At 41.2% G+C, this 144,179-nt stretch overlaps 2 protein-coding genes across 3 annotated transcripts in view; both read right to left on the minus strand.

The window, feature by feature from the left end:
* Positions 1–36,625: 36,625 nt before the first annotated feature.
* Positions 36,626–97,678, minus strand: bcl11aa (BCL11 transcription factor A a). 2 transcript variants are annotated; one of them, XM_050070948.1, is made up of 3 exons: positions 97,416–97,678; positions 92,854–93,303; positions 36,626–42,507 (listed from the first exon to the last, which is right to left on the minus strand). In XM_050070948.1, exons 1-3 carry the CDS (start codon positions 97,468–97,470, stop codon positions 40,259–40,261), a joined length of 2,754 nt encoding a protein of 917 aa, XP_049926905.1. In that variant the 5' UTR covers positions 97,471–97,678; the 3' UTR covers positions 36,626–40,258. The 2 variants fall into 2 exon arrangements, with proteins under 2 accessions (XP_049926905.1, XP_049926904.1); XM_050070947.1 differs by having other exon boundaries at positions 92,854–93,306.
* A 15,915-nt stretch (positions 97,679–113,593) lies between these two features.
* LOC126406584 (regulating synaptic membrane exocytosis protein 1-like) overlaps positions 113,594–144,179 on the minus strand; it is a 131,064-nt gene continuing 100,478 nt past the window's right edge. The window contains exons 18-35 of the mRNA XM_050070944.1: positions 143,497–143,595; positions 142,902–142,961; positions 140,386–140,463; positions 138,479–138,595; positions 138,022–138,111; positions 136,589–136,672; positions 133,446–133,502; positions 133,082–133,147; positions 130,166–130,275; positions 128,066–128,184; positions 125,480–125,640; positions 125,135–125,349; positions 121,241–121,273; positions 119,828–119,993; positions 117,032–117,144; positions 116,658–116,759; positions 116,319–116,458; positions 113,594–116,062 (exon numbers count right to left, since the gene is read on the minus strand). Coding sequence (XP_049926901.1) covers positions 115,844–116,062; positions 116,319–116,458; positions 116,658–116,759; positions 117,032–117,144; positions 119,828–119,993; positions 121,241–121,273; positions 125,135–125,349; positions 125,480–125,640; positions 128,066–128,184; positions 130,166–130,275; positions 133,082–133,147; positions 133,446–133,502; positions 136,589–136,672; positions 138,022–138,111; positions 138,479–138,595; positions 140,386–140,463; positions 142,902–142,961; positions 143,497–143,595 — 2,029 coding nt within the window. The 3' untranslated portion in view covers positions 113,594–115,843. The remainder of the gene's footprint in view (positions 116,063–116,318; positions 116,459–116,657; positions 116,760–117,031; positions 117,145–119,827; positions 119,994–121,240; positions 121,274–125,134; positions 125,350–125,479; positions 125,641–128,065; positions 128,185–130,165; positions 130,276–133,081; positions 133,148–133,445; positions 133,503–136,588; positions 136,673–138,021; positions 138,112–138,478; positions 138,596–140,385; positions 140,464–142,901; positions 142,962–143,496; positions 143,596–144,179) is intronic.

The raw sequence follows: 144,179 nt of genomic DNA on the forward strand, positions 1-144,179 counted from the left end.
GGTTTCCAGGGGTCTTTAAGGGGCTTCCAGACAGACCCTGTTAAACAAGATGTCACAATGTATTAAGTCATTAGCGATGATTGCAACTAGAAATTTGTTGTAATCACAGATGCCCTTCTCATCCCTTTCATCTCCCTTTGTAAACAGTCAACACTAATATAACAAAATCGAATGTGGGTGTGGTTGTTGTGATCATACTTGTGTGCACAACTCAAGGAGGTTGACATTGTAAACTTTCACGATTCTCTATGCTGCATTCCAATTGTTTGTTATTCTGGCCAGCTGTGGATGTTGTAAGGGCTGTATTTAGGCACAGCAGTGCTTTGAGATAAATGCATCATAATGTTTACCGTATTCATCATTTTAAGTTAGCATGTATGCATGCTAATATTTGATAGCTAGCACTAAATGCAAAGTACGAGTGAGGCTGATGGAAATGTCATTAGTTTTGCAATCAAGGTACTGGACATATTACAATTTTGACCTGAGGATGGTGGAAAAGTTAAGAGATCAGCAAGTTATAACTCATCCTGAGGGGAACATGAAAATCTGTACTGAATTTAATGGCAATCCATCCAATAACTGAGAAATTTCACCCCAAATCACAAATGTCAACCCTTATGTTGGCACTGAAAGTTGGAGAAATCATGAAAATTCATCCTCTGGGGAGCAAGAACATCCATACAAAACCAATGGTCCAGATACTTTGGGCCAGAGTGTTCGCCAGCATCACCATTCATTGACATAGTCACTAGTGGGCTTCATGTCAGAACCATAGAGTGTATACAAGAAGTGGACGTTGCTACCGTGACTTCATTCACTGGTTTGTGGACTACCATTCTGAAGCATTTTGGCCGTGGCCATCTTGTCCTGAAGTGACGGTATTTGGAGGAGAAGGTGGAGCTGTGGAGGAGTGAGGGGTGGAACTAACTGAGAACCCGAGGACACCATGGTCATGGCAACTTGTCAACCACAAGGTAGCCACGCTAAAGTATACCTTGCATCATTATCTATTTTACTCTAAATGGTACTATAATTTACAAAATAAAGCATCTTTGAGTGCCTTGAAAAGCGCTATATAAGTATAATGTATTATTATTATTAAAGTGAACATCATGCTGCATTGAAGAAGACTTAAAAGTAGTGACTGAGACCATAAAGGCATCAGGAAAAATGTTTGCTGATGTAAGAAATTATAAGAGAAGTAGGGTCATTTTCTCATAGACTTCAGTACAATCTGACTTCTTTTTGCAATCAGTGGAGTCACCCCCTGCTGGCCATTAGTGGAAAAATGCAGGTTTATGGCACTTCAGCATTAGGTTCACTTTTCAGACCCACAGATAACCCCTTGGGAAGAACATGACTTCATATATGACATATACTACAATAACAGCACACTGCAGTTGTCTGGTGGGTTTAAGTGCTTTCCACCTTTTCTGACCATGCACACACACGCACACACACTCACACAGAGACAGAGACAGAGAGAGAGAGAGAGAGAGAGAGAGAGAGAGAGAGAGAGAGAGAGTCTTTAAAGGTTCTGGTGGTCCCTCCTTTTGTTTGCAGAACCAGCAGGGTCTGGTCATTGTGTTTGGAGAAGGTGGGGGTGCGGCGGGAGTGGGTGGTGGTGTTGGCGGGGTCTGTCTGATTAGGAATTGATTCAGTCTGGGACTGAGACAGGGGTGGAAGGTCGCAGCCTTGACGGTGACCCCCCTGCCAAGACAGTGAATGTGTTTGTGAATGTGTGTGTGTACAGCTTCTATATAATCATTTATAAGAATCTGAAAATAGATTATTTATATTTGAGCATTCAAGCATAAATGCTGCTTGTAATGTTTGCATTCATTCTTTTTTGTGTACATAGTTTTTATTTGAGTAAGTGTGTATGGATGTATGATGGTCCCAGGATGAGGAGTGTCTCATTAGGACCAAGAGGAGGCGCAGGAGGAGATGCAGGGTCACTCCAAAGGGAGAGAGGAGATCGATTGAGGAAGGTTACCCCCCACCACCACCGCCACCATACCCATCACCTGCTACACACACATTCAGATAACACACACATGAACACATACACACTTCGGCATATTCTCCATCTCTCCGAAAATGTCATATACACACTTTTAAGGTAGTTCACACACAACACATTTCACTCCTAATATATGAAAAAATCCCATAAACACTCACAGATACACACACAGACAGTTGGTGTCCACTCTGTTTACTGCACTATTTCTGGCAATACCTCAGGTTCCTCTGCATTGACACGTGATAGACAGGCACATTAACAAGTAAATGAATACAAAAGAGATGTAGGCACACAGTGAAGGACAAACACTGTGCAAAATGACCTCAGCGTACACACATATGCAACGCACACCCAAACACAAACACACTCCAATCTAAATTACGGGTGCAAATTGGGTGAAGGGGGAGACGCAGGAGGGGGTTGGAGGCGACTGAAATGGAAGAGCCGGACTGATCAATACTGCTGGAGATTTTCCTCCCTCTACTCTCCTCTCAATTGTCATGCTCCCTCCAAGCAATTAAAGGCTCTCTGTCTCTCCTGCTCACTCTACCCCCATTCTCCTCTTCTTCCTCCTTTCTTTCACCTCATCCCCCTTTTTCTGGAGCTCTGTTTCTCTCCCTGTCACTTCTCTTCAGTTTCTGTCTCTGTGTCTTTCAGTATCACTCTTCTTCATCCTTTCGGCAGTACACAGACACATCTCTAACATGCATTTTATTGCACTGAAAATAGTGCAAAATAAGGGAGTTTACTACAGTTTTTAACACTTTCTTTACTTAAATGATATTCATTGAAGTGTATATTTTACTGGTCAAAATGTTGCATGTTATCCTGTGCTGTAAAACCACAAGCCTTAAAAAAAGAGTTTGCAAATACTGACCCAGCCTGGTGTGCTACAGTGTTTACCCAACACCTGCACCTAACAGTACCTATAAATTAGAAATAAAACAGTGATCAGACCATGTGACCAACTCATGAAAAATGATTTCTTGAAGGAGCAGTCTGTAGGACACTCGAGACAAATATGGCTTTTAAATTATTTTGGTTGGAATCCAGATAGATTTAAAGGGTTAGTAAGAATCAGTCTAGTTCATAAGACACACCATCTGACTCTGAAAGTGTTTCAAACTTTTTCCACTTGTAACAGTGAAAGTGGAGTGAAAAGCCTTAGCCTCCTTCCCATCTGCACCACACCGCATCCCTTGGATGTGTTTGTAGTCTTGACCCAACATTCAAAAAGTCTCTACTTAAATGCATTGTTGGTGATGGACCGTGTTGCACACTTGAAAAGTGACAGCAGTAGATGTGGGAGTAGAATGAAAAAAGAGAGAGACAGAGACCTCCATACATCTGGCCAGTTTCTGCATAATGTGGGTGTGATTGTCGGATTCTCTTCATTGTAAAGTTACAAAAATTGGCAGCCACCCCTGCACATCAGAAAGATCCGGGGTAAGTCTGACAAGCACTTTGTTTGAAGTATTCTGAGGCCCTTAGTTCTTTACTGAAATGATTACTTTGGAGAAGAGAATGAAGAAATGATTCTTATTTTCATGCTTTATTGAGAGCCAGAGACATATGAGAGAGGGGAGGACCTGCAGCAAAGCGTCCTGGGCCAGACTGGATCCCTGGTCACTACAGTAAGGACACAGCCTTTATGATTTTGAGTGTACACAGTGAGCCGCCAGAGAACTCTAATAATAAAGAAATTAGGCAGAAAATGCAAATTACATGTCTCATTTCTGGTTTTTGCATTGTTCTGGAATATGTACATTAATGCGTAATGGCAAACTGAACTTTTAAAAATGTAAGGGTTTTATTTTATAGCCTGCAAGTTTGCAAATGACAGTTTTAAAGTTTGCTAACTTAAATTTAATAGGAGCAAATGAATACCAGATATACAACAAAAACGGATTTAGAAATGTGGTTTATGTACATCACAGGCAGAATTAAGAGGGGAGGGACAAGCAGCACTAAAAAATGAGGGAACTAGAATCATTGTCCCGCAGTTGTGTGCATCCGTGCACCAGTCAAGTTCCTCTTGCAGTTTACATCCATCTGTGAAAACATGGATGCTTCACACACATCTTCCCCCCCAGCAGCACAGAAGATCTATACAATCAGCACAATTTCAAGGTGGACACCAGAGACTAGAGTCACCAATTCAGTATCTGACCAAATGTCTCCCCTTCTGTTCCTGAGTTACGGAATTAAATAATGGCCAGAAAAATGTTTTTTGCAGAAACTAAGTTTAATAAAGTATTCTGAATCTGAATCTGAATCTGAATCTGAATCTGAATTATGATGTCACAGTGAAGCTGTCATTTGACCTTTTGGATATAAAATGTCATCACTTTATCATTTTATCCTTTAGACATCTGTGTGAAGTTTTGTCATGAGAAATCTTCAGTTATGGCCAAAAACATGTTTGTGAGGTTACATTGACCTTGAGTTTTGACCCTAGACCACCAAATTCCAGTAAGTTTATTCTTCCATCCAAGTGGAGGTTTCTGCCAAATTTCAAGAAATTCCCTCAAGGTGTTCTTGAGATATCGCGTTCACAAGAAGAGACAGACAAGGTCACGGTGACCTTGACCTTTGACCTACAACCACCAAAGTCTACTCAGTTCATAGCTGAGTCATCATTTAGTCCAAGGGGATGTTTGTGCCAAAACTGAAGAAATTCCCCCAAGGTGTTCTTGAGATATTGCGCTCACCAGAATGGGGCGGGTGGACTGACAACCTGAAAACATAATGCTTTCAGGTAGGGCTATTGCCAGTGTGGGGAAATATTTTTTGCATATTTTCAAGAGGGAACTGTAACATTAACCATCACTATTACAAAAGGACTCGTGTGACCTGTAGATTTGCTCCATGTCCACCAGCTGCAGATCTTCCACACTCAGTGTGACGATCCCTATTTTTCCATGAGCTTCACACACCAAGCTGTGGTTGGGCTTTGATCAGCTGCTCCGCGAGTTACCCACGTATCCATTTGAGCCTAAACTGCTCAGTGAAAGTGAGAAATGTGTGAACCGCTTTGTGTGTGTGTGTGTGTGTGTGTGTGTGTATTAGTGTGAGTGTGTGTGTGTCAAAGAAAGAGACAATTTCACTGTATTTTTGTTCTGACTTGCACTGCCTGAAGACTTAGTTTTATTTTACATTTTTTTACGTAAATATGTGTGTGTATGCGTGCCTCTTCCATCTGTTTGTGACCTTGCTGTGAAACAAGAGATACTCCCCATCAGGTGTGTGCTTGAGACATACACACACATTTCCACACAAACACCCACTCACACTCTCCCACACACACACATACACAGACACACACGCAAACACAGCGGGTAGCCACAAACAGAAGCATACAGATGCTAGGTCAGGCTGTACACAGCAGGTCAGTGTTGGCTTTGTGTTACTCAGCATGGTACCAACATAGATTAGCACCAGTGTGTAGAGGTAACACTTTGTTAAAGAGCTGCTACAGCAGCATTGTAATTACTCATTGACCCTAACACCCACAGACACACGTACCAAAGCCAAAGGACATATTAGTTTAACATGGAAATAAATGTGTTTAGCTTAAATAAGTCTTTTTATTTTTATGACCTCCACCTTTCACAAAGCTTTTTTACATGTTATTTTAATCCCCATTTTATATCTGAATAAAGTGTTTTCTGCATGAATTGTTGATCTATCTCTTGGTCTTTCTCTTCCTGGAATATTTTCACGGTTGTTAACTATCACTGCTCCAAAGTTGGCAGACCTCTGTATTTAAGCTAGTTTGGCTTAGCCTGGTCTGTCTGGTAATAACCTTTTTCCTGTCTGAAACCTTGCAATTGGCCTACCATATTAGCTTGAGCAGTCTCTATTCACACTGTTCTTATGCACTGTTCGTATGTTTTTCTTCGAAAAGTAGGCTAATGCACTAAAATTCATGCACACCACACATAAAGATAAGCCAGTATTTTGTGCATAACCCATGTATATTTAAAGGCTGTGATAATGTGACTAAGCAGCAACGTCAAAAGCTGTCCCAAGCGGTCCAGTTAGGAGGGAAGTTGAGGTGATGGATGGGTCACAAAACACAGGACTTTCCCCAGGAGAGGGTGTTGAGAAACATGTCACCTTTGAGTGAACTTTGAGTCATTTTAGGGTACATCCTCACTATGTTTTTTCCTAAATCTAACCATAATAACTTTGCTTTCCTAAACCTTAGCTCTGTAACTTTACGTTACTTACTTAACTTTATGTTAAGGATGTAACGTCATTTGTGGGGCAACAATTCATGGGATATCATACGAACACACTCCCCATTTTCTTTTTCATCCGCACACATCTTGCAGAACTCAATCCCAAATGAGATGCCTAGTCCTGCAATTGGCAGTATGTCCCATTTAATTGGATAAATATATTGGCTTAAGCATAGCAAACTGATATCCTGTAAAGCCAGAAGTTGCTGTGGTTTACTACAAAAACCTTAAAGGGGCTCTATCCCAGGTAGCCAAAATGACCTGGCCCAGCATTGGCCCAATCTTTGCAAGCCTGAGGAAGTAAGTCAGACTGCATCCTGTTGCCCAATGTACCTGAGACTCAGGATAAATGACATCCCAGAATCAGGCCAAATATATTGACCCTATTCCGGCTGCTGACACTGCCATCACTGGGATGCTAAATTCAGAGAGTATGACCTGTCTGGACATGGTTCTCAACATGGCAGTGGCTGAGTCAGCAGCTAGCAGCTAACAGTGTGAACCTCATAAATACCACTTAACAACAGCAACAGTGAGCCATATGAGCACAGTGCAAAGCAGTGGCATTGAGCTAGCCAGTATGTACTATGTGCGGCTGGACCGACTCATCACAAGAAACCACAGAGAAGCTTAGATAACAACAAACACAGAGGTAGCGTGACTTCATTCTCTGCTAAGGATGCCATAACTCTATACCTTTACATAGCAAATAATGATTTGCTGCTATTTTAATGCTTTGAATGTCACATAGACAACCTTTAAAGTCCATTTTCAGAGATCAATGAAATTGCTGTATGATCTAATTAAATCCCACTCAAATGTATACCCCACACACATAATTACTAAAGATACTCGGACAGCAATTTCACTGTATCTTTAAAATAGAAATGGTCATACTGAGACTATAAGTAGCAACAGTGTTGCAGTAATAGTGATGGTAGTAACAATCGTGAAACAGCACTATCTGTGGTATTTGTAATAGTACTAGTACGAGTAATAGTGTTACATCATTGTTGTTGGTTGTGGTGGATTGAGGTGTCTCTCCATTCTTTATCCCAGCACAGGAGTCTCTCAGCTCACTCAGGCTCCCTTAGGTGTTTGGGGTGGGGGCGCAATGTCACTAAGAGAGAGAGAATTGCATTGTGGTACTCTGAGTGTGACGCTTCGCCTTCACAGACAAATCGATTAGAGACAGTTCAGCACCGTGGATGCTCGAGGCGTTTCACATAGAGAAAGAAAAAGAGGGGGAGAGACGGAGGGAGGGACAGAGGGTGCGGAAGCTGGCCCTCCCCCAGCTCATTTTAAGGGAAGAGAGCCCTGCCAAAAGCATGCAGACTTGCAGACTGAATACATAGACACTTGGATGGTGATGCATTGTCTATTGTTTTGGCTCCAAATGAATACTACTTTTGATGCTATGTGACATGGTGACATCAGTGTTACGTTCAAAAAGTGATGCATTGCTCACTTGTGAGTAACAGTACTCAGTGTTGCTGAGATTTCCTGTAGTGAAGACATTTGGGGATGTTTCAGTCCCATCAAATATTTAAAGGCATTGCACTAAGTATAAGTTATGTTTGGTTTTGTCATTATGCTAAATTAGTATTAGGTTAAAATACAGACCCAGATTGGTGCTCATATTATTTCACATTGTCATGACATTTAATGCATCCTAGAAGTTGACAGTTTAAGTTAATTCTTCACCTCCGGTTTAGTTGAAACAACAGTCTTGTCACTGGGTCCATTTAGTAGCTGTTGTGGGGCTTTCGATCATATCACACGTCATGACATTGCTTTCTCAGCCACTGCTTAACTTTCAGTCTCAACTTTTAAACATGGACAACAATCCCCTAAAGTGCTCCAAAAGAATTGCATTTTGAACATCTAGCATTGCATGATACCCAGGCAAACTCCACATGAGATTGTTTTCTCAACTACTGTTGGGAGAAGTCCTTGATTAGATGGAAATTTTTAACACTGGGAAAGTATGACTGTAATATGGTCAAAAGCTCCAGAATCTTGGAGTTGTTTTGGAGTGTTATAGGGTTATAATTAACTTTTTGGTATGCCTATTTGGCACCACCCTATCATCTCGGCTTCTACTTAGTTGCTTGAGCAAATGTAAGGTAACTCCCTCAAGGACTCTTAAGATATTGAGGTGGATACCAGGTCACAGTGACCTTGACTTTTGACCAACAAATTCTAATCAGTTCATTGTTGAGTCCAGTGTTTTTGCCAACTTTGAAGAAATTCTCCCAAGGCGTTCTTGAGATGTCACGTTCAAAAGAATAGAGCGTACGGACATATGGATGTAGGGACGTACGTACCTATGGACGTATGGATGGATGGACATACAGATGAGACTGACAGACAACCTGAAAGCATAATGCCTCAGACCACGGCTATCACCGGCACAGAGGCATAAAAAGTGAGCAGTTTCGCAGTAAATTGAAGGGAGACCTGCTTTGCATTTTGGTTTATTGAGGTGACTGCTGTCAGGTGTTGCCACAATTATTTGTCACTACATGAGCATAGGGTTGTAGAAATTCTACATTTATCATTATATTTAGTTTGACATTTGAAAATGTTGCAAGACAAAAAACAATTTGTTGATGAATTTTGTCAATTCTCTGCTCTCCTGTTTTAACTTAGTGCATTTTGATGAGCCACTTCTAAGATCTGTTGCCTGAAGAGTTTCTCCAGGTTGTGACTGCTTGGCAGTACCTTAATTACATTGGATTGACCAAAACAATATCCAGAGGCGATAACTCACAAGATAAACACAAAGAAGCAAAAAGCTGCTAGGAGTTAGGGTCATTTAAGATGACCATTAGATTGAGAGACAAACGGAGGATTTGGTCAGTACACTGTAGCCATAAGTCTTCAGATAACCTGCACAAATATGGATGAAATAAACACAGACAAAACGGAGCCGTACCACCAGAGATCATGGAGGCAGCGTAGCATAGTTCAAGCGAGACACTGTAGGAGACGACGAAGAAATTTAAATAATGGCGGAACTGGATGAATTGGTAATATAAAATAATATATTGTGAAAAAAATCCATCCACATGTCGGCATGTCTATAATGACAACGAAGACAACCGCAGTCTACAACGTTGCCTCTGTTTAAACGTACAATATAACGACCTCCTTTATCATTGTCTTGTTTGTTGTTGTGTGAAACTTTTGACTCTAGTGCCATCTATCAGCTGTATCTATGCTATTGTACACATGGAAGTATGACGGCAGTGACGTTTGCGTGTGAAATAGACTGATTTATTTTTGTACATATTAATTAGCCTGAAGTGAGAGTTTCAGATGAGCTGACCCTTTGATATAACTTTTTTTTTTTTTAAGGTACTGCATTTGTTTTGTTTTTTATTATTAGTATTATTAATATTCTGAAATTTTATTAATTAATCAATTGAAATCACATTCAGACACATTACCAATCTCTGTCTTGCTCACACACACACGCACACTTCCTCTTTGCCCCGTCTGGGCTGAAAGGTCAGTGTGTGTCTGGGAAAGCCGTAGTGGGATCCCCTTAACTCATCAAAGGTCACTTGTATTAAGACCAGACACACACAGACACATGTAGACACTACCTACACCTCCATACACACATCCAAACACCGACACTCAGCAGATTCAGGGCCTGCTTGTGAAGTGAAAAATGGCCTTGCAGTCCCAAGTGTAAATTAAAGGACGACACACTTTTAAACGAACCTGTCAACATGCTCTATAATAAGCCTGAATTCAGACAATCATGGTGAAGGATATTAGTACATGATGTTGGTACTGTTGACATACACTGTGAGGTTCCAGGGCTGATGAATGGTGACATGTTTGGTGAGAAAGGTTAGCTTGTCCTTAAACGAAGTCAACTCATTTTAAATCAGCGTTATTGACAAGACAGGTGAGAAACTTCTGTTGCCAAGGTGATATACAGTACATACAGTATCAACTTAGATACAACAGTAGTGACAGTGGCAGATGGCTTAGTAATTAAGCGGAAAGATCACTTTTAGCAGTGGTGATATGATAAACACTTCCTCCTAATCAATTCTAATTTCTTTCCTTTTTATATAAATGTAATGAGCTGGAGGAAGCAAGATTGTGGCGGCATATACCGTGCTGTGTTACCATTCAATATGCCAACATGTAATACATCTAACAATGTAAAATGGTCACAAAACTATAAACATAAAGGCATAGAAGCCATATGCAGTCCTGTGTTGTAATGCCCCAGTCTCTCTCCCATAAAGAGTCCTTGATTTAGCTGATTGCAGACCAGAGGCCAGAGCAGTGCTAGTTGATTATGATAATGACAGACTGTGTTAACAAGGGGCCAGATCTCAGATCAGAGAAGGAGCTGTGGTTATCCAAAAACTGACCCCAGTTTAGCATAACAATGAAAAGGAAGTCTGGTCTTGCTTGACTTTCTTTCTTTCTGTCTATTCATCTTCTGCTCTTCATTTGTCTGCAGCAGGAAGTGAAACAAAAACAAATAACATTATTTGATATATGTATATTTCAAGACTGGCATATTGGTCAAGAACTGATTATAAGAACACTGACTCCATATCATCTGTGACCCTTAAGAGGGTAAGTGGTTACAGAACATGTATGGATGGATGGATGATTCCAAATTATCCATTATGACCCCAGCAGATTGCTGGAATTTCAGTTGTCTATGCTAAAGCATTAGCATAAATAGTGTGGGATATGGTCATTTGAACAACCAGCCCAGTCTTACAGAAACACATGAAATGGACACAAAGCATTACGTGGTGGCGAACATTTAAAATCACATGCTGGCAACATGACAACAATGGCAACACAAAGTCAGTAAGGATCTGTTGTTGTGGCAGACACACAAATTAAGTTTAAAGAGCGAGAAGTCTGCATGGAGCGGGCTAGAGAGGTGGTGGGTTGGTCAAACTAACATGGACTTTCAACCAGGAGACTGCTATTTATATCCTGTGTGAAACCAAAAGTCAACACTTTATGGACTTTATATAACTACGCAAAGTGCTTTACATAGGTACTTTAAGAAACTATGCACATAAGTATGTAAGTTTACATCAATTATGTCCTGTACTTAGGTATTTCAGTTTTTCCTGGATTTTGCAGCCTGAAATGCCTGACAAGTGTTTTTCTTTCCCTAAACCTAGCCAAAGTGCAAGTGTTTCACAATGAAACTGTGACTGTTCAAAGTAGACTTTGCATTGGCATTGTTTTCATCTTGTCAGCTAGTAATCAGTTATTTACTCTCTACTGACGTTTATATAAGCAACATGTATCAGTAACTTCTTTTTTTAATTACAAATAATAATAATGACAATCATTATTATTATTTGGTGAAATGACACATAATAGCTGAGACAGGAAAGAATGTTATAGATAAAAATACCTCAACGGAGGGATGATGTACACAATCTTGATCCCACCTACAAAGCTCTGATTGGCCAGCTGTTTGACCAACCAGCTGCTGGAAAAAACATTGCCAGCAATGGACACCAGAAACTTTCTGAATAGCTGAACAATTAGAGGTCTGGAATCAGGCTAATATCAGTTTTCTTCTACACTTAAAAAAAAACACATCATAAAAGTTCTGTGATCTGTTGGATTTGAACTTCCACATTCAGTGAACATAAAAGGTTGAACAAACTCTTACTAGTTTTTCTCTGAAAAATTTCTCCACCATAGTCATATACAAAAAAAGACAGAAAAAATGAACAGTCAAACTTCTTCAAGTGTTTCAGTCAAAAGGTCAGGGGGTTAGGAACTTCCATCTTTAGAAGTTGGCTACAAAAAGCCTTAAAATCACCAGACCAGGTTTCGAAACCCAAACAGCACAGTACAGAGACAGTGCCGTGCTCCTCTAAGGATAATAATAAGCTTAATACTGTGATACAATATGCAGATACATATTGTGGCTGTATCTGCTCTATAAACACATATAATTCCAGGTTGTTCTGACAGCTAACATCCCAAAACACAGAGACAGTGGCCCAACTGATAATCCATCTTTTTTTTTTTTTCACCTTAAATCACTGTCACACACATACATGAGTACTCACACAGACCATCACACTCCACTGTCTGGGGATTATTCGAATAATTATGAATAATACATGAGTGTCTCCCCTCCCCCTGGCTCCCACCGCTGCCTCTTATTGGCTTTGGCACACCGCCACTCATTCACCACTGTCGGCCAGTCGGTCTGTCTGTCTATCTTGCTGTGGGACCTTGACACAAGACGCGCCTCCAACAATCAGCCCTCATTTTCCCTTGTAAAAAGAAGATCAGTGCAGGCCCATGACCACAGCAATCACATTAGCAAAGCCCTTTCTTATGGAAACAGGCCAAGTTTAGGGAGAAGGGTGAAATTTGGGGGGAGCGTTCAATCAGCGAAACAGAAATATATTGTTCCTACACTTTGGGTTGAGTCAGTATGGTTTTTCTAAGGCTGATAACCATAGAAGTGTTTTTAGTTTGTAGCCACTGGTAGACAACACTTTGTGCCAAGATATATTTTTATTTAAACTTATAGGCTTTAAGTTGGTACATAATGTCAGTGATTTTTTAATGTAAATTAAGTTGCTTAAACAGTTCTAGGAACTCTTTTTGCTTACCTGTTGTACACATCAGTAATCTTTACCAACATTTTTAATATATGATTTAGCCTCTAGATCATATAGAAACAATGCAATGCAATCCACATCCAAAGGTCCTTGATGATTCTGCACTGACCTGCCTGATATTAAAATTGCTTGAAGAGGCAAATTAAAAGGGAACCTCTTGACAAAAGGCCAACAACACCTTGACCCCCTTCAGTAGCACAAATTGAAGAGCATAGGATTCCTCTGCCACTCCATCCTCTATAGAGATATCTGGAGGCCGGCAAGAACCATTCAAAGCTCTTTGCTGTTGATTTTGTTTGACTTTCAACTTCATATGTTGTCATCTGTCGGTGCTAAAACACTCCAGTAGGTTTGGTGGTGACTTCAGCCCAGTGAGCTTGATCCCAGGCTTTATAACAAGCAGGACTCATGGTATGATTAAGATTAGTGAATGATAATGGTTATGGCAAATCATTAAGATAGGGTCAAGATAAGGGAACTAAAACAACTGGTTAAAGTTACGAAAAAAAATCACTAAAACGTCAATTGCATGCCTTGTCTAATGGAACACAAGCACTGGCCTGCAGGTCTGACGCTCTACACATGTCCTCCAACCCATACTACCATATACTGTAGGTTGTATGCTCCTTTCTCTGAGTTCATGCCCATACACCCCAAAAATATTAAAATGGAAAGTAAGCTGTAGTTCAGTAATTAGGTACTTTTAACTTTTACTTGAGTAGGCTGCTCCAATGGTAAATTTCACTTATACTTGAGTCACTCTTTCTGGGAGTAATTGTACTTTCTATAGATATTTAGTACTCTATGCATCACTGCCAAGTTAGAGCAACTACCGGTGGCTGATAGAATAACTATATGACTTTTGAGAGTTGCAGTCTTCAAACACGTGGGTAACATTGTGCAATGGTCGCAGTTGCATCAAAACTACATGGTTAGTATTAGGCAATAAAATGCCTTGGTTAGGTTTAGAATACAGGTTGTGGTTTGGCTAAAATTAGTATGTTTGTTTGCCATGTTAACATAACCTGACATATCTCAGGTGACATATATCACATACATCATGTGACATACTATGACATACTGTGTTAGATTGTTAAAATAACTCAGTGTAAACGCTTAGTTTTACGTGGTACACGAACACCAGGCTTCTGGGTGATAGTCCTGTGTTTGTTTGACTGATCTGCCTCCCCTAAGCACACTTTGTCGCTCATTGTACTACGTCACCTGACTTCCTCTTTGCTCCCATCTTAATTACTACAGCCACTAGTGGCCGCTATCCAACAAAAAATGTAAATATGGGGTGTAATTTCTGCTTGTAGAAATGACCTATTTGGTCCTATTTCGGAGGACAGCCTTGCACCACATGCCATCCACCACCCAAATCTGCACACCCTTAGTTTTCATTTCTTTACATAAAAGGCATACTGCTTTGTGTATTGGCACCAGATGTAAATCATGACCTAAATTCTTAGGATACTGTCCTGGGACCCATTGGAGTTACACTTGATTTACAGTTCGGTAGTATAAACAGAGCCCTGAATCTACAAGGCTTGTCCACCAATGTCCACTAAGGGCCGCATGGTCCATCAGTGTGCAGCCCAAAATGTGTTGCTGCAAAGACTGCACATGCTAATAAGCATGTGTCAGCACTTCCATACATGCAGACACCTATGTAGTATTAACTGAACAGTCATTTACCGGTTCTGGATTGCTTCTTTAACTAGCTCTAGAGGACATTAAAATATTTCTTTTTTTGATTTTATTTTTATTTCATCATTTCAAATCTGAATGTAAAGTCAGAGACATATATTGTGTAATGCAGTAATCAACAGTCAAACAGATAACCAGACAACCTCTCAGGGGCGTCGGTGGCTTAGTGGTAGAGCAGGCGCCCCATGTATAAGGCTGTTGCCGCAGCGGCCCGGGTTCGACTCCAGCCTGTAGCCCTTTGCTGCATGTCACTCCCCCTCTCTCTCCCCCTTTCACACTCATCTGTCCTGTCGATTAAAGGCTTAAAAAATGCCCGAAAAAATATCTTAAAAAAAAAAAACAGACAACCTCTCAGGACTTCTCTACACACATAAATTGCTTAGAAAAAATGCCATTCATCAAGCTACTGTCATTATTTTTAACTTTACTGTTGACAGCATTTTCCACTTTTAAGTAATTTCTTCACATTTAGAGAATTAAAAAAAGATAGTTTAATGGAGAGTGAAGTTGTTTTGTTTTCTGTTGATTGGCATACATGACGCTGCCCCAAGACAAAATCCGAAAAGCAGATTTTAAATTGATATTTACACTCAAAAACAAAAGTCACAATTTGATGAAGTTGTAGTAAACAGATACTTACCAAACAAATGTCACTACAAACTAAGTAACAAATGGGTTTCCATCATGATTTATAGCACAGTTTCTTCATTCAACTGCCATTTTATTACCCCAGGCTGGTGTTGAATTTTTACATTTTTTTAATAATGGGGGGAAAAGTGTCAGACTTTGCCATTTCTATTCATATTTTATCTTAAATGAAGTATAAACCCAACTAAAGGCTATGACATTCCGATAGAGTACTACTTTTTCATAAGTGCTCAATTTTTTTCCAATAGAAAAAGACTTTGTGATTGTGTGTCTGCCCATGTTTCAAACAAGCAGGAAGGAGGAGGGGTTGGAGGGGAAATCAATAACTCCTCTGAGCATGTTGCCTGACATAACCTTGTCAGACCTGGGCAAGGGTACATGAGGATGCTAAGGGAAGGAGGGAAGGGAGTTCACTATAAAATGTAAATAAAAATACAATACACTGTATGCTTTTGAAGTAGAGAACAGGTCATCTTTCACAACTACTGACGAGGAAAAGACTTCCCTGTAAAGATGATATTACCCATGGCATTTATCAACTTGCATTTATAAAGTGATTTTCTAGTCTTAGCGACCACTCAAAGAGCTTTACAACACAAGCACCATTCACACACATGTTCGTACACTGGTGGTCAAGGCTACCATACAAGGTGCCACACCAGTCAAGTCCATCTTGGTGATACAAAATGTGATCAAGGTACATGTGTGTGTGTGTGTTTGTGTGTGTGTGTTGACTTGGTCTGTATCCGAAATGCGGTCAGCATTGAACCCTGAGACCTATTAACTGATTATCGCTTGGACGTCACTGTACCTCCCCTGTCCTCGTCACGCAGACACATTGCGGTCAGCTGACACAGTATACAGTTATATTGTCCAACGATGCGATGCCACACACATCACTGGCTCAGACTGTGCCACATGGGGGATTTGGGCCAAAATGTCCACCGAGGTAAAAGGTGAGTTAGGGTCACCACACTGTGTTTGTGTGTTTGTCATGTAGTGTGTATGTAGGTGTGTCGGGGATATTATGGACCAGCTTGGAAACAAGCATGTGCACCTTCAGACGGGTAACTGGAGGCTTTAGAAGCCAAATCAGGTCAGTCGTGTGACCGGGGGACAGGCAACAGTCTGGTGTCTGAAACACACACACCATCTTCTCCCTTTCTTTCTTTCTTTCTTTCTTTCTTTCTTTCTTTATCAAATTTTACTCTATTTGACCGGGACAATATAATTTAAAGGGATAGTTTGGATTTTTTGAAATAGTTTTGTATGAGGTATTTATCCATAGTCAGTGTATTACCTTCAGTACATGGCGGTCAGCATGCCCCCTGTTTGGAGAAGCAGGCAGGAGTGCAGACACACAGAAGCTTAAACATTTACTGCTGTGGAGGGGGGTTAGCAGACAATTTATTTAAGCCACCTAAAAAAATCAGTATCGGTTTAAGTGGGCTATACTGAGAATATTTTCACCACTTTACCTTGCCATCAGATAGCCCTTTCCTTTGGCACTGCATTTTCTTAACTGAAGAACCTGTGTATTCTTTATGCATAAGCTGTGAGGGTCCAAAGGACAGAGGGATGTCGTATGCTGTAAAGCCCTCTGAGGCAAATTGTGATTTGTGATATTGGGCTTTATAAATAAAATTAATTGATTGATTGATTGATTGATTAATTGATTGCTTGAAGTGAACTGTGCCAGGCCCAATATTACGCCACAGATCAGCTGTTTGGGTCAGACTTTAGGCAGTGTATAGAAGAGACAACAAATACAAAAAAATAAAAAAAAATAGTGATAATGAAATGTCTTTCACAGCAGAGACAAGAGGATACCTTTATGAACCAGAATTTACAGAAGAACTTTGCAGAGGGAGACTGGGCAGGGATACATAAGTTCTACGGTTGAGAAAATGCAGTGCCAAAGAAAAGGGGCTGTCGAATGGCAAGGTAAAGTAGTGATAATATTCTTAATATAGCGTTGACTTAAACAGTTTTTTTAGGAAGGTCTTTTTAAGTGGCTAAAACATGTTCTGCTGCTAACCCCCGTCCACAGTAGTACATTGCTGAACTCCTGTGGTGGTACTCCTATCTGTTTCTTCAAACTGGGAGCATACTAACTGACATCTACTGTAGGTAACACACTGACTAAAGACAAGTAACAACACTTCAACCACCTTATACCTTTAACACATTTCTAACACAGAGCATGAAACTAATGTGATACACATATGGATGGATGACTAAACGGGCGGAATGGGGACCAAAGTGTCAGGGGTGCCGTGGCCTTCACCTGCAAAACGTCACTCAGGAGACTTACTGTGACCACAAAAAGATGCAAAAGAACTACAAAAAGACATAAAATGACTAAAAAGAAACATAAAACGACCAAAAAAGTCACAGATATACCTCAAAGAGACACAAAATGACTTCAAAGAGATACAAAACAACTACAAAGACATGCAAAAGATCAACAAATTGACGCAAAAGAACAACGAAGAGACAAATGACCACAAATAGATGCAAAAGAACTACAAAGAGACAAAGAACAGCCACAAAGAGATAGAAAACAATCAAAAAAGAAACAAAGCTACCTCAAAGAGACACAAATTGACTTTGATGAGTAACAAAATGACAACAAAGAGATGCAACAGAACTACAAAGAGGCACAGAACAACCAAAAAACACAAATATACCTCAAAGAGACACAAAATTACTTCAGAGAGGAACAAAACGACTAGAAAGACATGCAAAAGATCTACAGATAGACACTAAACAACTACAAAGAGACAAATGACTACAAACAGATGCAAAGGAACTACAATAAAACACAAATACACCCCTAAGAGATAAAACATGACCTGAAAGGGATACAAAATGATTACCACAAAAAAACCACAAGGACATAAAACACTATGAGACATAAAAGCAAAAACAAAAAAAAAGATGCTGATGACTACAAAGACACGCAAAATAACAACTGAGGCAAAACCAGCCTAAAGTCTGTGCATCTTGCTCCTATGTTGGAAAGGTGGTGGGGCCTTTTGCAGGTCTGTGCCAAGGGGCCCCTTGTCTCATAGTCTGCCCACAGCTGCATAGAGAGTGTATAGCTATTACTAATTTTCAACTCTTGTCCCTAGTTTTTCTGTCTTTCTTCCTTTATACCTACAGTATCTTATAAGAGGACATCATTATGCCGCAGGATCCATCTTCTGCGTTGACAGGACCATGTAAAATACATGGCGCTTGTCTTGGCTTAATGTATTGCTATGGAAGCAGAGCAGACCAGCCTAATGACCACACGGCTTCATTATCTCAAATATTAATGCAATTTCCCTCCTTTGTGCCTCCTGCACATTATAGAGCCGACCACCGTCATAGCTGCCCTGCTGTAGGAAGCATAAGAATCAGGCCAGTTAGGCTGCTGTATGTAAACCAAGCTGATTTTGCAAGTTTTATGTTGGTCAAAAGAGTCATGTAGCTTGATAAAAAAAAGAAAATCGGTAAACTTTAGCCATCAGTTGGTGATTATCATAATCAAAGAACTATCAAGTTAAAAAATACATTCAGAAAAGTGTTAGTTGTCTCATAAAAACAACCAAAGGTGATACTGTGGTTACTGAAATGTTTGCTTTAAGATGCGTTTATGTCATCTGTCACTGCTCAGACATGTATTCCTGCAATTCTGCCAGAAATCAAACTGAAATAAATGTCTTACAATCTGGTCTCTAGATTAAATAGTTCATTCCAGGGAACCACCAAGGAAATTATTGGGAAACGATGAACGTGCAAAATAAAGCAGAACCATTTTATTTCCTAACATGATGGTCTAAATTATGTTTCAAATCTTTCTCCAAGCTGCTTGGGTCAAAGTTTATTTTTCTTCTGTTACTCCCTATTTTTGCTCTTCATCCTCCCTCAGCCTTTTCCTTCCTCATTTCTTCAACTTCCTGCTCTTGTAACTCTTCCACCTCCTGCGTCATCTTTATTGCACCTCAACCTTTGCTGCTTTTTCTGCTCCCTTGCTCCATCTGTTTCTCCTCCCTCACATTGTCTCTCAATTCTCTCTTGTACTCCTATTTCTTCTCTGCCTCTGTCACTCCTCTTCTTTCCCCTCTGTCCTTCTGCTTGGCTCTTCTTCCTCCTCCTTGATACTTCCTCTTCTTTTTAACACTCTTCCTCCCCAATCTTCTCCTCATTCTTCTTTCTTACTCATATACCTCTTTGTCTTGTCCTCTTTCACAAAGATCTCCTCCTTCTTCTCACTCTACTTTTCCTCCTCCTTCCACTCCCTTTCTTTCTTCCCACTCTTCTCACACCTCTCGCTCTCGACCTTCTGCCATATTTTTTTTTTCCTCCTCATTTCCTCTCCTTCGCCAGAGAATCAATTTCTACCCCAGGCCTGCCTGACGCCCTCTTCGCCGCCACACACATACATGCGCACCTTTTCACACTCGGACGCAAATAAGAATATGAAACACACAAACACACATTGTCATATGCACTCAAACACACACATGCTCTTGCAAACACAAGCACACACACACGCCCACCATCCCTTCGGTGTGGTCAGGCGACTGGGGCTGACCTTTTCACCGATTCCCGTTATTAGAGAAACTGACATTCAAACCTCCCCAGCCCCCAGGACACTGAGACCACTTCTGAACCACACACACACACACACACACAAACACACACACACAGGTCTCTGCACTTTTTTTGGGGTCTCTGCATCTCACCCCTCTATTCCTCAAAATTCATCCAGAAGACTTTCAATCTGCAGCTGCTGGTTTGATGTGACTTTATTTAAACTAACAGAAGTGAAAAAGTGTATGCGAGTCCAGGAAAAAATTCAGCATAAGTCTTTGACAATTGATACAGCTTGCAAAGACAGCAAAACATATTCCTTTATGAAATCAAATCAACTGATGACAATTTGGTTTGAAAAGAAAAAAGTGTTTTTCCTTTTCCCACTTCTACATTCCATTTTCATTCTTGCTGAGAACCATCAATATGAAAACAAACACTGTACAAGATTTATCAATTTATCAACATTTTCAGCTCTAATCACTGTTACTGAAAATCAACAGTGGAAAATGTTTTGTGTGCTGGAGTTGGAGGCTGTTTACAGCTATGTTTGGGTTTTAGATGAAACACTCACCACACTGTATATTACCCAGTATTGATGTGTTTTTACAGCAGCATTGTGTTGATTTTTACACTCTGGCTTGGCAACAAAAAGAATGCAAAAACAGTACTTTGAGTCGAAATGCATTGTTATATTGAAATAACACATGGTATATTTGTGTAGAGTTGTGTTCTGAAGGGGTATCTTACTGGTTTTATATATGAAGGTCAGTTTAATCATCATGGGGAGTTCAACTCAGCCTATGAAAACAGTTATATGATGTGTTCTGTGGCTCTGGCGGAGCTTTGTCAAGTCTGAGAAAAAAACCCTGATGATGTCATCGGGGTTATCCCATTCGCCAGAAGAAAACATTGGCATTGTATGTTTCTGTAAACAACGAATAGGTTATAGTTGCACCTTTTATACATATCATATCAAAGTTTCTATAGTGTCACTTGGAGGTGGAGGGGTGGTGGATGGTGTGACACCTAGGAAAGATGCCTGACAACAAAACCTGTGACCCGTAGCTGTTTCTACAGTGGCTTTTTAAGCACCAAACATGGGTGTTTTGAAGCAAACTGTCGCTGTTTCTACAGTGGCTTTTTAAGCAACAAAAATGGGTGTTTTGTAGCAACCTGTCACTGTTCCTACAGTGGCTTTTTAAGCACCAAACATGCGTTTTGTAGCAAACTGTCGCTGTTTCTGCTGTGGCTTTTTAAGCACCAAACGGGTGTTTTGTAGCAACCTGCCACTGTTTCTACTATGGCTTTTTAAATACCAAACATGGGTGTTTTGTAACAACCTGTCGCTGTTTCTACAGTGGATTTTTTTACGCACCACTCATGGGTGTTTTGTAGCAACCTGTCGCTGTTTCTACAGTGGCTTTTTAAGCACCAAACATGGGTGTTTTGTAGCAACCTGTTGCTGTTTCTACAGTGGCTTTGCTCTGTTTCGGCTCTGAGATTTCAAATTTATAATCAAACACCAACAGTAGAAACTGGAGGTGTGGAGTTTGAAAGATGTGGCATTTACTGGGCAGGAAGGAATGCTATTGAGTTGTATTATGTAAAATGTAGGATCCACCACCTTTGTTGCTTTCAATCTTGACCATTCTTTTTCTGTCTCTTGTGAGTTTCCAAACTTTACAGAAGTACAAAATACCTGGTGAACCTCTCTAACTTATTAAACTATTGCAACTCACTATACATGTATTATCAACATTCATACTGACAGTAAATCAAAACAGTGGCAACACATTACCCGTAACAAGTATGAAACTAATGTTACTATTAGGTAGGGATGGGTCACGATTTTCAAATTTCGAATAGTCGTTTTATTTTTGAAAAATCTATTTTTTAAAGCGACTATTACTATTCGCCGTCTTATTTCCCCCCCTTTATTTGACATGCAATTCAGCTCCTAATCGGTAGCAGCCTCCTCAATCGATACGAATCAGCCATGAATCCTTACATGAATCGATTGTAGAGTCATGGATTCGGGTATCGCGAGACTAGCAATTGGTTGACTGACTAACAGTTTGCATCTCGAAAATGACCCGAGAGCCGGCGGCATGCTCCATAGTAGGCATTACTGACAACAATAATGGATGTAAACATCAGCGCCAGCTTGACCGGTGTAGATGAGGAACAGAAGCTAATGCTGGTTGGATAAACCAGGAAGCAGCAGAAACTAAAGGCGAATCCTGCCAGTTGTGGGTTGAACGCGGGGTCACAGACACAGACAGAAATACGTATTCCTGTCAAATACGGCGGCGCATGATAACGGCTTACCGGCAACCGACAAGCCCGGCTCCAGGTCCAAGAAGTCTTCGTCGGTGTCATGACTGCCCAGAAATACCAGGCGAGCCCTGGCAGCACACAGGTATGTAACGTGTCAGAGGAGAAATGAGCAGGTCACATTTCCACAAACCTCACCGCACTTTAGGGACTGTTCTTTACTTGTCAGGGGAGGAGGGTGGCTGGTTGATTTTTATTTTATTTATTTATTTTATTTTGATCCCCCCTATGTTAATCACTTATTGATGCTGTTTTTGAAGTATGAATAAGTCAATAAGTAATTTATTCCATTGAAATATCATTGATGTATTATAGAAAAGTGATTTATCTTTTTATAAATGACAAACACAGAGTGTAGCAAACACAGAGAAATAGTCTGACATGCTGTCAGTGATAAGCTGCTAGTCATCACAGTCCATGATATCAACTAATAACAGGAGATGTCAGATTCTGCCCCTACATTGCATGTTATTATTTTATTCTGCTTTATGTTTATATTGTACAGCGTTATAATAAACTTTATTCCAGACTCAAGTCCATATAAGATACATACAAAAACACAGACAATACCATAAAAACAACACAACAAGTAGGTTTAAAACACTTAAATTTTACTTAAAGTTCACTTCACTTAAAGTTTAAAACTTCTTCTCATTTTTATATTGATCCCATCCAACAAAATGATGTTCATTCAGCAAGACTTTTTTGGTCCATGTCTAAAAATAAATACATTTGACGTGATTTTGTTGTTGTTTGACTTTTTATTTTATTTTTGCCAGTGCCATACAGCAACAATGCTTGGGGATGTGGTCTTTTACAAATTTGAAAATACTGTAGGAATGTCACTTTTGTAGAATTGGCTTCTTTATTTTATAATGTATGATTAATGTCTACATCAACAAATGTTAACCGTAGAATCGCATCGAATTGTATCGAATCGTAAAGTTCCTACACTGTATCGAATCGTATCGAATCGTTCCGTATTAAAAATATATCATTTTTGAATCGTATCCTAACCCCTGTATCTAGATACGTATCGAATCGTCTATCACAGAGAGATTCCCAACCCTAGTTACTATCATAAGGATACAGCTTGTAGTCCTTTTTGGGAAAATAAAATTTTAAGTTTTGTTTCTATTGGTGGTTGTTTTCCCTCTCTTGACTAAACACTGTAGGTCACAGTGTACCCACCAATTTATAATTTCATTGATGGTGTCTCTTTTGTTTTTAGCAAATAAAAACAAGCAGATTACGTCTGCCATAACCCTAAAATTTGTGTATCTAGGCAGTCAAAAAGCATAAATACAGTGATGGAATTAAGCATATACACGTGTATGTATTTATTTGTGCATGGCGTAACCACAAACAGTAATTGAGCATAACAATACACTCACTTTGGTCTTATTTAAAATGGGCCAAACTGATTACTGTTATTACAGTGAAATGGTGCCTGGTTTAGTGGAGCTGGCCTCAACTCATTTGAAGTACACACACACACACACACACACACTCACAGAGAAAAAGAGAGAGAGAGATGAAAATAAACACAATCAGCTCAGGCTGTCATCAGTCTATCATTACTCTGTTACTGTGTTTTAATAGCCTGAATGGGTGGATGAATGGAAAAAGAGATGAAAGCAGGGAAACATGGAGAGACGAAAATGAGGTAAAAAAAATAAAAAAAAATGGTCACATCCCTTCTGTGTGTGTGTGTGTGTGTGTGTGTGTGTGCGCGCATTCATATCTGTCTATAGTTTGATAATCCTAACATAACTAGTTCCGGCATAGGGCCCTTAGCAGCATAATGGACTAAGATTAAAGCCGTCAATCATCTAAAACCTGATGGCAACCACAATAACCTTTACGCACACAATCAAGTCAAGTCAATTGGAATGACAATAATGCGCCAATGCACTTGACTGACCCAGTGTGCATGAGGTGTACTAAAAGACATATTTGAGCGCTTCTTTGTGCTCTAGTTGTGTGTGTGAGTGTTTACTTTACGAAAAGCTTCCCAGCATCGCTGTGATGTCACTTAGCACCTTGGGTGTGGCTGATAGCAGGTGTGTGTGTGTATGCGTGCGTGTGTGTACCCTATGCGTATGATCTTGTGTGTGTACAAAGGTGCAGATGGGCCAGTAGAACAGGTCAATCATATGACCAGTGTTCAGCGGCACAGGTGTGTGTATGTGTGTGCGTCTGTCTTCGTGACAGTTTCTAGGAACACAAAGAGACAAGTGGCGTGCAGCCAAGTGTGTGTGTGTGTGTGTTTTAAGTAAAGCAGCCGGAGGGGATGGGACAGGTATACCTTACATGTTCACTTCTTTTCCTGCTATCTCTCATTATCACCTACTTTTATGCACTGCAAAAAATTCCCATCTTAATCTTATGCATTTAAACATAGTGCTAACAGTGGAGAAAACACGAGAGGAGTAGATTGGGGCTTTAAGACTTTAATCAATGTCTGATTTTTGATAATACAGCCTTTAAAAGTGGAACAGACTGAGGGATAGACTGAGAATTTGGACACTTATGAATCTCTGTCATTTTGTGTCATAGACAGTAATAGTGTTGCATGACTGTTATGACTTTGGGATTGTTAGAAGAAGTGTGAATGTTGTGTTCAGACACTAAAATAAAACAGTGGAGGGTAAATAGTAAATAGTGCAATTTGTGACACTAACCCTAACCCCTTTGTTACAATTGATTCTGGCCTGGGAGCTACAGACACACATTAGTAGCTCATGTTACATAACCTAAGCCCTCCACCTGCCAGACATGAGCTTGGCTTGGCTTCAGTTTGTTTCCAGTTCATGAAAGTAAATTGTAATGTTTTGGTCAAGCGTTGTTTAGCCTTTGGTTGTACTAGAAGATCCTCAGAAAAGTCAGATGTTCAGTTTTTCCAGTAAGTACATTTTGTTTTAGTGGTTTTAAACCTGTTCTTTGCTAGCAAAAATTAGCATTTATTATCACAGTTAACCTTTGCTATAAATGAACCATCCTAACCAAGCCAGCAGCTAATGTTATGGTTACCTTCACCCTCGCATCCATCACCCTCGGCCAAAATGCCAGACTTGAAGCTTCAAAATGGGATTCCACAAACCAGTGGATGACAGGCTAGTTCGTCCACTATCGGAAGATTGGCAGTTTGATCTCCAGCTCCTCCATCCTGCATGTTGATGCAAGATACTGTACCCTAAATGCTCCGATGGTTGCTCCATCGATGTGTGAATGCACGTGAATGGCGGCATCATGTATGGCAGCCTCAGCCACCAGTGTGGCAACGTGTGTGTGTGAATGGGTGAATGTGTAAAAAGTGCTTTGTGTGGTTGTAACACTGGAAAAGCCCAACACAAGTGCAGTCCCTTAACCTTTTACGAACACACAACCAAGCCAGAGGCACAAAAACAAGGAATCAACCAGGAATTAGTTCTTGATGGGACCTTAAAGCAATATGTCACTGTTCAAAAACCATTCAGTCCTGGAACAAAAATGTATTATCTGTCAAGGTGCTTTGTTGAACTGTGCTGGGGCAACACAGCTAACGTGCCTCCATCTAGCTCAGAGGATGAACTTTATGTTACAATTTCCTTTACATTTGTATCCCTTCAAGTCAAAACCACAGTTACTAGAAAAGTGCTTTGATAGTTGTTCTTTCTTCTTTTCATGGTCTCACTGTCTCTCTTTAACCCATGTCTTCCACTGTATAATGCAACTATATGTATAGTGTTGAATTTTAATTGCTTGTGCTGATTGTCTGCTTAACATGATTTTGTTGTGTTCCGCATTGTGCTGTTGTGCGGGTTACTTGCCTTATTCCTATTTATTTTGGTTCTCTGTTCAGCTGCTTCATGTTTTTGCTTGGTTTCTCTTCTTATAATGTTACACCATTGCACAAAAGGTAAAAACAAGCCTTTTAGCTAACTATAGCACCTTTACAGTGATGTTGATCAATGCACATTCTCTGTGCAAATCCTAAATAAAATACATTTACTTTAACTTTTTAATATTGCAAGCACATTTTGGAGAGACTAATCACTAACAGCAGTAGTTGGTCTACAGCTGTATTATCTGCATGGGTGCAAAATGGAGGAAATACAAGACCAGTTGTCCATCAGCAGCTTGGAGGCAGGTTTTGCTCTGAATTGCTTATTTAATAGAAACAGTGCAACCAATTTATCACACCAAATTCAACAGCTTGTTGTGTTTGCAGTCAGCGTCAAAGCTTTGTATGTTAGCACACATGTCCAACTCAGAATGTCTAAAAGAATTAATGAGATTGACCTTTTTTTACAGTGTATCTCTCTCTCTATCTCTTTCTCCCTCCCTCTCACTCTCTTTCTTTTTGTTACTCCTCCATGACCCAGAAAGCAAAAAAGCCACCTCATCAGGTTCACCCTCCACCTGTAAGTCAAAAATAGAGCTTGTTGAAAAGACAAATACTCGCACTGCTTAAGGGAGAAAAAGAAAAGTAAGAATACACTACTTTAACAGCACTCTGGCCAAGACTTACAACTTACTTTTGTCCACTGGCCATCAGAGTCAGTGGTATTTAGAGTTTCAAGAGCCAATTTAACCTAATTTCTTAGCAGCATGAGCAGTTTGAAGAAAATAACAGACTGATGACGAAACCTTGAGTGGTTTACCTACCTGTTCATAGCTGCAGGAGCAAAAATTAAACAGGACCTGCCTGGTTTAAGCTGACGTGAGCCTTGACAAGTGATTTCCAACCTTTATGTCTTGTGATCCATTAAAGTGCATGAATAACATACTGTGGGGGTGTTTAAACTGTAGTGTTCTGCATTGTTTTGACAAATTAAGGAGCTTAACTGTAATTCAAAGAAGCAACAAGCTAGGTTAATTGGAAGGTCAAATGACACTGGGAGTTTTTTTTTTTGTTTGTTTGTTTTTTAATTAACTACATTTAAAGGAAAGTTCATCCAAAAATCGAAAATACATATTTTCTCTCTTGCCTCTAGTGCTATTTATTGATCTAGATTGTTTTGGTGTGAGATAAGTGTTGGAGATATTTGGCTGTTGAGGTGTCTGCCTTCTCTCCAGCACAAAGGCACGACATGGCACTCGGCTTGTGGTGCTCAAAGCTGCAAAAAAAAATACATTTAAAAAACAATGTCTCTTTCCAGAAATCATGACCTGGTTACTCGAGATAATCCACAGACCTTGTTGTGAGCAGTTTCATGTAGGAGCTATTCTCTTTCCACAGAACTACACCCACCAACCATATCCCACACAGAGGGAAGCTTGAATCCACTCATGACAAGAGGTTCATGCTCGTGACAACATAGATTTAAACATTAATGGCATCCTCCTCAGCTGGGCTATCATGTGGCTCAGTGAAGCTAGGTGAGCTAGCAGTAGATACATGCAGGTTATGATTTCTAGAAAGAGGCAGCGCTGTTGAGTTTTTCATGTGTTATTTTTTGTTTTTAGCATTTTGAGCACCACAAGGCAAGTGCCATCTACTGCCGTTATACTGTAGAGAACGCAGACATCTCTACGGCCGATACCTCCAACACTCAGCAACTCATACCAAAACAATCTAGATTGGAAAACAGCACTACAGGTCAGAAGAAAAAATATATAGTTTTGATTTTCCTGTCCTTCAATAGCTTCTTACTTTGTGCCCATTTATTTAACTGTACTAATCTGTACTTGTTTATTGCTCATACAACACTTTCTAACAGCATTTGGACAATTGTGTGACACTCATTAAAGGTATACTATGCAGAATGTTCCTAAAAAACAATGTATAGAGTCATACAGAATTAATCCCTCTGAGTCATGACTTACAACCCACTAGAAGTCTGTAGGGGTGTATTTGCTCTGCAGAGATTCTGCCCTCTGTATTTCCTTATTTTCTTCTTATTTTCTGTGGGATGTAACCCCCGCAGTGCTCAGGTAACACAAGGACTTTTTAAAACGGTATAAATCAGGTGCCAGACCATAAGCAGCAGGCATCCAAGAGACACAGAGAAAAAAATATATATATATAGTGAGGTGAAACGCCAAATGAGAGTGAATCTGAGATTGGCTTTTTACTCCCCCGGCAGCTGTTGTTAAAAAAAGGAAATCTATTGTGTGTGATGCATTGACACATTTCTGCATGATCACAGGGCATTCAGCGGACATTGAAACCTGGATCTTCACGAGGGGGCTTCACTGTTGTCTGGGTCTGCTGTGACTGAACTAGACACAACATACCAAATATGCCCCCACTTCACCATGAACACACACACAAACACACACGTTTAGTCTTCCCCCTGCAGCAAGCAACAAAGGTGTTCAGTCATGTGAAACCCAAGCCTCAAACCCACAGGTTGACCTTTCACCTTTCACACACACATATGAACCCACTGGAGGAAAAGGAGTGGAAGAGATTAAAGGAGAGGGTGGAAGCGTTGAGTGTGAGTGTGTGTGTGTGTGTGTGTGTGTGTGTGTGTGTGTGTGTGTTGTAACAGGCTGTAGATATGCAGTAGGGTCACAGAAACATACACACATTGGTTCCAGACATAACAACCTCACACACAGTGTCCTCTTATCCACGTGTGTGTGTGTGTGTGTGTGTCTCTATCTCTCTTTCCCACACACACATTAATACATCTTGAGTTTATGCAGTGTCCCATCTCTCGCTCTCACACACATACACTTTTCCAGCAAAGGTGACCCAACCCCCTCATCTGTGTAGCTGCAATTAACCTCCATAACCCTGGTGAGTTTGTGTACGTGCATGTGTGTGTGCGTGCGTGCGTGCGTACATGAGTGCATGTGTGTGTCCTGAACTTGGTTACACAAGACAGTCTCCAGGGCATGTCGTCACACACACATACCCTTACACATGCACACTGATAATCCATGTCTTTCCTGGACATCCTTTTATCCAGCTCAGGCCCCAGGGATTTTCCATTGGCCTGGCCAGGCCGAGAGGCCTCTTTCTGGGGTCAGAGATCAGAGAGATGCCCTTTGTGACCCTGGTGGATCCAAGCACAGTATAGCCCTAACAGCTGTCTGCCAGCGCTATGAGGTCAGGGGGTTAGGCTGCAGTTGGGGAGTATGATACAACACAGAACATCATCTTGTGTAGTCAGTGAGTGAGATTTTTATCTTCTTAACCATTCAGCCACAGTGTAAAAAGGCAGGTTATCAGGCTATACTTGGTTTAATGGCCTCTTTGTTTTACCATGTGACAGCAATGCAACCAGACAGAATGACCGATAGATAACACAGTCCTTGAAGTGGCACACATGAGACATTATAAACTGTTTATAAGAACATTGCAGCTGTCTGATAATTGATATAATTTGAGCAGGAAGTCATAAACACAATGTAACAATAATTTAGGCTGTTAGATCATGTCTGGGACAACTGTAAAGTTGAAGATTATATTGCACAATTTTTAATCTTCGCTTCGAATGGGCTTTAAAACCGCATGTAAAACCAGTAACTCACCTTTACAGCGCCTTCACATTTGCTTCCAAATTATACAACTCTATATCATAAAAAGCTTAAAGAATTTCCCATTAATATTACATTTTAAGAGCAAAGATTTAACTTACTCTGTGAAAGATGCACAGAGCATACCCATCTGACACATGTTGCTCTGCTCCCCCCCTGACCCTCCCCCATCCCCCCATCCCCCCATTCATTCATTCTTTCATTCATTCACATTCACTTTGACAATGAATTTGAACTTCAGACTGAGTCCGGGGTGGAGTGAAGGAATGAAGAATGAAAAGAGAAGAAAAGGCAGGGAGGGTGCTTTCTTTTCTTCCTCTAAGCCCACTCCCTGACCTTATGACCCCACACAGGGCCAGACAGCTCTCCCCTCCCCCCCGATTCCTCAACCCTTGACATTCTCAGTTACAAAATGCTCAACATACCCAGTTTTTAACACGTCACAACATCAATAAGGCAAAGTTGGCAGAGGGGATGAGAGAAACGGACATTTGGACACAAGTCACCACACCTGCCATTGCTGTGTTTGATTTACCTTTTCTACACCTTGCATTCCAGCACTGATGGTCTATCAATAGACTTTGACCTCTTCTGCCCCAGCTTAGCAGTGTGTGTGAGAGAGAGCATGTGTGTGTGCTTGTGTGGGGTGGCGGTTGTACTACTCTTAATAATGATTCAAACAGCACTTGTGATTGTAACAATATTATCAGCACGGGGTGGTGATTGAGCAACTGCAGGGTGGATTAGATGTTTTTTCTTTTTAAATCTCAATAAAGTCACAACGTTTAACTTCCCCAAATTATATTCACTTGTAGAGAGATGCTGCAGTCAAAGCACCCACAGTAGGAATATGATTTTAAGGCTCAGCACAAGATTAAGTAACTTTTATCACAGATATGTTTTGTGGAGTGTTCTTTGAATAGACCAAACAGTCTGTGTGGCCACACCATGACATAACATACACAAGGTCAGATAAAGAATGGAGCAATAAACACATGAACTCTGACCTCTTACCTCCTGACATCTCTTTCACAACTTCCGACTGTAGCATCCACCCACTGGAAACACACTAAATGTTTTTAAAAGGGAGAAATTCTGCAGTTTTGAAACAGTTTGGAGGTCCAGTTGATGGTCTCCTTTGAAATCTTGTATGTGGCGTTGAATAACTGCAGTTGATTGTTTTTTGTAGTCTTATTTTCATGTCATTGGTTGTCATTCCTTATAGTAATGAGAACTCTTACACACGAAGACATTTGCGAATTTGATTAAATCACAAAATGAGGTCAGCCCATTCTCATTCCCAGGTCGAAAAATATAGATACTTTGTCACGTCCCTCGGCGTGCAATGTTGACACCAAAGATACCTTTCATACCCATTTTTGTCAGTCATGGGCTGGCTTGGTTTGGTTTGGGCCATCAGCCCAACACATTAGGGATCTACATGTCCATCAAAAAGGGCTACCCACTGAAAGGTGTGTCTTTAACTGATGACGGCTTGTCTTTAGTTATGATATTTAAAAGCAGCGGGCTGATCCACGGCTGTCTCCCATTATTTTTGTTGCATGTGTTTTTCCACAGCAGGGCAGGTAAAAGAAGTTCACCTGTTGGAGGTGAGCTGTTTGCAGAGGTGCAGTCAGAGCCTGTTGTCTGCAGCTCTTCATCAACATCTCAATGTGGCTGTTTCTGATCTTACTCTTCCTCCTTACGGTATAATCAGACTTGCTTTAATTAAAGAAAAGCTGCTAACAAAGTTTCACTAATTCAGTGATAAACGCATTTCATTTTCTGTAGATTCTTAACAGTAAAAGTCCATTTTTTTAAAATTCATCTTTTGCATCCCACGTTTGAGGGGGGTCTGGGGCAAATGTCCACAAGAGGAATTTTTAAAAGCTTAACAGCTACAGTGACCATTTCAGAGCATTTTGAAATAAAAGTCTTCAAAGTTTCAATGACTGAGTGACATTTTAGGGAGCTAGCATATGACTGATGGCTGCACAGGGAAGTGCAAACACTTTGACTCTTTAATGACATTTTTATGACATGCTAACACTTAATGAAAACTAGACCAATCAACAGTAATATAGCCTACATAACACTTATATTCCATTCCAGTTTCTATTACATTCAAAATGAATGTAGTAGAGAGACAGTACAGTGTTTGACATTGATTGTACCTACCTACAGCAGTCAAGGACTGGCTTCTGCTCTGGTATGGCAACACCACTTGCACAAACTACACAGTGAACTGCAGCAAAACGTAATATTAGAACCAGTAGGAATAATAATGGGAATTTGTTAAGTTTATTTATGTTTATGACATTTGCAAAAGGTTATATTGCACAGCTGTGCACGGTTGCCTATAGTAGGTTTTTTTTTTCTTTAAATTTTGTATCAATATATGGAGTGGGTTTGGGAGCATTTTGAGCCTATTCTGATTGAGTTTTAAATCTATAACACAGATCTAAAACAAACAGATCTAAAACAAATTCTCACTTAATAAGACTTAGGCTATTTGTAAGTGAAAACATAGACAAACAGTAATATTGACACTAAAACTGTCTGTTGTTAACACCAAACACAACTTTGACCTACCACATATGCCACAGTTTAGTTTTAGCTGGAAGTAAATAGTTGTTGACTGATGTGTTGGCTTGTTAACAGTTTGTCTGATGCAGATGGCTCATGTGTCTTGTCTCATCAGACTTCATTGTAGTGATGTTGCCATGCTCCTTGATCTCAGCTCTAACTAAGGGGCGTCTTTATCGTCTGCGGGGGTCCCAGGACAGAGGGATGTCGAATGTTGTAAAGCCCTCTGAGGCAAATTGTGATTTGTGATACTGGGCTTTATAAATGAAACCGAAGATTGAGATTGAAACAAAAAAGAAAATACAAAATAGAATAAAATTGAATAAAATAAATAAAACCCACATACACAAGAAGTATCCCTGAAGAAACTTTGCTCAAGTTCTAAGAAGTTTTTGCAAGCTCTGTAGCCCTCCTTAGTATGCTAACATAGAGCATATTCAAGTAAATCAAATGGCCTCGCCGCCGTGAATTGTATGGGGTCAGAGATAAAGTTTATTTTCACCGCCAATGATTGCACAGAGTTTCATTCTGCGGTTCTTAAGTCAGTGTCTTAAACTGTAACTTCTACTCAAGGGCGTTAAGTGTTTTGTGGTCAAAGGCGGTCAATGTCCATGCATTATTCCTTTACTGGCTCTGATTGCAATTTTTACGTGCCGGACTGGCCTTGTGGCCATTATATGTGCTAAGTAATGTTCAATGATTGTCCATTACAGTAAGAGCCATTTACTTTGCAGCCAGTTCCTATAGACCGCGGTGGTCAGCGTGTATTAAACCGCTCAATATGTATAAAAGTAGGTACTCCTCTGTATGGCAGACGGAGGCTCGCTAACATAAAATCCACTTCTGTGGCATAGCACAGTATGTACACAGATACCAAAGTACACTCAGTTGGGTGAAAGACAGACAAAACACATGCACACACTCGCACACACGTACATTCCTTTCCTTTATCTAGATTCCATTGGAACAGTGTTGCGCCAAGGCCATACAGTGACAAAAGCAGTGTGAAAACATGCTTTCTCTTTGGAGAATCTTTTATTGTTAACCCTGCAGGCCAAAGACAAATCCATGGGAGTTTATGGGGGACTGCAGGTCATGGTTGTATAGATTTTATAACGGTGACAAATGCATTATGCTTTTCACATAAACCAGCACAGGAGAGCCTTAGTAAAGCAGAAAAGGCCTGAACGCTTCACGGGTTTATAACACAATGAATTTATCACAGAAAGAGAGAGAGAGAGAGAGTGGGAAGAGGCAGAGAGAGAGAGAGAGAGAGAGAGAGAGAGAGAGAGAGAGGAAGTGAAAAAAAATATGGTGCTGATTTGTTTTATTTGCCCAGGCGGTGCTGCTGGTGGCTAGTCGCATTGTTTAACAGGGAGTAAAAAGGAAACTGCTGCCACTTGTGGGTCCTGAGGAGGGAAATAAAGTCTTACAGTCTCTCCATGTCCAACACACCTGAACCTCTCGCAGCACTGTATCTCCTCAAAGTCAGTAGCTCTAGGGGCATCAAGGTAGCTTGGCAGTAAGTTGCACAAAAAAAGTTATTCCTTTGAATTTGAGTTATACATGTTCTTTGTGACCTTTTGTAGCCTTTATTCTTGCAGGGAAATTTACAGGAGGTTCTGTGCTCTTTTCCAGCAACACTCTTGTTTTACATTCAAACAGTGCAACACATTCACACCTGGGAGCTGCCCAGTACAGCCAAAGTCTTCCACTGCATTCTTCCTGCAGCAGTTGGGGGTCACTGCCTTGGTCAGGGGCACGTCAGCAGTAGCAGAAGAAAGTGTTACTCCACCCTCCAAGTCTAGAAACCTGTTCCACTCCCCATCTCGTCATTCTGTACCATGCCACAAAGTAAAAATGCCGTTTGAGGAGAATACACAACATATAATATACAATATGAGAACAGAAATGTCTCCAAAATTACTCAGCATGAGCATTCTTTGACTGGCATTTGGAAAAATGGCTACAGCAAACATACTGTATGAACAGATAACAGGCCATTTCATGTTTGTGCTGTTGTGTGCATGAAAATGGCCATACTTGACACGTGGTGCCTGTGCTCATTCACACACTTTCTGCTATTTACTTGCCACAAATATTACACAGTAGTTGTATTTTTGCAGGTATTGTTGATGCTAAAATAGTACTAGTAGAACTGCTGAGAAAATATAACATGCAGGTTTCTTTCGACTGTTCCCTATAATATTGTGTATATGTTGTAGTGTTTGGTGTAATATTTGTGAAAAGGAGTACCACTTTGGATCTGCTGTGACTAGATAGGTTCTCTTCCTCTCCATTGTGAACAAAATATAGTAGTTGAGGCATGGGTGAATAATGAGAGATTGCGACCACCGGGAACAGACATGCAAAACACCCCAACATCTCTCCTACATAAAACCAAGACACAGCATTTGGTGATTTTATGTCTCTTTGTAGTCCCTTTGCATCACTTTGTTGTTTTTTTGTGACCCTTTGAAGTGATTTTGTGTCTCTTTGAGGTGTATTTGTGTCCTTGTCTTTGGTCATCTTGTGTCTCTTTATAGTCATTCTGTGTCTCTTTGTAGTTCCTTTGCATTGACCTTGTTTTGCGACTCTTTGAAGTCATTTTATGTTTCTTTCAGGTATTTGTCTTTTTTGGTTGTTTCATGTCTCTTTGTAGTTTCTTTGCATCTCTTTGTTGTCATTTTATGACCCTGAAGTTATTCTGTGTCTCTTTGAGTCATATTTGTGTCTCTTTAAAGGTCAGTCTGTGTCTCTGTGTAGTTCCTTGGCATTGACTTTATTGTTGTGACTCTTTGTAGTCATTTTATGTATATTTGTCTTTTTTAAGTCTCTTTGCAGTTGTTTTATGTGTCTTTGTAGTTCCCTCCCATCTTTTTGTTGTCATTTTGTGACTCTTTGAGTTTATTTTGCCATTTTTTGGTCATTTTGTGTCTCTGAAGTTCCTTTGCTTTGCCTTAATTGTAGTTTTGTATCTCTTTGAAGATTAGTTTGCATCTCTTTGAGTTATACTTGTGTCTTTTTTTTTGGTCATTTTGCCTCTCTTTGTGGTTATTCTGTGTCACTTTGCAGTTCTTGCGCATCTCGAGTCTTTTCCTGGTTGATACTTGTTAATTTGAGTGACATTTTGCAGGTTAAGGCCAGTGGGCTCCTGACACTTAGGGTCCCTGGGCCTGTGTATGGCAGTCCCGTTCAGTAATCCATCCGTGAGTTCAGGTGAAGTTTTCAATGTTAGCATGAAGGTAACCCTGCAAAACACAGCAGCAAAAGATGGAAAACAAATACAGTATTTACATATAACAATCTATGATAAAAACTTTTTTTTTAGATTTCTGTTTTGCTTTTGTTTTTCTTTTATCCAAGTTTAAATTATCATAACTTGTATGCCTTTTTAATGACTGCAATTATTAAATCTTATATTTCCCTTAGCAGGTGCATTGATGCCTTCTGAGGAGACTTGACGTGTGTGAGAAAGCTGAACACAAGGGTGCGGTGGTTGGAGAACATAGTGCTGATTGATCCTGACAGCTTTATGAGGCTTTGCGACTACCGAGCAAACAGAGGGACATAATGATATTTACTCAAGTACATTCTGTGAGAGGAGGAGCATATATATACGTTGGTACACTGTACGTATATGTGTGTGCGCAGGCGTGTGCCTGAGAATGAAAGGCACAGAGGGAGCAGCTATTATCAGTAACAGATACTGTACTGTACTTTTGAGGAGTGACATGCATACACATATGTGTTTTGAGATAGCGTGCAAGCTAAGTGACAATGGTGGGGACACACATACACACAAACACAAAAGACGCACACACTAAAACCCGCTGGACTGTCTTGACCAACAGGTAGGACGACACTGCAGACACACAGGTGTTTAGATGATTTGCATATATACCTGTTAAGCCCGCCCACCCCTCCTGGGCAAGACAGTGACAGCTCGTACAGACACACATGCACAAACACACACACACACACACAGAAAGTCATAAGGTACATATTGTACAGGGCCAAAGGCTAGGGAGAGGTTGGGGGGGTGGAGGACTGAGTTCATTGGGTTCAAGCAACAGCACAAGACACAGGCCTGATTACGGAAAGCATGTAAAGAATCCTGTGCAGGTCACCACTAACACCTAAAACAAACTTGGGAGGTGGAACAATGCCCTCTGCACTACATGCCTGTAAATGCTGACTTGTGAAAACTCTTCCACTTTAAGTAATTTATGAGAAATAAACATTTATATTAGAAATGTGTAAGAAGATACCAATGAGCTCCAGGATAGGGGGGTTATTACACACACAGTCATGCACACGCTTGATTTAACTTGACACACACAGTGGAGATAAGCGACAAGTGCCATTATACTTTCATTTTTTTTATTAATTGTTTTTCGATAAAGGGACAAAATGGGTGTGTGAACAGGATTATGCAGACATCTGCCAGAAAACACAGACAGTGGTTTTCCCAATACAACTGAACAGAGACCCCAAAAGTACAACAGAAATTAAAGAGCTAGGTTTGTCCAATGACCATGGGCCACCATTACAAAAGAAAAACAAAATCAAATTATATTATAACCAAAAATAAAAAATAAAATAAAAAGAAACCAAAAATAAGGATCCATTCCATGTCTCTGTTTTGAACAGAGCATATAAGTAATAATAAATAGTAACTCCCATAGTAAAAGATAAAGTTCAAGTTCAAGTTACAACAAACAGCTCTCAGAATAGGAATAGAAAAGGCTGATAACAAAATATTCCGCATTGCCATTTACAAAAAAGTCTCAACTCAAGCAGGCTTCTCCACATCCCCCGGGTCATTTTTAAATATGCTTTGCATATGAAAGTATACCCAATCTAAATATAAAGCACCATTTAGTATTTGGCAATGAAAAGAAACTGCAAAACATTTAATTTCTTTTTAAATGTATTTATTTTGACGCTTTTTTTTTCGTAATCCATGTACTGCATATGAAGTTTTTTTTTTCTTTTTTTTCCTCTCTTCTTGATGTTGGAATGTAGTCAGGTGGGAGGGGTGAGAGAGACAGAAGCACACAACAGAACAGGCCGACGTCAGCTTGCATTACTGCATACAAGAATGGCAGCAGGGGGAGGGAGGGAAGGAGGTCCGAACCAAAAACCAAAGAAGATATGTACAACCACCTCTGTGGACAGGAAACAGAGCGGCGGCCATCTGATGGCCCGTGACGCCTCCCAATGCCACATACTTTAGCTGCTTTTTTATGGGGTTTTTCCTTTTATTTCTTTAAACATACAAATAATTCGCACTATATTATCCTGCCAAATTAAAAAAATATACCGTGGCAGCTTGGGATTTTTTTTCCACTACCAAAAAAAGGTATGGTAAATACCTTTAGAGAGAACAAGCAACAGTTAAAAATACGAGCCTCAATATAAATACTATAGTGCCTACTCTAAGTGAACATTGAATTCAAATACAATTCTAGAAATACAGAAAAAGTAGACCATAAATGTGTTTAAGCATAGGAATCGACATGAGTGTGCATTTTCCTATATTTTAAGTTCTTTATTATATATTCATATATAATCTTAATCCTTTCCCCAATGCAAATTGTATTTCAACCTGAAGAGCTGTGAAGAGCCAAGGCAAAATAAAATACAAAACCATCACAGAATTTTTTTTTTGTTTGTTTTTTCGTCTTTTTTTGTTTTATCATTTCATATATACTGTGATCGGAGTCTTGAACACCACCAAGACGCTGAGGAAAAAGAGAAACGACAACAAAACTTAAATACAGTTTCCCCTAAAAGATAGTGAAGTGTTATTTGCAAAAACGTTTATTTTCATATCTATAATTAAAGGAAGATTTATACAAAAACAGATTCTCGCAGTGTGAGCAACAAGATTTGAGTGTCTGTTGTCCAGCCAGCAAGGTCTATAAATGATTCAGGTGTAGAGGAAAACAAAGTTACAATGCAGCTCCTTTATAAATGTGATGTTGGGTACTTCTGTGGCCAAATTGAGCTTTATTCTGTGACTATGTAGGAGCGCTTGGTACTTATGTAACTCCCATCAAACCTTTTAATTCACAGACCTTGCCGACAGGGTGAATTTTCAGCCCAGACTAAGCACTGGGGTTTCTAGGGGTAACAAATTGACAAATGGTCAAAGGTGAAACGGCAAGGGTACAAAGGTCAAGGTTCATGAGGGTGGAGTTGCTGGCAACAGATTATGTGTCTCATCTTTTACTGCTTTTAACAATGGGACCCTCGTCATTTGACAGCATTTCAACAGCGTTTTCCCCTTCAGCGTAAACTTGTAAACTGGGAAAATTGCAACAGTGCACTTCATGTCCTATAAATGACAATCTAGCTTTTAGACTCAACCCATGTACCAACATTGCATCAGTGTGGGAAAATGCAAGAGAGATGTCGGTACTTACTCTCAGGCAGAGTGACAAGTGCTATACTATGAACAGCTTGAATGAAACTCAACAAGGAAAAAAGCTCTCCTTTTGGGTTGAAAAGCAACAGCAAACAAAGAAATGTGCCCTGCATTAGCCTATGCATACTGATTAAAATTATCGCATTTTACTCTTTTCAAGAGCCCTGGAGTACAGATATTTCTTCTTTTTTTTGCAATTCTTTCTTTCTTTTTTTATGCAATTCATAGTTAATGACCCTGTTTTGATACCAGAAATGTAAAGTGAAAGAGATTGCCTCTTATCCCCGTAACATGTACGTAGCTTCCAGTTCTGTGTAGCTTTCTGTCTGTCTAGCTTGTAGTTATTTCAATGCTCTCAAATACGGTTAGCCTCACTTGGAGTTCATATATTACTTTATGCATTGTTCCACACACTGACATATCGAAACAGCGTCGTAGGTTTGTGCTAACGCAGATACATGACACTTCTCAGCCATGCGCTGTATCCCTCAAGTTCAGGATTGTACATTACAGATTACCTTTATCTCAAAAGTACCTCCTTACCAGAAACAAAACTACAAATAATTCAGATATACACAATACTGCTTGTACCATGCTTGCCATGAAATCCACATATTAAAGATAGCCTATTGAACATGTAATAGGTAGCTAAATGATGATTAACGAGAACTCTCTGATCTTTCATCATGAGTTGTCACAGTCCATTTGAGCAGTCAGGTGCTTGATGCAAGGACCTTCCCTGGGTGGCTTAAACCTTTTAGCTTTATCTAATGTGACCCCACACTTATACCAGATAAGATTATGGCCAATGCAGTCTTGAGATATCAAAGGCACTCTTTCTTATTCTACCAAATGATAGTACAAATTGAATTCTTAGCACACCCTAGTCTTTTTAAAAGAAATTTGAAGGTTGTCATTACTTTCAGTTTAGTCATTAAGCCAATGTATGATTTTTTTAAACCCTGTGTGAACATGCCGTCTTTTAGAAAGATCAGGATGAGTGCATTTCCAGGGTTGTAAGAAGAGGGTCGAGTCAAAGACTGTTCACTTTCCATGTTACAAAACAAAGCTGTACATGATATGTGTTACAGAATGTATGCAGCATGGATGTATCTTTCTTGTCTTTTCTCTTTTTGAAGAATAAAAAGAAAAAACAGAACAAGAGAAAAACAGCAACACATTTACTCAACAACTAACCAACCAGGGACAAGTTCTTTTCTTTTTTCTTTTTTTTTTTTGATTAGCAAAAACATACTATGCATGCTGACTAATTCTTAAAAATGGAAAAGGAAAACTCAAAAAAGAAAATAGTACACAACATGTAAATTATTGCACAAGAGAAAGGCTCGAAGTTTTGCGTCAATGCAAGAGTATTGCCCCGATACAGATCATGCATTCAATGGGTAATGGAAACGGGGTGTGCTGGTGCAGAGCACATGGTCTTAAGCTTCCACCAGACTGGTGAAAGTGGAGTGTTAGGGTTGGGGCAAATCTACAAGGGGCTGGGAATAAACAGGGGACTAATGGTGGACATAGCTGCGGGGGAAAGGTCCCATAGTTCGGCCTTCTACTCTGACTTTATTTCGGTACTCAAAGGACGGTCACTGTGCCATTTTTTCATGTGTTTCTCCAAGGTGCTGTAGACACTGAAGGGCATCTGACAAATTTCACACTTGTACACGTCTTTGCCCACCTGACCGTGGGTCTTCATGTGGCGAGTAAGTTTGGAGCTCTGGGCACAAGCATAATTGCACAGCTCACACTTGTATGGTCTCTCCCCTGTGTGGCTGCGCCGGTGCACTGTCAGGTTACTGCAGTTCTTGAACACCTTGCCACAATACTCACAAGTATCACTCCTGCGGCCGTCCTTGGAGTTGGGCCGCCCAGGACCCCCGAGGTGTGGTGTGCTGCCCCCACTGCCTGTACCACTGCGGCCCGACATCCCACCGTCCAGTTCCCCCGGAGGGGTCGAGAAACGCAGACTACCATTCTCTGAAGAATGCTCAGATGAGGAGGCGAAGGGCGATTGTCTGGAATCCCCAAAGTTCAGAAAAGGGTCCTTGAGTTGTCGTGAGGCGGCATAGCCAGCCAGCCACTGGGAGTAGACGTTCTCCGTGTTTGGGATTGTGGGAGTGGGTAGGTCAAATTCTTTTTCCAGCTTGATGCGTTTGGAGAAAGGACTGAGTGGACTAGGGCTACCCAGAAGCAGTTTTTTTGAGAGGCCAACAGAGGCAGATTCATTAGGGGATGCTCCCCGCCCGTTGACTGTTGAGACAGAGCCCTCTTCCCCACGATCTGTTTCCAACACTGAGTCCCCATCACACATCTCGCGATTGTGGTGATGGTCTCGGTTGAGGTGGTGATGCAGGTGGTTCTCCTGGGCCATGGCATTTCGTTTGTGCGCGTTGAGGGCTTCGCTGAAGTGATGCATGCTAGCGGCCAGGCCCATTCCTTGCATCACCTCAGGCAGTGAGCGAGGGATGGGCCCCTCATCAGCAACTCCTCCCAGTCGGCTTCCGATACCACCGTTGTTTTCATGCTGACGTCCTGCTTCAAGGTTCAACCCAAAGTGATAGCTATTGTTGTTTCTTCTGGCAGCCCTCTCTCCGTTCTGCTCTTCTTCCTCCTCTACCTCCTCTTCCTCCTCCTCCTCATCTTCTTCCTCCTCCTCTTCCTCTTCCTCTTCCTCCTCTTCCTCCTCCTCCTCTTCCCCATTCTCACGTAGCATGCGGTTATTCTCACTCTTCAACTTGGCCACCACTGACTTAAGGGCATTGCTTGCACTTCCCAAGTGCTCACTGGTACCAGGCTCTGGAGAGGAAGCTGTTGAGAGACCATCTTCTGACTTGCCCGTGTTTGGCGAGGACGATTTGTGCATGTGTGTCTTCATGTGGCGTTTCAGTTTGCTAGCCTGTGTACAAGCATGATCACACAGGTGACATTTGTACGGCTTCTCTCCTGTGTGGCTGCGCCGGTGCACAATTAGATTACTCTGAAACTTGAAGGCCTTGCCACAAAACTCACAACACTTTGATTTCAAGGGGGTGGTAGCGGAAGGGGTTGCTCCTGCTGAGGGGAGAGGGGTGGTAGGAGTGGTCTGAGAACCCACAGGTGACTGCATGGAGCCTGGAAGAGGGGGTGGGGTGGCAAGATATGGAGGTTTGCTGCCCCCTGCACCTCCTGTGCTTCCGCTTCCCCCTCCTGTCTGGAATGGCTGGAGCAGGCGCTGCATGGGGCTGGGCCGGCTGGGGGATAGTGGGGGAGTGGACCCTGAGGTGTTGCCCGCCAGCTCCCGTAGCCGCCGTGAGAAGTCCATTGTCGGAGGCGGGTCCAGGGGCAGAGGGGGATTGAGGCGCAGCACCCTGTCAAAGGCACTCGGGTGGTGGGCTGCCAGCGCCAGCTCCTCTGGGCTCAGGTGTTGGGGGTCCAGGTGGTTCCTTGGAGGGGGGCTGAAGAGGGGTGGCGTGGGTGGGAAACGCTGATGATGGCCCCCACCAGCAGCGCCAACGGCACCAACTCCACCCCCTATTCCGACGCTGTCCCTTCCACCTGAGCCCGAGCCAGGGATGCGGAGGAGGTTGAAGGGGCTTGCGTCAGGAGGCAGATGGAGGCCGTGAAGAGGAGGCTGAGAGGGGCAGTCTGCACCCCCACCCAGGGAAGATGGCCCACCCATGCGTGGGGTGAGAGGGCTGCCGTGTTCACTTTCCAGATAGATACGGAAGCCGTGGGTGTTCTGAGCATGCTGCAGCAAGAACCAGGCACTGCCATAGGACTGCTTACATGTAGTGCAGGTGTAGGTGGTCGGCTCCTCCTTACCTGTTATAACAGAGAAGAAAGAATTGGGTAAGGAGGAATTTAAAACTATTAAAAACATTTAACATGAGGCATTAATATAAGAACAAGCCAATATCAGAGTCTGTTAAGATGTAACTATTTTCTTCACATCCATTTTTGTTTTTTTAAAGGCTGCAATGTTGTTAATTTTGGAAACATTCACACAGCTGTAAATAAAAAGTACTGTGCACAGAATAAAAAATCCATGAAGGACAACTCTTTTCAACTTGGCTGAACCAATTTTTTATTTGAACCTTAGGCCTAACTGTTACAGCTTTTAAAAGTGGTCGGCACATGGTGTTGAGGGCTTTGCAAATACAACAGTAGCTGTTATTGAGGTCATGCCCCACATGAGTAGCATGTGAGAAGTAGTGTGTGTGTGTGTGTGTGTGTGTGTGTGCATTTGTTCTTCTCACAGACTGCTCTGGGACATAATTTCTCCCTTTAGACTGACTGTGAGTCCTCCATTGTCAGCAGGAGAACAAAGAAACAGGGCTATCCCGGCGGACTACCACTTCCCACTGATCTACCAAAACAGAGGCCCGCTCACAAACACACATACACTCACATGCAGGAGAGGCAACAGAGAAGAATCCTTTAGTCCTTTAAATTACTGCTTCCTCAATTCTGCAGCAACAGCATAAATACATAAAAGTTTATATGATATCTGACGAACTAGGAATGGTTTTTACTCAGTAATATAGCTGAGAAAAGGTTGGCGATTTATTATTTCAAAGTATAACCCAATCAGTAAATACCGGCTCAGAAATGATTTCTTTTTTTGGCAACCTAAGAATAAAAATTCATTGTACACAAGTTTATTCATGTATACTATATTCCAGTTATATTCTTTTATGTAGTTTTGATAGTCCAGCACCGATCACCCCACAGACAAATGCACATACGCATACTCTCCATTCACAGACAGAATAAGACACCCCAGCCGCCTGAGGAAAGTAAAACAGTAGGAGTGTAAAAACATTTTGGCTCCAACCAGAGAGGAAAAATAACCCCTCAAAGCTTCTTCCCTCAGTTAAGCATGCCGAGTCACTTTGAGACGGCGACGAGAGGAACATTTAAAACAATAATTGCCTTTGAATGGCCTCGGCGATGATGACCTGTGGTGGGACCCGCAGTGCATGTGTAATCTCATTAGGGGACCGAACGGACGGCCATCAGCTCGTTTACAAGATTAGATGACAGACAAACCCCCGTCGCTGCCATGCAGAGCCTTCCACCATTAAGCACAGTGCAATGTGGGTGCGTTTGACAAAGTGAACAAACAGAGATACACATTCATATGTGAAGACACAAATAGATACACACACAATCAAGCAGAAATATGCTTGAAAACAAGAAGGTTAGACATTTATGTCATATTTCAGGAAATACCATCAACAATAAAAATGAATTAAGGTGGACAGTTAAGTCCTTAAAACATTCTTGTGACCATATGTGGGCAAAGAGCTACACAAAGGACTGGAAAAAGACACAAGAAAAAATATTTAAAGAAAAAATGCTGCTGTGAAAGTAGGCCAATTTTATTACACACTTTGTTATTTTGTTTTTTTAATATTAAATAAAGCAATTACAAGCACATACTTACAAACATAGTAAACCCTATAGCAGGTATATAAGGAGAGCATAAATACTGGTAGGCAGCCTCACTACCCCAGAAATGAATTCATTTCTCCATTAATGGCAACCAAAAATTGTTCTTAACACACTAAAACTTTATAAAGTTTGTAGAAAAATCTAAATATTTAAAATCTTTTACTGTCACATTTTAAATTGTGGTCAAAGATAATATGTGTGCCCTTCCAGGTGTGGGTAGAAATGCAGTTATTTATGGGATAACAGCCACGACAATTATGTCAACATCCAACAGTGTCAAAAGTTGCTGTAATATTATTGCAAAATCAGAATAAATAAACAGATGTCATTCCAGGGGTCATGATATTGATGCTAATTATCTCAGATGATTTTTTATGTAAAAAGCTATTTTGCTGTAACATGTCATGAACAATAAATTACAAAACATCCCATTAATATGTAAACAGGTAAGGTGGGTTGTAAAAAATACACACAAAACAGGACAAATCGCTCGCTAATTACCAGCAGAACGACAAATTAGGAGTGAAACTAAAAGGATGTCATGGTTTACATGGAGGCTTTTATACATCTGCACACTGCAATTTACCTCTAATAGCCAGAAAGAGAGAGTCAGAGAGGTTGTGGTGAAAAAACTGATTTAACACATATCTGCAAAGGGAACATTTGTGTATGTGCTCATGAGAGTGTGTGTATTTAAAAGAGTAATTTCCCCCCATGCTATGGGACTTCAGAACATACATAAACACTAATTTAAATTGGCAAAGATGTGATTTTATTGACAAAGACTATACTGAAGTATGTTGTTGTCAACTACAAACGTGGATGCTTGTAGACAGGGGTCCTGTCTGTTAACGTATTTCAGCGTGTGGAAGATTCCTTTCTTTCATTTCCTCCTCCTTCTTTGTGACCATCCCTCCCTTCTCACTTTCTGTACACACACAGACACACACTTATCCCACATGACCAACAGTTTGGAAAGGCAGCTAAATTATGGATCATTAAAATCGGCACAAATTACCACTAATTGTGGCCACCTGCATCAGATCTAACCTGTGCATATCATTTGCATTATCAAGACCAGGGAGGCTTCATTTATTTATTCATCTTTTTTCTCCTCTGGTTAAACCACTTCAATCCTGGGCACTGACAGTATTGACAATAAAACTGCACTTTTTCCACTTTAGTTGAATCAGGAGATGGGGTTATCCTTTCGGTACACATTACGTTTCATATGGGAATCATCATTTATCCAGCACGGGCGCAGCCCTTTCCTTTATTGACCAGATCCATAGTGTGGAGTTTGCTTTTCTTTTGCTTAAAATGAAGCTGTCACATTACCAAACAGTAGGTACAGTCTCAATAGTGTATAGGCCGCTGTCTTCTTTTGCCTCTGAAAGCAATTTCCAAACGAAATTACAATGGGAATGTGGCATGTGTATAACCACAACACAATTGAATGCAGAGCTTAAAATAGTACTAAAATATCAAAGTGTGTCACATATAAGGTTCTGCAAATAAAGATAATACACAGGGGCCTATATTACAACCTGCACATTTAAGAAAATTGAACATACATTATCAAAATTGTGCTGGCATGGTTTTGAAGTGGATGCACTTGTTGTGGTATTGTCAAATATTACTGAAATCTTGTCATGGTTCCTCAATATATAGATACTATTGAGTAGTACTGTATATAGTATTACATAGTAGTACTGTGCATAGTATATAACACTGGCCTTTGTATCAGCTAAGCGGATCATCCTAATAACTGGAAACAACATAGGTGTTAACCTAGGTGTTTCAGCACAGGGAGCTGGTATAAGGACTTTATGAACTTGCTACCAATGGAACAGACAGCTCTAACTCTCCAAGACAATGATAGGCCTGTTGAACTTGATGGACCCTTTAACTTTATTAGATCAGGTCTTGATAAAACCTTGAAAAGAAGTCTCATATATCATACACGTGTATCTTACACTTTTACACACACACACACTTCTTTCTTTTTGTGTTCTGTTTTGCTTTCTTTTTTTTGTATTATTTGTCATCTTTGTATTGAAAACTATTAACTAAAAAAAGCATATTGTTGTTGTATGTAATTGCACAATTTTGCTTTGGAATGTGCCATTATCCTACTGCAGTTACAAGAGATTTCAATAGTGATGCAGGATGTCAAATCATCTATTCAAAGTCAAAATGATGCTCTGGAAATTAAAGCAGTCACTCTACATTCACATTATAAGTGTTCAAAAGGACATTGGTATTGCAAGTACCCCAGAAGACTCCTCTCAGGGGCACACTAGTGGGGGAAATAGTCAAAAATTACTAACCATTGATAAAGCCCAGATTACATGTATTATCATGGTTACTTGTCAAATAAATAATGTGACAGACTTTTTAAAATAATATAGGAGTCCTCCCTCCTCTGAAAGGTGCACATGGTTTAATGTAGAAGTTCCCAAGCAGGGGTCAAGACCACCTCAACACAAGGGGTCAACTTTTTGGTTGAACTGGTCACACCTGGCATGCATCAAATGATAGCAGGTAATGACAAGAACCTTTGTTTTGAGAGGGCATATGCCAAACTGATGGAAATCACTAGTTTACTCAGCTTCTACAATTGCAAAGAAAAAAACTGTTTGTCTTTGAATGTGTGATTGTGCTGATTCTGACATTGGACTCTAAGAAAAATCCTTTGAATCGAGTCCTAAAAATGTAAAAGTGCCTGAAGTGATTCAGTTATTTTTACATGCATGAAAATGGATGCATTGAAAGGGTAAGGAGGCCCACTTAGGCTGTGTATGGACAGGGCCCAGATTTTTTTGCTACACTGAACTATATCAGCTTCACCAAGGAAAACTGTAAAACGCTGACAGCACAATGATTATACAGAGTAAAAGGACTGTTTTCAGACAAAGATATGGGCAAAATATTGAGAAAAACAAGTGCAAGGCACAATAGTGTAACTCTTGAGCTAATACGCTCCTTTTTGACTCGTAGCTCAGACTTGTCTGCACACTGATTGAAACTGTAAGGTTAATGGATTTTAGAGTAGGCGACCGCTCCACTCTGTCTCTCTGTAATATACTCCCATCAGCCACTTCATTAGGCAAACTCTCCACCACTGGGAGGTAGAAAAATGAAGTGAGAAAACGGAATGGAGAATGGTAGATGAAGATAGATAGAGTCAGAGAAAGGGAAAGAAAGAGATGAGATAGGAGAGGTAATCCCTCTGGTTTAAGTTTAGATAGAGGTGAAAAATACCTGCTGCAACTTTTAAGTTTGGATACAGCAGGGATGTTAAGAGGGGAAAGAAGGAAGAGAAGAGAAGGGAGGGAGGATGGGGGTAAATAATCGCATCCGGTTCTTTACCTGGGGTAAATGTCAAAGCCATACAGCCACTAGTGAGACTCCGGAGAACACACACACGCACAGTTCCAGAAATGTCCTACTACTCAATACCAGCCATGCTACAGTGACAAGCACAGGCATTAAGCCCTATTAAGCCAAGGGCATTGCCTGGACACTTATGTGGAGCGAGATGGGAGAGGGAGGCAGTAAGGCAGCGCGGCTCATGTTTCATGACACCTTTCTGTGTGTGTGTGGGTGTGTATGTCTGCGTGTGTGTGAGGAACAGAGAGAGAGTGTGTGTGCAGCAACTTCCCCTGGCTCTATCCATTCCTCTCAGAAGGAAGTGTAGCGCTCTGATCCAATGGCTGTCAACGGAGCTAAAATAAAGCCAGTGCAAACTGAGGAGACGCACTGTACATCCAGGGAAGGGTGCTTGTTCAGGCCAAAATGCACTGGAAGCATCAAACACTTTTTTAAATGCATCAGATTTTATCAAAAGCGCAATGCACACAGATGTTTTTTGTGTCACAATGCGTTAAATGTCCAGTGTGTAAGATTTATGGGGATATATAGGCAGAGATGGAATAAAATAAGTATATTAAGTATATTTTCTTTAGTGTGTAATTACCTGAAAATAAGAATTGTTGTTTTTTCGTTACCTTAAAATGAGCTGTTTATATCTAAATAGAGATGGGTCTTCACCAACGGAGATTGCCATGTAGCACCACTACGTTTCTACTGTAGCCCAGAACAGAAAAACTAAACACTGTCTCTAGATAGGGCCATTCGTGTTTTTGTATTAGCCACCATAGTTAGCAGCCCCTCTGCAACGAGAGCCTTGGGGAAAGAAAACAGATTTTTAACATGAAACTGCTTTATTCAGTGTTTTTACCAGTTTAAATCACCAGGTCTGTTTGTTTTGGAGAGGAGGAGACCTCAGTGGATATTTCAGCTCCCGCTGAACACTGAAGGAAGTCTAACCGGGAGACTTTTCAGCTGGTTGCAATCTGCAGTCCTCTTAATAATTTCTTATGTCAACTCTCTTCTAATCCTTGTCATGTGAACCAGTGTTATTCTATACAAACAGCACCTACAGTACAATACAGTTTGCTGAATTAATGTGCCTGCAGCTCATAATAGCACAACTGTGTCAAATGATACACCACAAACATCACTTTCTTGCTTAAAAGGTTCACTTGAAAAGACCCCCTCTTCTTTATATAGTCTTAAAGAGTTCTTCTATGGTGGAAGCCGACTGAAGTACTCGAGGCAAATTAATATTTTCTGCTGCAAGGACACATGACTGTCCACAAGGGTCCACAAATGTCTGCATGACATAAATTCTGCCAACTGCTCATGTCCATGAACATACACATGTGTAGGCTGCACATGGTGTAGAAAAGCAAAATCAAAAGGTTTAATATATTAGGCCTCTTTGTGGTACTATACAAAACACTGGAGAGTGTACATGTAAGACAGCAGCTCATGAGGCCAGCAACACACTTACATGAAATAAATTCTCTTTAATGAATCCACCTCATAATGTCAGCCTGCGTAACTGTCTGTTCTTCAGCCAGTCATTCTGTCCTGTAAATTAGCTGGATTGCCACCATTACATCCCTCTCCGGCCAGCTGGGAAACAAAAATGGATGCCAGGGCTTGGCTACCAGCTAGGACAGACCGACCACTATCTTACTGGCCTTATATGATTTTATCCATCTCTACATTCTCAATTTGTTCTTCTTTCATTCACTATCCATTGTAATACTCTTTATCACTTCCTTCCTTCTAGCTCTCTATCCTCCCTTCCTGTCTCACTATCCCCTATCTCTTACTTTCTTTGTACTATGTAGGGCCGTCTCCTTTACAGCCCTCCCTCCCCACCTCCTCCATCCTCCCCCCCCTCTCTTTCCACCCATCGGTGGCTCTCCGGTGGTGTCCTTGGCTGGGTCCACCTCTGGGTGAGATGATAGTAATTGAGGTAATGGAACATCGCTGAAACAGGATTAGGTACGCATACAGGGAGTGAGGGACAATGTCCCTTAATACAATTTGGGATTTCTGTCTGAGCCTCAGGCTTTCAGGATCTGCTGCTTGTATTTACATCTGGGCATCGCAGCTCACCCCTGATCACCCCCTGCTTTATCTTAAAGGGATACCTGGACATTTCACTATAATTTTAGCCTTCTATTAAAGTGCACATGTGTTATAATGTCTAAAGGCATTTGAATGGGTAAAAAAACCCAGAACATTTGGTGCACATTTTCTGAGCACTAACCTGACCTTTGACCTTTCTACAGAGAGGGGAGGAAGGAGAATTTCCAACATTTGTACAGCTTACATATAAGACAGTTAGTTAGTAGATGAATGATGAATAGTTTTAAGGTAGGGCCATAAACCAAGCTTTAGTATTTAATTGGTTTGGGGTGAAAATGTGTTGAAACCACCAACCAAAAGCACTAGTATTTGAAAACCTGGGAAAGAGATTCAGCAATCAACCATCTTTCTCGAGAGTTACATGCAGCACCTTTAAGATAAGGCAAATTACAAGGAGTTAGGCAATAATCTGATGATCACACTTAAAAAAATTACGATGGGGAAATGGGTGAAATAACATGAGTATGATCATTCCATGATAAGGCAGTCTGTTCATGTCTGTTTCACCCTCACCTTCCTTCTTTCTTTCTTAAAATCCATATTTATTTTCAGTGTCACATATAAGAGCTTGCTGATCAACACTCAGATAGCCTCCTCATATGTCATGACTCCCACAATATGTTTGTACTGTAACTGATACACTGCCCTACTTAAATAAAAACACTTTCATGACTCTGGGAGCCAGCCATACCAGAGAAAATGATTTTCAAATGGTTTCTGCAGAACATGGACATTATCGACTCCATTGTCATAACCCAGCCTCCCTCCCTCCGTCCTCCCTCCATCATCACCCACTAAAGTGCAACAGTTGTGGCTTTCTGCTTCAATCCCAACAGTCAGTTATACTGCCCAAAAGCACTTTACCATAACATTGTTGTCATGTGAAAATCTTGTTACCCTAATTATGGCTCTTTTCATGTTTTAATTTCAGAACTGCATGTTCTTCTTGGAGCTGGGGGAATTCAATGACCCTTGGGCATATATGAAACCATTTCAAAACCCTGTTGGTTAGACTCAAAAACGCATGGTGGTCAAGTTCAAAAACACCGTTGTTAGGAAATCCAGGACACCAGCGAGAATAGGAACATTGTTGCATACTTGAATGGCATCCTATTAAATTGTCACAAAAATTCCTGTAATTGCTATTTAGGCATCATAAACTGTCATACCAATGTCCTGGGCTACATTCTACCACAACTTCCAGTATAGCCCAAAGAGAAGAGATCTGCACTCATCTCCTCTCCCCCAATTATTTTCCCCTCTATGCTCAAGCTTTCTTGCTAACTGGACAGCCAACAATTGGAATGCAAACAGTGGCAGCTGGTGTCCTGTCCGCTCACTGAAGGGAGCGATGCAGTCAAATAAAAACATGACTGCAATTGCTCAAAAAGGCGGTGCTCTGTTTGGAAGGAATCAGCCTCTATTACTGGCTACGAGTTGCCGGCTAGATCAAAGCAACTTCCTGAAACACTGCTGGTACGAGAAGAGTATGCCAATCCTGATGCAAAGAATGGTTGTGTATTCATAAAAGGGGGTGGACAAACTACATGAACTACCTTACAATATATGAATTAGGAGTAGGGATCAGTATTCCTTGCCTTGCGGTCACATAGCATTATGTACTGTTTTTAAACTTTCCCTCAAGAAGGAAGGGCTCTACTTTTTTGACAAATAAAGAGAATTAATTTCTGTATCCCATAAATGTTCAGTGGCGTATGTATCTGCCGGCCAGGGAGGCCTTTGACCATTCACAACATTCTTGGAGATATAATTAGAGGCAGATAACCAACAAGCATGCCCATTTTATGCAGTGGCTAGGTGTACAGAGGTGTGACAGTGAGCAGGAATTGAACCTTTCTATTAAGCTCTCATTCATTACACACTACTTCCATCCATTTTGTGTGTCAAACCCAGCGCAACACCAAGAATGTTTTTAAGGGGAGACTGTCCGAAAGTGTGCACCAATATGTACAATTCAGGACTAAAAGACACTCAAAAGACAGAGTTCTTGGAGAGAGTTCGGACAGGCAATGTGATGCAGATTTTCACCCTGTCTCTGAGTGTGGCCATTTACAAGGTATAATCATGCCTTTAGACATTATAGGATAATCATTTTGTACAGTCAAGCTTATTGAAAGCACCCTTCAGTTGCACCGTGAGCTCTAAGGTGTACCCAGTAAGCGTCCCTCCATCTCGTCAGCAAAATGAACTCATGACAGTTTGGACAGAGTTTTTTTGACTAAAGGAGTATAAGTAATCAAGGTTATTGGATATTTGGACTTTGGGACCACTTTAAAGGTAGAGTCACAACTTTCTTACGGCTCCCTTGTTTACCATGCTAGTGTTATGGTGAATCTGAGTGTGTAATACTTTAGTGCTAATGGTTTCTGTATGAAGAATCTAACTGAGCTAACAATACATAGCATGTCCATGATGACTAAAGTCTAAAATTCAACGTTATATTTTAATGTGCGGTGCTTTGATGCTTAGAACCAGCTTTAGCACATTAAAGCTAGCTCATTAAAGCCAGCTCATTGAAGTGGGTTGCCCGCGGCGATCAGCCCCCTCACCCCCTGTTAAAAATTAAGAAATGGCCTGCTGACTTACTCATGTTTCTTCTACTGCCTTCTGTAGAAAGAATCACTGAGTAGGTTTACATGTGTGCTAGTAACCCTGTTGGCAGTCTTGTTTTGTTTTGATCATATTTAAGATATGATGTTTGCATACAACATGAAGGAACCTGTTTTTTCATTTCCCTGTTTGCATGGTTACAATGATGTGATTATCTGCATCTGTCAAGCATTTGTTTCCACCCCATCTCAACAACTCTTTGCCACTGTTTAATTTATGCTCATATTCTGGTTATAATCTTGTTTTTGGAATGTCCTGATAAACTGGCTCAGCTTACCACTATCTGTCAAATTTGACTTCTTCATCTTAACACTCATCTGGATGAAAGATAAGAGTTCTTTTTTCATTTGAATTACCAGTGTCAAGGCTACACTTTTACTTAAGCTTGTGGAACATCATGCCTATCTATCATCAACAACTACTTTGCATCTTAAATCAAGGACACTCTTGCATGAATAAGATGTATCTATCAGAGTATTCCAGCTAGCATGGTTTGGTTATCAAAAATAAGATAAGGGCTTATCAAGGTTTCTACGACCAAAAAATAAACAGGCTATTGAAAAATTGTGATCAAAACCAGGATACTGACATACATGTAAACATAGTGATTGAAAACTGCAAGGCCCTAATGTATCTGTGAATGTCTCGACATGCTCAATACAATCACTGGAGTGTTAGCTTTTCTTTGTAAGTAAAGTTCTGGAAATCTGGAAACTTAAAAACACCTTTTCATTTTTCAAAGAAAGCTTTTTAATCCACTTTAAAGTTGTCAGATTAATAGATATTGAATATCAAGGTAAAAAGCCAAAATACTGTCACTGGTAAAAACCTACATTTGTTGAACCTAAAATAGCTCTTTTGCAAAAAGAAGCCTCCAGGCCTGACAATAATGATCTGGTATTTTTATGGAAGACAAACTATGAACGCATTTGAATTACCAAAAACAACAATGGATTATTGAGCCAGTCTGATTACATGCTGTGTGTGCATGGATGTGCGCGAGAATGTGTGTATCTGTGTGGTCCTGCTGAACAGCCACTCTAGGCTGATGAGCAAAAATATCAATACCGTCTGTCCCTATGTGTGTGTGTGTCGGGGGATATATCAATACCTTCTGTCTCTGTGTTTGGAACCCCTGCTGGGCTACAGACTGTGCTATCTGCAACTCTCTCACAAGTAATCTACTTGTGTGTGTGTGTGTGTGTGTGTGTGTGTCTGTCTGTCTGTGTGTGTGTGTCCGTGTCCATCCAACCACCCATTATAGCTCCCATGTGACAAAGTTTCCTCTTCCTTCTCTTTGTCACACACACAAACACACACTCCCTCTCTCTCTCTCTCACACACACACACACACACACACACACACACACACACACGGTAATGTATCTCGTAAAGTCTGTTCTAATGACACAGCCAGGGCCCTTAAACTGTGTTTATAAATGTAATTAAATGGACCGGCCTTTGTAGAAGCATCCAAGCGCACTGCAGCAATGATCCAGTGTGTGTGCATGTGTGTATGAGTGAGTGTGTGTGTCCATTTGGAAGACCGGTACTCACGATGGCAGGGACAGCCTCCACTTAACCCTAAACCACCATGGTGAAATTACAGAGCATCCAAATTACAACACTTATGCGAGCAGAGAGAGAGACAGACAGACAGACAGAGAGAGAGAATGGGGTTTGAAAGAGGAAACTTGGTCCCAACACACACACACACACACACACACACACACACACACACACACAATCCTGACTGACTCAGCTTGTGGACTTCTACTTGAAACCCAGAATGCAGAAACTTTCTTTCAACTCCTAATCTGTTGCAGATTGGTGCCCCTAAATCAGATTTTATGTGGTCCCTTCAGGCTGGTTTTGACGTTGCTGTCATGCAGCCATTTGATTGATAACATCCTTTGTCAAACTGACAGTTTACATACTAGATGACATGCTGTGTCTTTTGCGTTGAGTTCTTAAACAACTGTGCAGTTCTTACTCTCGTTAACAAGTAAATTTTTTAGAAATAAATTCTAAGATTTAATGACGGTGCTGGTAAGCAGATGTACAAGAGCTAAATGTCATAGTCCATGTTCAGACAGACAATAGCACTGACTGACAAAAATGCTACCCCCTTATTCATTTCAATGAAGTCAATGTGTTGACACAGTAGGGTTCTGGCAAAACAACATGTCCTCTGGCAAAAAAAAATTCCTGGATCAACTTCTGCTGCAAAGTTAAGCGACATCATGAGGTAATAAAATGTCTTGGACAATCAAACACACGCAAGCACACATTCTGGGTAGATTACTTTGTAATATGAATGTTTTGATTGCAGATCAAACATCATACTCATGGGTCTTTCACTCAGACTGACCTTCCTGGTACATCTCTTCAGTAGCTGAGGCAATACATACCTAATCTCTATAAACAGATATCTGCATGCAGAATCTGTAGACAACAAGAAAAGATTTCTGTATCGGAAGCATTCTGGTTTATAGTCCAAGTAGTCATGTTTGAGTGGGCTTTGGTTTCATGCAGGTACCTTTATATGTAAAGAGCAAAAAGGGCACAATGCATTGGCCGAAATGCAATCTTGGAACCCATGGGTGATCATCTGATGACGGTCTAGCTTTTTGATTGGCTTTTTTTCTAATGTCTGTTTTTAGATATAAGGTAGAATATATGGACCTGTCTAAAGTTGCTAATTGAACTGTAAATAATAACTGGTGCACTGAAAAGAGACGAGTTTTAGTTGGAATATCCGATGGCTACACCAGAACCCTCGAAATATTGGCCGTTCACCCCAAAGCTTAATGTCAACAGACCAATAGCAGGCGGGTTCAGAGATTGTGAAAGATCCACCAGTGCAATGTTCTTTTCAGCCTGACTAGTTATTTAATATTTGGTCCATTTAGTATAGGAGGCATACAGTGTGTGAGCAAACACAATAATATAGAATGCTCAAGGAGTACTGAGTGTACCAAATCATTAATATTACTGGTCAAATCAGTAGCTTTTAGCATTTTTGCTCTCCACAGAGGTGACTTAAAGTGTCATGGTCAGATTGACTATGATATATTGTATTTTACTCCCGGTTTAAAAGAATGAAAGAATGATGCAATAGAAACTCTCATGGTGCAATAACCCTGTTTCAACAGTGATACTATCACTGTCAATCAGCTTGAAAATAATGAACAAATTCCACAGTCAGTTGAATTTAAACGTTCATTATGGACCTTGGAAAAAGAAATTTGATATTAAAGAAACAAGGTCCATTTACTGGTCATAACTTACAGGTCCACTGTGTAGGATTTTGGGGGGATATATTGGCAGAAATGGAATCTAATACGTATATTTTCTTTAGTGTGTAGTCTCTTGAAAATAAGAATCATTGTGTTTGCACTATCTTTGAATGAGCTTTATATCTTCACAGGGAGCGGGTCCACATCTACCGAGATTGCCATGCTTACAGCCGTGTATATCCCTTAAACAGTCAAACAAAACACTGGCTCCCGATAAGGCCATTTGTGTGTTTATATTTTTGCATTTATGTGTCATCCATCGTAGTTAGAAGACTATCTCTGATGAGTAGTGTTGTAAATACACTAATACATGTGTATTAATGCATGAAACTGCTGTATTCTGTGTTTTTACCAGTTTTAATCAATACATGATTTTGTTTTGGAGAGGAAAAGACCTCTGCAAATAATGCAGCTCCTGGTAAAATCCTCCTGAACATGAACAATGAAAGAATTCTAACGAGGTGCAATCCTCAGATGCCACTAAATCCTGTGTTTGAAAGCAGCAGAAAAAGCTATAATAGTTTAATAGGTTATATAAAGCTATAATAGTGATTTCAACAGGATAGTGTCCCTTGGTCTTAACTGACTTTAAAACCAAACTAAATTACTGAAAATGTGTAACTAAAGATGTTTCCAACACAAACAACATAGTAATAATAATCTCAATCAGTTGGCACCTTGAGTCCAAAATCATTCATCTGGACAAGTCCAGTCCAAAGTGTAAGTTACCAAAGTTGACAATTAGAAAAGGTAGTTTTACTATTTTTATCACTAAATATATGTGTCCTTTATTTTTCCTGGAAGCACACACACACACACACACACACACACGCACGCATGCACACACACACTTGTGTCTTAAATCCCTGATGAAACAAGAGCACACGCTGAGAGGAAGCAGATTTTCTTTAGTGCCACAAGCAAAAGGTTGGTGGTCACTGAAGACATACACACTCCCAAACACACACACATTTATACACAAAGCCAGTCTGGTATTGAGTGATCTGCAGGGACCTGCAACAGCTGCCAAGCAGGACAATTCAGTCATCAGTGTGTGCGTGTGTATGTGAGTGTGTGTGTGTGAGTCTTGCAGTGACCACAGTGGGAGATCACTCTGAGCCGAGCAAACACCTCAGCTGGCCGGAGGCCCACACACACACACACACACACACACACACACACACAGAGCTCTTTGCTTCCTCTCTTCATCTAATCCCTCCTCCGCCCAGTTGGTTTCATCCTTCCATCTGTCCATCAACATTGCATACAGGTGGCTGTCCTCTCTCTCCTTTTTCTCTTTTCTATTGCTCAATCCCTTTTTTTATTTTCCACATTCCATCTTTCCCTCTGTCTTCATCTCTTTCACTGCCTCTTTTCTTCCTCATGACTCGGCATTGAAACAGAAAAGAGAAGGGAAGGACAGGGGAAATCAAGGAAGGGGGGGGTAAGGAAAGAAGAAGAGCGTGATGAGAGAAGATGAATCACTAAAATACAAACAGCAAAACACATCTTTACCGCCCACACGCACACGCATTTACGGCAACATGTGGACAAGCTGCGACTCGACCGGAGACGCCACGCTGCTGCCAAAAACCCTTTCGCCTGTCTATTCTTTCACTCCATCCCTCCCTCCCACTTTCCCTCCTTGTTTTCCTCCCTCTATTCTTTCACTCCATCCCTCCCCTCTCTTAATCCCTCCATCTTCCCCTCCCAGGTGGGAAGCACTCAGCGCCGTCTCTTTAATTGTATTCATCCGACAAGGCCAATCGATAGAGGACATATTTAATACAAATTTATGACTATTAGCCATCAGCGATAAAAAGCCTTTTTTTTTTCCTAGATAGCTCTTGCTTGTGGTGAAAGAGAGGAGGAGGAGGAGGAGGAGGAAGGAGAGGAAATACAAGCCATCCTGCTTTTAACACAAACAGCCTCCCACAGTCTCACTGTCCGACCTTGGAGAGATACAGTTTAAGCTGCAAGAAAAACACGAGAATTCAAGATTTTTTTTCTTTTTTTTCAGACAAGGCTTCAACTTCAAGTGGGTCTCGGGTGTATTTGGGAGGTTTTTCAGGCATTTGATTTCAGTGCACAGTTCACAAGAGGATTTCAGGATGGACTCCAGCACAGCGGCACTTTCTGGCAGGGATAATAAATTATTATATAGGCTGGTTATTTTCGCATTTGTGAGATAAACTGCTTCTCCACTATTGAAAAGGCATTAGATAGCAACACAATATATTTAAGATAATGTACATAATCAGGTTTGAATGATAGGCATTTTAAAGGGCAAACTTGAACACTATTTGATGCCATTTCCTCAAATAATTTTCCTGCTTAAGGCAAAGAAGCTAAATATTAAACTTCATAGTTCCCAGATTCGGTCCCTGTTAGAGAGACAAACAGCAAAGGGAGTGTTACGATGAGATAAAGCACGAAGACAAACTCCCCTCAGCGCTCCTTCACAACCTTGTCTACTTAACAAACACATAGGCTTGATTCATTAGAGCTGCAGTCACTACACCCTGAGAGCCCTATCGATCCCCCAGACGTTTTCTACAGGCCGGGGAAAAAACTAAGAGCAGAGAGAAAATAGAGAGATGGAGAAACAGAGAAATGGAGGAAAGGAAGGAAGAAAAAAAAGCGAGAGAGACAGGCTGAATATATGGCTCTGTTAATACGAAGCGAGCAGCAGTTTACCTGCCTCTTTAAATTCATTCTAGTGTGCAAGGCGACTGTGACGGCTCCCGGAGAGAAAAGCCCCCCGCTCATCGCCAAAGGAAATCTTTCGCCCTCCAAGAGAAACAAGGTGTGCATGAGCTGGAACCAAAGTCAGATGATGGAGAGATTTTTGGTTTGTGTGAAACCACCAGTCAAACACATTGGAAAGACAGCAAGGGTTGGTATTTTGGGGGAGTTTGACTCATCCTCAGTGTGAGATAGATTTCACCACGTTAAGCCAGCAAAGCCAGTTTTTATTTGTACAGCTGATTTCACCAACTTGATGGAGTGATATGATATGAAATCACTAAAGAAAATTGTCATAATCAATAATGACCAAAGGAAAATTTGTGGCAGCTCTAAAGTTAAATGCTATATTAAAGGAGAAGTGCGTGGGATTTAGTGGCAAACTCCCGGTTAGAATTCCTTCTGTTTTCACCATTTTAGAGGTTTCTACCAAAAGCCATATTGTCCACAGAAGTATCTTCCTCTCCAAGACAATGGACCTGGTGATTTTAACTGGTAAAAACCCTGAATAAAGAAGTTTCAGATTAAAATGCAGTGTTGTATTTTTTTTTTTTTTTTCATTACTGCTTGGCATGTCGCAGATAATTTAAACATTAAAATCAACAAAGACAGGACTTTCATCATAAAAATCTATGTTTCCTGATGATGTTCACTCATTGCGGAGGAGCTGCTAACTACAGTGGCTGATGTGAAAAAGCCAGTGGCCTTCTCTGGGTCCAGTGTTGGTTCGTCCATTCTGGGCTACTGTAGAAACATTCTGGTGCAACGTGACGCACTCTGCGGATGATGACCCACTCCCTATGTAAACGGCTCATTCTAAGGCAAAAAAACACAATTATTCTTATTTTCAGGTGATTACACAATAAAGAAAACCTACTTATTGCATTACATTCCATTTCTGCCAGTATATCCCCCCGAATCCTACACACTGGACCTTTAAGAAGAGAGAACTATAGAAGCCAAAATATTACCAAAAAAATCCCCTTAAATTTGAAAAGTGTGACATGGAAAGTGTCTCCTCAGTGTCTGGTCCCTGTGGTGGTGAAAAATGGTTCCAGCGAGCCTGTGACTGGTCAACGCCTGCATGAGCATATGGTATGGACCATGTTTCTGAATGATAAAAGACTCGTGACGCCTGTGAAAGCCACTTCTGTTTGTGTGTGAAGCGGCATTCATTTCTGCATACACAAACACGCATGCACACAAACACACACTGACATATGCTTGGGGCCTGGCCACCAGCAGAGGACAAAAAGGCCAGTAAATAATTGAGAAGTGTGAAAAGCAACGGAGGGAAAAAAAGAGAGAGGGTGGTGGGTGGTGCCACAATGCATGCAGTCCTTTTTTTTAGCATGTATGAACTTATATACAACTCTTTAGTAAAGTGAATACAGTATATATGTGAAAACATTTGGATGTCTGGGCATCTACGTACATGTGACAAGTTGTGTGATTATTTCTTTGGATGGATGTCTTTATGTGGGTGTGTGTGTGTGTGAGCCCAAAGATGCTCCATTAGTGATTTGGAAAGTGGTGTGGGGGCCTGGCATTCCCATCAGGCCCAGTATGGCCTAAGTGCTGCGCCACACACACTCCCAAACCCTAACCAACCCCACCCTCATGGGCACAGCGTGGATGCCCAACCCCCCCACCCCTCTACCAACCCTATCCCACCTAGGACGACCTAGTAGCGCCTCTCAGCCGGGTCCAAAACCCCCGCACACACACACATAAGCACACACACACACTCATGGTCCACTAATGACCAAACCCAAACAGCTCCCAAACAACTCTGAAAAGCTATTAGGAGAGGGCATTTTGATGGGGAAGTGATTTTTTTATATGCCATTAAAAGCCATGGATAAAATGGGCGTTCGCGTAAATACAGCCACAGGTCGGAAGGGGAAAGCCAAACAAGGATAATTGAGAAACCATACTTCTCCCCTGAGATAAAGGTAGAGGAGTGTCCACATGTTGCTCTCTGTCAAAGTGAAGAGTATTTAGAGTAAGTAACAAAAAGGACTGGTTTCAGAGTATTTTAAGTGCTTTTGGGACATTCTTTTCATTTTCTGTGTCAAGAGTTTGTCGAGCCTTTTATCACAAGTGCCATGTGATATCCAGTAACTTTTTAGATTCATGTTCTTACTTGAAGAAAGCATGGTTTTGGAGGGTTTATGATGGGTCAAATACACTCCGGACTTTCACCCGGGAGACCACTGTTCTTTTCTCGCGTGAAACCAGAAGTTTATTTTGATAACAATGTAGTGTGCTAGTTTGTGTAGCATGCCAGGCTAGTGATTTATGTCACATGAAGTTACATTGCATGAGTAACAAGCATAGTTATTTTAAGCCAAACCATTATGGGGGGGTTTTCTAAACCTAACCACGTAATTTTGATGGCTAAACCTACGGAAGTACACTGAAAAACATTTTTTTTTTACCTATGTTTCAAGATTATTTTGACTGTATGCATTTAACAAGCAAATACTGTACATTTTCTGTGAAAATGAAAGTGTATTTTAAAAAGACACAATGAATGTAACGAGGGACACACCATCCCTGGACATCCAAAACTGATGCAGGAGGGTACCTAGCCTCATACTTTGACGTGTAGGGCCACTGAACAGATGTCAAGCTGGGGGTGAGAATGTGTAATTATAACCCAGTTGGCAAAAATGCTGCAGGAATGAGCCTAAAGACCTGGACATACATGAAAATTTTACTTCCAGTCATCTTGCAGTCTATGGGGTTTTTTTTTTAATAGGTTTTTGGTCAGATGCCTGAAATAAGGTCTGTGGTTAACACAAGCTTAAGAGACTTTCAAGTTTTGTTCTGCAACATAAATCATGTCAGTAAATACACCGGAATTTTGAAGTTTTTACATGTCTTTAAAAAAGGCAGTTGCTAACACGTGGCTTAATTACCACAGAACATCATCACTCCAAACACAGCTTTGCAGCCTTGCTGTGGTAGTGGCACTGAAGTCATGTGACTCTGATGTAGTTCCTTAATAGCCAGTGTTAGCTTTTTACTTCTGGCGATTGCATTTACGCTTCAAAAATCATAAAAGCGTTGTTCATGTCTGAAGATTATCATGCGGAACAAAACGTGTAATCATGATAAACTTCTGTCAGCCACAGACCTTATTTTCTGCAATTACCCAAAATCCAATGAAATAAAGTCCCACTGGCTTTTTGTCGAGGGAACCAGGGCAACACAAATTTCCAGGTTGGCCTACAAATAAATGTCATCCCTGCAGTTCTCTATAGGATTAATATTACTGGGGCATGGGCGCAATCATGGCCAAGCGTCCCCAGTTCGTCTCTGGCTGGGGACTCTTGTTATGCTTCTCTCCCCTCTTTAACTACCCAATAAAGGCAGGAAATGCCCATTAAATACTTAAAGTAAAATATTACATGGGCAGGTGAGTAATACATATCTGCCCTATGTTTTTACAGAAAGAGTCTGCAAGGTGAGTACATGCTCAGTCAAAGAAATGGAAGGTGTCTCTACAGACGGGACTTAATTACTGTATGGGAGGATGAACTAGTGCATTAAAAAACAGTAATAGCTGGGGCTGTAATTATTATGGGGGTATTACGGAGTAAAAAAAAATCAAACACGTGTGCACCGGATGGGATTAAAGTCACTGACCAGCACATATAATATTAAACTCAAACCACCTCCACTAATCCCATCCAAATGGGGCTTATGGCCACACCCACCTGCACTGGACACCATGTGACAATCTTTGGACGTACTGTCTTGAAACATTTGTGGATGCGTTTTAAATTCCCTTCACATTGTTCCTTTTTTTTTTTAACTGTCATCTGGATTGCCAGCCACTGTCGCTACTGTTAGGTCAAATTAACACTCTTGTACTTTAAACTCTGCTGTGCATTTTAAACCCTGAGATTTCAGGCAGCGAGACGGCAGTGGAGAGAATAGCTCTGGTTCCAGGGTAAACAGGGTCCATTCCTTGCAAGTGGAGAGCACTGGGAATCACGTCAGGTCAAGTTCAGACACGATTTAAAGCCAAATACGCACTGAGGCAACTTTTTCCTAGAAGGAGATGGTGGGCTCGGCATACCTGTTTATTACCGGCCCTCCTCCTCCTCGTCTTTCCCCACCTCCTCCCCTTCTTTTCTATTTTTTTTCTTCTACAATTTTGTCTCTTTGTCTCCTTCAGAACAGAAGAGGGTGAGAGAAAGACAAAACATAAACATCACTCATCGTGGAGCAAACACACCTACACGTACACACACTCCTGACTCAACCTTATTCAGCATTAACAGAAAATCATTCAGCACTTCAGCAGTATTTGTAAGCCCTCGTGATAAAAAAAGAGTGAAAGAACACCAGTAACAAAGAGGAAACATTGAGGCACCTTCGGGGCCTCACACACGCACACACACACACACACACACACTCCTCACATTTAGGGTAGGATATCTTTCTTCTCCTCATTAGCTCTTAATAACCCAGAAGGCCGTCATATTCATAAAAGTTGTTAAGCAATCTTTTTAAAAAATGCTTCCTGATGAGACGGTCACTCAGCCTATTAGAAAAATCTGTCAGTGTTTGCTGGTCTAAATCCTGCAAAACATGGGAGTGGCCAGGGAGAAATTATATCACAGTCACAAGCTACTACATGGAATGGAATGACTTACTACAGCGTCAAATTAACTTTGTGTCTTCATTCAGATTTTTTTTTTTTTTTTGTGCTCTTAATAGATTATAATTTGTGTGGAAAAAAAATCAAGAAACTGAACTGTTGTGAGCTGAAAACTGCTGTGATGTTTTCTGCAACATTTTTAGCTTGATGCTGGCCAAAGTCACACAGCAGGCTGCTTGCTCACACTACAAGACTACGTTTGAATAAAGCACACATATTTCACAACAGTCAGGACAGTAATTAAACAGGGGCACAGCAACCGTAAAACTGCAGACTTTATAGGGGAGAGCCATAACAGGCCTTAGATGAGCTCTGAATACATCTCACACAAAGGACTGATGCAGTCATATTAAAGGGTTTTCTCGGGTAATCAGCATGATGGTCCAGCACAAAGTCCTACTGTTGTAACTGTCACTACATCCACACAGTAGTACTTGAGACAGATAATGTGGAAAAAAAATCATGCTTCCTCTCTGCTAAAGTCTTGCTAGGTCTCCCACCAGCCATGAGTTTGCTCCGGCTGGTGGGTGGTGCTTGGTTTTTGCTCAACATGGGGCTGGGTCACAATCATCATATTTTACAGCTAAACAGTACACTAAAATATGTTGTTGAAAACATCTGAGGTGAGAAATTGGCAATGTAGTGAAAGAATCTTTCTTTTTTTTTTTTGATCAGCGCTGCCTAGTTTGACAGTTTGACCGCAGTTCACGAGCAGCAGTTGACATGATTGACAGCTGCTTTTGAGACTCCTCAACTATGATTGGTTGTTTTTATTCACATGCAGTACTGCCATTAGAAGCATTACGAGGAGTCAGAGAAACATGATTTTTTTTTTTCATAGATCATCTGTCTCTTGTATTTCTGTGTGGCTACAGCGACAATTCTAGCTTTATTTTGCAGCTTTAAAGCAGAGGGTGATAGCGTATAGGTTATGGTGGTGAAGAGGTGTGTTGTACATATGACTTTCAGGCTGGAGACAAGATTTTGCATCCCATCACAATCAGTTAATGTTATCTTTTATTAACTCTAACCACAATCTTTCCCTAACCTTAACCTACTTGCCATGAACAATTAATGAAGATTGTCATGAAACATCGTCATTGATTTTTCCAATGGCAAAGTTCTTCCCTGGCAGCAAAGTTGGTTTGTCACCTTACTGATTAAGTGATTAAGCACAGACATCGGCGTCTCCTCTGTGTCACAGAAACATCATCAGCCATGCAAAAAAACATTATCTGCCTTAACCATAGTGCTATCTATGTTTATACTCTTTAAGATTTTAAAATACCCATCTCTTACATTTTGAGATTTATGCCTCCACCCTAATACAATAAAGAATAATGGAATTTTGTTGCTTTCAGCATTGAAAAATTACATTTAAAAAACATTTACAGCAACATCTCCTTCCAAAATGGAAGTGAATATATGGTGTTCCTATGGTCATTTTCAAAGCAGACATTTTGACTTGTCATAGCAGGTGTTGCTAACAACTTTTTTAACAGTGGTTCTGTTTCCATTAAGTGTCCCAGTTAGCCGGTTAGCCAGCATGTACAACCCCCGAACCATAAAACAGGCTCCCCTGAATAAAATGCCGTTTTTATTAATGTGATTAATTTCACCTGTGCTTTTTGCTGTTATGACCTGTCAAAATGTCTGCTGTGAAAGAAGTTTATTACTCTGGATTATCCACAGACCTCAGTATGAACTGTTGTCATTTGTATTTACCAAAGAAATACAAGAGTCCACAAAAGCTTTTCATAGGAAATTATTTGGATCATTTTTTAAATGTCATCTGAAACAAAATTCTATTCACCTCCATTGTATCAGGGTGGACCAAAACCCTAGACACATAAAACCAAAACTATCTGCACAGCTAAATACCACTGAAAATTTTATTTGGGTGAAATGACCCTTTAACATTTTGTACTTATTGTCCACTTTTTCTCATGTAACCCACATGCCTGGTTTGTATATGGAGCACATTTAGCAGTATGTCAGGTTCACAAATTAATATTTCCAGTTTTCCCTACAGGGCGGCCACTCCGGGACCCTGTAAAATCCTGCACCACTTCTGTTTAAGACACTTATACAATCACTATATGTCTTCTTTTCCCAGACCTGCTACCTGTAAGCTATACTCCCCCATCTCTGTCTGTCTCTGTCCCCCGCCCTCTCTCCCTGTCTCCCATTCCCTGCAGCTGAGCCCAGTAAATCAAGTTGAAACATAGCTCTGCATATGTGTGTGTATATACTGTATGTTGCCTACTAACCGCTGCCAAAAAATGTGTCCCAACCGCCCCCTTACCTCCCTATACGTCTGCCTATAGGAGGAGGAGGAAGAGCCAGAGGGGACGAAGGCATGTGTATGTGTGTGTGAGTATGTGTGTGGGATTAAGTTTGGTGGTATCTGTCAGGGTCATACGGGTTGAAAGAACATATCCTGGACGCTTATCTCAAGTGGTGCAGGGAGAAATCTAACCACACTGGGACTCCCGTCTGCACTTTTTTTTTTTTTAAAGAAATAATGTTATTTGTTTTGGAAAGAAAGAAAGAAAGAAAGAAAGAAAGAAAGAAAGAAAGAAAGAAAGAAAGAATGGTGTGCTAGAGCTGTGCATGTGGAACATACTATAATATTCTCCTTCCAATTTAGCAGAAAACTGCAATTAGCTGTTGGCTAAAATGCTTGAAAACAACCAGTGACAATATTTCACCAGACAGATCATTTTGCAATAATTCAAGATGGATAAAATTCTAAAAAAAAAAATAAAAATAAATATGCCATTAGTTTGAAAATCACAACTCCAGGAGTGGCAGCATCTTAAGAGGAGGAAGTGTAAAGCGATTACTGCAACAGGTTTAAGAAGGCTGCACTTAATAAAGGAAAACTATTTTAAACTATGTTGAATGACAATGATAAACAAGTGAAATGATCAGGAATAGATTATCTGACAGCAGGCCTTTGGACATAGACACGTAAAAGGCCTTTTCTCCCCTCTAGCAGATTACATTTCTTTACTAATTCTAATGCAGGCTTTCTTTGGCATAATTATGCATCATTGAGATCTGATTATAGGATAGCTCTTAAGGCTGGCAGATACTCAATATTAAAGGTCCAGTGTGTAGGATTTAGGGGCATATATTAGCAGAAATGGTATATAATATTTATGATTATGTTTTCTCTTGTGTATAATCACCAGAATCAAAGAATTACTGTGTTTTAGAATGAGCTGTGTATGTCTTTAAATGCATGGGTGTATAACTGGGCAGGCCCAGGGGCCCAGGGGCCCAAGGGCTCAGGGGGCCTCTAAGCCAGAGACTCTGCGGGAAGTTGTCATTATTAACTTGCCATTTTATATCGAAGGGCTTAGTCATTCATGTCAATAACAGAGGCCCTCTTCCTAAAAACAAAAACTGAAGGAATAGCCTAAACATTCACATTCATGACACATTTTAAGTGAGTGTTTTTTTTATTCCCTCAACTCCCTTAACTATAGGAATTTAGATGGGCTGAGTACTCTTTGCAATATGGGCCCCCAAAATCTGTGAGGGGAAATAATAGCATTTGGTACCTGCCCTGCCTGGCCAGGGTGCTCCTGCATCCCCATTGTGTCATAATCCGCCTATGTACATATGGAGCAGGTTCTCTCCCACGGAGTCCACCATGTTGTTTCTATAGTAGCCCAGAATGGACAGAATGTGTTTTCACGCATCTTGGCATCAGCCACCATAGTTCTCCTACACATATGGCTCATGGGAGAAGTTTAAGTTCTGCAAACTCATGACTAGATGCTACTAAATCCTACACACTAGACCTTGAAAGGACTCAGATAAAAAAATAAAATAAAATAAAATAAAACATGAGTGGCACATCACTACTCTTGACTGAGCCCTTATGTTGTTAATTCAAACAGATGGTCTGGTTTAAGGGCCCCCCGATGTCTTTCAGTCCTGGACCTGTGGCCAATAGGCCCATTCAGTCTGATCAGAATTTTGTCGTTTGTTGACAACTGTAAATATTACAGCTTGAATAAGTGTTTTTTTTAAGCTCGTATTAACAGTCTGATAAATGCTCTGGACTAATATGCTGTTTTAGAATATTTCTATGCAACTTATGAGACTAAATATAAAGTTCTTCCTTGGTCATTAGTGTCACGTTCATTACAGGCCAATAATAGTATTGTCACTGGTCATATTTCATCTCATGCAGTCAATAGTGTCAAAGAAGGGAGTCACAGTTACTGATGTAATCCAATCCACATTTACTCCTCTGAGGAAGCATGATCCTGATGGGATGATGTGCTGTTCTTACAGCTCTTGTGTTAAAATATGCTAAAAACGCAACAACCAATTTTAACCCATGACTTGCGTCGCTGACTTCATGTAGAGTTTTCGCAGAGACAGTGTGTGAGAGACGGAGTGTGTGTGTGTGTGTGTGTGTGAGGGGAAAAAGTGTCAAAAAGCCTGCCATATTTAGGCCAGACTGGCACATGGCAAAGGCACAGGCTAACTGTTGCTTTTCACACATCACTCCGTCTCTTTTTACCATCTGCCCTCTCTCTTTGTCTCTGTGTGTGTCTGTATATCGCTCTCTTTTTCTCTGCCGCTCATTCCTAAACTGTCGCTCTCTGCCCAGCTGATACAGGCTTATGTATAACCTCCCACCACCTCCTTTCTTCCTCTTCTCTCCATTAAAAGTGCCTCAAGGTCTCAACAAGGCAGCAGTAAATATCTCAGCAAAACCCCTGACGGCCATCACGGCTCTGTAAATACAGTTTCTAACCTTAAAATGGCTCCTATTTAAATCTTTTCCGCTCAGCAAATGGTGTAATATCAGGAGTGAAAGGCGGTGACAAAGTGGCTATATGAGTCAGAAGACTGGTGGCCACAGAAAAAAGAAACAGGGAGAATCTTTCTCATGGTCCGCTGGTATATTTAGACTAGACGACGGGAGCGCACAACACAAACCACCATGACTCACACAAAAAGAAGAGATTACAGACGCACATGCACAGACACAGATACGCTCATTCATACACAAATCACACTAAAAATCAATCCCATCACAGACAGACACGTTTCACCTCCACAGCCGTTCACGTTTCTCACTACCTGTTTTTGTCAGGCCTGCAGCCAGATGTGTGCGTGTGTGTGAATGTAAAACAAGTGTGAAAGAGGAACTGACCGGTATGTGTGATAATGCTTGGTGGGGCAGGTGTTTGCAGTCAGCCTCATCACTGGTCTTAGCTTGATATGTTCAAGTGAGACAGAGGAAATGGGAAACAAATATTGTCCTGAAAAAGAGCAGCTTTCAGTTGAGAGTAAAAAGTTCCCAAATTTATTTTAATTCAGTTTTTAAATAAGTTGTCATGAAGAAACTGTATAGACTAAGTTGTGAGTCACATACTGCTGAGTGCTGAGAAGTGGCTGCTATACTGTATATACACTGCTATATATAGTGCATACTGTACACTCACTGTAAACTATTTCTGTTAACACACCGCCCTGTGTACAATTGAAACTCAACTCTTAGCTGAGTGTGCTCTTAATGCCTCAGAAACAAAAGTACTGGATTCACCTGACTGGAACTAAAGCCAAAAATACTGGCCGATACATTTTTTAACATTAACACATAATATAAATTAACATTTTTTTTTAAAAGGATCCCTTTTGTGATAAAAAAAAAAGTGCAACACAAGACAGTTCAAAGATAAACATCACAAAGCATATAACACTAACACCAAATACAGCAGCAAATTTTAAAGGTGCACGCCAGTGATTGAATACGTCACTTTCATAAAGTTGGTGGACTTGCAAGAGATGCATTTTTTAAAAGAAGGATCAAAATTGAAACAACAGAAGCTGAAATATTCAGACTTTTAGTTCAAAAGCTCTTGATCCTACATTTCCCATAATGCAACTCAATAGGATCTTTCTGCCTGTTAGATGTCCTTTCAAACTCCATGCCCTCACTTTACAACTCAGGTTGTCTGTCAAATATGTCTCAAGCCTAACTCAAGATAACCCTTATGACATCATCTGGTGTTTTTTTCTGAGACTTGACAAAGCTCTTCCAGAGCCACAGATGACATTATACAGCTGTATACACAGGTTCAGTAGTAGTCCCTGTGGTGAGTGAACCCTGACCTGTGTGTATGAAATCAGTGGTGTCCCTTTGGTGTTTACCCCAAAATCAAAATTATATGTTTTCCCTCTTACCTGTAGTGCTATTTATCAGTCTAGACTGTTTTGGTGTGAGTTGCAGAGTGTTGGAGATATCAGTAGTACAGATGTCTGTCTCTCCAGCGTAATGGAATTAGATGGCACTCAGCTTTGCGTTGCTCAAGAAGCCAAAAAAAAAAACATTTGAAAAACTCAACAGCAATGTCTCTTTTCAAAAATTGTGACCTGATTACTCAAAATAATCCAGAGTATCACGCAGGAACTATTTTCTCTCTTCACCCACCAACTGTATCACCGTGCAGAAGGAAATGTACATCTACCCATGGACATGAGGCTTGTGCTCATGATAGCGTGAAACTTAAGAAAAAATGGCATCCTCCTAAGCCAAGCTGTAATGTTAGCTAGCTCAGTGGTGCTAGATGAACTTAACTTTGCTTCGATGTCTATTATAACTGAGCAAACTCCATCCACTGATAAAGGCCATGGGATGCAGTTGAGAGCACCAGAAAAAACAAGTTTAGATTTAGAACAAAAATATACTTAAGTTGAGATAAGAAAATTAAATCCAATACATTAAAAAAATGCACTGTACACATCTATAATTCACTTTACTGAGCTACAATAAACCTTAAATGAATTAAAATTGTCGCCTTTGTTGTTGTTGTTGTTATAAATACATGTGTCATTTACTGACACTCCTTTGGTGTTTCTGAACAGCAGCTATTTGTATCTTATTTGCTAAATATACATGAATTCTAATCTCCTTGATGAGCTAAAATTGGTCATATTAGTGGCCTATCAGTGGGCTCTAACTGCACTTATATTAAACTGCACCTTTGGAACCTGAAGGTGTATATGTAGCTCATTAGCAGTAGCAGACTCAAGCTCAACACCAATTTGACCCCAGTGGCTAAAAACATTAGCATTCCACACGATAGCACTCCTGTAACCCCGGCCTGAGAACCAACGCCCCTCTGCTGTAGCCAGGGTTGGGGGGCGTGTTGAGCTAATTAACCCTGTTAATCTAAGTGGCCGCTGGGTCAGTACGTGTGTGCGCCTGAGTGTGCGCGCGTGTGTGGCTATAGCTGCCTAACCCCAGCAGATGAGCCTTCACCCCAATCACAGCCCCCTTTTTTGCTGGCAGCCTGCCGTCCGACTTGGCAGACACACACTCGCAAGGGGTCTGGTGTGCACGTGTGTGTTTTTGTGGCTGTGTGTGCATGCATGCATGTGCGTTTGAGCCTGTGTGTGATTGCACAAGGGAGGGAGGATTATAGATGTTGAACATACACACGCAAATGAGCACAGGGCCCGACTGGTCTGCATGGTGTGTGTGTGTGTGTGTGTGTGTGTGTGTGTGTGTGTGTGTGTGAGTGTGTGTGTCTGTGTTGTAATAAAGCCAGCAATGTTTTACTGGCCTGCTGACACAGTGCATAAAAAGATCAGTGGGCCAAATCCATTAGTGGTATAATTGCATTACATGGTAAATATTCCTAAAAGGTCAATATCTCCATTTGAAACATCACCATCATCACAGAGCGCTGCAATAGAAACAGAAATTCTGGGATTTTACAGAAGCCGGGGGCATTAAACTCCATTTCTAGGCATCTATTATAGCTAAGATCTAGCCAGCAGGACTGATTTTCCACCTTGGAATGAGTCAGCGCCAGCTTGTGGCTGTCCACCAGAAGATTGTATAATGTGTGAGGGTCTGAGTTTGACTTTAATGCCCTGAAACACAGACTTTCTTATTGCCAGTGATGTCCAGTCCTGTCCTGTTTTTTTACCAACCAAAATACAGCCACTTATCTTGCTGGTTAGAATTGTCAAAGTTAACAAGAGGGAACTGAGGGGAGTCATTTATTTTGATGTTTGCTTTGAAATTACAACTGGCATAACTACTGGTCTAGAAGAAACATCAGTCTTCTGTATACTCTTTCAGACTGTCACAGTGATGCATGTTGAACCATCTTTGTGGTCAACTGAAAAAGGGCCAGCCTGCTCTCAATATGGGTTGCACACAGGTCGAACTCAGCCTAGATGAACATTACAGGCAGGGACAGAAATGTAATTATTATGATATTTGTCTGACAAACAGTGAGAGGACGGGACAGAACCCAACAGACAGAGAGAGTGCACTGCGTGGGCGAGCGTGTGAGAACAGAAAATGAAACTAACTTTATTTGGTACTTATGTAAAGTACTTCTGTGTAATTCTATTGTATGGCATTGAGGCATATCGAACAGACTCATATCTCTCTATGTACAATGATGACAAGGGATTAAAATGCTTAAACGTGGGTTGAACCTGCATTCAAGTTGACCTGAATCGTGATCATGTCTCCTGAATGACAGCGTGAGGAAAACATGCACTGAAATCTGTTGAAACAATTTCTTAGTAAGTTTGGCACCGTAAAGCTGCAGCTAACTAACATTTTGTGCCTGTAAAATTGGCCAGGTTTTGTGAGATCCATTTCTGAGCTTTCTGTCTTCGCTCCAATACAATGAAGGCAAGTCAAACTTCTTTTGTGGAGCTTACAATGTTGGGAAAAGTAAATCTGCAGGACAAACAGAGTCCTGGTGACTCTGGATAACCCACAGACATCACTGTGACCATTTCAACTGCAACACCCGTTAACACCTGGCTCTTTAATATAATATGAAAGGTCAGATCAGCATTCACACTCAGGGCAAATTACTCTACAGTAGTTACATGTATTTATCAACTCTGGCTCTGACTGGCTTTGATGTAACTGATGGAAACACAACACCTGGGTGAACGCATTCATTTTAGCCCATTAATTGGTAACATATAATATCGTGCCACCACAAAATGCCGTCCATCTCCACCAAAGCAGCGCTCAAACATTGTTGCAAATCAGTCTGCACTGACTTTGAAAGAAAGAGAGAGAGTTTTCGCAGGCCTCCACTCTGCTTTCTACCGTTTACTAACCCGCTTTCTGATCACTCACTGATAAACACCTTAAGGAGTTGGGGGTGGTGAGAGGGGTATTTTGGCACTCTGCCTATAGGAGGATCTGCCTCTGGGTTATCCATGGAGACACTGATGCTCTTTCTGGAAAGACACATTGCTGTTGAAGTTTTTAAATGTGAAATTTCAATGCAGTGAGCATCAGAAATCTAGATTTTACTCAGCTGCACTGTATTGACGTGGAGGTAGAAACCTCAAAACCTGGACAAATAAAACCAAGACTATTTGCATGGTTAGACATCAGTAAAAGGAAGTGAGAAAATAAATGTTTCTTTTCTCATAATTTTGTTGAGCCGACTCTTTAATGCAGGTGAGCCAGCCCTGACAGAGTGATGTGAAAAGAGAAGGACTAACTGACTGGCTGACACCATCTAGATTATGAAAAGACCAATTAAAAAGTCAATATGTGACACAGCTGCGCCACCAACTAAAGAAAAGATCAAGGCTCAAAGTGTGGAGGCAGACCAGAGAAGAAAACCAAAAAAGAGGAACGCACAAACACACAGAGGCAGTGAAGAAGACAACACATACTGTATGGCATGTACACACAAACACACACAGCCTCCAGGCTATTGTCCTCCACATTTAGGTCAGGCCGATACTAACAGCTTCACACACACATACACACACACACACCCCAGGAGGCTCTCCTCACCTGCAAAGAGGCCAGTTTGGACACAGTGTCAAAGATTAAACCTGTGTTTTATCTCAGAGAAGGGGGTTGCTTGGGGGAGAGTGTGTGTGTGTGTGTGTGTGTGTGTGTGTGTGTGTGTGTGTTCACTCAGTCCTTTAAACCAGAGGGCAGAGGGTCACTGGAGAATACACTGTTGCACTCGCTCACACACACACATGCGCACACACAGCTGCCCTTCTCTGTGTGCGCGGTCAAGTAGAAAGGTGGATCTGTGTCAGGTAGCAAGGGTATTTACTGTTACTGAGACAAGCAGGCCGAGAAAACACAAACACAGCACAGAGAGAGAGAGAGAGGGGGAGACATAGAAGGAGACCAAAAAGAAAAAAGGAGGGAGATATTGAGAGGGAAACCAAAAGGTGGAGGAGGAAAAGGACGAGTAGTGATGCTTTGAGGGCCTCTGTGGTCAACAGAATGCAGCCATGTGCGACGTCAGACATGCAAACACTAACACACACAGAGAGAACTGAGCATGTGTTAAAAGGGCAGAAACTGAGCTGACAAGTTATTTCTGCAAAACATAACTCAGACATTAGGCCACAGTGCACTGCAGATAATTAATTTTAAAAAGAATCAAAAGCTGTTTTAACGCACACAGATGTAATCATGGGTTTCAACTACAAAATGTGTTGCAGATGCAAAAGAGTATGAGAAAAAAAACTCTGTGATGCAGAGTACAGAAGTGCAGAAGTTCAAAAATTAACTGGAGCGTGACCCAAAAACACAAAAGTCCTGATCCGGTCACACACCTGACAGCTCTACTGTAATAACACCCTACATACACACTCATTTCTCATCCAAATCAGCTTCATAATATCCACACCAAGGAACACAAGCACATGTTCTGACCAGAGGAGCAGTGCTGCACCCAGAAATCTTTCATCGGGGTGGTCAGATGGAGGTAACTGAATATCTCGGGGTGGCACAATAAAAACCTAAAGCCATCATTGAATTTTAGTAGTTCAAATATGTTGTTGAAGGATAATTGCCAGTTGTTCCCTCGCCAAAACTTAGCCTAACTTTGGAGAGTTATTTAGTCTCCCTCTCGACAAGCTATGTCCACATGGTTGGTGCCAATGGATGCCTTAAGTTGCCTGGTTTCACAAGATACACTACCAAGCTTAAAAAATGAGCATGCCACAGCCTCTTAAAGACAGTAATGTCGGCCCTTCAATTATTTTTGCAGGGGAGGGGGCACTGCCCTTTATTTGCAGGTGCCTCTGCAGTAGACCTTTACTTAACAGCTCCACTACTGAATTTTTTCCTTTCTTATGATCACTACACTTTATTCCAGTGTTTTTGCTTTGCTCCAGGCAGAGATTCATTCCTTCCTTTGCTCTCACAATAATCACTTTTATGTCCGAACAACAGGCCACAGGGAGCATTCACCTCACACCAGAATCCAGGTGCTTCTAATCTTGGACAGCTTAATTAAAAGGACGTTTTCATTTAAATAAATGTCTGTTTCACTGCTCCCTGGTCGAAAAGCAACAATGATTCTATCACTAACGCGCTCTTTTTTTCTCTCCCTCTCTCTTTCAATACTTAAACTCTAAAGCAAGAATCTCATGGATTATAAAACCTGGTGATTACATGATCTGAATCTGTGTCTGTAATGTCCATTCACCAGTCAGACAATAACCTGCAGGTTCAGAGGGAAGCTGAAATCTCTTCTATCGGCAGTTAAAGAACTTCATAAGCAATTGATAAGGGCAGTTAGAAGATAAACTGATGACTAAAGTGTCCAAGAGCTTTGCTCTGTGATTAGAGTAGTAGATTAACAGGAGGCAGAGGGTGAGCAAGGTAGAAAGAAAAGAGTGACTGAAAGAGAGAGAAGGCAATAGGTAAAGGAAAGGTTGCTCTCATGCAGCATGTTTGATCCATAGAAAATGAATCTGCAATAATTTTGATAATTGATTAACTGAATAAAGTCATCCAGCAAAACTGCATCAAATCTGGTTGAAAACTGCTGCTTTCTCTGTTTTACATAATTTTAAAGTTAACATATTTTAGACGATACAAGTAATATGATGATGTCACCTTTTCCTCTGTGGGATTGATGTGAGCCATTTTTACATTTTTTTGACATTTTATAGACCAAAAATAGGAAGTGAAAAATAAGGGAAATAATCAGCATGTCAATTGCCTATGAAAAAAGTACTAAACTACCCTTTCCACTCTGACTTTTGTGTCCCCTCGAAACAAATCCGGACACAAAAAACAGCACTAAAAGGTAAATTCATTTCAAATGTGTTGAGTCAAAAAGGAAAAACTTCAGGTCAGGGGTGGATGATAGCTAGTGGCTGCTTTCATAAAATATTTGCAGAAACAGGCAGAGTAGGGAGTAAAGGGAGAGGAAACCTCTTTAAAAAAATCTTGCTCCCTGAACAAGCCCTGGAGGAAAAAAAGTCCCATCCCTTGGAGGCCTTTTTGTTTATCTCTCACTTTGCTTATTTATTTATTATTTCTGCTCTCCTGCCACACGGCCGGGGGAGCGAGGGACCACAGGTGCTCGGGTGAATCCGATGGACATCCGCAATTTATCATTCATACGCCAGTGACGGCAGGCCAGGCCGAAATATGGCACGGTAAACACAAACCATAGATCATTCACAGACACAGATACACACAGACAGCCGCAGACACAGATAAACACACACACACACACACACATACATAAAATATGTCTTTGAAGACAGATGCTTTTATGCGTACACGGAGCTGGACATGGGTCACGTCACAACGTGCTTCTTTCAGCGTGGTGTAGATATCTTTTTCTTTCTGTCTCTTTATTCCACTTTATCTTTGTCTCTCTTTTTGGGATGCTTGTCTCCCTCCCTTGCTTTTCTCCCTCTCTTGTGGATTTCTGGCAGACTAGACACTTTAAAGCAGAGCACTGCCACCCTCCCATTAATGAAAAAATAGATTTAACTTTCTCATCTCAACCCTGTGGAGTGCACATATTTGTTTCTCCTGAACAATTATAGCTTTCTCTTTATTGTTCCTGCAAATCTTACCACATTTATACAAACCACCTGGATTCCAACCAACGTGAGACCTTGGTTCAATCTTTCTTTTTTCTCAGGTATAAATACACTCAAGAGATGACAGCTGCCCACCCAACTCCTACATAAACTCCCCTCCCCTAAATGCCCCGTGCCTCCAAACTTTTAATCCTGGCTTTGGAGGGATGTATCACAGTGGGACATCACTGCTGGCCTGCATCTTCCAGAGCGAGCTGGGAGCTGATTTCTATGTTTACATAAGATTAGAGCGCTGGGAGAAAAGAAGGTAGCCGATATGGTAGCTTCAAGCCAAGCAGCTCTCATTTTTAATGCAGCAAATGCTGCCACAAACAGCCTGCAGGAGAGGGGCTGTGGAGAGATATAGCCAAAGGTAGGAACAGTAAGTTACACCACTTACAGGCCTTAGGGGTGCATGTCTGTGTGTGTGTTATAATTATATGGGTGCACTGCCCTGTCTACCGGCTTTGCAGCAGTGGTCAGGGATCCTAACCACCAATACATAAATGCTGTTCATACTTAAAATTTATAATTTGGCTGATACCTCAATACAAATACCCACACGAGAAGCCTGCAGCATGAGACTTGCCGTGTCTTACTTTTCAGCATGTGAAAAGAGCATTTAAAGCTAAAATATGTTGACTGAACAGGCAGGATTTGAAAGATCTGACAATTCCATCCACATTTTTGAGACAGAAATTGCTTATGAAAGAGTACACTGAAACATTTCAACAACAACAATCTTCTGAAGAATTTCAAGGAGTATCATTGAGGGCTGAGGCTGGGCTGTGACTCAGACTCAGTCATACATTAAAGAAGTATTTATTAGAAATGCATCACACAAAACAGACAAAAAGAAAGGTTTTCGCTGCTATCAAAGTCTGGCATGGAGCATTGACCTTGTAAAACTACAAATAATGCTAAATAGCATCTGAGAAATATTTTAATATGTTAACCAAACTAAAGGCGCTAATAAGATAGCTGCAGTGGACTTCACCTAATCTTTGCAGATGGCTGGTTAGTGCAACAAATATCAAAGCTGAACATGGCTTTACAGCCTCGTTGTGGTGGGGATGTTATATCATGCAACAGTGCTGTAGTTTGTTAGCCTAATGTTAGCTTTTTACTTCTGGTGATTGCATTTAGGCTTCAAAAATCTTAAAAGTGGTGTTCATTTGTGAAGATTTTCTTGCTGAACAAAATGTGCAAGTATCACAAATGTTTATTTGCCACAGATGCTAACTTCCGCTTTGGCCTAACAAAAAAAAAAAAAAACATCATCCCTGGAGCACTCTGTGAATGGCTATACGTAATATAAAAGGCTTCTCTGGCACTCTTCAGTTCCCCTCAGCTATATGAAGCATTTTAACGTCTTTCAGTTAATTGTTTTAGTTTTATGGCCAACAACTTAAAAGTTTTGGCTGTCATTGGTGTTGTCTCCAGCTGCAGCAGGAAGCCAAACAACAGACACGCCAAATTAGCAGCCAACTGGTAAACACAGTGTAGCATTTACCAACAACAGAGTCACATACTTCCTCAGAAGTTGGTGGAGCCCAAAACAAAGCTAAAAGGGGAGTGATTTATCAGGTGGACACAAACATGCCTCCAAAATAAATGCTAATGTTACATATCTGCTGGAACATCGTAGCTGTATGAAACAACCTTATAAAGTTTATTTGCAGAATGCGTTTCAGTCTGCACTTGTAGGTGCAGGTCATGGTGTCCAGTTCACAGTTCATATTGCATGTACTGTACTGGCCTACACTTCAAAACATAAAGTCCACATACCACTTGCCCTATCATATGGCACACACCCTCACACATACAGTACATACAGTTTACACCCACTGACCCTTGGTAAATGACATGTGACGTCAATGTGCTGTAAAACAGCTGAGCAAAACTGCAGTATGTCTGCACTCACGTATGCACACTTACAAAAATGCTATAAAACACAAATACATACACACTCATAAATGTTTCATGTGTATATGCACATCACTGTGGGTCCTCAGGCCTTTATTGTGAAACTCTTATGAAAGCTCTGATCTGTGTTTGCACTGACCACAAGCTTCAACATGGAGGCTATACAAAACAGGTATAAATATATGCGCTAATATGTGCAAAGACACACAGGGACACGGTTAGTCCAGAGTACATTTCCGTCCCTTTTAACATTAGGACGTGGCCTCCTTTAAACTTTCTACACAGCTATAGTATGTTGGGTCCAGATATCACATTCCAAACAACACATATACACGCCACCTCTAATGACCATGCAGGTATCTGATCCATTTAACATAAAGACAACTTATCATAAGGAATACAGAGGGCCTGGATTCTTCAGTTCTTCAAAGAAGTTCAACTACATGCAATGTCCTGAATTACTATTGTGATATTTCAAAACATATTTTCACTTTTTGTAGAAATGTCACATCTCCCATTCATAAACATTCACTGAAAGCAAGGGTTTAATTTCATCACTGGGAGGGAGACACAGGAAACTGAGGGTTGGGCATTCTCCCTCAAAAAATGTTGAGCATTAGACAATTGATTTCCTGCATTCTGGTGAATTTTTATGCACCACTTTGTGCATTTTCTGCATCAATGTATGGTTTAAATGTCTTTAATTTTGTCAAATAATAGTTATTAAATATTAAATACTTTGTTTCAAAATGCAACCGTTTTACAATATGCCATACTGACATGCTACTTGTCAGTTTTTAATGCTTTTGAGCCATTTATCAAGCTGTGCATCAGTAATAAGCCGTTTGGTTAATGTAACTTGAAGGTGTGAGTATATGTGTGTGTGTGTGTGTGTGTGTGTGTGTGTGTGTGTGTGTGTGTGTAGTAACTCTACATTTTATGGCTTAGCGCCTTTATGTTTACAGTCACATTTTAGTCACGCAGCTCTCACTCTCCACATCACCTTTGATCTCTATTACAAGTGTAAAGGACAGTGTGTCTTGTACAGCGCAGTCGAGATGATGCTTTATCATATGGGCAGAACAAATCATGCAGAGGTAAAGTACAGTATGTTCGTGGCGATGCCAAAGTCTAGAGACATCTGAATCCTAAATGCAGTCATGTCCTCGAGGAGAAAATTAGCCACTGAAGTATCTGGAAAAAATAAATTCTTCAAAAGTACCCTTGAGCAAGGCACTAAGCCTGCCTGAGGGCACACTGGAGAACAACAACAGTGGGAGAAGCGGGAGCAGAAATGGAAGCATAACAACCATCACTACTCCAAATAAATGCCTCTGTCAGAAAACCAGTGAGCAAGGCATTAATCCCATCAATCAAAAGTAAAAGAATGTCCCGACAGCTACAGCTACAAAGTTGAAACTGAACTCACTGAAACCACTTTCTCACCGTGGCACAACCAGACAGCCAACCGATGCGCAAGTGCCCTTAAGCAAGGCATCAAACCCACTGAACCTGCTCAGCAGCCAACAGCAGCAGAAACAGCAGCAGCTCAGCAGTGTAAATTTACAGAAAGTGTGTAACCCTCCCTCCTTCCTGCTGCACCTCCTGACCCCGGCTGCTGCTGTAAATATAAATGTGCTCCTGCACTGTCAACTCGCGCTCGGTTACACAAGCAGCAGTTCCACAAAGGTTAAAAATATGTATATTCTACTTCCTCCTGCTTTCTTTCTGCCTTGTCTGTCTGTCTTTCACTGTGTGCGATTTTTCCTCTTTGCTATCTTTCTGCCTCTTGAAGTGGAGGGCTCGGCAGGTCAGGGGCATTAGTGGAAATCTGCTGTAATTTTTTTTTTTCTTTTTCTGTGTCTGTTTGAACTTTTTTGTTGTTTTTCATTTTTCTACTTCACTTCTTTAACCCTCTGTGGCACCGTTTCCATGCCAGCAAACCGGTCTGGACTGGTCCTGTTGAACTATGTGTGTGTGTGTGTGTGTGTGAGAGAGAGAGGTGTGTATGCAGGTAGATAAAAAATGGGAATGAGAGCTTACACTGAACGCTAACAGTGGGTTAATATGCAGAGCCAAAAAGCGAGGAAAGATAGTGTGTGTAATCGTGTGTGTGTGTAGCCCCCCCCCCCCCACACACACACACACACACACACACACAGGCAGCACTATGACACCAGTCTCATCAAACAGTTGGACGTCGGCCAAGTTCATCTGTTAATGGACAGCCACCGCCAGGACCCAGCCTTTCCTATCTCGCTCTACCCTCACCCCCCATCTCTCTCTCTATCACATCCCCTATCCCCCTAGGGCGCTCTACCCCGATGCCCTCTCCCACTCATCTCCCTGTCTGTCTTTTTTTTTTTTTTTTTTTTTTTTTTTGTCGTCGTCCTATCCCACCTCTCCCAGCGTTGCAGATTGGGGCCTGCATTTCCCTTGTACTGCAAAGATAAACAGTGTGTGTGTGTGTGTGTGTGTGTGTGTGTGTGTGTGTGTGTGTGTGTGTGTGTGCATGTGTCCCTTTGTCTGTCTGTCTGTCGGCAGACGGTGCTCGGGGTGTGCTGCACGCACACACACACACACACACACACACACACACATTTGTCTTAAGAGAGTACCTCTGAACAGCTTTTCAACAAGCTCGAAACAAAAAAAAGTCCAAAATCAAACAAAGGCCAAAAGACGGGGTTAGATTCCATTAAATTAAGGGAGATAGAAAGTATGTGTGTGTGTGTGTGTGTGTGTGTGTGTGAGAGAGAGTGAGATCAGTGTTAACTACAGTCCAGAGCATGTTGAAACACATCTGGCTTCCAACGGAAAACTGCAGCACAGGAGGGAGAGGAAAAAAAGAGAAGAAAAAGATCGACAAAGAAAGAGAAGACAGACAGAAAGGGAGAGAAAAAAAGGAAGGGGAATTCATAAAGAGCAGGTGAAGGTGCTTTTTTTCTTATTTTGGTCTTTGCTTAAAAACACACACACACACTCTTACAAAAGGCTGGCATTCCTCCTGGCTTATTTGTGGCGGGGCAAGAGTTCAAGGAATTACAGTCTCTTTCACACTTCAGTATTTATTTAACGAGATAGGTGATGTCTTTATTTTTAAATACATGTTTTTTCGGTTGGGGTTTTGGGGGCGGGTTGAGTCCAGCGATTGAGGGGAGGTGAGATGAAGTGAGCCATAAATGTTGCTGTTGTTGTTGCTGTAATTTTGAGGGCAATTTTGTCATTTTAGCTGCGGTTAAATTATTGTATGATTCCACTACAGGTTGGGGAAATGTGACAAATTCTAAAGAGTCTGGAAGGTTTTCATATTGTTGCAAAAACATTTTCTTACATCCCACTGATGCAGCAGGAATGAAGCCTTAGAACAGACAACAAATCAGCTACTTTTCCTTGAAAGCATTGCCTTTCTTTTAATTTTTTCCCTTAAACATTTTGTCCTTGTGCAGTTTTTTGCACTAGCAATGATATCTATTGTAAATCTACCTCATAATGATTCATGTCAGCATTAAAAGCTGGCAGTTCCATTGAGTTTAGCTTCAAAAACATCCTAAAAATGTCCATGTTTGACACAATTTTAGCTTCTCTTCCCCCTTAGACAATATCAGTTACCATTTTTTTCCCCAGACTGACCACACATGGCTGAAATATTCGTGTATATTACTGTACTACTAAACGCACATGCACACACTCAGACAAAAATGCCTATAAAGTACATTTTAGCGGTTCTTTATCCGTTTTGGGGGGATAAATTATCCATTAGATTTCATCATATCTTACCGGGGCAATTACATCAAGAAAATGATAGCGGGCACGGGATCAATTATGCATGCCCTTGGCCAAAGACCAAGCACCGGGCAGAAGGAGAGGGCATGTACACACACACACACACACACACATGTGAAGAAGAGGAGGATCTCATAGATGTGGCCCATCAGTTCATCTTACTGCCTAAAAAGTTCATACGCTTAATAATTTAGCTGTGCTCTGGATACAGTTTCCCAGCTGAATATTAACAACTTTGAAGTGAGTAACAGCAGCCAGAGGTATATAGGGTGTGTGTGTATGTGTGTGTGTATGGGTGTGAGTATTTGTAGGGGGGCTAAAAGAGACCTCAGGAAACAGGCCTCGTGAGTCCCACCGGAGACAACCCCTCGAAACACACACACACACGCACACAATCCTTCCCCTCGGCTGCGTCCATTACACCGCCGTTTGTAACATTGCTCATTTCTGGGCAATTAAGAATTCCTTTTCATCGCTATGTAGGTTCACATATCTCCCTCACAGCACTTGTACACAAACTGGGAAGGCGTGAGGAAAAAGAAGAGTGTGTGTGTGTGTGTGTGTGTGTGTGTGTGTGTGTGTGTGTTAGGGGGGAAGAAGGGGAGGGTGAAAAGATGTGGGGAGAAAAAAGCAACAAAGGGAACCAGAGAAGAAAACAGAAAGATTAGCGCCTGTGCACCAGTTGTTCTTGTTTGTTGTTGCTGCCTTTCCATCTTTGTTCTCATTTTCTTAATTGTCCGGGCCTCATTATTAGATGAAAATTGATTTATCTTATTGATTTCTCTCTTTTGTCTTCCCCTCACCAAAAACACTTTCAGAACAGGCCTCTTTTGGAGTACAAAGGAAGCATTAGGTGTGTGCCCGTAAGTGAGGGTTTACACACAGGTGCCTATTTTCTTGTGTGTATGCACAACCGCGTGACACACACAAAAAAAGACGCATTTTTCTGCCGAGGACAGAACAATGGAATTCTTTTTCTTTCTCTCCTTTTTTCAGGAGTTTTCGTCCATGTTTACAGAGAAACTCACTTAGGAAGACGAATCACTGTCTCCAAAATGGCAGCCTGAGATAGAGCCAGGGAGGGACGAGGAGAGAGAAAAGAGAGGTATCTGACATCTGTTTGTTCAAGGAGAAACAGAGAGAGGGGGGTGACACTAAAAATGAATAGGCTGACACTGACAGAGAGAGAGAGAGAGATGGGCATTGAGAAATCATTTTACCATGTCAAGACCGACACATACAGGAGAGAGCCAGATGGTTTGCATTGGGTAGACTTTGTGTGTGTTTATGTGTGTGTGTTTGTGAGAGACAAGCAGTGTAATGAGGGAACAGACGAGACATCATGTAAATTAAATATGTCCAATCTCTGGCTCGGCTCTCAATCTTCACACAATTAAAAAAAAATGCAACTTTCATTTATATTAGCCTAAAAAACCAGCTCGCGCACACACACACAGCTCCCACCCAAGGCACAAATGAGAAAATACACACAGGCATGAAAACACACACATACACACACAAACACCCCTTGACATGCCGGCTCTGACAAGCGTAGCTGATGTGCGCCGCGAATGCGCATGGTAATAGGCCAATCAAAAATGCAAAACAATTGGCAATTACTGTGAGGACCTAATGGTCATTAGAATTTACAACTAGGTAATGAACTAAAGTCTGCCCACTGCATGCATATTCATAAAGCTATTTGAGCTTTGAAGATTAAAGTAGCGCTTAAAATTCAAATGAGCCTCCGCAAATTATCGGAAAAGTCAGTGCTGCTGCTGCTGGTGGCGATGGGGGAGCTCCTTATACATGTTGTGTGTGTGTGTAATCTTTTTTAAGCATTATCAAATGGTGTATTCCTCGACATGTGAGGACTGAACAAGTATAATTAAGGGGTTTGGGGTTTAGCATGACAAAAGCTAATGTTTGTGAAATCATGCGCAGAGCTGATTTTATTTTTTATACATATTTTAAAGTGTTACAAGAAATATTTTTACAGGTGAAATCCTCTAGTAATTCACGAGAAAATATCAAAGATTAACGAGAAAAAATAAACACATTCGGGTGCTCCCGAAATGTGACTTCTCTGCTTCCCTTCACTGTCAATCAACTTGTGACTTCTTACACTTGTCTCGCCAATTGTGTTTATATTATAGATTACTTTGGGTTTACTGGTGCAAGCATAGCTTTGTGTGTGGATAAACCTGTAGACGTGTCTGTATAAAACATTTATTGTTATTTCTTGGAGAGGTGTGGGTAGATGGGCGCTAGAAATGATTCGTATTTTCATTTACAGCATCATGTAATACAATGTCTCAGTCATACAGTCCTGGTCAAACCATATGCCAGGCTGTGACGGCATGTGATGGCCATGTATCTCCAAAATTTTTGACGATACATTCCAGAGACAATCTTGCCGAAGAAGAAGAAGAAGCATTTTAGGACTGCATTTCCACATTATTTCCATTATTGATTAATCTCTTATTTGATTAATGAACTAATACTTTCATCTAAAGAATGTCTGATTTGGTGAAAAAGAACATCACATTTACCCCGAGCTCAATGTGACGTCTTCGCATTGTTTGTTTTGTCTGACAGACAGTCCAAAACCAGAATTTAGAATTGACCAATTGATAAATTAATTTATCTCTGGAGCATTTAATCCTTTTTTTAATTTAGAAAAATCACCAGATTTGAAGTGTAGGTCTGTGACATCATCGCTATAAATGATTAAGCTTGATTTAGCTCCTCAGAGTGAAGCATTAGGGCAAGAGGTTAGGGGTTAGATCATGATGGACCCAAACCCAGCTTCCAAATATGGGGAAGTTTGAAAAAATACTTCCAATTTTGCTACTGCAACTTCCACTTTCTCAAAGCCAACTCCCAAATTCATGAGAAAGGTTAGGGTTAGGGGTTAGTGACAGTAACACAGTCTTTCCTTCAGAGAACAAATTGTTAAACACCATCAGAGGCCTGCTTGTCTTGTCTTTGCATGAGCTGAACATGTTCAAAAAAATATGAAGTGAGCTGCCTGCGATCATAAGAATTACATATGTTATCCCGCTTTGAGGATCACTTTGTTTGGCACTAAACATGCTTTTGATTTGCTGAGGAGAAGGATGTAAAGTGATGAAAAGGTGGTGGGAGTGAGAGAAAGAAGCAGGCTGATGCTCACAATGCCAAACTAAAAGATTAGACCCACTCATACGGAGCTGTGCGTGCACTATATGTGCTCCACTTATCAACACACACACTGTTACAGGGCGGCAGTGTGTGTGTGTGTGTGTGTGTGTGTGTGTGTGCGCATGTGCTGCTCTTCTGCAGTTGTAGTAGTAGTTCAGCCAAATGGGGAACATGAAACCAGAGCAAGGAGCCAGGCCCTTCCACACACATGCACACACACACACACACACACACACACACACACACACACACACTGGCCACACACATATTGCCAGCTCAGCCCTGGCACGCTTTACCAGGGGATGTCCTGCATCCACACTGCCAGCTCACACACACAAACACACACACTCTTTCATGTTCACCCGTGCCACATTAAAACACACACACAAACACACACCTATGTAGGCATGCTGTATAAGTAATAACAGCTACATACAAAGAGAGGCACTGACGAATGAACACATATCTAGCCAGTGAGATCTGTGTGTGTGTGTGTGTGTGTGTGTGTGCGCGCGTGTGTGCGTGTGTGTGTGTGTGTGTGTGGTGTGTAGAGGCAGTCTGTAATCCAGTGGCCTATATAAATAAGCTTTGTAGTGTATAAACAGTTTTATGAACAGGCCTTCAACTGCCTTCAACATAATAAGAGAGCTGAGTTACATGTGCACCCCCTGAGCAGGCCGAGCACTGTGTGTGTATGTGTGTGTGTATTTTCTGTGAGCATGCCTATGAGCACACAGGCATAAACACACACACACACACACACACATACACACACAGAGCATGAAGTGAGCCAAAAACAGCAGCTTTCCCTCTCACCACGAAGGAGTAGATGCAGCGTGGATGTCGAATCGCTCGCATAAACACAAAGAGCCAGATCAATAAACAATCCTCCATCACAGAGCGCGTACAGCACGTCACTGACACACTGTCACTGCTGCAAATGCTGCAGAACCGGGAAATAACGCTGGTCTTTTTAATGTCTTATTGTTCTCTGTCATTGTTTTTGAATGGTTCACAGACCACGGTAATCTGGGAGATCTTTTGTTTTTCTACAGATCCGTCTCCATCTTTGGTCACCGTCGCTGCGGTGTGTCTGCGCCGCACTTCCCAGGGATCAGCTGTCAATCAAACTGCGTGGGCAGCGTGACGTCTTCTCTTGGATTTTTTTTTTTTACCCTTTGATGTTGTTGTTGTCTGTTCAACCACGGCAGTGATTACTGTTCATGCCCTGCTCTTCTTCTATTTATTCCAAAGCCACATGTAAAATGCATCACTTCCTGTGCAACCAGACAATTCGTCTGAGGAAGAGGCACCAGTTACTGTTGTAAAATCTTTCACTGATAAATAATGATGACAATGATGAATCTAATTTGCACTGTAAAAAAACGGAGATCAAAACAGCTCGCTGTTATTATGCTGTTGCCTGTTCAACATCCATCTTCAAACCATTAATACAATAATGTGACAGTCTATTGATCACCGCAGGAATGCTGTCTTGTCTCTACTCTTCACTCCGCAGTTCAAAGGTCACATTTGGTACAGAAGTAGGAGTTCATTGTTTTGCTCAAAGGCATTTTGGAAAGTTCTGGGTTAACCCAGTCAATTAAAGGGGACTCTGCAGATTCTACACAGACAGATCACTTTATTTGTCTCAGTTATGCTGCGTTCAGACGGAGTCAGGCAGACAGTAGACAGCAGACACAAAAACACCTTCTGGACGGCACGAGTAAAACAAACAAACAGTCTGACCGAAAAGCAGGACAGTAAAACAAAATACGCATGATGATGTGTTGCTATGGTGACGCTGTATCGTTATTACATGATATTACATTACATTTTACTTAATTTTTCCAGTAACGTTCAGTAATTGTCCAGATCGCCTCTGTTTTCTCTTTGTATGAAGGAGCTATGTTACATCTGGTTGTAAATTCCATCACGGAGGAGGGCAAAAAGTTAAATTATTAAAACTTTTGGGCAATGCCATCTACCGTTACCCTTGCCAGGCTCACCTAATTTTACCGTCCTGCTGTCATTCACCAAAATAATATCCTATTTGTCATCTACCGTCTCCCTGATTCCATGTGAATGCAGCATTAGTTCTACTCAGCCTGAGTGTAGAGCTGTATAATATCCTCTGTGTCTCTTTGTCAAGAAAAGAGAAAACAAACCCTGATGATGTCATTGTGATGTCATCAGAGTTATCTCAGCATGGCCCTGGAGACCACATGTTTTTAACAGTAAGCCTGCATTGCAAACTGGAGTTTAAAAGATGTTTATCAGGCCAGGGATGTTTTTTAATGTAGTTGCATTATGGGAAATGTAGGATCTAGAATTTTTTTTATTCCCACTCACATAAGCGTAGATTTTAGGGGGGGCACAGGGGCCACATCCCCCTCAATACACGGCCCTCCCCTCCAGTAAAAACATGAGAGTGGCAGATGGCTTTTATTTGAATGAAATTAAAGACACCTCCACCTTAAGCCGATGCAGAAAGGGTACAAATTGGTGCATAAAAATTCACCAGAATGCAGGAAATTAAGTGTTTTGACACTCAAAATTTCCATGTTAAAACGGAACCTTTGCACTTGCACACTCAGGACTACAAGTGAGGATATCTCAGCCTCAGCTGCCTTGATTTTGACCATTCTTTTTTAACCTGTCTTTCACGACTTCCCCAACTTCGTAACAGAGCAATTTTAAATTGCTGGAGTATCCCTTTAAATAAAGAGCCAGGACAAAAGCAAACTAGATTTAGTCCAGCAATTCAATGCTGCTGCCCTAATACTATCTTATGTAACAAAGTATGGGTGTGTGTGAGTGTGTGTGTGTGTGTGTGTGTGTGTGTGTGTGTGTGTGTGTGTCTGTGTGTGTGTCTGTGTGTGTGTGTGTCTGTGTGCTGTGAGCATTACCAAACAGGATAAAGGATAAATCAACAGGCTCACCGGTCTGGACTTTCCAGGCACAGGCCAGAGAAAAGCAACTTTAAATTCACGTGAAGTGCTTCACTTTCTATTTTGAGCAACACAAAGCATTGTCTTTCCGCTCCTTGTTTTAATACTATGTCCAAAATTTATCAGTAGTGAATTCTAAGTCTTTTTTCTTTTTTTTTTTGCTTCAGTCTGGATCGCAGACACGCTCTGCAAACACACACCCACACATTTACAGCAAGACAATAATCAACAGTTCAGTTCAGTCAATATGCAGTTTATGGAGTTTTTGTGAGTGCTGGGTAGAAAACAGTACAGCCTGTTGGCCTTGGTGGCAGATTATTAGCTTTTCCAGTCATTCCAGTGGCCTGCTGTATGTATTATCCTGCCAGTGATGTTTTCTGCACACAGCAACATGTTTACACGCAGTAAGCTCATTCAAAATGCCGACACAGTCAGACTTTCACTGCACTGGGAGAGAAATGCCTGAGTTCAAACGCCGCACTTGAGTCCACTAAATAAAATCTTATGTTGCGAAAGAAAGCGAGAGCAACAATAGATTAGTAATGGCAGCCAGTGTGTGAAATCTCTTTGTAGGCTCGCCGGGATGTGCTTCAGCATGACACACACACACACACACACACACACACCAAACATACTGTAATTGATTCAGTATCAATTGGCTGTCCCGGATTTGCATTGACTGCTAATGTTGCAGAGAGACAGATGCATGAGCCAAAAGAGAAAATGAAAAAAAAAAAAAGAAGAGGAGGGAGAGAACAGACATGAGATAGAAAGAGATCTGACACAGAGCCAGACAATGAATGGGTGTTAAAAATGCACTAATGTGTATTGAGGTGGGCAGCATTAGCCAGTGATGATAAGCTAATTGCTAATCACTAGATCATAGACTAACAATACTCATGTTATGAGGCTTCAAGCCAGGATGACTCTTCAGTGGGCTGACCATAATGAAGGACTGCAGACGGATATTTTTGGGCGAAAAATATCAGCATGTCTGATGAATTAGGCTCAAGAAATTTTTGTATTTGTCACAATGCACGCGTATTGATAATATCTCTTGTTAATGAGCTAATATTGCTAGGCTAACGCGGTTTATCAGCCAATATTGCTCAATAAAATCAGTGGTCAATAAGATGAATAATTCTTTGCACTGGCTGCATATCAATTTCAGCTCATTAGCGCACATATTAGGACTGATTTTACACAGAGGAGAGGATTAAATTCTTGATGCTAATTATGAGAAATCAATTGGCAAACTGGACAGCAGAAATTGTATTTACTGTGGAAATACTCCACAAAAGAATTCATTCTAAATTTCAATTTTCAAGATTTTTTTTTTTCAATCACAACCACAAAGAAAAAAAAAAGAAAAAAAGACAGAGACATGGCCATCCACACACAAAAACGTACACACACACACATGCAAACCCCTCTCTTTTGAGACATTAGCGATGCTGTTTCTGAATGAGGGGCGCCTCAGGGATTATAATCAGAATTTTCATCTCAGTCAGGGATTAATAGAATAAATGGGCAAGAGAGAGGGAGAGAGCACTAACCATGTGTGTGTGTGAGTCTGTGTGTGGTGTGGGCGGGCGGGTATGCTGCCTTTTTTTGCATCACTGATCGGCATTTTGCCTGTACGGTGCTCTCCCGCTCACACACACACACACACACACACACACACAGACAGGTAATGTCTCGGCTCTCCTCGTCCGGGGCTGTTTGATATGTAAATAGCAGCGTTCCGGCACAAGTCCGACGCTTTGTGTTCCTCTGAGCCTTGCAGCAGCCAGAGGAGCTCTGTAGCACTCTGACCAGAGATACTGATACACATTTTTACAACAAGCAGACATACAGCCATCACATTACATATGCAGGAAAAACAAGCTACATATGCGGAGATAAAGGAGGTCTGGTTTCCTGCAACATAAGATGAAAAGTATTCCTTGGATTTCTCAAAGAAGTCAGAGTAAAATATGATTCCTCTTAGAGCAGTAAATCCCTCCCAGAAGACAAGAAGATAAATTAAAAATGATAGCTTTTGGATCACATTTTTACTGATTAAAATCCCTGCATACTGAGCAACACAGATGCTAAAACCTAAACCCAATAGAAATAGTGTTAAATGTAAAATATTGATTTTGATTAGCAGTATTAAACTGGCATATGTTGAATCTTTGAGGGAAAATAAGAGGCATGTAATTAATTTCCTGTTATTCTGGTAATTTTGATTTCTTACAGGCTGCAGTAGAGGCCTCATATACTGTAAGGAAAAGCTACGAGACACAGTGGAACACCAAGCCAGCATTTACAAATAAGAAACACACACGCATTCCTCCCTCGCCTCCTTTTTTTGTCATTAGGAATGCTTTTGGACGGCTGTAATCGCGGCTGAAATTCCAGCAGATTTTTTTTTTTTTTTCTGCCTTTCACATATTTACTTCACCGTGACAGTTTGGGGTCAATTAGGATGAAAGCTGAGGTCGGGGAGGAAAATACTGGCTTTAATTATCAGCTATCAGAATGGATGTGTTGCGTAAATTCAGCATGCGAGGTGGTGTTTGTGCTGGTGTGCTTCCAGTGGCTGAGAGAAGGATCCAAAAAAAGCATCGATTAAAGAGGAGAGATGTAAATAAAAAGATGAATTCCTCCTGCGGATGGTTATTCTAAAAGCTGAGTGTTCCTTTTTTGGTTTAAAATTCCAAATAGTAAACATTTAATAATGCTCGGTCCGTCTGCTGTTCGGCCTGACGTCAACATCAGACAAGATATATAACACTGCTGTCCTGTTTTCTCCTCCTGTCTGAGTGTACAGCTGTTCCTACCAAGACGTTCCCACACACAACGCTATTGAAGCAACCAGACGCCTGTATTATGATGTAAATCGCTCTAATAACCCAGTTTAGCTGGTGAGTGTCTGTGAGTGTGTGTGTGTGTGTGTGTGTGTGTGTGTGTGTGGGAGTAGGTGTTGAAATGTATAGTCACTGCAGAGACACAAGCAGCTTTGGCAAAAAAGGAAAAAAATATGTTGCACTAACTCGTTCCAGCTGACATACAGTAGATGGATTTGTCTCAAAGGCCAAAGGTCAAAGGTCAAATACATCTTTGACAACATTTTTCCTCACTTCCACTTCCTGTGAGTGTAAAAATTGTAAAAGCTGAGATCAGTTAAGAGAAAGCAGAACCTTAACCAGCTTATTGTGCTTATTTCCTCAAACACACACCAACTTCGAAATGGAAAACAAACTGCAGCATTTAGGATTCCTGAGCTGCATTCAACGAGCAAAGTGATAAAGTGTGTATTTTGCAAGTGTGTTTCCGCTGCTCTATTTCATCTTCACCCCCTTTTTCTCTCCCCCTCTCTCTCTCCCTCTCTCTGTAACGGCTAATTTAGTACAGGCAGCCCGCCACTAAAAACTACTGCTAATTAAAATGCACAAGGAAGAAAAAAAATGGCACTGCAACAAATAATTAGTGGTGTTAAGACGCTTTAAATAAACGACTTTCCCTCTAAGAGCAAAACTAAAACTGGCTTTTCCCTCTCTCCGCTCGCCTCTCATTTGATTCTTGTACCGGGAAAAGAGACGGCAGGGAAGGGAAAAGGAAAAGGAGGAAAAAGAGGTATGAAACTGGAGGAAAAACAGTGCGTTTACCTATGAAGTTTGGTGCGGAGGTAAAGTCAGAGAGGGGAGAAGAATGAAAGAGATGGAGAGCTGGGCTGCATTTGGTCGGGTAAGATGTGGCAGTGGAAGGGGGGAAACCACACCGAGAGCAGGACACATCTGCTAGGGCCACATGAGAGAACAGCACACACACACACAAACACACACGCTATGCAAGAACACACATTTTGTGCACCCAATCCCAGAAAGAGGCTGCAGCTACTCCCCAGACTGAGAGTTGCACACAAACACACAGTTTTAGCTGCATCCAGTGCAAGCACTGATCATACATCTGCTCAAACACACACACACACACACACACACACACACACACACAAACAAACGATTACACCATGGTCTCACAAGTGCACTAACACACTGACCAGTGGTACCACAAAGTCAAGGTCACCCATGTCTCTTTGCCACTGGCCTGTGGGATTTGGTCACCATGGCCAAAATGGGTAAACTGGGAAAACACACACACATACACATACACACCTTCACTGAGACACACACACGCACACACACACACACACACACACTGCATTTAATCGATAAATCCGTGGAAGGACAATTGCACAGACTCGGTTGATAATTAGATATATTGGCTACATTGTCTTACACACTCTCATACACACAAACATACACACTGCCCTTTACATTAATCAGTAAAGACTGAGGACAATTCACACACACACACACACACACACACACACACAGGCGCAGAGAGAAAGCCACCCTAAATCAAACCACTGTCTTTTGTGCCAGCTGTAGAAGAGAACAGAGGCGTATTCTCCCGGGTTTCCTCCCCACCTGTGACGACCCTCTGTTGTTGTTTGTCTGACAACAGCCACCCCACCCATCAACTTCATCCCGCCCCCTCAAACAAGTCTCAGCCAATCAGATTTCTTGCCTTAACAAGGATTGGCATGTGTGTGTCCCCTAAAAAACCTCGAGCTCAGACTGCTACAGCCCCCACAAGGTTTGGATGGAGATCACGGGCAACATGCAGGCTAGACTCCGCTGGCTTGTCGTACCACAGCACACCCACATTGCGTCGACGATATAAAAACAAAGCCTGACGTTGCAGAAAACACACACACACATCCAAAAAACGTACGCCCATTCAGGGCAGTACACAAAATGACAATGGGCCAGTTAGAAAAGTAGAATCTGGACACTGAGAGCTGCTTCTGATCCAGACGAGTTCATTTATCCTGTGATGAGTAATGTTTCAGAAAATGTTTGAAAGGAAAGAGCTACTTATGGTCTATTTTTAATATTCTGTCAGATTTTACCTCCTCATTCACACAAAAGCTGATACATAATCACATCCTCTACAGTGACGATCTGGCAGCCACTGCCTCAGTAAAGCTGCTGCTTCTCTCTTAATTTGAGCACCACCGCCACTGTGCTCAAATCCAGACAAAGGTGATGTATGATGTGGGAGCAGGTCTGGTTACCTGGGAGGGGCTCCTGTTTGGGGCAAATCCCCCGGGGCAATGAGAACCGGTCGTCATCGTCATCTGCAAGCGTGGCCTGGACACCCACTTCCACGGGCCTTCGACTGCGCAGAGAGCCAAATGCAGGCGACGGGGTGAGGGCCAGGCCAGGGGAGGGCGAGGGGGGCTTGTCCAGCCCCCGGCCCACGGCGAGGCAGGGCGGTCCGTGGCATCGCTTTCTCTTGTGCTCTATGAAGAGCAGGATGTCCGCCAGGGGGAAGGTGGCTTGGCACTGGCCGCAGGTCAGCAGGTCCTGCTCCAGTGAGGGGTGAGCATCGTGACCCAGCCGGGCCAGCCGGCCCACTGCGGAGCCCGGGTGGTGCCCGTTGAGGCTGCCGCTCTCCTCTGAGTTCTCCGAGCAGCGTTCCGACAGCTCCTCCGACGAGACAACGGCCGTGGAGAGGGGTTCGGCTGCTGGCGAGACAGAGGGGGGGAACAAGCACAGAGGAAGAGGGAGAAGAAGAGGGGGGTGTGAGGAAAGAAGGAGAGGGGGCAAAAAAAGAGGAAATTAGAAGGTGATGCTTACTCTCAGCAAAAACCAACAACCACATGTTTATATTTTTCTTTTTGTCTCCTGTAATTTAAACCTATTGATACAACAGTTTGTGGGAATAGATGACAAGAGAAAAGTGAACAAAACCTTCCTCTGTCAGTCACACAGAGGATCAGAGTTACAGAGTCAAAGCAAAGCAAAGGACATGTGGTAGACACAATAATGGGGTGAGAAAATGTGCCTTGTAATGATAGAAATGCATGTAATGCAGGAAAAATGATTACACTGCAAGCTGATCTGGATCACACATCATAAGAATAAATGGTGGGAGAGAATATCCTGTAAGCTCAAATCAGATTCCTCAAAGATAACAATTTCATAGCCAATGACAGGGGAAGCTTAGACAATGATGGTTAAACACAGCATTCACCAAAAAACTAAATATGTGGATGAGTTTGACTTGCCTAACCTTGTTTGTACAGGTTTTGATCCTGTAATCAGCAGAAGGAAAAACTGTCACAAACATGTCCAACATATGTGCCGGGGGAAAGGGAAGGGAAGGCAGGCGGCACACAGAGAGTGTGTGTGTGTCAGGGAGAGGGAAAACTCTTCCCTCAGCCTCGATTACATGTGCCTGACTTATAGTTCTTAGACACCAGCCGCTTGTACAGCGGGAAATCACCCCAAAATGAGCCGTTCAACCCGATTCCTCACCCCTCCGAGGCCGGATTAACTCCTGACTACTTTTTTAAGAAGCCTTTTGTCAGGCTCAGACCGTCCTGCAGTGGAGGGAGAGGAGTGTGAAGAGAGCGGCCCGCTGAATTAGAGAAGCGAAACGGGAGAACATAATTCACTGTCCCTCTTTTAAAGAAAATCTTCCAGTCCAAGGTGAAGAGTCTGACTCTGTGCTAGCCGCCTAATGCATGTTGACCTTCTTTACTCAGCCGCCAATTTCACATTTTAATGAACTTAAAACCACTGAGAATCAAAAAATAGATTTTAATTTTCACTGTCTGGGTGATTGGTACAGATTTTGTCTGATAAAAGGGATAGGGTTCCTGTGCATGCATGTGTAAGAGAGTGTGTGTGGGAATGCACAAGTGTGTGTGTGTGTGTGTGTGTGTGTGTGTGCGTGTGTGTGTGTGAGAGAGAGAGGGGGAGAAAGAGAGTGAGATAGGGTCTGAGCGTGGACTACATCCCCTCAAGGAAATATCATTTGAACGCCGCAATCCTGCGCGACATCTGTGCGCAAACTGGGACATGGAGATAACATGATAAATTCCGGGCTTGCACCAACACCACCACCACCACCACCACTAACCCCCCTCCATCCTATCAACACCCCCTCCTCCCCCATCTCCTCCTCCTCTTCTTCCTCCTCCCCACCCTTCTCCTCTTTGATTTAACTTCAGGTCAACACAACGCCACGCAAGTTACACAACAGCTCCCGGAGGGGCATTAAATTCACAACAAAACAAAAAAAAAAAAAAGAAAAATCTAATGAAAGCTGCATAAGCCCCTCACCTCTTAAGTTGAACTCAAGAGTGGATATCCGGGGTTTGAAAAAACATTTTGTTGGATTTAATGGTGCATGAGGAGGGAGGGTGAGAGACCTAAATAAGATTTTGTTTTAATTCAAAGCATGTCTCCATGCACAGAGTTCAATTTCAATAAAATAGAAACATGCATAAATAACTTATTTGTATCTGTTTTTAAGAACATGCAACTGGGTGAAATAAGCAGCATGAGGAGCAGGAAGGATTATGTTCTTTACACCGTACTGATATATGAAAATATGCATAACAATACAATCACATTTTCCTACAGAAGAAAAAATCAAGGCGTAAATGTCCTCTCCACTAGAAATCCTTTCACTAAGCTGTAGGTTAAAAGTTCCACCTGTCTGATAAATCTATAAAACTAGAAAACCTCACTGTGGAAAGATTTCTCTGTGCCTCAATTAACTGCTCAAAATATATTTCCATCTTGACAAAAATATGAAAATAGTGATAATGTAATTTAGTCTGGAGGAGAAAATGTAGCTGAGCTGTATCACTGAAACACACACTGTTGAGTCTTGTTACATTTTACTGCTTAAATTCAGCTTAATCATGCTGTTACAAATCAAACACTGGAAATGTATTATATGCTAAATAATCCACTAGAAATATAGAATTGTGAGAAATATAGAAAATAAAAATACAGGTGTTGAAAAGAGGAAATAATCAGGGATGAGTGTTTGCATCAGAGCGATAGGCCAGATTCTGTGCTTCATTTGTAACAAATGTAAGCTAAATGAAGTGTGTGTGTGCGTGTGCGTGTGTGTATGTGGTGTGTGCTGTAAGATTTGAAGGGGGGGTAAAAGGCGAGGTCTGCAGGCACACTACAGTGCAGCTGCATATGCTGATTGCAGCCTGCATGTATGTAAAAATGTGATGCACAAAAAAGGAGATACAGGAAAAGAACGTGAGGTGATGAAGAGGAATTGCAGATTTGGAGATGGGGGGGGACCTCCTCCCTCCCTACATCCTTCCATCCACCCCCTCCCTCCCCATGTCTTGTATACTCTCCCGTTATTCTAAAGAGATCGCCAAATAGTAGCCCGTGTAGATAGGGCTGGCGGTGAAACTGATCAGGTTCAAGTTCAGCGCTGGATTTTCTGATCGTGCTCTGCCTCCTAGCGACGGCACATGGCCATGATGACTGCGCTGTCACCCAGCCGGGGCCACACACACACATACACACACACACACACACACACACACACACACTCTCTCTCTCTCTCTCTCTCTCTCCAAACCAAACACAGGCGACAGCCAGTCAACATACCGAAACATAATCAAGCACTGATGCGTAAAGATGCCCAAATAACTTCTTGTTTTATGTTTACGGGACACTTAGAGAGCCGCTAAAACGCTGCGAGGTGGCGCACAGTGCGGCACATGGTGTGGTGATAAGCGCCACTTTGCCAATCGCTCCGCAGTTTCCAAACACACTTATATCTGCTCACTGTCACATATCAGACTTATGCGTGTAATAAACTGGAAAAAATAAAGCTTTGGTGATAAATAAAAGCCGTGCGTAAAGACGGATACTGCCGACTCAACTAAACATTGTTGGAATTTCGCTGCTTTCCCTCACAAGCTGCAGCTGCAACACACCAACAAGCTGACATTTATGTCTTACCTTACTGTACATGAAGCTTTAGAATCCTAAGTTGGAATTTTTGTCGGTCCAAATTTGGCTTCATAAGAAAAATAACAAAAACGACAGGATTAAATGTGCTGCTGTCCTGTTGCTGTGTTTCTAACTCTGGGCTGCAGCGGCTCTGCTCTCTGTTTGAAAAAGAGAGCTTCTCATCTAAACTAAACATCAATAAACAGCCTTTACATAAGAGGCATTAGGATTTTACAAGTGTGTAAAAATAAATCGATTTGTGTTGTCTGTGCTGCGGAGCTGCTGATAGAGGGAGGCAGTTGTAAACAGTCGGACACGAGATTTTCCCCCCTCGATCCAAAAATCCACCTCCAAGTTTTTTTCCCTGAAAATAATCCAAAAATAGAACGAGAGAGAGCAGATGAAAAACCTGCCCGCAGAGCTATCAGACAGCGATATTCCGGGGGGTGATTTCTCCACGAAGCTCCGCGGAGAGGACGCGCTCTGCTACCGGGAGCCCTGCGCGTTTCCACTGACCGGAGCGACCGTGGGGGCACCGGAGCCACAGCGAGTGCATTTAACAGCCTATGAATGCACATTCACCCCGTGTAACAGAGGAGAAGTAACGGGCTGTATACCGACACACAAACTTTTTTCTCTCTTTCGGGCTTTTGGGATCTCCGAGCGGCTTTTACGCACGGAGGTGTCGCACTTTTCTCTCCACACTGTTAAGTCCAGTTGACCGCGGGTCCGAGCGGTACGTCCGGTGTCCACAAGCTCCTGTTTTGCTGCCTTTGCCCCCCTTGTCTTTGCTGAATGAAATGAAAAGGAGTCAGAAGTGACATTTTTCTTTCTTTTTTTCATCTCTACTTACGCGAAAAATCCCGTTTGCTCAAGTGCTGGGGTTTGCCTTGCTTGCGGCGAGACATGGTGGCTGGCGGCGGCGTTCAGCGCGGTTCACATCGGGGAGAGCCGGGGTTAGAGAGGAGACTCCAGCGGGGCAAAAAATATCTTCATCCAACGCCTTTGACATCCACAAGAAAAAAAAAATAAAAATAAATTAGAAATAATACAAAGATGGCGCGGAGGCGAAGATGGATCGCGGGATCGCCGTCATGGCTTTTTTGAGAAAGGAGAGCAGAGAAAAAAGAGAGAGAGAGTGAGAGAGAGGTAGATGGAGAGAGAGAGAAGGGGAGAGAGATGGAAAAAATGGCAAAAGCCCCCCCTCCCCCCCACCACCCCTCCCCTCAACCCCCCCTCTGAGCTGTGCAAGTTCAAGTGCACGGACGTGACGTTCCCGGCGAACTTGAACGTCAGGCGATGGACGGACACCCGACATACAAAAACATGGGCAGGGCCGAGGCACCCGGGTGGGAGTGGGAGTGGGAGGAGGGACGGACGGGACGCGCAATAACAACACCAATGGACGGTCATTAGAGAGCGAGAGAGAGAGAAGGGGGGGGACGGAGGAGAGGAGGAGGGAGGGAGGGGGGCTGGACATGAGAAATAGACCCAGTGGAAGCCAATGGACACAGAGATCAGGGGGGCCGGACAAGAGGCTCTTGGAGGGAGGGAGGAGTGTGTGCGTGTGTGTGTGTGTGTGTTAGTGCAAGTGTGTGAGAGAGGGAGAGAGAGAGGCAGAGATGTCTAATGAAAGCAATATGCAGAGAGAGAGAGAGAGGTGGACGCAAAACAGGGCAAGGGAAGCCGCGGACAGGAGCTCACTGGAGGGGGGCGGATATGATGCTGCTGCATATACTACAGAGCGGAGGAGTGTGTGCGCGTGTGAACAAAGTCTGTCGCATGTGGTGGCCACTGTTTCAGCCTGAGAAAAGCGCGCAGTGCCGGCCACAAGCTCACCTGGATGCGCGCGAGTGTACACACATATATATGTATGTCTGTTTCCTTAAAGCGCGTGCACATAAAGGCTGTGTTATGCAGATAGAGACAGAGGGAGATGCACGTGTTAAAATGACAAGGAGCGCAGCAAACTATCCGGTTGCAGCGAACAGGACGAACAGGTTGAACAGCCAACAGAAACACAGGCACAGGCTATAACCTGGGTGGCTTCACATATGCTTTACATATATACAGTGCTCTGATGATAATCACATCCCGGCCCCGTGAAACAAAGACAGAATCCTGTTAATATAATATGCATTAGTATACACCTGGATCTACAATATTGCGCGTCATTTTTTAAATCTAAAAACAGTTTCATAACAAAGTGGTTATTATAATTTATTGGTTCTGATCATGAGCTAGACAATACCCCACAATGGTGCATAATTATTTATATATATGATGACTTAACACTCATGACAAAAATGGCTAGAAAACCTTGGGAGAAAAACACTTGCGCCAAACTCCTTTGGAACATCTATTAAATTTACAATCAAGAAAAAGTTTCTCTGCTTTATTATTTTATTAATTTATTCAAAGAAACTAGATGAATTCATATCTGATGTTGAGCTCTGCTACATGTCTGTGCCATAAATAAACATTCAGCCTGTAATCGGAGGTGTACAGTATGAGTGTGTGTCTGCATTGAGGTGGGTGGGAGGGGGGGGGGGGGTAGAAGGGGCACTATAGGGTCCAAAGCCCCTCTGCCTGTTTGTCTGTCTCTGTATCTGTCTGCGTGAAATCCACACTGCAGCCCCGTGCAGACCGTGGGAGTGCGAGCGGGCACATATGCGCCCCGTGTAATAACTTTCAGATGTGCCTCAGGTTCGAGCTGCATACGGTACAGGGGAGGGTGTGTTGGTGGTGGTGGTGGTGGTGGAGGGGGGTGTGGAGAGGAGGAGAAGGAGGAGGAAGAAGAAGAAGAGGAGGGGGAAGAGATTGTAAATACTCTTGTAATAAAGGGGGTTTGGTAATATAAGACGCGGGGCTTTAAACGGCAAAGGCGCCGCAGCAGCCCGACGCGATCCGGGGTTTTCGAACACAGATATGAAGTGCGGAGACACACGGCGCAAAATGGAAAGAAGAGAGGAGAGCCACCGTGCTGTGTGGACGAGGTGGAAGGGATGGTAACAGGAGGAGAAGACGGAGAAATTCGACCGGGAAGCGGCACCGGCAGGAGCAGGAGGAGCAGCAGCAGCAGCGGCGGCGGCGGCTCTGAAGAGCAGGAGCCCGGAACAGGAGCTGCAGCGGCGGCGGCAGCGGCGACTCTAGTGGTGCTTCGGAGGACCTGGAGCTACGCGCACTGACCGAAGAGGACGCGCACTTAATACCGAGGGGGTGGGGGTGGTGGAGGGAGCCAAGACAGAAAGAGGAGGAGGAGGAGAAGGAGGAGGAGAGAGGTGATGGGAGAGAGACAGAGAGAAAGAGAAGGAGAGAGAGAGAAGCCGGAGGAGTGGAGGAGGAGGAGGTTCAACGTCAAGGGGGAAAAATGCATGACCAGTGAGTGAAATATTTTGCAGGTTGAAACTCGCTGCGTGGCTTATTAGATGGACCGGTGTGTGTGTGTGTGTGTGTGTGTGTGTGTGTGTGTGTGTGTGTGTGTGTGTGTGTGTGCGCGCGTGCATGGTGATTATCCCGCACAGAGTGATTATCTGACCGTGTGTCAGAGTGCAGGCAGGTTTAAACCTTGCAGGGATTTTTTTAAAAATATAATTTAATGATAATGACAATATCATCTTAATAAAACAGTGTGTGCTCTAATGGCAGAGGCGGGTTACATCTATCAGCCATGAATTGGTTCACTTACAGTCATTCGTTGTATGTTCACTCATGAAGCCAATTCAAAATCATAATGCTGATAGATTTTTGTAATATTTCTCCTCATCTGTAGATACTCGGTGTGACTGCCCATTATAGCTGTATTATTATATTCATATATTTTCTTCAGACAATTTAACTGGAATCCATGTGAGGTAGGATGTGAGATTACAGAGAGGAATACATGTTTTACATCTGAATTATTACAGTGTTTTTGGAGACAGGCAGCGCTTGCGCATGAATTTGGAGAATTGATTTAAAATGTGATATTTTCAGTGTCAAAGTGGATCAAAAAGGCGCAGATGGTGACCGTTAAGTGGGGGTTTAGTTTAAATTATTATATTTTTCTTGTGTATTTGCCTCATTTGAGCACTTTAGTGATTTAGAAAGAAATAATTGTAATATTTGCGCTGTTTTCAAGATTTACAGTTCTTATTAGGTGGGTGTTAACCCTTCAGGTTTTTCTTCAGCTTGAAAAACCTCACCGCTCTGTCAGTGATGGAGAGGCTACACTCCTTTAAAATAACCCAGTGTCCTGATAAGGATTAACACGCGTTAAAGATGCCCATAAACCACCATAGGCGATAGAGTGTAAAGACAAACGCTACAGTTCCCTTTGGGATACGAGGGTTCTTTTAAGGAGCGTAATTGGGGGATAAATGGGGAGATTTCAGCGTTCTTTCCCGGGAATCGGGTGTCCTGGGTGGCCTGTTGCTGTCTGGATGGCGACAGGCGGCCACCGCACCCACTAAACCTGATCCAGTAACACTAGAAGCCTTTACAGGCTCTGTGACACGGCGGAGTGTTCGGAGCTGCGCCCGCAGTTAAAAACATCCAAAAGGAAGCAGGGACTTCGTCATGTTACTGGTTTTTACTGTCATTTATTATCATGACTTATTGGCTGTTATATAAAACTGGCTTAATTTTACTTCAGGCTGATATAGATGCGTCACTGCATCCTTTGGCACCAAAACGCTCAAACCTTTAAGTCCCCAGAAACCTTTACGCACAAAGAGGAACAACTGCTTTCTAAACACACGTTGTTGAAACGTGACAGAGAGTAGGAGCCTCCAGCTCATCTATCACGCAAAACTTGCTCTCCTGATTTTAATAGAGCCCATGCCATCCCCAATTGGTACCCACACTTAAAGGGGCCCTCGTTTTACACCCCCCACACACACATCCGAGAGCACTAACCTTGACCTCTCCCTACACCCCGCTCCATCTGTTGGCAACAAAGACTGTTTTTCCTTTTTCTCTTCCTCTCTCTCCCTCCTCCTCCTCCTCTCCTGACTTTATACACACCCCATCACACACACGCGCGCGCGCACACACACACACACACACACACACACACACACACACACACATATACACTCCGAGTCAAGACGGGACATTGATCAAAGCCCGCAGAGCTGCTCGGACTCAGGGAGCGCGCAGAGGGGAATCTCTATATGTAAATGGAAGCGCGTCGCCGGCTCCGTCATACATCAGTCAGGCTGCATGCTTAATGCTGTGGAGGTACAGCAGCACTCTGCATGCACGGAAGAAGCACGGCCTGGGTGAATGTTTGCCTGTATGTGTGCATAGATATATTTCATCTAGTCCCAGTTACTCATTCATTTAAAAAGAAAAAAACAGAGTGAGGATAAAAAACAAGAATCACCTGTATTTAATCTGGAAGCCACAGGCCGCACTCAGGTGTGTGTTAAGATAAAAAGTGATATAGCAGTATATTTTCTGCGCCATATGTAGGCCACACTCTGCCGTCTTTAACTTTATTTCTCCTATTCAGCACTTTTATTCGCTTGTTAAAGCGGCTGCAACTTTCATCAGCCTATATATTCAGTACGTATATGTGTGCATGGAGTGAATGGACAGCGGCGTACTTTGATGATGGTTCATAAAACAGGAAGGGGGGGGGGGGGGGGGATTTAGGTTTTGTAAGGAGCGTGAAAAGAGCGGAGAGACTACATGGCATCAGACCGGCGGTGGTCACATGCGCGCCTCCCCTGCACGCACGAAGGCTCCGGGGAAATTGAGTGACTGGGGGCGCATTTCAATATATGGAAATGACCGGGGGGCTCCTGAGATAAATCAACTCCAATCCCTCCGCACCCCCCAACCCGCACAGTTTCCCCCTCCCTCTTTTCCATGCTCCTCTTCATACCTACATTTCTCCCTCTCTCCGTCTCTCCAGCCGCTGCTTTTGCTGCTTTTGTCATAATTTCCCAAACCGTGCGTAAAGATGCGCACTGTAAACTGACATTACCCGCGTTATATACAAAGTCAGAATTAAAAGGCTGCATCAAATACGTTCAGCCTGCGGTGAATGGGGCCTTACAGGCATGTGTTTTTAAATTAAAGGATCTGATCTCCAGTCTGTGATCAACCAAAGCAAAACACCCACTGACTAAAATCAGCTCCAAAATCAGGAACATTTACAATCATTTGCCATCAGTAGGTTACATTTATAAAATGTGAGGTTTTTAATTGTTTTAGGCTTCCTTCCACCGCTGAACCCACCTGAACCAAAGTTAATATTAGTTTTATGCAATTTAGCAAACCCTCACCGGGGTCCAGCGTGGCCCCAAGTTGATGCCAAGAAATTTAGGATTAATTTAAAGGCCTGTACGCTCAGCTGATCTGCACCTGTTTAATCTGTTATTAAAATGCAGTAATTGCTGAACTAATAGTTTATGTTTTACGATTAAAATCATAAAAATAAGATACAAAAATGAAATTCTTTGACAAGTAACACAGACACAATATGTCCAGCGCTGTGACAAAACTACATTATTTTTTTTAGATTTTCCGGTTTTTATGTGTTTATTTCCACTGGGAATTAGCTCCAAATCCCTGTTAAATCTAGTCCCTGGCTTTTTGCGGAGGAATTTCAGGCTCTGCCCCCCCAACACCCTTATATACACACACGTACCCTGTACACCACCACCACCACTACCACCATCCCATCCCAAAAGCTTTACAATAAAGGGAGCGGGATGGATTTCACAACGTGCTATTATCACATCGGGGGATGTGTGCGCACGCCGTTGCGTCGGGCCGGTGGTATTAGATGAAATCAGGCGGGATTACACGGCTATAGACCAAATTATCAGACACCCCCCTTCCCTCCTTCCACCGTCCGACCCCCCCTTCCTCTGTATAATGTGTGGCACTGATGTGACGGGTGAGTTGAAAGCCAGTCAGAGACCACTCCAGTTAAAATAAGTAGAAATGAGGGGCATCCAAACTTTGTGCAACCAGAAAACGATCAATTTTCTTTTCACGTTCACACTGTAAGCATCTCCTCTATGCATTAAATAGCTGGCGCAACCGTAACATCTCATCCTGTTGCATTGGGACCAATTGGAAAACCCTGAAAGGACCCCTGGGGGCCCCCTGACCACAATACTCGCTGCAGACTCCGCAAGGTCCGGTGTCTTTACAGAGTCATGCACCGTGCACATGCCCCTCTCCAACCTTCCACCACACCACCACCACACAATCCACATCCATCCATCCATCTGCCTGTAATGCACGGACGTGTTTATGGCCGCCGTAGTTAAGTCGTTGTTAATTTTACACTAAATGGGTTGTTATGAAGATGAATGACGGGAGGGGAATGGTACACTGGGGACGGCGGAGCGTTTTTCCGTCCTGAGAGGAGCCTATAGCTATAGGGATCTATGAAGGCAGGAGATGTGAGAGTGTAGTGGTCTGAAGGGGCCTATTTGTGCTGCTGATGTTGAGATGTTCTTAAACACATCACGGTTATAAGTGACTGGTGGTTTAAGGTTAGAGTGATGCTGAAAGCTGCTGATGTGGTTTGATTGTCCTTGCGGATAAGATAAAATAATTGTAGATACGTGTTTGTGTGCGTTTTTTGAAATCTGGATTCTGATTAGAGGAAAAGTTTTGGGAGCAGAATTTAGACCAAAGCGCTACACTGAAGTTCAATTCAACGTCAGATACATTTAAATGTCAGAAACATGCAGACTTGTACGGTGGTAAGTTAAGTGCAGTTAAATGCCAGTGTGCGTTGTGCTCTATAAACAGCTGATAAATGCACTCAAGTTTCTCCGACACTCACCTTTTCTTTCTTAAGGGAGCATCAGCACTCGTGGACTGTTGTATGTCGACGTGAGTCAACTCATCTAATGGCCCTAAAATCGATATCTCTATCTATAATAATCAATGATCTTTAAAATTAAAGATAAAGCCCCTCGTCCTGGTTGTAGTGGAGGCGACTTTCGTGCCTCAACATCTCCAAACACGGACTCTAGCTCCCCCTTGTGTCAAAATGTTGGCAGTGTAAGAGCGCAGTGAAATGCAAAAGGGGCCCCAGCACGCTGAAGCCGCCTCCGAGGGCCCGGTGCGTCAAACTGAGCTTCAAGGTGGATGTAAAGGATCTGATTATGGAATTAAAATGTGATAAATTGGCCTATAATATTGGACATATTCATTTAAATCAACCAAAAAGACATAGGCGTGGAGAAGAGGTGGTTTATGTTGAATACAGAGTGAAGATGACACAAATAGGTTGAAGTCAAATGAAGGTACATTCGAGCATAAAAACAATAACAGGATATATAATAAATTGTGAAAGATTTTTGTCAGGATTTGTGGCTCGGATTGAAGCTCAAGATATCAATAATTCTCACAATCAAACTATTAAAATTCATAACTTGATTGGTGTTGAGCAGATGGGTGTTTATGCTTCAAAATGAGACCCATCTCTGAAATCTTAAACAACCATCACCTCTCCTCAGTCAGCTGTGCTTTAAATCTTTATCGTCTATTTAACTGAATAAAATAGGTTTTAATATCAGCGCTATTCTTTCCAAATCTTCATTATAAGGCAAAATCATTGTCTTTTATAGGTGCTTAAAGGTAAATGACTTGGGTGGGAACATTTTATTTATTTTCGTCACATTGTACTCTGATAAAACTCGGGAATAAATCTGTAAAAATATTCCTTATTCTTATAACATTCCTTTCAATATTTCACGTCTAATTGTTTTTTTATTATTATTATTATTATTAGGGCTTTTCACCTCCCTAATATTGGCAATAAAGGCAGTAACAATTTCCCTCTCCATGATATAATTGGTGTAATATTAAATATTGTCGGACTGATTGAGGATTATTAATCCAGTCCAATAATTCCTCAGCCGTGATCAGCGGCTGGAAATGAAGTTGGATCCAGTAAATCTTCTCTCAGCGGTGTTTCCAGCGGGCCGCAGTCTGAGCGGGCCGCACCTCCGAGAGCTTAGTGATAAATCATGTATTTTTAATGAATATCAATAGAAGAACTCCCCCCCGAAAAGCCAGGAGCCCGGCTATCTAATTAGATTAAGCGGCGGTGAGGGGCGGCGCGGGCCGGACGGGGGAATACTGCGGTAATGACTGCTATCACGGCAGCGACTTTCTAATGGGCTCTGAAGCGCTGCCACGCAGCCGAACCAGGGGGGCCTTTCAAACCATTAACACCGAGGGGGGAACATAACAAATCTAATGTGACATGACACCCTTCTGTTTCAGCCGGCCTGTTAACCGGCGGCGTCAGTTCACCGCAAAGTGCCGGTGAAGTCTCAACTTCTGTGTTGCTGGACCATAATTGCGGGGACAAAGTGGAGCGACGGTCGGCGGCTGACCATAAATTATTAAAACAAGTGATCAATAATAAGTTGTTTTCGTGAATGACAAACCACACAAGATGAATGACGCTTACCGTAGTTTCATCTGTCTCTTGTGCCCTCTAGAGAAAGACGCCAACACAACACACAGCTGCTATGTCCCAATAAAACACTCACCCTATAATAAAGTATACAAGGTTAGTATTAGGAGTTTTACTCAGTAAAATGATTGCAGCAAAATAATATTATAGGACCATGGTGTGCCTAACGCCAGAGCAACGCACCTGCCACTGATTAAAAGATTTTTTATTTTTCAAAATAAGGTTGAAGTGCTTTACAGAGCAAAAGAAAGAAAGAAAAACAGAAATAATTGGGGAAAAATGAAGAAGCCGTTAAAAGAGACAGAGCACAGAAACCAGCGTATCAGCTCACCACAAAGTACTGACAAAGTCGAAACTTCTGTGTTGGTGGACCGTAATTGTGGGGACAAAGTGGAGCGACAGCTGATGACTGACAACATATTGTTATCATAGGTGATTAATAATACGTTACAGTTTGTTTTCAGGAATAACAAATCCCATAAGATGAGTGACTTACCATTATCTGTCTCTTGTGCCCTCTAGAGAAAGACGCTAAAACAACACACAGCTACTACTTCCCAATATAACACTCAAGATTAGTATTAGGAGTTTTACCTTACAAAATGATTGCAGCAAAATGTGTGTTATATTATAGGAGCATAATGTGCCATACACCAGAGCAAATTACCTGCAACAAATAAAAAACGTTTGCACTTTTCAAAATAAAGTTTAACATCTTTACAGCGTAAAACAAATAATAATAAAGAAAAAAAACAGAAGTAACTGAGGCAAAATCAAAAAGATGGTAAAAGAGACAGAGCACAGAAACCAGCATATCAGCTCACCACAAAGTACTGACAAAGTCTTAACTTTTGTGTTCCTGGACCGTAATTGTGGGGACAAGTGGAGAGCATCTGATGACTGACAACATATTATTATCATAGGTGATTAATAATAAGTTAGTGTTTGTATTCAGGAATAACAATCACAAAAGATGAGTGACTTACCATCAACTGTCTCTTGTGACACTAAAACAACAAATGATTGCAGCAAAATACGCATAATAGTATAGGAGCATGATGTGCCTTGCCAGAGCAAAGCATCTGCTACTAATTAAAGACTTTTGCACTTTTCAAAATAAAGTTTAAGAGCTTTACAGGGTAAACAAAAATAAATAAAGGAAAAAAATAAATAAATAAACTGGGGCAAAATGAAGAAGATGTTAAAAAAAAAGACAGGGCACAGAAACCAGAGCAGTTCACCACAAAGTTTTACAGTGCTTTCCAGAATAAATAAAACAAAAAAAAAGAGAAGAGGAAGGAGAAGTTAAGAGAGACAGAACATTGAAATGTAAGTTTATAAAACTGAGAATAGATCTAATAACAGAGATGCTGTTCCACAGGGGCTCCTGACAGTAGATTTGCTGCAGGATCTGAGGCTGAGTGCAGGTTCTTACTGCATGGGCACAAAGGCTGACACATGTATAATGGAGTCAGACTATGTAGTGCTCTAAAGGCACAGAGTAAAACCTTGAAACCTTTTTCAAAAACCAACTGGAAACCAATACAATGAGCATGTATTGAGAGTTAAGTGACTTTTCTTCTTTTGGTAAGTGTGGCTGCAGTTACAAGACACTTTTGTACTGTGGTGATTTTGAAAGCACCATGAAGGGTAACGAGTTCAGTTTAACTCCTTATGACACTAAAATGATAGAATAGAAATATAAAATAACCATGATATTGAGAAGAGAACAGGGAAAAGTTTCAAGTAGTGGGTATATTAGGTAGAAGTGACATTAATCACTGCTCACAGTATCAAACTGTATTGGAGTATTTTAGTGGATTTCTGCAAATTAGAATTATTTAATTGTTATTTCAGGGTGCACACAAATATAAAGGTATCAAAATCATCTTACCAAATGATGGATTTAGGGTGCATTCTTTGGGAATGACTGAGGACTTAACAAGTGGCAGTCAGACAATAATAACATTGTTTTTACTTTACTTCATTAAAAATTGTTGTGACCTTTCAGTTCCATTAAATGTGACTATTTTCATGCCAAAACAGTAAATGTGTCGCCCATGATTTTATTCACCAGGGACAACAATAGCATGAAACATCATTATGGAACACTACATCTCTCTACTGGCACCCAGCATCATCTTATTTTATTTCAAATCAGGATTTTTTTCAGAATGCTTTGGAGGAATCTTCATCATTTCAGAGCTGGACACAAATGGATGGTTCATATCTCTCTTCTTTTTATAAGCTTTGGGCATCACTCTAAATTATTTCCAAAGTCATTTCTGGATTATTTAATAAATCAGGAATTCTACTTGTCTCAATCACTCAGTCACCCTCTGACTGATTTGTTAAAGGGGGATAAACTCAGTTGTGTACTGATGCATTTCTGAAAATCACAGCTCAGTCCTGAAGTTTTTCAGCCACTCCAAGTGGTTTGACATGAAATGAACTTGAACCGTACCAGCAGGTGTGAACATTTCAATCCACCCACACATTCAAACCACAATCTGGTAGATTATATGAGAATGGGGTCCTTTAAAGAGAAAAATATAATACCAGCTTTTTTTTTTCAAATTGTTGAAAACGTCTTATCAGGATCACTTCCATGGGTACATTAATTTCCACATGAGGGATAATAGGTTTGTGATTTCCACATCAGTTAATATCGTCTCTTTTTAATCATAGAAGAGCCATTTAGCTTTTTGCATGCTGAGTTTACTGACTCTGAGGAGAAACCTGATATATGCTTATTAGTTTCTAACTTAGTTGCCTCTAGTGAACTTGAAATGTCAGACAAAGAATCTGAAAAGTCCATCAGTGATCATTTTGGTGTGTATTTGAAACCATGTTGAAACCAAGTCCTGATGTGCTTTGGTTGCAACTAAGGTCCAAGGTGTTTGCTTTTATTTTGAAGGATCAATCGTTTTTACCGACTAATAGCATGGGAAGATTATGAGACAGTGGGCCCCTGAGTACAGATATGCAAAAGGCCCCACCACCATAGGAGCATGACTTAGTGGTGGTTTTGACTCTATTTATTGTATCTTTAATCTTTGTGGTCTTTGTGCTTTTTTGTGTGTGTTCATGTGTATTTTTTGGTGGTTTTTGTGTCCCCTTGAGGTCTTTTTGTCTCTTTTTGGTTGTTTTGTGTCTCTTTGAAGTCATTTTGTGTCTTTTTTTTTGGTCATTTTGTGTCTCTTGGAAGTCATTATGTGTCTTTTTGTGTTTGTTTTGCCCATTTTTGTAGTTATTTTGTGTCTCTTTGCAGTCTTTTTGAGTCCCTTCCTGGTCAGTACATGTTGATTTGAGTGACGTTTTGCAGGTGAAGGTGAGTAGGGCCCCTGATGCTTTGGGCCCTTGGTCCTGTGCCTGATAGGCCCATTCAAGAATCCATTCATGACCTCCATTAAAAAAAATAACATACATGCACTTTAGGAAAGGCCTGCTTTTTTACACATCCTGAACTTTTATAATTTAATGTTCAGTTTTCAGACTTTGTTGTCTGACTTGTCATTCTATTTATTTCTATATATTACTAGTTCACTCTCTAACTGGTTTGTCAATACAGTGTATTACCTGTCACACCTATAGAGTAATATCAAACTGAGAGGGGGGAATGAGACTGATTTTTAAAGCTTCCATTGGTTTTACCAACTAATTCAGTTCATACAGCTCACCACAAGATGGCATTGAATAGCTGAAAATGTTTCTCCTCTTTGTGGAGAGTCTGAGCTGCTCTGCTCTGAACAGACTACAGAGCTGCTTATGTATCTTATATTCATGTCAGGATTATATTCCCTTTAGTGACAATAAAGTCAAAGTTTGACTGTGTATATTTTACATATCTATTAGAGCATACACAAAGTAGTTACATTGTCACATGTCAATACCAATCAGCATGTAGCCAATAAAAACTAGCCTATAGTTTAAAGACTTTCTTAATGAGGAAAATAATTCTCTTATATTAAGCAGAAATTGTTAGAACTGTTCATAAAACAAACACTGAGACTCTCTGAATGGCTACAACACATCCTGATAAGCAGGACTCACCTCTGCCTTGATGTGGGCCGTTTGGATTAGTGGTTTGATCCCCATCCCCTGCTGTCCACATGTTAAAGTGAGTCGAGACCCTCTGGTTGCTCCTCATGGTCAAGCCAGAGCCTTATGAGTGTGCGTATGACTGGCTGAATGAGAGTCAATGTAAGGGGCTTTTTCCACTGTGGCAGAAATGCACCATGTAAGTTCAGGTGGTTAACTAATGTATGAATAATCACTTTTTTAGAAAGGATCTATTTATTATTATTCATGGGTCATTCTTTACCTGTAGTCCATTTTGGTCTGGAACATTTTACAAAATCTGACACGTTTAGAGAAATGTACACAATGATACAATATTTTCAGTAACACAATACTGGCATTGTCATATTCAGCATATGTTTCTTTTCCAATACAATAAAGAAAGTGATGGAAATGACTGTTGTGGAAATTACATTTTGTTAAAAAAAAATCTCATGAAATGTTAGATCGCTGTTGTCCATTTTAGCACGAGCATTACATTTACACAATATACAGAATAAAAAAAATCTTATTATTTGTGCATTCAAAGGAAACATGAGCTGTTTGGAAATGACAGCTAATAAACATATTCTCGATTTAACAAAAATTTACCTGGACTTTGTCTTATTTCAGTTCCCTCCACTGAGCTAACTGTCCTCCAGCCACAGCTCTCCTGTCACATGACAAGTCTACAAACTCTTAAAACAAACTCCCCGAATTTACATTTTCCACAGTGTGGTGGAAAAGAAAGTAACCCCAAGGGACAGGTGAACTTTTTTTTTTAATGGGGAAAAAAAACCCATAAAATATATCTTACAACATGAGACATTTCATTAAAATGGGTATTTATGTGTCATTTATATTTGAAGGTCATATTAGATCAGTATTAAATCAAAAATGTAGCTGGGCTGATTGTCCAAAATCTGGCCCAGGGACAAATAAAATACAGCAAAAAAACACACATAAATAGCCATTTTTTATATAATAAGAATAATGACTGATCCACAACACTTAAGTGACTGTGTTGCTACACATTTACACCTACCCAAACCAATTACGGTAAATAAAACATGTTTGAATGACATTTTACCATTGGCTTTACCTGCATGAAGATGAAGTTCATTACTTTTCCATCCCTGCTTCAAGTTCTGTTAAGCAGTAAATGAGTCTCAGATAAAATATTAACTAATCATTTTACCATTCATGTGCCTGAGGAGTTCTTTTATTAGGGTGATCCATGTTGCTCCCCTGTGTTAGCATGTACCATGTATCAGTCACACTTGTTTGTTAGATGCCATTTGTCCTTTTATCTGTTGTATGACAGAAGTAAAAACAGTAAATGTGAGCCAACAAAATTATATTTGGTCTTGTAAAGTAATGTGAGGAGGTGATTTCATTCACAATCACTACTGTGAGTTGAACTATTAGGAAAAATGTCTGAAATTACACAGTTGTGGATACAAATATTAAACATATGTTTCTTTGCCTGGGAAGTATGTAGAGTGGAAAAAACACTGTACAAGAATGTATCTTTAACAATAAGTCAACTCTTGTCATGCCACAGGGTGGCAGCAGTAGCCTGGGATGAAGATTGGTAGGATCAGCCCATACTGAAAAGCCTTAAATGATCAAGGACTCACACACAGTGTGGTGGTCAATATTTTTCAAAAACCTAAATTATCATCTATAGTCAGTTATGTAACATTTAACCACCATCAGATAAGTATCTTTCATTGTATAACTTCATAGTAATAATACTTACCATGATGTGTCCACATTCTTACCCTCAGTATGTGGCTAAATGACATAACACTAATGATAAAGTGAGCAAATAAAATCTGTTTTTTAATTTTCTACATAGTAGAGGTGGGGGGCTGGTGCCACATGGCTTCAGACCTAAGTCGCAAATTCAAGGACTTGAGATTTAGACTAATGGCATCAAAAGACTTGACTGTTTTATTAGATATTTGCAATTTCTGGTGCAATGATTGCAAACCTGGCAACCTAATAGGGTGACCATATTTTGATTTCCAAAAAAGAGGACACTTGGCCGGCCATGACATAGCCTACTTAAATGATACTCGCAGCTTACTCAAAGATGCCTTATCATTTTAATATATTTAAAATTTATATGTATGGAAATTCAGTTATATTACAAAATAATATCTCTCAAAGACAGAAATTCAGATAGGCCCCCAATAGGGACGAGTGTGGCGATCCGAGCCCAACGGTACCCGACGGGTCAGGCCGGTTTGGTCAAAAATGTAGCTATAAATTGTATTCGGGCTCGGGTCGGATTCGGTCAGCTTTCAGTGAAAATGTAGTGTAAAAATAAATAAAATCCTATTGTCTGTCCTGTTTATTGCTTGGGCACTGTTATTTACGTGACAACACCTGAACATANCGGAAAACCGTAGACCTACATTATCATCAGTTTATAAAAACCCCCCGGACGCCCCGGACGGGACGTGAAAAGTGGACATGTCTGGGCAAAAGAGGACGTTTGGTCAGCCTATACTAGAACCCAGCAGACCAGCAGGGGCCAACACATGAGGCAGCTATCAGCTAGTCCAAAAATAATAAAATTTAGATTCAAGGATTATGTTGTCTGTGACAGTGGTAAAAGAGATCAGCAATATACCAGGTGTGCAGCTCAAATATCAGTGACACGAGCACCTTAATATCCTACTTAGCCTATGATAGCCTATGTGAATGTGTTATTTTAGCTGACATGTTAGCTAGTCAGACGTTAGCTAAAACACTAACATCTTTCAAAAACAAAACCTAACTTATCTCCATCTAGAAAAATACAATTAGGCAAATAAAAAGTCAAGTCATTTGTCCCAAGTGTAAGTCAACACTCAAGTTATGAATAAGTCAAAGTTGAGTCTTTTGTCAGTGTTAGTCAGACGTTAGCTAGAAAGGTAGCCCATATATTACCATAGACTGTATATTATTTGCTAGCTAGAAAGCTAACGTCAGACCAGATCAACATAATTTCATATGACCTGACTAGTGACTAGCTTGACCTGAGCAATGACTTCACTTGCCTTGTTTGACTTATTGCAGGGATTCAAGTTGACTTGCTTAATTCTCACCACAGTAACTTAGAACTTGCTTGAGATTTCAAGGTTTTGACTTGGGACTTGCTTATGACTTGTACATGTGGGGTTCAGCCACAATATTTTGGCCTGCTAACACGCTAATCCCATGGACACAGAACTATTTTTAACAGGCTTCATTGGTGGGACAAGGCAGGATTTTTTACTAACCGTCTTTCACAGCAGCTCGTCTCTTAACTTCATTCTTCAAGGTGATGGATCCAAGAAAAAGCTGGAATATGGCAAGTGCTTATTTTATATAAAGGTAAAAGGTTTACCTTGCATTGTTCAGGCTTTTTCTGTTTATGTGCAACAGTGAAAAATAACACATCACATTCACATGTCAATACAGCTCTGAGGTCACAAGCACCACAATAATTTGAGACCACTCCATTCGAAAAAGCCATGATCTTCTTCCACACAGTCTTTTATTTGTAAATAATAAAAATGAACTCTTGAATATAAAACATACACATCAGTAGAGCCACATCTGTTATACAAACAAGAACTGTTGCAGTGAATACTTAGTCTTTCGTCTAAAATCGTGGTTTGGGAGTGGGGAGCCATGGGCTGTAAACAATCAGTATTCCTGGAGTAATACTGACAAAGGAAAGGGCAGTCGGCCACACCGCCAAGGGTTTCAACAGAAACATCCGCAAAATATGTCTGCAAAATCAGATTTCTCATTGGCTTTAGAAGTCCAGTCCAAACCAATAGTAATAAACAAGGGAAAGGGGGATTTAAGGAGAAGAAAGTAAACTTTGCTCCAATTGGTTCTGCTTGTTTTTCTGCAACTGGGACAAAAATAAAGGCCTATTATCGCCCCCTTGTGGCTCAGCGCCGCTCAGCGGCTCGAGCACATCCACAGGACGCAAATTCCCTTCAACGAGACCAGGAATGTTTGTGTGTCAGCGATGTTTTGTTTGTTCATAACTTAAGTTCAAGCCGCTCATCCTGGTTTGTATGTACAAGGTGTGCGTGTGTGTGTGTCAGTGACGGGTGTACAGTCAGATACACTCTTTTTATATTCATATATCTATATCTTTAAAACTTCTGTCAAACTCATAATTATACTTCATATACATTTAGCTGTTATACACACATTCTCTATCTCTGTCTCTAGCCCCGACTGTCGTAAACTACAGTTTAGACACCTACACCCTCAGATACGCCAGGGGCTCGAGTATGCTCAGTACTACAGAACAGCACTGTTTGTCAAAGGGTTCAAAGAAAAAACTGAAACAAAGAGATTTTTTTTTTTCGGAGACTTCCTAATATGGATATTTAGACCCAGAGTGGAAGGCGTGGCCTGGGCGGAGTTTGATTCCCCCCCCTGTTGGTTTGCTCCTGTTAGGGGGCGGGGATGGCTTGGCTTTTCTCGGTTTGTATTCATATTCAGTACGAGCAAACTGTACAAGAACATGCAACATACAAGCTGGCCTAAAAGTATGTGGAACTAACACACATAGTCTAGTCTTTTTTTCTGTTTTCGTTTTTTTGAGAATTGTTCGTTTAATTTGTCTCGTCTTCTATTTTACAAAAAAGTAGAGAACAAAACAAAAAACGAAACAAACGGAACAAAAGAAACGTGCATGCAGCTTGGGGCCGGGGCGGGGCGTCCCCGAGTCATGCTGCTCCCTCCTACAGGGGGAGTTTGAGGGGTCGGGAAGGGGAGGAGACCGGGGGTGGGGGTGAGGGTTGGGCAAAGGGTGTTCGGGCGAATGTGACCTGACCTTTGTCGTCGGCCTTTGGCGCACCGTCGCTCGAAAACCAAACATACACAGAGGGAGTCTGCACCTTATGGTACCATTCTGAACTCTAGGCAAAACAAAGACAGAAAAAATGATTCTGAATGAAAAAAATAAAAGCAAATAGTCAATTTGGCCTCTATTTTCTTTCCTTTTTGTTTAGACGAACAGCAAAACTTTTATTTTCCTTTGTCTTAATAAAGGAGTCAAGCTTTCCTTGTGCTTGCTTTCATATTTCACATCAAGGCTAAGAATGTGCACTTGCGCTTGCAGGCTCCCTTCATCGAGAGATTGCCAAACCGTGCCAAACCGCTGCCCCTCGTGCTCATTTACGACCACGCTGTTACTATGGTAACAGACACAACAGCCAACCTCTATGTGACAGTACAGCTGAATGAAGATGCCTCAGTTTGCTACTCACTAACTCCCACACATTGTTTACACCACTCGTCCTTGTGGCCTAGCAGCAATCTCTACTCTGATTGGCTGGAGGGCTACTGAGTGGAGAACTCCACTTTGATCGGGTGCTCTGATAGGGGCTGAACAAGGAGGTAGGGAGAAAAGAAAGAAAGAAAAACAGTAGCGAGGAGTGAAGAATTTTGGACAGAAACCTCCACTGCTGCAGCTCAGAGGACAAAACAAAGAAAGCAAAGCTTTGAAAACAAAAAGGCATACGGAGGAGGAAGAGGGAAGGCGTGAGACGTGATTGTCAGACTCCAGCTAAGCTTTGATTGGCTAGTTCTGTCTCTCCCTCTCTATCTTTCTCTCTCTTGTTCCCTGTCGCTCCGTCTGGCTTTTCATTGGTTGACCGAGGGCTTGTCGTTGTCGTCCTCGGGGCGTGTTCTCGCCCTCTGCTCAGTTCTGGTCCAGTAGCTGTGGTCCATTATTTTGTCATTTAAGGGATATTGGGGGATTTGCGGTCGTCACTCGGTCACTAGGACCGAACGCCTGGTGGCGGTCCTGAGCTGTCCAATGACGTCTGAGACGCCAGCCGCGTGAGCGGAGCTAATGTAGGGTCCACCAATGAGGACGGCGGAAACAGTTTGTACCAGCCAATCACCGTGCTCGAGAGGTCCAGCTCCTCCAATAAGATCTGTGCTACACCCATGAAACATTTGTGGTCCAATCGTCCATAGTCGCCCCATACTATCACCTAGAGGAGAGGATGGTACAGATGAGTTAAACTAGGAGGCACTGAGAAAGACATGCACATTATGATTTATGATGATCAAATCAAAAGTCTTTTCCGACAAGTCTAAGTCAAACCTTCTATTTAAATTATTTCATTAACACTGTCATTACAAAGTTAGTGACAGTTGGTCGTTGAGTCTATTTGACACCAAAGTATTACTGGGTACAACCTCCCACACACACATACACACACACTGAACATACACACAGAAGATTACCTGAAGCACCTTGCCCTGGGGACTCTCCTCGAAAAGCAGGTGCTGCTGGTAGAGCGGCTCTAGGGTCTTTCGTGCAATCTTGGTTTTCTTTTTGGCTTTACAAGTTCCATTATCCAGCAGGTACACCTTGACATAGGGAGCTGGGGATGGAGGGATGCAGTTAAATGGGAGTAAAAAGAGAGAAAGGGAGGGTGGATATTATGATGGAGGAGATGACAAAGGGAGACAGGCAAAGCATAAGGAGTAGGGAGAAGGAAGAAGATGAGAAAGGTAGAATATTTGTTGATTTGTCGAGCTGAGTTTGACGTGCTGTATTTAAGGTTTGTGTGTGTGTTTTACCTGGGAGGGATTTGGAGCCTGGTTTGGGGGTAAGGCCTCGTGCCCTGATCACCTCCACCTCCAGCTGGCCTTTCTTATCCATCAAACCGATCTGAACATCACCTGTTTGTGTAGGAGACATAATTAAACACACATACAAACCACAGTTACACCAATTATTGTACGATTATCATAAAGCTACTTAAAAGTTTTGATCCTGATCTCAATATATACACATACATATACACATTTTAGCTCTTCTTTAGCAAGTACAATGGTAGTCCTCTGTTTTTACATGTGAAATAGAACTACTATTTGTAGTTTCATTTTTGCATTACAAATATAGAAATTTTGGGTATGGAATGTGCAGTGGATTTGATGGAGCCATCACTCACCCATGGCAGGTGTGGCCAGTGTTTGCCGACCAACCAGCTGACCGGGGCCTAAACCATCCAGGAAATCACTGAACTGACTATCGGCACCCAACCGCATACCTGAGAAGATCAGACTGACACAGGCACATACACGCTAATTATTCATAAGGTCCTACAACACCACTTAAAACACATACCATAAGATGCAATTATAAGTTTGGGAAAACAAACGTTACTGTCACCCTACACTATACTGTTATACGTTATACCATGGCACAGTGCATATTCAACTGCTTGGGTCTCTATAATCAATATTAATACTAACCGTATTAAGAGGAAACAGGACTTTGGAGTGAACAAATCAAACATGCACATGGAAGCCAAAAAGCCAAAAAGCCAAAAAGTCTTCTTTTTGCGTATCATTGGTTATGATCCTTGCTGTCACAATTTGCTGCCTGGCACCTACTGGTGTAATAAAAGCACAGCAGTGACTTGTTCCTCAAAATTTCTGTTTACCCCCCAAAAAATACTAGATTTAGCATAAGCGAGGTCTAACAAGAATAACACCACGTCTGCACAGGAGGCTTAGCATGAGTAGCATGTTAGCAGAGCAGAGGCATGCCCCAAAAGCAGCGCTGGGTTTTAAGGCCCTGACACACCAAGCCGACAGTCGGCTGTCTGTGAGCTGTCAGCTGTAGTCTTTGTGGTGTGCTCATGTGCAACTTTTTTGGCCGCAATATCAGGCACCGCAGCAGTGGGCCTTCGTCACCGCTACTTCTCTGAGGTTGGTTTAGTGTGTCTGGGCCTTTAAAGCCAATTTTATATCGTGGCCAAATTGTAGCATTTCAACTTCCGGGTTCATCACTTAATGCCACTGGGCCCGAAAAGCCTTTTCCCATAGATTTACACTGTGCAAGAGACTTTAAGACTGTGAAATGACTTGTTTCACTTTCAGAATTTGAGTCATTTGGTCCGATAACATTTTGAAAGTCTAGAGAAGCCCCACAATTAAATTACTTCATCCTCATTGGAGTTTGTGAAGGGCTAAACTGGAAGCCAGTGGAAGCCTCTGGTGCACTTGATCTATGGACCCCATGATACTTGGGAACTCAAACTTTTTTTGCTTCATGCACCACGGAACAACTTTCAAAATAAGGTGATACACTGGCTATACCGTATCCAGTTCTCTTTATACATCCGTGAGCAGTAGCAGCGGCTTCAATCCTCTGTCTAAGTCGGCATAGGCTTTTAATGTATAATGTATAAAAGCATGTATAGCACGGTTGAAAGTCGTGCAGTTACGTGGTCTGTGTAGACAGCTGGAGTGATTGATTAAAATAGAAACCCTATCAGAGGGGTTCTACAGCCATGCTAGCAGCTCTGTGAGGTTATATTTGGCAGTGCTTTGAGCTTAATGCTAATGCAATGCAAACACTCTCATGTTAAAGGAAATGGCCACTTTAGAATGAAAATACAGACAGTACTTACTCACCCTCATGCCGACAAGAAGTCCAGTGTAGTTTTTTAATCCATAAAACTCATTCGGGGTATCGAAGGATAACAGCTAGCCGGATTTTTCCATACACTTGAAGTGACTCATGAATAAGAACGTCTCTGAACGTTCTCGAGTCTCGCGCAAGTTGCCATGTAAACACAGCACACCTGCAGGGCAGGCTAACTGACCACGGTGAGAAATTCTGCTATAAAAGTGGAGTAAATTATGTCTTTTCAAGTCAATTTTGCATGCCGCAGCTTCAGGGCACTTAGATTAAGACGGACGAGCTGTTCTGACATTTTTGAAATGCATTAGCAGAGTTTTATTACATTTTCAAAATGATTTTAGACATGGGTTCGATGCACTTAAAGTGTATGGAAAAATCTGGCTAGCTGTTATCCTCCGATACCCAGAACAAGTTTTGTGGATTAAAAAACCGTGGTCAGTTAGCCTGCCCTGCAGGTGTGCTGTGTTTACATGGCAACTTGTGCGAGACTCGAGAACGTTCAGAGACGTTCTTATTCATGAGTCACTTCAAGTGTATGGAAAAATCCGGCTAGCTGTTATCCTTCGATACCCCGAATGAGTTTTATGGATTAAAAAACTACACTGGACTTCTTGTCGGCATGAGGGTGAGTAAGTACTGTCTGTATTTTCATTCTGAAGTGGTCATTTCCTTTAAGCATGTGTCATATTTACCATATTAAACATTTCGGTTTAGCATGTTAACGTGCGAACATTTGCTAATTAGCGCTAAACAAAAGAGACAGGTGAGGCTGATGGGATGCTATTGGTTTTACGGGCATTTGGCCTTAAACTAAACGACTGGATACATTAAAAACTGTCTCTAATGGGACATTAATGTGAGTACTGAATTGCATGGTAATTCATTGTTTCTGAGATATTTCAGTCTGGACCGTACCTCCAGATGAAGACAGAAGCTCAACATGAAGAGTCAACTCTGTCAGATTGGCTTAGAATTGTAGCTTCTGAAAGACTATCTTGACTCTGAATTTAAGACGTCATCATATCCTCTTTGAACTTATCATAATGGTACCAAGGACAGAGTTTCAATGCACAAGCACCACTCCAATCCTTCCTGAGAGTACCTTTCGACTGTATACAGGCTTTTGTCAAGTTCGTGTTTTCCTATGTTGTTAAAGTTGCTAAAATGCCATCTTAGCTGTTAGCTTAGTAGACTCACCATCTCAAGACAATTTCTTTGTGTAGTTCTCACAGTGTGCTGAAGTACCCTCCTCATATATTCTATGTAAAATGCACTCTGTGTTCACATATAGGCCTATCCTCTAGTGTGTACGTACTTCCCCTCAGAGCTGTAGCTGTTCATGCTGCCATCAGTCGACTCTCTGCTGGCCTGCCGATTCATGGCCGACCCTCCTCGTGGGTACTCCACTGCCATGCCCGTCTCCACGCTCCTCTGGATGCTGCTGCTGCCACCCTTACCCGACTTTTTACCTGCTGATGCTTCTGCGGCAAACACAGAAAAGAGGCGTTAAACTATTAAACTTATTATGTGCCACCTTAACCAAAACTGTTACCAGTTATCAGGCATCTCATGTACCCATAATTCAAAGTGCAACTGCACTACGTTTTGCATCAGTTCAAGGTAGTAACTCTGAAAAGCCTGATAACTTTAGGCCTGAGGTTCATCAATATGCAGGCCATCCCATGCAAATTAATATTCCATGGTGACCTCAGCAGCATCTCAAAACATGGATATAAAAAAGTAGAAGATAAAAAATCCATAAATGATATCTAAAAATATAAAAAGAAAAATATATAGCAATCTTCGGGATGCTAGAAAAAAAGGTTTTGTGTAGAAAATCACTTCTAATATTGTAAAAATAGGAATTAATATGTCTTGTTATTTTGGTGATGAGGTCACTGCAGGAAGACAGCATGGCTTAGTCAATCCACCCCAATCTTGAATGTTCGGCAGGGATGTAAAGGTAAAGCTCGGAGGGTTGAAGAAATCATACAGTGCATAGCTGCACTTAAAGGGGGAGTTCAAATCTTATTTAAAGCCTGCTCTTTTCATCGTAAACACATGACTTCCTTTCAGTCCACCCGAAAAGAATAGCAGTGTTTCAGATTTGGTTTCTTTTTGTTCGTGAAATGAAAGCAGTGAATGTGAAAATGCAGATCCTGCTCTTACGTTGCAACAATCAGACAATTGAGACAAATATTTTTGCTTCAGTCAGGCTTCTTGAAGAGCTGAACACAATGGTGACAGAGGAGGGTGGAGTAAGGAAGCGTGCCGGAGACAGAGTTCAGGAGGGGCTGGAGGTGCTGGGAACTTTTGTCTACCTAACAGAGCTATTCTACAACTCTCCCTTGCTATCATTCTCTCTTCCTATGACTCCCTGTCTTCCTGGGTTTGGTCTATTTCATCTGCATCTCTTAAAACCCTTTAAAGTGTATTGTGATGCTTCATTAAATCACTTATTTTTCAGTATATCTCAATGTAATTAGAAAAACATCAGAGAAGTTACAGTTAACAACTGTTACCTAATTTATTTAATCCTGCTATGTAATATAATACTATATAATATAATACCATGCTTGGTTTATCATGCACCAACAATGTAACTCTATGGCACCTATAAATACTCAGAAGCATCACCTTAAGTAAAGTACAGCTAACCTTTCTACCTGTCTTACAGTGTCTGACTGCCTTCCTTTCAAACTGTCTGTCTGTCTAACTATTGCTTTACCTTTCTGTCTGTCCGCCGCCTTACCCGCCGCCTCTGAAATAACACACACAACAACAACAAAGCCAATAAACAACAACATAATCAGAAACAACAGCAACACTGGATACACTGGTAAAATTATCTATTTGTGTATTAACAGTGTGACCTAGGTGTCTATCTGCATTTAAGTGTGTATTCACAGTATGTGAGTGTGTGTTTTTGTCTTTTTGTCCTCTGTATAGCTAAAGATGCACCAAATCCATTTATAAATGCACCCATGATGCATTTCTGCACTGTCTCTCCATGGAGGCAAAAGAGTTTCATTGCCAATGTCTTTGACAAAGAAACCGTATCTGCAGCTGGAATCAGGTGCTGAGCTCCAGTCTACATTTAACGTTTAAAGAAATTACAATAAAAGTAAAGGTACCCTGTGGAGTTTTCAATAGAGGCCCTAAAAGGCAGGGTGAATTTTTTCTTTTTTTGCAGGCAATGTTGGCTCCTCTCTCCTCCTCTAATATGGACAGCAGCACTATCCTTGGTGCTGAAACAACAGCTTTGCAAAACCTAACCTGCTGGCTGATATTTGAAGTGCATGCGGTAGGCTAATCAGGGTTTTGTGTTAGTGTGGGAAACTAGATGTTTAGGGCTGGTGGCACCACGGCACAGTTCCTTTATGTTTTATAGTGGAAACTTTTCATTAGTTAACTGAGAAGGCAAAACCTTCTGTTTATGCTATATCTGGCTGAAGTTTTTAAGCCCTTTGTATTGTGCACTAAGCAATTCATTCTGCACGGCTTCCTTATTCTCAAAACAACCTACTCAGGCCTAAAAGTATATCGTCTACGTAGAGGACAACACCCCTAACGTAGGAGATCATATCTCGTACAAGGGAGACAACATCCTGTCTGTAGGAGATACCATCCCATATATAGGAGGTTGCATCCCATCGAGGTGGTGGAAAAAAAATCGATACAGCATAGTATCGCGATATTTTGTATGGCAATATTGTATCAATACATGGACACCAAGTACCATGTGCAAATACACATTTTAATACAACTTATGGTACTAGAATAATAAAATCAATTGCTTTTTCGGTCCACTAGATGGTGCTGATGTTTTCTTTCCTGGTGAGGTCAGCAGAGGTCTCAGTCAGGGACATTTGGCAGAAAGTTCATCAAAACAAAGATGGAGGTGCCAGAGAAAGAAATCAGAAACATGCCATCGGCGTTTAAATCAAACGTCTCAACTTATTTTGGATTTCATAAAATACTACAGAAATGAGGGCTCACATCACACGCCACCACCCAGAGATTGCGTTAGCCGCTGATGGCCAAGCTAATGCTAAACCTGCTCCGTCGAAAAACCAACCAACACTGGACACACTTAGCTTGACAAAGCTAAATCCAACTCTGAGAGAGCTAAGAAAATATCACATCCCATCACCTACTTCATGTGCAAAGATCTGCGACCATACAGCATTGTTTAAAACAAAGGCTTTTGTTACATGCTAAAAACACTAGGGCTGTACCCAAATATTCGGATATTCGAATATTCGTTTCTATGGGTAGGTATTCGATATTCGTTTTTTTTATTTACTTTTGTTTTTTCTTTTTGTTTTACATATTTTTTTTGGTGCTAAATGCAGTCTTTTTGTTGCTGGTAAATGTAGGTTATCAATAAAAATCAAAACTTTTAAATTGCATTGTTAAAAATGTGAAAATATAGTATAGCCTACCAACGGAGCTTGTGCGCACGGCAGGCTTGAGCGCATCCGTCTGAGGCTGTGGATCAATGCCAAGTTTTACCACTTTATCACTATTCCCTCTAACTTGTAGCTGTTTTTTCGTTATCTTTTGAATTTAATATGAATTATGGAACCGTTTTTGTCAACGTTTGTTTCCCCCGTTTTGTACAATAAATTATTGTTTAAAGTTTCAACAAGTTTCTTTTGGAGTGCGTGACACAAGTGTGTTTTGAAAACGACCGCGGACTGTCACCTGCTCAACGCATCAGTACCTTCGGATGCCATGACAGTAATAGCCAATAATGTCAAAATATCATTTACAGACCGATTTAACAGACGATCACTGCTGCCCGACCCGCAGGTCCATTTGCGGGTCCCGCGGGTTACGGGTCGACCCACGCATCACTACTCAGCTCAGTCTATAAAGGCTGTACACAACAGTAAGGCTATAGACATTATATTCTATTCAGGCCGGCAGAACCAGCAGCGCATCGGCTCTACAGTGCACGGCACTGCTGATTAACCATTTTATTGCAGCACAGAGTGTCTGCCAGCAACCAATTACTTGCAGAGGCTTCCTACAACTTGTTTCAACGGTTCCGATTTAATCAGAAGACAAATTAAACAGGATGACTAGCCAATGTGAAAATCAAAAGAAAGCATAGAATAATGTACTGAAGGAGACTGTTGTGCCATCACATTTTTTTGTGGTTTGAGAGCAAAGATCCGGTCGCTGCTGTGCAAAACTCAGCAATGCAATTAGGTCCGAACCCCCCCCCAAGCCCTAAAAAACACTGGAACCCAGGTATGTGACTCTGCCCCAATATTTTTTCACCGATACAGTCGTACCAAGGCTCTACAGAGAAGTGAAGCATAAAGTTGAGGAATCTTTGAGTACAGCAGGAAGGGTGGCAATAACTTGTGACACCTGGACTCCGAGGTCAGTGGATTCATATGTGACTATAATGGCACATCATCTCACAGAGAAATGCCGACTGCTGTCTCACGCAAACTAGAGCAGTACACGAAAGTCACACTGGAGCAAACACACTGCAGACCTCCTGTAAAATGCAGCACGACAATGGGGGACTGGGGTTGTAACAGACAACACTTCTAACATGGGTGCTGCCATTCAAATAGTGGGATACCTGCATGTGAGGTGTTTAACTCACATACTTAATCTGGCCTCACAGAGGGCGTTAAATCTGCCAACAGTTAAGTTTGTCAGGTGTATGCACAGTATGTAAGGGATAATATGTCATATGTAGGTGATAATATCTCCTATGGGAGATATGAACCTTTGGCCACATCGCCCGCAATTATTTTTCCTTGCCTCTCAGGGTTTCCGTAGTTTTCATTGTAAAATTATATACTAATTTAAATTTCACATTTACCCCCAAACACATCGTGTGTGGTCAAAATTTCATGGTACTTTCAGTGCACCATAGTGACCACACAGTCCAAATATGTCCACTGTCCATTGACCACACCAGCATTACTGATGGGTGTGACTGGGGTGCAACACACTTGAAACTTTTAACTGGAGATGGCAGCGAAACCTTTTTAGCCTGCTTGTTACTCTTTAAAGCCACTAAGTGTACTATTTGAAAATGTCCGACTTTGGCACCCCACGAAAGGTAGTATCAAAAAAGACATTGTAGCTGGGATTGTCTCATTTGTCTACCAACAAAAATGTAATCAGAATAATTTGAAAGATTCTATAATCACATAAAAATGTCTGCATTCAGTGGCTTTAAGAAAAGTGTCTTTTAATCATAATGTGCTGCTTCAGCTTTACTGATAGACATTTTATATTAGCCTTTTAGTTTGTCCATCATCTTCCAAAGGCAAAGAATTAATTACCACACAATATAAAACAGACTAGATGCCATTAGAGGCTGCCAATCTTCTTGGCGTAGGTATTATTTATTTACAGTAATTACACTAATGTCTCAAAATTATTGTGGTAGTAATTCTCTGATGAAATCATACACACAGCAACTTTAAAGTTCTTCACTGAGGGTCAGTGCATGGTTGTTGGTGCCATGTAGTTCAAGGGAGGATAAGTGGACCTGTTACTGCTGTATAACATCTGTGTCTTTCTTTCTTTCTCTCTCTGTGCGTTTGTGTAATCATTTCTCAGACTGTCAATCAGACTGCTCTCTGACCTGTCTGGCTGAGTTGCGAGGTACTCCGGCTACGTCTGGATGGCAGGATGGCAACAACACGTTGGCTGAGGCTTGAGCGTCGCTTCTTGATCCCGCTTCCCAGGCTCCCGAGCGCTGTGTCTGATTGGCTGCCATCGGCGTGCTCCATGCCGTAGATCTCACCACTCACGCTGGTGCTCTTCATCATGTGGCGACCCGTTGCACGCATGGCCCTGCTGAGCATCGAATGTCACCCAAAAAGTTAATTTCTTGTCACTTCGTAATTCCTTTACTCCACAAGCAAACATGACCAATAAAATAAAAAAGCAAAGTTAGTGTCTAAATGAGTGAGTGTGTGTTTTTAACCTGAAGCGTCCCCTGGGTCTCTCTGACTGGATGGACATGTAGCTGGTGCTACTGATGCGAGAGGCACTGCTGGTTCGAGAGATGGCTGACACGTCGCTGCCATCACTGTCTGAGGACTTATGGGAAACGTTCTCACTGCTCCTCCTCTGGTCCTTGTAGAGCTACAGGAAACACAATACACAAAATGTTGCTAGTAAATATAGCATTAGTTACTGAAAAGCCTTCATTGAGATTATATTGATCAATAATCAGACTATCAGGAGAGGTACTAATGATGAACCAGTCAACATTTCTATGTCCAGAGTGGATCAAATACCAATGTGTGGGGTTGAGAGAGGTTGCTCATTGTGAAGAACCTAGAGATGATTATTACTTGATCAGCAGCTTCCCTATGCTACCTGCAGAGCATTGAAGCATCTTTCAGCTCATTGTTATGGCTTGTGACCCACACCTGTGCTGTTTAAGTTCATTCTCAGTGCTCTCATCAGCCTTTTTTCAGCCAGAGTTAGCGACTAGCTGGTGAACATAGTAGAGCAGTTAGCAGCTAATGAGACAGATAGTTTCCTCAGAAGTTGGTGGAGACCAAAACAGAGCTAAAGTGAATATTGGACTACCATTCGTCACATGGCAAGAAACACGTCTGCAAATTAATGCTAAAGTTGTTCCACGTCTGCTGGTTGTGTAAGGCACTTAATGCTAACAATCATACCAGCCATACCAACTGTATAAGCCCATAACGTCAGAGAGAAAAATCTGTTTGCAAGTCTGGAATTTCCATGTTGCAAAATTATTTTATGTGTCCTTGTGTTTTTTTTAAGGTTCAGGGTGTCGGATTAAGGATGATATAGTGGCAGAAACAGAATGTAATATTCACTATGTTTTCATTAGTTTATAATCACCTGAAATTAAGAATCATTGTGTTTTCGTCCCCCTAAAATGAGCCCTTGATATCTACATATGGAAAGGGTCCTCTCCCACGGAGGTTGCCATGTTGTTCTGCAGTAGCGCAGAACAACAAACCAAACACTGGCTCTTGACAGGGCCATTCGTGTTTTTGCATCAGCCACCATGGTTCTCCTATACACTTAGCACACAGAGGAGTTTCAGTTGGTTGCAATCTGCAACCTCATCACTAGGTGCCACTAAATCCTACACACTAGACCTTAAATGTTTAATAGTTGCTCAAGGCTTTAAAAGCCCTGCACACTCTCACAGGTGTTTTTACGTATTCAAAATTAAATTAGTGCCTTGCTTAATTTTAAGTCTACTCACACAAGATTAAAAAACTCTATCTGTTAATTGGAATGAGGTGTAACTGACAGGTGAGTGATAGGTCTTATTCATGGCAGATGTTTTGGCATGTCTTTGCAGGAAATGAAGTTGAAACTGACTCTCCAGCACCACCTTTTACAACATTTAAACCAACTGAGCCAGCCTTAATGTCATCAGTTAGACCTGTGATTTTCCTGCAATGCATACTCAAAATGTCTGTTGTTAAAAAGAACTGAGTAGGAGACACAGGGAGATGTCAATCAAGCACAGTCTGTCTGACTCATGGCAAATAAGTGAAAACACCTGTTTTGGTTCCTCCTAGGGTGTGTTGAACGTTGTCAGAATAGTGTTTTTTGCAATACTAATCTTACTAATCCAGTTAACATGCAAAGTATTACATATATATTGTACAATGTATTAATACAATAACAATTTTCATGTCTAAGTACAATGGTGGTCTGTAGGAATCCCATAACCTGAACTGACTGTAATGAGACAGTCACCTCAGTCCTATCAGAGTATTGTTATTATTATTAATTATTATTATTATCAATTTTAAAGGAGAGTTCCTTTCATTGCTGTTTCACATTCCCATCTTTGAAAAGAAAACATTTCAACATATTAAGTTTAAACAGATGTTTCAGAAGTTTATATAAGACAAACCCTTTCTGTTATACACACATTAACAATTCAGATTTTACATTAGCATGTAAAAACTATTATAAATCTCAAAATGATTGGGCCTTCATAGCGTGTTATTACTTTCTACATGATTTCAACCGTACCATAGCGTTTCTGACACTTTCAGATGTTTTAGTCAGTTTGTGCTGATGATCTATACTGTCAGATTTAAATCATTCTACATTCAGTCAGATGGGGGACAGTGTAATGCATCACCATGACAGCACTGACACTATGCATACAAAAAAGTGAAACTACTGGCATGTGGGCATGTGTGAAAGTCAGGTTATCACCATTAAACTGTCAGTTCTCTGTAAGTTAGGGACAGGAAAACCAGCCAGTATGGATTATACACTTCTGTATTCGAGGTGTTCGGTGCATTCTTGAGTGACTGCCCACTTGGAACCAATTCATTTTATTGAGTGGTCTTCACCATTACTGTAACATAATTTATTACTTTCTTAGACAGTAAATGCAATTCACTCCAATGCACTTCAGCAACATTATGGCCCATGCTCACTGGCTGGATCACGTATTGTCCCCCTCCATTCTCCTGATGAGTTGGTTTTAAAGTGAACTGTCAGGCTAAATGAAGCCAAGAAAAAGAAAAAAAAGAAAGAAGTGGTGGCCCACCTCCCGTTTGTTCTTGAGGGCTCGGTCCAGGTCCTGTTGGCTGGAGGTGGGGGCTGCTGACACCCGGTTGGAATGAACCCTCATCTGGAGCTGACGAACACACTCCTCTGCTACCAGGGCTACACACACACACACACACACACACACACACACACAATACGAGAAAGTCAATAAGCTTGCACTTATTTAGACACTGCAAAGTGACCCTATTTGCAGAGCCTAAAAATTTAGTCCTGAAAAAGCTGGACACACTGATGTCACCTTTTAGTTTGGATGAAAAATCAAGACTGTATTCATTAATCTTGGTCGTTCAGGTCAAATATATCAGTGGATTCAGTAGCTGCAACAGTTACAGGTCTGTATTTTTCTGCTTTACTAATTAACCTCAGAGTGTCCCACTCAACTTTGGAAATGCACTCAAGATCCTTGTCTGAGCAGCCTATGAGTAAGAATTTACTGAACATCATTATAATTTTACTGACGTATGAAAAGATAACAACTTGTAGTTTTACAGGGGATTATTTGGCTAAAAAATATTTTTGGCAGAGAGTGGTGACTTCCCGGAGTCTTGTCAGCAGTGTGAGGTTGCCAGACAACCAACAGATACTTTAGGAAGTCACAAAGCTCATGCTTTATTTGCTCTGTCAGATGCGTCTGGGCCATTTATCTAATATGTGGCGGATTTGATAGGATGATTGACAACATGTGGAGCCTTCACATATTACGCAAAATCCGTGATGATGTCATTTTTGGCTTGTGCACTCTTACGCCAGGGAACATGACGGTGAATATAAACCTTATTTAGTAAAGAGGAGAGCAGTTGAGGCATTATGAAAACAACCAAGATGGCAGCAACGACTGCAGAACTTTCCTCTGAAGTACTACTTCCAAATTTGAATGAAAAAAAGAAAAACAGTAAGACTCTTTCACAGATATATTGATGCTACACTATCACAGCTCATCTCTGCACTCTGTCATCTGTTTACATTTGTCCGTCACTCAGGGCTATGTTGCGTTGGGTTGCTCTGACTGGTTATAGGTCTATCCAACTGTGTCCAAAGACATTTTGATCTGCGGCCGTTGATAACGCCCCTTGGAAACTGAATAGGAACTAAGAGGTTCCAGACTAATTCACATTTGCGAATTGGTCTGGTGATGCCAGGCTACAAATCATAGAGAGTGATGGAGGAAATGCCCTACGAACTCTTAGCTGGACTGCTTGAATCCAAAAAAAAAAAAAAGGATTCCTTAAACCAAGATTTATGTATTTTTGCCCTTACAGAAGTATTTCACTGCTGGAACAATGGTCTTATCATAAAACTGGCCTCTCTATGCAGGAGAAAGATGGAAATGCTTTTGAAATTGGCCCTAAATGACCATTTGCTTTTGTATTTGCTCAAGAGGTAGAAAACCTACCAAAATGCACACTTGACCAACAATATGGCGGCCAGCTGATAATAAAGGATCTTGAATTACAGTTAAATAGTAACTTAAAATTTGTTTCTGAAAGGTGAGAAATAGGCAATGCAACATTGGTTCATATTTGATCAGCACTGTTTAGTTTTACAGTTTGATCTCAGTTTTTTCAGCCTCCATTTTGACAATACAGGAAAACAGTATGCAACCCACTTCCTGTTCAGAAACTCTCATATTACAGCCAAACAGTACACTAAAATATGATATGATGACATTTTAGGTGAGAAATAGGCAATACAGAATCTTGGTTTATATTTGATCAGGACCACCTAGTTTTAATGTTTGGTCTGACTTTAATAGAGGGGCATCTCTTTCTCTCTCTCAATCTGCATCCATACTCTTTGTGACCGGGGTAATGGACATACAAAAATGAGTTCATTTACACATGCTACCCATATCTTAATCACCCAAAGATGGTTGAGTATCCTTTTAACAATAAAGCATGTGCGTTCTGAAGATGTAGGCATGTGGGTTTGTGATAATAACAATGTCTGAATGGTGCTGCATCAGCACAGGAAACAACTCATCATGGCGGTTACTTGCCAATGCTGTTAGTGTACAAATTATCCCTCACTTGACTTACACGTGACTCAGTTTTACACACACATAATCATTAGCACATACCTTGTTCTACGGTACTGCTCTTGGGGGGAAGCTGTGGGAGTTGCCTCACTCTGCGAGCTGAGGAGGACATCACTGAGGAGGAAAGAGACGTACCACCTTGGAGGTGGCCCCTAATACAAAATAACATGACAGTGAAGCAGACAGAGAGGAAAACACCCAGAGGGTGGGAGAGATGGAAAGAGGGGAGAGAAGAAGAATGAACAAAAGCAAGGATAAAAAGAATGGGGATACAAAAAGAGAGAAAGTGAAATTAAAGTTTTTAAATGGTTTGTGATCCAGGGTGCACACTGCAGCAGCAGTCACTTGCTGGTTGGAGTTCACATTTCTTGAGTTTTTCCTATTCAGTCGGTATCATTTTGACATTAAAAGTGGTTGAAATTCACCTGAAGGAACAAAAACTGACCAATGGAAACCTGCTGTCATTTTTAAATTTCTCGTCTTAAGATGTGTCTAAAGAACACAATTGCATGAAAAATTAAGTGACAGAATGTGGCTATAGGAAAAGCATCAGTCGTGAAAATGAAAGAAGAGCAATAGTTTAGTGAAAAATCAGTAGCAACAACATATCCACAAAGTGAAGCAGAGTGAAGTTCGTTCAGGAGCTGATAGTGAGGGATCCTGTTGCAGAAAGAGCAGCAAATAAAGGTTTAGACAGTGAAAGAACACATAGCGAAGGTGAAAGCCTTCAAGCACAAAACCCACCATATCTGCAGACATTCATTCACTGTAATCCATTCTCACTAAAATACAGGGGTTTATCAGAAAATCTTTTTGTTTCAATTTCTTTTGGGACGTTGCTCCAATCAGATCAATTGCATGTTCCACAAAATAATATTTTCATTATTCTCTTAAGTATGAAATATCTAAAAATGTGAATATCATTGTATTTTACATGGATACAACAACAGTTCTACTGGGAAAAAAAAAAAAAAAGTCCGTTAATCATTTTACTGGCCATCGCTCTGCCATTATACTCATAATAGAAAATAATAATAAAATAAAATTACTGCTGCCTAATCTACAAGTTCTGTAATAATTCCAATATAATTTTCAGCTGTTGCTTTAGAAATACTGAAACAGACGAAAAATATGAAAAAATGGGCATTTAACACTTACCAAAAAAACTCAACACAACATTTACACATCTGCGCAGAAATGACTAAACATTGACCGTTGTGTCCACACAACACAGACAACACAAAGACAATAAACACACAAACACACAACAGCAGCGGTGTCTGTGGCAGTGATGTGGCAAAGACAGGTCACACAAACACACACGTACAAACAGGTAAACGTATGAAGGGAGGGGGAGAGCAGTCCTGTCTTGTCCCTCTCCACCACAGTAACTATAGTAAATGAAAGGTGATCTGCCTCTGTGTCAGTGGGTTATAGGGGGGGGGGGGCACTCTTTCAAGGGGAATCCCCTTACCAAGGGGCTGCAGTGGGGCCTTCTTTCCTCTGGAGCCCCTTAAGATGGAGGTGGGCATGATTCTGGTACACACATACACACAGTCACACGAGTACCATACAAACCCCGCAACATAGTGTGGAAGCAGCAGCATGCAGGAACGAAAATAAGAAGAAAGATGGGGTCGAGGAAAAATGGAGAGAAAAAAGCAACAGAAAACAAATTTAAAAAAAAGATCATCCAAATCATCTGACATTTAAGTGAAATATCTTGACATCTATTGGATGGATTGCTATTAGATTGGGTAGACATTTATGTCCCCCACAATATCAATTATCATAACATTTCATGAAACACTACCATCAAGTCAAATTTTTAATTTGTCCAGTAAGCTACTTTCAAAGCTAATTACATCCAATCATCCTAAATGTACTTTGTATTAAGTGCTACCATAAGTAGCATATGTTAGTATAATAACATCCTACGAACAGCTCAAACTTTATACCTCCTACACATAGGCATGTTAGCATTGCCATTGTGTGCATGTTATCATGGTGACATTAGAAGAGCTGCCAGCATGGCTGCAGAGAAATTAAAAATCTAGACTGATTAATAGCGCAACAGGTCAGAGATAAAATATGTACTTTTGATTTTGGAGTGAGCTGTCCCTTTAAGCTGTTCCTGTGCTTTAAGACAAAGCACCTACAGTATACTATACCACTGATGTAATTTGGCTGAATTTATCTGGGTATGAACTTAATGTGAATTAAATGCCTCAAGATACATAAACTCATTTAAAATCATTTTTAAAACCGGCACCAACTGCTAATTAAATACAAATAAACGTTTACCTTTCAGCTATCAAAACAAGTCCATGGTTTATTGTGTGTCTGTCTGCTTTAATCCAAAGCCCCATTCAGACTGGATTTATGGTTGTACATACAACTACGACTGAATGACTTAAAACTTAAACTGAAGTGTATTTTTCTATGATTTCTAGGTGGATATATGGATTTTTAGATGCTATGAACATCAGAGACAATCCTCACAAAACCTAAGTCACACTGAACAATATCAATACGTGTTTCATGTATGAAACTCAAATTCACGTCACACAGTATCACATCTCACATCTCTCCCTCTGCGACTCTCCTTTAACTCTCCCACACCCACTGGGGAGGCTGAATGTCCATGTCTTTAACAGCTATATCCTGTGGTTTCTGGGTGGTTAAAATGCCATCCAGAACAATGTGTCACATTACAGAGGAGCAAAGTCATTATATCACTTCCCACGTCTCACTCTAATGTTAATCCTGTGCGAACAGAGCTTAAGACTAACCTAAGAAAAGATGGCTTCTTCCAAACTGGTGAGTGGATTTGAAAAGCTACCAGCAATACATATTTTTTAAAGAGAATTTTGAAGTTGGTCGTATCATTTCAAGCTCCTGTCAATTACCTCATATACTACAGTTTGACATGTGCTGAGCCTACAGTACATGCCTTACCTGCCTCTGTCAGAGAGCTTCCTGCCAAGAGTGTGACACTCAGGCGTCTCCAGGGTCCGAGGCTGCCTGGAGAATGGTGGATGAGCGAGGGGAACAATACACAAAAGAAAAAAAAATATGGATGGATGGATGAGAGGATGGAAGAGAGCATGATGGAGGATACATCATTTAGATTTAAAGGAGTCTGACTCTGTCAGGGGGCTGTCATTGGCCTTATAAGTTTATGATCTGGAAAACAGGAAATAGGAGGCATGCTGTGATGGATGGCGTGATTGTGATATGAATAAGGGGTGTCACACACTCTTGCTTCATCTGTAACTGTGCCTGTGTGTGTGTGCACATAAGTGTGTGTGTGCGTGTGTACCTCTTCTTTGTACTGAGGTGAATTAAAGTCTCTTGAGTAGGAAGTAGCATCCATATTCTCCATTCATGGACATGAAGATGACAAGGATGACACATGCACCGACACACACACACACACACACACACACACGAACACACACAGTCACACTTCTGATATGAATTATGGACATCATGAATTCTAAGTTATTGCTGAGAGCTAAGCCTTGGAAAAGAGAGACTTCTTAAAGACTGAGCGAAGAAGGAGAGCACACAGAAGCTGCAGATGCATTTCCCAGAACAAAAAGTACACTTGGAAAGACTGCAAGAAGCAAAATCAATGAGGCAAGATTTCACACCATAACCACTACAAACTACTAAGTTCAGAAGAGAACAAACTGGGCACTAAAAAACCGCGAAGGAAGGATAGAAAAGCAAGAGGACAAAACTTCAGCAACACCGACCACAACCAGGGACGAAAACTATCGCTACAGCTCTTGGCAACAAAATTACAAATCAGAAAAACACCACCCACAAGCTGAAAACCCATACAAGCAACCCTTCACACAATGTGAGTGAGACAGCATGAAACAAATTAGAACTTGTCTATTCCTACGGGACACTCTGACTTATATTGACAAGTTCTACATTGTCCATCATGTTCACTCTCACTGTGTCCAGCTCACTGACCACAATTCAGGAGTTTGGGCTTAGCGTTAAGAGGCTAAATTGCAAAAAATGACAAGAATAGCTTGTGATTTTATCTTGTATTTGTTAAAAAAAAACTGCAGTTGCAACTGCAACTATTACTGGTTTTGAGGAAAAAATAAAAGGGCTCACATTAAAAGGTATAAGCAAGTTTAAAGTACTAGTTTAACAATATGGGATATATATTTGCTTTTTTTTTTTTTTATCAAGAGTTAGATGAGAAGATTGATAACACACTCATATCTGGGTTAATTATGAAACTAAAGCTAAGAGATATTAGCCTAGCCTGGCATAACACCTTGAAATAGGTAACAACAGGTAACAAAATCCACCGAACAGTACCTCTAAAGTTCACTGACGAACATGTCTCATTTATTCATCATACCTTTGGACAGAGCATGGCTCATGTTACCCCCGTTTCAAGTCCTTATGCTAAGCTAAGCTAACTACCAGGCAGTAACTATATCTTCACTGGACAAATATGAGGGCGGTATGGATCTTCTCATCTAACTCTTAGCAAATGAATAAGTATATTTCCAAAAAATGTTAAATTACAATAATTTGAAGGGCAACTTTGATATTGTTAACCAAGAATCTATTTTCACACTTTTGTGTCTAAGTGACCGATGGAAACAACAATTTTATCCTGCAACCAGCAGCTGTGAAACAGGCTGCAATGTAACATTAATGGGAAACTGTGCATCGTTAATTTCTGTTCATTTAAATGCTTGTATTCGCCACTGACAGGCTGTTAGATTATTATTCTAAGTGTCTGACAAAATTATGGAAAGGACCCTACAGAGATGAACCTTTTTGTTAAAGAGTAAAATCCTTTTTGCTTAACCAGAAACAGATCCGAAGTTGCTATCGCCACCTCACTAAACTCCATTTAGACTCAGGTTTGCTTGAAATAAACCCTAAATTCACCAGTAACATGAGAAAATATGCTGGCTATATACACCCTAAAATTACTGTTTATTACAGTTTCTGGTTAAACAAAAATGATCTTCCACTTTAACAAAAAGGTTCATCTCTGTAGGGTCCTTTCCATAATTTTGTCAGATACTTATAAAAACAGTGTGAGCCTGCAGTGGCAAAAACAAGCTCTTTTAGTGGACGTAAAGTGATGGTACACCAACCCCTAGAGGTAACATTGCAGCATGTTTCACTGCTGCCAGCTGCAGCACTCTCGGTCAATACTGGACCAATTTCAAGCCATATTTTTTCTAAATATTTTTAAACCCTATTCACATAGGACTAGTATTACCTAAGGACCTCATGTGATCCAGAAATTACCAGCACATTCCCACAGGATAAGCGAAGCCTGTATTTTATTAGAAACAGAAATTCTGCCTTGGACAAAAAAATTACACAGCTCACCTAGTGGTGATGTACAGTGTTTACCTCTTTTTTCCTTTTAAATGTGGGTCAAACAAAGAAAACCAATTCTGCCACACATTGTCACATTCTCCAACTTACATTGTCTTTCGAGATTTCGCTCTTCTGATGGATTTGAGTTTGCTTTTTCTGTGAATGGGTCTCTATGCTGTGTAGGAAGATGAGCCTCCTGCACTCAAAGGGCTGTCAGAACTTCCATTTATAATTGCTAATGCAACCCCCATAACTTTTCCACTATAAAAGAGGCGAGAACAAGGGACAGAGAAAACAGAAAACCTAAATACGACGATGAAGGATCAAGATGCTGATTTGGACAGGACTAATGTTATTTGACCTCTGACATGAAATCTGTGTTTGGCAAAATATGGTAGGTAATTTGGGGTGGAAATTTTACTTGTCAAATTATAAACATAGCAGATTTGCATAGGATTAAGCTCACACACGACCTCCTTAATTATTACAAATTTCCAGAGGTCCACAGGTAATACTAGTACTGTGCGAATAGGGCTATATATACAAAAAGATGTAAAAAATAGGGTCAAGGTGAAGAAAAAATACAGAAGTTACCCTTCAAAGGCATTTGAACATTTGAAATCAGCCACCTCGATGTTGTACTGAATTTGGCTGGAGTAAGTTAAATTATACTTGTTTTGCATGATACAAGATAAAGTCACTCACTACACTTCTATCAGAGTAGAAAGAGTTGGAATAATTTAGGTTGCAAATTCACTACCAACTAATCACAAAATATCACAACTCAGCAAAGAGATTAGTGTTAGCTGTGAATATGAGGTAGAGCTTGACATCTGCCTGAACCCAATAACACCCAACTGAACCCAAAGGACTTCAGTCAAGTTTGAGAGAAGGTGTTCCTTACAATACTGAAAAAAAGACCTTGGGAATTGGTGACATACTGGGTGGCCTTTGCCTCATAAAAAAAAAAAAAGCCTTTCTCTTTTTATTATAATTCAGCAAAAACCTTAGGGTCTGGTTCACAATGGCATCAGATAAGGCATTAGTCAAGCTCTAAGAGGAAGCGGCTGGAGGTCCACAAAAGGGTACCTGTCATCTTCAGGGGAAGCATGTTGGATAAGAATCCTGGGACTTGCCGGACGTCTTCGGGGCAGGGAATGGGACAAAGATTTTCTATGTGTACACATACAAAATATATCAATCTTATGACCAAATCGGAAAGCCATTACAAAATCAGAAAGCCATGCTATTCCATTATTGGTTATGTACCTATAGTGAGAAGCTGTCTGAGTCTCTTTGTGCTTGCTATGGCTACAAGTAATTTTTTTGGCAACTTAGGGGCAGCAGAACACTGAGATACAATCACCTTATACAGTTGACATGGCGACCTTGTTTGCAAACATTTCCCTAATTGAATATTGTGGGGCAACGTTAGCTTTAATTTTGAGTTATGACATTTTAGTTCAGTTTTGAGGTCTACCAAGTCCTGAGGGAAATATCTGAATATCTTGGAATCCAATCTTTTTAGTAAAAATGTCCCTTCATGTGTTTTCTTGTTGAGCTGGAAACAATCAACAATGTCCGGCTAGTTGCTTGTAGATTTACTGCCAACAAAACACCAACAATAAACCTACATGCAACTTCCAGGATGAAGATGAACAGGAGGAGGACTGAGTAACCTGACCCTCATCTTTTACCCTGCAGTCACAATAGAAAGGTATCACGTAACAGCTAGTGTGGACAGGATAAATGATTCCAAACAACTCTTTCAAACTCTTTCTTTGTGAATATTGTTATAAAATTGGCTAGAATGCATTCAAACCTATTCTTTATTAGGTTAGGTTAGGTATTTTAATCACACTGTCGATAATGGTTATCCAAGAAACAGCACTGGCATCAGAAATCTCTTTGGATCAAGCAAGACTTCTGGTCTTATTGAGGCTTAAAAAAAAAACCTTGGTGACACTGGAAATGGTTATGGAGTGAATCGAACACATTAGACACAAGAGTGGTTGAAGGTTTGATTCTACTGAAGCCTGGATTGGGTGAAACTAAGCAGGGTAAAGAGGGCTGGTTGGTGAAGTGATTCATCTTTAGATACAGTAGTTAAGGTAAGGTGAAGAAGAAGAGGTGCACCGATTCTGTTGTCAAGGTGCCAATCTTTGATGGGTCGATGACAGTTTCTAGATGGTGATACCTCAATGATAAATGATTAAATTTGGCAAAATCTTGCTAGAATCAAGTAATTGAACAAATAAAAGAATTACTAATGATCCTTACAAACAGATGGTCTACTCATGTTAGTTTTAGAAAAGCACTGCACCTTGATAAACAACTTGAGGATTGTGGCAAAACATGGATTGGAACAGTGGTGTACAGTGATGGGGTCTGGGTAGAGTGAGAAGGGTGGATGCTTAATCTAAGACCATTCAGACGGTAAAGAACTACAAACACCAGGAAAGGTAGAGGATAAGAGACTACTGGAGAACTACAGGAGGGTTGGTTGGGACAGAGGCTGGTACCTTTCAGTCTCTGGTGAGGGGACATGATTGTCTGGAGTCAGACAGTTGGCGCTAGCGCTCCTAACCCTGTCCAGAGAAGGCTGCAGATCACTAGAGGCACCACAGCACAACATGCCATCCAATGGAGGAGGAGACAGGAGGAGAGGACAGAAACAAACACAAAGAGAAAAAACAATGGACAAACAGAAAAAAATGTTTTAAAAGAAAGTCTGGTTTGATTCCCAAAATCATAATGCTAGCCTGAAAACTAAATCATGACTGGCTGGCTGGTGTAAGGATGGGAGTGTCTGTAAGTTGTCATGGTTGTCATGAAGATGAGGTATAGCGGAAACGTGTTATTTGATTGTCATGACAAAGGATGGAATGCTCTCTGCACATTTCTCCTAACCAGACATGGGTTACGCTCATATGTCTAACCATTAATAATAATCTGTACATATGTATGTATGCGTCTTACCTAACTGTTGCCTCATCTGTGAACATTACAACGCGTTGTGTGACGGAGCTGCGTGTAGCCATGACCCTGTGCGATCCCATGATAGAGCTTATCTTTCGACATGCAGGCAGCGTTGAACTAGTCACAAGATGAAAATTTCAAAGACAGCATGCATTTGCAAATGAAACAAAGTAAAGAAAAGAAAGCTCAGATTGGAAACGAATCTGTGAAGCTCCTGCTACTGTAGAAAATACTCACAAAAAAGGAAGTCTGCAGTGTTTGGCAGATATCCTAACTAGAGATGATCAACATTTACTACCATTAAAGGATAATGTGCTTTTCCACAGGCTGAGAAAATTTCACACTGACACCACAAAATGTATAAAGGCCTCAGTATGCTTCAAACAAAGTGTTTGTCTAACTGTGAGAGAAACTGGACAATTTTTGACTTTCTGAAACAGGACGCTGGCTACGTGTGAGGGGGTGTGGAAGTAGGCAGGATTCTTCTCTCTCAAGCCTTCTTTGCACAACTACTGTATTTCCATCACTTTTTGTGAGTTATTTGAGATCCTTTATTCCTCCTTTGAGAAGATGCTGTCCAGAAATGTGCGCAGTCATCCCCATTTCATTGCGTCAAGACTACACAGTCATGCAAAACCCACAAAATTTTGGAGTGAATTCAGGGAGGCAGTGTGATATAGCCAAGAGGACCTATTTTGGCCACAGCTGGTTCCGGACGTAAAAGTCACATTCGTTTTCTCCATAGACAGTTTAAGGTGACTCATATTTGGAGCACTTCCTCAGCTTGGAAGAGCATAAAACTCTCCCAGTCAAATAAAATGAACAAAGGACAAGCACCTGCATTAGAAAATATGTGGTCCTAGGATAAAAAGCCGAATGTATAGGCATATTTAAACATCAGCGTAGATATAAACTTCGACTCACAGGATGCATTTTGTGTAAAAAACACCCAATCGCCAAGATAGAATTGTGTAACATACTGCATACGGGCAACAGGGCAGAAGCAAAAGATTATAATACAGTCTGCAGCTTAAATTAATTCACTTTTGGATTCTGGGTCACTTAAAGATCAATCGTGATACCAGTGGGCTATCAGACTGACAGCGATAAGCCTCTGGGGGCAATGGCCCATATTTCAGGTACTCCAGTATAGCCAGCAGATATCTGGGCCAAGACATCCTTTTGCATGTGCTGGTCATTTGATGTCATCTCAATAAACAGATATCTACATATGAACACAGATAATTTAAAAAAAAAAAAAAAAAACCTAATATAAGGGCTGGTTGGTGAAGTGATATATAGTGAATATATAATATAAATCATTGTCAGACAATAGCCCAAAGGTTCTACGCTTGCATGTCGGCCAACGTGTTCTGCATCTCCATACGGACTTGTTACCTGCTGTTCAAACTTAATTGGTCAATATTACTCAGAACCAGAACGCTTATGATACTAAAATCTTGTCCCGTTGCCCACAGATTCTGCATACATGCAGATATCTATTTATAGAGATTACGTGTAGATGAATTCAACAAAAACGCCACCATGTTTGTTCCAAAATGCAACAACAAAGTGTTTTGAACTCATTAAGGCTTTGATCTGTCACTCTAACTGGATTCATCCCCATAGCATTGGCCACAAAGTCTCATGGTAATTGTAGTATCTATAGCTCTCTGCCATGCCAAACAGACAAAGAAAACATTATTTCACAAAAATTAAGTTTAAAACAATCCAAACTAGTGGCCATAATATAAAACTATAGGGTTGTTTTACTGTCTGGTAGTCCTGTGTTTCTATTTGTAACGTTGATTAAGAAATTAAGAAAAAGTTGAAATACATTTACAGAGTAAAGCACTTCCAGGTTTTTGTTTGTTTGAAGCATACTGAACCCTCACCTGTGGACTTACCTGTTTGTGTGTTTGTGGATACCGTTGAACAAAAGGGGCATCTTAGGTGGCAGTGTGTTATTGTGCCTAGTGGATCTCCTGATGTTAGCATGCATGCAGCAGACAGAAGTCAGAAAATGGGAGGAATGGGTGGGAGAGGAGAAAAAAAACAAGACTGTGGGAGTGTTTACACACAACAGACATAAAGTTTTGTAGGTCAAAAAAGGCGCCAAGTTATCCAGTGATTTAATGTACCATCTAGTAGGTAATTGGGCTTATTTTAAGTTATGCTGTTTACAGAGGTATAGCTCACCAGCTCATGTATCCCATTCTTATACAAAAAAATTACTTACACTGAGAAAAAAAAAAAAAGGCGTGTCGTGTTTCACCCTGTAAAATCAAGTTGATTTCAGTTTTAAAAATCTTTGAGAGCGACTGCCTTGAAAAAGGTAAGTAGATATCACTATTAGCCTTAAGTTATGTGTACATTATATTTAAGTAATAAGTTTCCTTAGAATTTAGTTGTATATACTTCATTTTGTGAGGCTTTTGCAAGTGAAATTCACTTGTCATTAGGATAGTGGATTTGTTTTAATTGTGCAATTTGATTTGTTACCACATACACTGGCCTTGTCTTAAGATGTTCAGAATGGATTTTTTCAAAATAAAAGATGCTCCTACAAAGTAATAATTTATTGTTGTGATTACTTTATTTATAAAGGACAATCTGTTTCCTAAATTCTACTGAGTAAACACAACTGTCCAGTTAAGTCAGACTTACTTCCTAACACTTAGAAAGAAAATGTTTATTTTACTTGTCATTTTTAAGTTGCAACAACTTCACAAAATTAGGTGAATACAACTTACTCAAAGTAAACTTAGTAAACCTAACTCAAGTCTAACAGTTATATTTACATAACTTTTTCGATGCAATCAGTTTCCTAGATCTTTTTAAAGTAAGATCAACTTGTCAGATTTTGCAGTAGGACTGTCAGTTACTTCTTCACAACATTCATGTTGTCATCCGGTATGTTTCTAAACAGTGCTTTCTTTGAGAAATCACTGGATAAGCTTGTAGGTTTTTGCAGTGTAAGCAAGTGGAACTACAGCACTGCGTGACAGCTGAACAAGCATCAAAAGCCGGCCTTCATCTCTAGTGACATGCTTAAAAACACTGTCTTCCCTCAAACACATCTGTGCATACAAAATACAAAAAAGAATGTAACCAGCTTATTGTATTTCTATCTAAGACGTATGGTTTTATAAGGAGACGCCTGCAATGAGACATACAGATGTGTTCTCAAGCATGTAACTTACCTCTTTGTCTGTGTGCCTAAATAACAATCTAAGACCCATGTGGAGGTAACTACAGTAGGTGTGATGACCAAATGTTAAGTGACAGTAAAAGTCTTGATATCATAAACTGTATTAGGATATGAGAACAGAGTGAAGAGACAAGACCTGCAAAGAGAATAGCAGCATGCCAAGAATGAGCACAGTCTGAATGCAAGCATGGTCCTGTAGTGTCCTCTTGTGGATCTGAGGCAGCAGTACAACTAAACAATCTGCTCTTTGGCTTCTTTTCCTCAGCCTGACTGACCTGTATTTCATTTCCCCTACTTTTATTAATTTAAAATGAGAGTAAACACCTCTGCTTGCCTGTTCCCCACATGCTACCCTCCTGACTGTCAACTTTATCCAAAAATATGGAGAAAATGACAAGTCATTGTCAAGTCAGTGATCATAGGCTTTATTTTTCTTACTGTCAACAAACCGCATGAAAAGACCAAAACCAACCTTGAGTGTATCTACTAACAAGTACTGTGTGTGCATACTCACACCAATGAGCCACACTGTTGCACTGGCTGACATGTTGATTACCATGAACACACACACTGTGGTTTATTTTGACTCAGTCCCACAAACACCATCCTCCTGTCCCTAATACTAACTTGAGCACCAATTGTGTATTAATCCGCAGCTGAAAACAGTCCCCAACAAATACACTTTTTTCCTCCTGTTTGGGTAAAAAATCAAAACTACAGTGCCCAGCTGGATTTGTCTTTTTAGGCTTTGGGTTGAGAGCCACAGACAGGGTAGGGAAGCAAAAAAGTATTGTGAGAGGGACAATGAAGACAACATTTCTGGTGTTTTTTCATGGGATTTGTTGACTATAACAAAACTATAGAATATTGCCAGCCTCATCTGTTAAATCCAGTCCACAATTTTATTTCTACTCATGTGTGTGTTTTGAAATTACTTCTTTTTTTGCATTACATTGGAAAGAAGATTATGTAGCTGTTATTTTCTGAATGACAATTTCCTTTAAAACACTTATTTAACTTTTACAACAGAGTGCCTCGATTACAGTAGAATATTTTCTCCCACTTTCACCCATTTTCAGTGGATTTACCTTTTTTATTGCATAGAGAGACAATTTGATTAAAAAAAAAAAAGTAAAAAGGACCACTGCACACAACAACTACAACTAATCTAGTACCACAATGTAATCAATATGTCATGATTGGCCAGTTTACCTGGTGTGGAGGCACTCAGCACTTTTGCCTCGCATTGACTGGTGGATCATGATGACCTCACTGTGGTTACCATGGGGATGGATGACACATTAGGAAATCAACAACAGTCAAAAAACCAGAAGAGCAGAAGGAGAAGAGGGTGAATAGGAAAGAGACGCTGTCACTAATTGCTACACACACACACACACTCAAAGATGCCACAACCGAAGCTGTTCTGTTTAAACACTGCTCTAAAGTCACTTTATACAATGACAATCAACGGATAGCTACTGCACCAAACTTGGTTCCAGCCCCAAAATAAACAGCCATGAAAGAGGGACATTCAGTGAAAGAAAAGGGTAGAAAACCTAAATCAGGAAATATTTAAAAATGGTTATATTAAACAAAAGAACTTAACCTGTTTGATCAAATAAGGTTTTAGCAAATTTAATGACAGGTGTTAACGCTTACATGTAAAAACATAATCAGTAGTCACACAGATGTTTTTACAACTGCACACACAAATAAGCGGTCAATGTCACACACAAACAAGCAGCTCTAATAAGATTTACTCTATTTGGATATATAACAAGGGTGCTCACACACAGACACTCACCTGTCATCCAGGTACTCCTCCTGGTGGCGACCTCTGGCAGCGTCATAACGGGTTGGAGAGCGAGAACGACGAGTATAAGGAAGCTCATCATCCAGACTCCTATAAGACAGAAAGGGAGGAAGGGAAGACAGAAGGAAAGAAGGAAGGAAGGAAGGAAAGAGGGAAGACTTATGTCAGGTTAGTGGTCAGGCGGTATTGCAGCAGACTCTTGGCGGGGCTCATCTGGCTCGGCTAGTAAAAGCAGAGCTGGCAGCACTGTGTGTTCTGCTTCAGACAGACATTTCATTAGTTGATGGACTCTGTTTGCTGCCTTCCAGCAAACTCTCTCATTCCTCCTCTCTCCCTCTACCATGTTGCTTTTACCTCTTACAAGTGACCAGTGTCTTTCAGCCTTCTTGGTCCTTCTTTAGTATCGATCATTAGACATCAGGCCATTCAGCCCACCTCTGAAGACTAATAGTCCATGATTTATATTGTGTAATTATGTATTATATTTGGCCAAAATATAACCATTTGGAGCACACTAAATATACAAACAGGTGTCTAAGAGGTGGATTATGGATGCATAAACCTGTTAAAATTAGTTGCAACAACCTGGTCTTACGTGAAATGACCATGACCTGTTCACACCGCAGTATGTGGTGGTGGCACATAATGTCTTACTAATACGTGCCAAAACCACA

The sequence above is a fragment of the Epinephelus moara genome, chromosome 19, assembly GCF_006386435.1.
Source record: "Epinephelus moara isolate mb chromosome 19, YSFRI_EMoa_1.0, whole genome shotgun sequence".
In the NCBI taxonomy this organism is placed as follows: Eukaryota; Metazoa; Chordata; class Actinopteri; order Perciformes; family Serranidae; genus Epinephelus; species Epinephelus moara.

Excerpts from the sequence above, each read along its gene's own strand:
- bcl11aa (XM_050070947.1), bottom strand. The coding sequence starts at position 97,470 with ATGTCTCGCCGCAAGCAAGGCAAACCCCAGCACTTGAGCAAACGGGAT. Across the intron at positions 93,307-97,415 it reads GAGCAAACGGGATTTTTCGC|CAGCCGAACCCCTCTCCACG; the intron begins GTAAGTAGAGAT and ends CTGTCTCGCCAG. Across the intron at positions 42,508-92,853 it reads CAAACAGGAGCCCCTCCCAG|GTAAGGAGGAGCCGACCACC; the intron begins GTAACCAGACCT and ends CTGTTATAACAG.